The sequence below is a fragment of the Hakea prostrata genome, chromosome 7 (genome assembly GCF_041222555.1).
Source record: "Hakea prostrata isolate BN-2017 chromosome 7, UWA_Hpros_2, whole genome shotgun sequence".
NCBI classification, from domain to species: domain Eukaryota; kingdom Viridiplantae; phylum Streptophyta; class Magnoliopsida; order Proteales; family Proteaceae; genus Hakea; species Hakea prostrata.
In genome coordinates, this window is record NC_142606.1 from 67,590,718 (window position 1) to 67,734,896 (window position 144,179).

Here is a 144,179-nt window from a genome sequence, read left to right on the forward strand (position 1 = left end):
ATGTTAAACTGGGGAAGGTCATCGAGGAGCTAGAGGTGGCCAATGAGAAAATTCATGAGTTGGATCGGGAGGTGAGGAGGCTCCAAATGGTCCTATAGGAGTCCGAAGCCAAGATGGAGGGCTTGGTTAAAGAGAATGAAGAGCTCCAGGATTGGGCAGCACCCTCTGCGCCCGAGCACATTTATGTGGAAGATAGGAAGGCTTGCATTCGAAAATATCTGAATAGTAAGCCTTTCAACAATTTGATGATCCCTTATAATGCAATGGCATATTGCGACGACCAAAATGAGGTATGGAAATTGATCCTGAAGTTGAATCCTTCTTTTGACACAAGCCCTTACCAAGAAGTGTGCCATCTGGAAGTGTTCGAAGATCTTGCATTTGGCTGCTCCCAAGTGGGCACATTAGAAAGTGGACCCTCCAGCCTCGGACTCGAACATAGAAGGCTACCTCAGTGATTCTCTTCCACTTTCTGCTAAGCTAGAGGTGGTTCAAGACAACGAGAACCCCGAACTCCAAGATCCCATTCAAGATCAAGCCCCCAACACTGCCGATAAAGAAACTCCCGTTTAAGAATCATGATCTCTCCCTCTTTTCCTTTTCCTTTTTTTCTTAACTTTTACCGACTTCGTTCGGTATTTTTGTACTTTGTACTTTTTCTTTCTTCTTATGTAAGGGTTGGCCCCCTCTGGGCTTCGTGAATAAACATGAAATGTTTTTTTTATACTCAGCACTCTTACTTAATTGCATTTAAGTTTCTATCTTCAGTATCTAACGTACTCATTAGATCTTTAGTCAGGTGTACTTAGAATAGTTCTGAAAATTTTTCTAAGTGTTGGAAGGTCTTAGTTGAGCATAGTTGAGGCCTTTCCTTAGAAAACTTCTGAAAATTTTTCTAAGTGTTAGAAGGTCTTAGTCGGGTGTAACTGAAGCCTTTACTTAGAAATTTTCAATGAAATTCACTAAGTGTTAGAAGGTCTTAGTCGGGTGTAATCGAAGCATTTCCTTAGAAAATTTCTGAAATTTTTTGTTAGAACGTCTTAGTCGGGCGTACTCAAAGCCTTTCCTTAGAAAATTTCTGAAATTTTTGCATAGTGTTAGAAGGTCTTGGTTAGGCGTACCCGAAGCCTTTTGAATTCCACCTATACAAACATGCTCGCCCCAATTCAAAAGAGGTTTGGCTTTTGAAACTTGAATTGCATTGAAAATTTTGGGTCAAGTCATACTGCAAAATTTCTACCATGAATACATAATTTAGAACAACTGAGGATAGAACTTTTTTAGATGTCTTGCATTTCACGATTGATCCAGCTCTCGATCAATGATTGGATTCTTCAACTTGTAGGCGCCCAATCCTACTTACTTGACTATTATATAAGGTCCTTCCCACAAAGAATCTAACATTTTCTAGGTGCCTAGGGTTTGAAGCTGTTGTATTCCTTAAAACAAGATCTCCTAAACAATATTGACGACACATTACTCAAGCGTGTTAATTTGATGAGATGCTTCGGTGATACTGCTACACTCGGGCTGTGGCTTTTGTTAGAACTTCGTCCAAGAGATCCAAGCTATCCAATATATGTTGCTCGTTGGCCTTTCTTTAAATTCCCCTTCTCTGAGAGTCCAGGCCATTATTTCTACTGGAGCCAAAGCTTTTGATCCATAGGCCAAATTAAATGGTGTTTCTCCTATTGGCGTTCAAACTATTGCTCTGTAAGCCCAAAGCATGTTCAGAAGTTCTTCAACCCACAATGCTTTGTTGGATTCCAATCTTTTCTTAATTCCATGCAACAGGGTTTAGTTGGTTACCTCCACTTGTCCATTGCTTTGAGGGTACGCTACTGAAGACATTCGGTGCTCGATCATGTAGGTTCCACAAAACTGGGTGAATTGTGGGTTATTGAACTGTGTTCCCTGATCGGTAACAACACCTTTGGGATACCAAACCGGTAAATTATTGATTCCAACATGAACTTTTCAACCCTTTTCTCAGTAATTGTAGCGAGTGGCACCACTTCGACCCACTTGGTGAAGTAGTCAATGGCCACGATCAAGTATTCCTAACCACCAAAAGCCTTACTAAACTTTCCCATGATGTCAATCCCCCACATAGCAAATGGGATCAAGTCCAGGGTAGATGTCAAGGGTGCTAGAGGTCTTTTTGACACCATTGAATGTATTTGGCAATTCCTACAATGACGAACGTATTCTAGTGCATCCTCTTGTATTTTTGGCCAATATATCCCAAGCATGAGTATCTTATTTGTTAACGCTCGTCCACTCATATGAGCTCCGCAGATACGCTTGTGCACTTCTACTAATGCACTCTTTGATCCTTCAAGCCCTAAACACCTAAGCAATGGTCCAGCATAAAACCTTCGGTATAATCTTCCATTTTGGATGGAGAACCTTGCCGCTCGAACTCTGATGAGTCTTGCTTCTTTCGGATCTTTAGGCAATTGATCGTCTCGAAGGTACTCCACAATCGGGTTCATCCAACGGTGTCTATCTTCCACGTACATTACTCTTTCGTTCTTCGTACTCGAGAGTTCTAGTTCTTCAATGTAGACCGAAGGTTCGAGGGTTTTCTCCTTTGCATTCACCAATCTTGATAGTTCATTTGCCATAGCATTCTCCTTCCTCGAGATCTAAAAACTCGTGCCTCTTTAAATTCCTCTTTAGTGCTTGTATCATTTTCTGATACTTCTGGAATCTGTGCTCCTTAATCCCGAACTCTCCTTGTACTTGATTAACTATAACTTGAGAATCACTGTAAACAGATATCTCTGGAATGGGTAGTGCCTTTAACAACCAAGGGCCTACCAAAAAGGCTTCATACTCAGCCTTGTTATTGCTGGCTTCGAACCCAAATTTTAGTGCTAACAAATGATGAACCCTCCTGGGCTCTTCAGCAAAACTCCAGCTCCTGCTCCTTGCCTATTGCTTGAACCATCCACATAGATGTCCCACATAACTGGGGCAGTTTGTCCAGTTACTTCTTCAACAGGAGCCGTGGTTTCTACCACAAAAGCAGCCATTGCTTGAGCTTTTATGGCCGTTTGGGGCTTAAATTCTACTTGGTATTCACCGAGTTCCACCTACCATGCCACCATCCGTCCCCAATAGATCTGACTTATGAAGCACTTTCTTTAAGGGAAAAGTGGTTAATACCTCAATCGGGTGTGCCTAAAAGTAGGGTCTCAACTTCCTTGCTGCCATCATTAGGGCCAAAGCTCGCTTTTCGAGCTCTGAATACCTGGTCTTTGCAACAAGAAGTACATGACTAATATAGTAGATTGGCCATTGTTTCTTATCTTTTTCCCGAACAAGGACTGCACTTACTGCAGAAGCTGAAGATGCTAGATATATTTGTAGCATTTCACCTTTCTCTGGTCAGGATAAAAATGGTGGCTTCCCCAGCATTTCTTTCAGGTTCTCAAATGCCTTTTGGCATTCTTGTATCCATCTTGCCTCTTTGCTACCCTTAAGATCCTTCAAAGCCTTGAAGAATGGTAAGCATCGTTCTCGAGACTGCAATAAATTTGTTCAGAGCTGCTACTTGTCTCGTTAAGCATTGTACATCCCTAACGGTCTTTGGAGGCTCCATATCTATCAAAGCTTGAATCTTAACTGGATTTGCCTTAATTCCTCTCTGGGAAATTTTAAATCCTAAGAACTTTCTCGAGGATACTCTGAAGGCACATTTCTCTGGGTTAAGTTTCATCTGATACTTCCTGAGTACACTGAAAACTTCTGCTAAGTCTAAGACATGACTCGAACGTTGAAGACACGAGCATATCATCTACGTAGGCCTCCATATTTCTCCCGATCAAGTCTTTGAAAATTTTGTTACGGCCCTTTGGTATATTGATCTAGCATTCTTCAATCCGAATGGCATGACCTTGTAGTAGAAGCTTTCCCGATCGATCATGAATGTAGTGAACTTCTCATCTTCCTTGTTCATCAAAATTTGATTGTACCCCGAGTATGCATCCATGAAACTCAGTGTCTCATACCCGGTTGTTGCATCAATAAGGAGATTGATTTGGGACAAAGGATAACAATCCTTAGGGGCATGTGACTTGTTTAAATCTATGTAGTCAACACACATTCACCACTTCCTATTTGCGTTTTTCACCATTACAACGTTGGCCAGCCAAGTTGGGCACTTGATCAGTTCGATGAATCCTGAACCCTTTAGCTTTTCCACTTTGGTTCTTATCGCCTCATGCTTTTCGATTGAAAAGTTCCTTCTCCTTTGGATTATTGGCTTGGCCTTTCATTCAATCCATAACTTGTGCTCTACAACACTTTGATCTATTCTTGGCATGTCTGCTGCTGACCATACAAATACATCTATGTTTTCCCGAAGGAATTTTTTCAATTCTTCCTTAAAACCTGCAGATTGCTCTGACCCGATGAAGGTTGTTTTCTCCTCCTTGGAAGGATCAAATAGATTCTTTCCAGCTTTTCAACAGTTTTGGGTCTTTGCATTATCTCCTAGTCCCAATAGTCACGAACCTCGATCAGCAAAGCTATAGCCTTCCTCGGTCCCTCTTTATCTTTCAAATAAGAAATATAACATTGCCTAGAGTTTTTATTTTTATTTTTATCAGAAGTTACCTCTCCAGCACCGTTGTTGGTCGGGAATTTGATCTTCATGTGCTTGGTTGATACCACTGCTCCCAGCTTAGTGAGGGATGGCCTCCCGAGTATGACGTTGTATGCAGGGAGTTCTCAAACAACAAGAAAGTTCACCCAAATTGTTGTATCTTTGGAAAAGTTCCTACTATTAGATCCAGTTGTACCGACCCTTCAGCCATGGTCGAGGATCCAACAAAGTCATACAGGGGGGTTGAGGTTGGCTTCGTCAAATCTTCCTCCGTCTTTAACCTCTGATATGTCTCATAAGACAAGAGATTTGTTGATGATCATGTGTCTATCAGCACGCAGTGTTCCTCTCGACAGCCTGTCACATCTCACATCCCCCGATCTTGTACCCTAATTGCAATATCCGGAGGAGTGATCCATAGCCCCGAAGATCAAGTCTCAATAATCATCCTCCCACATAGCACAATAGTATCATCATGAGCAAGAAATGATCATTGTATTTAATGTAATTAAAAGAACAAACAAAAAATGTATCTCAGAAGGATCTCAAAACAATATCAAAGTGTGGAAAATGATGCCAATAAAATTAGAGTATAAGAGTAGGTGGAAGTAAATTCTTAATTAGTCAAATGCAGAAGAATAGTCAACTAAATTATTAGAACTGGAAGAATTAAAGAAGTCTCAAAACTTTTCTAAGCACTACTCATAGTATGTATCCTTATAAAAAAGGTAATGTCTATTCAAGGATTTTAGTATCCAGTACGGGGTAATCCAGCTCTAGATCGGACTAATCCTAGTACGCACAGTCGTCACAAGGACATTCTTCATCGTGATATTTGTGATCGCCAATACTTTGTATACTGTACGGATCACTCATCGTGGTTTTGTACTCCTGGGTCTTGGCGCCATCGATACCTATAGCAAAATCTAAAGCAAACATTGTTCCCGAAAGGGTGAGCTCAAAAGAGCTCAGTGAGTAATTCAAATACAAATAACAATTACAAACAATTCAAGACCAAAGCATGATCATCTACCGAGTCACATAAACTTAGGGTCGGATACTTCCCTTCCTTGCCTCTTGCAGTCCATTCCAGTATCTTTCCCTTTAGAGTCTTTGTATTCTATGGCTCCAACCAACTCAAACTACAGACTCTTAACCCTATTGGTCATCAACATATAATAAACGGGAAGCTCTCATGTCCTCTCATTGGTTGCCTACCAGTCATGAAGGCCCATGAGCCTAGGCTTATTATACTGTGACCTTACTAATGAAAGGCCCCCCACAATGTGATTGTGTCATCTCACAAGTTGGATACCGGTCTTGAGTGCCCACAATCTCCATTGCTGCCACGGGTCACTTGGCCTCAATACCCACGCCAATAGGGTGTGATATGACAGGGTTTCTAACCAAACACTTCTAAAGAATCTTAGGTATGACATCCAATAATTGTGGAAAGCGCCAAGGGGCATCATAGGAATGCGTCCCATACCATCTCCACTAATGTCCCCAGACAGAAACACCCAATTGGCATTCCCCATTCCACAATCACATCCTAGGCATCCACATTACAATATGATTCAAAATATAACATCATATCATAATCCATTCACATTCCTAATAAATATGCATAGCATCATAAAGAATAACATTCTAAAATTACAAAGGCATATCAATCATGATTAAGTCCTAAAACAGTAACTTAGAACATGCATTCAAGTTTTATTACAATTAAGAATGTAACTTAAGTTATATGTAGGTGAACATTCTCACCTTATTGTCCCTTTGAAAAGTAGACCAAAAGATAGATTCAAACTTGCCAAAGAAGCCCTAATAATACGATGATTTAATGTTAGGAACAAACCCTAAAGGTTTGAAGATGAAAAGAGGACAAAGCAAGGCATTCTGCTGTCTCGGTACCCTTTGGTCGCTTGGCTTGGTCGCCTGAGGTTGCCAAGCTAATCGACCAAGGCTACTATGTATGGACAATAAATCCTAAAATTAATCGAAAACTCATTGTTTGGATTCCAAATCACACCAAAATTAATTAGAAAACTATGAAATAATAGTATGACACTATCTAGTATGATTTAGGCATCAATCATGCATCAATCATGGCCAAAGGAATGAAAACCTAAAGAGCCCCATATTAGGTTTCATCCGAAATCAAACCTCAAGTTCACGGATAGACTAGACTGAACGGGTACTCACTCTAAGGTCAAGAGAATAGTATATTAAGGTCTGAAAACAGTATAGACTGTGGTCTAACATGGGTTGGAAATCAAACTAATCAAAGAGAGTAACAATCATATAGATTCATGGTAGGTTTTTACCGAAATCACATCGTGAAGTTCACAGAAGAGCTAAAGTGAATGGAGATTCACTCTAGAACTAAGAGGAAGGAAGAATAGATCATTACAGTAGCTTTAGACCTTCTTCAAAGTCTCTACAGTAGGTAGAAACAAAAGAAAAAGTGTGATTGCTAACATTGTAGAAGAATAATCGTCGAACGGAAAACTTCATGGATGCTTGGAAATCTTCCTTATCCTTGGAGAGTGCTCTAAAGTGTCTCTAACGTTCTCTAACTGCCTTATGACAAAATGACACGATTTAGAACGAAAATTGATTAAATAGGGCTTCGGAAACCTAATTTCCCAAAAGTGACAATTCTGCCCCGGGACACCTTTGGTCGTCTGGTTTGGTCTCTTGGGGTGACCAAGGCAAGCTGCCAACTAGCCTCTTTTTGTTCAAAATTGCATTTTGGTCTTCTGAAAGCTCTAACTTCCTCTTAGGTCCTTTTCCAAGTTATATAAGGGTCTTACCTAGTTTTCCAGGACCTTACACTTGTGTCATTACTATACTCTTGGTCCATCTACAAAGTCCGTCATCATTCAAGTTAGATCTTCTTCCGAAATCTAACAAGGTTTCTATCATAGCATCATCACCATCTACTTCCATTGGTTCCAAGTCATATATGGGTTGGTTCCAAGTCATACATGGGTTCAATTCGGATGGCCCATAGTTGCCTTCTTCCTGCAGTCTAGGTTTTCGAACCTACAATATAGATTTCTGGGTTAGGGTTATGAGGGATTTCACATGACCAATCTCTACTTTTATCACGACCACATCGTCTTGCATAGCATATACACCTTTTTCATCTTCATTGAACACGATGTTCCCCTCAACATTTAGTCTTTTTCTTTTCTTGATCATTTCTCCGATCCCCCAAATTTTGACTTCGCTTTCAGCTTTCTAAAGGATTTGAGTTCCAGTCCTCCGAATATTGTGAGGATCAAGGGACCAACTGGTCCCTGCAATCTCCTTCCCTTTCTTACAGTTGGAAGCTTCAAGCTAATGGTCTCTGCTTCCCGATCATTCTCTTATCTTTTCTCCAGTTGTTCTTCTCTCTCGATCGTCTTCTGAACGCTTTATGTAATTTGCCAAATGCCCTTGGGATATTAACCTTTCAATAGCCGCCTTCAAATGCCTGCACTCATTAGTGTAATGTCTATAATCCCTATGGAAACGACAATACTTGCCATTCATAGGTGGGAAGATTATTAAACCAAAAGGGCACTAGGCTTGAGGGGAGATATTCGGACCATATGTAGTACAAGACCGTATAGCTATGCATTGGGCCTAGAGTTGTCCTTGACACGCGCCAAATTCTATGTCAAACAGTAGTGTGAGAGAGTGGTGACCTATACCCCAACCATGGCTTGACATGACTTTACCCAATAACCGCGGAGAACCCAATAGAAGTTTCTTGTTGAGGGAGAGTGATTGAGATTGCCCAAAGGAGATTGGTGTTTAACTTAATGCGTGTCTACTATAGAGACTTCATGATAGAGCTAGGAGCATAATATCAATTTATCATACTATTGTCATTAATTTACATTAATAATCTTATATGTGTGACGTGGAAATTGTGAACAAATGCATGACATGATTGTTGAGTTAACCTCACTGAGTTCTGTGGCACTCATTCCTTCATATGTGTATGTTTCTTTATATTATTCTATAGGTTATGAGCACCCCACTCAAATGGAGGATCCGCTGCCGGTAGATTATCATGAGGGAGCAATTGGAGTAGAAGTGGACGCGCATGACGCTTCATGCCCGTGTTAGGATTGCCCTTACAGAATTGGCTTCCAGTAGAGAATTTCTTAGATTACTTCTGCTGCAAACAAACTACTATTTCCTTTCAAACTCTGAGGTTTATTTTGATTAACCTTAGACATGGATGATTGTAAACTTAATATTTCAGATCTGATGATTGGATAATTCAACTTGATTTATTATTGTCCTTGGATTATGCTATATCATATACTTGTATGGGTTTGTCACTAAACCTTGGTCCTGTAATGTATCACCCCCACGGGTATTCAGGTATGACCGGATCCGGCTGGGCGCGGTTGTGACAGAGTAACTCTAGATACTTAACTTCAACTAAGGAATGCATTGGTATTTATAGATTTTCTGGAGAGGTTTGTGGGGACCATAAAGTACATTCTCTCGTGGCATTGAGTCACATACAGTGAGAGATTTGGATCGACAATAGAATGACACATAAGGATTTTCTATAAAATGTCATCAGTTATCACACTACCATATTGCATCCATTTTCAGTAGAGTTAAGAGTACTTGTTGACCATGGATAGTCCTACGTCGCTTAAAAGATGCAGTTACTGCCATGATTCGGTACTTAAAGCTGTATGTGAAGGGATTGTGTTTTAATATTATCCCTAGACCAATATAAAGTGGTGCACACAAAGGTCAAAATATTTTCAACAAGTTTTTCAACTGTTTCTTAAAAAAAATAAAAAATAAATAAAAAGAGTTTTATTTTGTTTGACTGTGTAAACAATCAATATAGCCCAAGTGGGAGAATGTTACAATATGAACAAAATATTCCACATAAAGTAGGCTTCATTGATTGTGTTACACTCTTATTTGGTTTCCTTGTTTGGTCTAATATAGGTAATATATGGTTACTAGAATTCTTACATAAACTAGCTAGTGTGGGCTAATAGGTACCGTTAGATCTTGATGGACGATCTAATGAGTCTCCCTATATAAAGAGATGTTAGGTCTCTTCTTTAATCCTGATGCTACATATAAAGTATTAGTTCAAAGAGGTTGTTCCATCGAGCCAATGAATAGGGAGGAGTCCAGAGGAGAAGATTCTAGTTTCAAGTTGATCATAGAATCAATTACAGGTTCGTTCTTCATTGGAGACTAAAGAAAAAATTCTACTGCATTCTGTCTGCAACGGGTCCCAAAGAAAATATGTTTCATTATATTGTATTATTATTATCTTAAGGTGTTTTTGATCAATCTATATGATCCTGGCTAGATTTAATCTTATATGACATCAAAGTTTGTCTATTTATCTACAACTTTTATCATTTAGTTGTTTTTGGAGATTTTACTATCGTACATGGACTTCAGTTGACACTTCAAACTCATCATTGTTCCTTCCCACGATGGCATACGTGGAAATGTGTTGGAAAATATATTGCCACACCCAATCATATAAGACAAATAAAGCAGAATTAGAAAGCTTATCTTGATTCAAATGGCATGAACAAAACCCTTTTCGAAAGCTTTGTTACGTACATCCATCTTGATATGACGGAGTTGAAACGTGCCGATAACGGCACTTTCTTTAAGGTATTTAAACGCCCTGATTAGTGCAGACGGGTCTAAGTGCATTTTCACCCCTAAGATCAGTCAACCCCTCCATCATAGACGGTGCACCCCATAGTTGATGGACTAAGGGATCCATAAAGTTATATTCACCAATTTGCTTTCTATGACACAACTTAAAGAAAACCAATGCTTCTCAAAAACGTTTGTGCGCGATAAAAACAAAACATCTCCCACCTTTATATAGAAGAGTAAGAGACACCACCAAAGGTTGTCTCCTAAAGAACAAACATCTCCCCTTAAGGCATGTTTGTTAGCAAAGACACCTATTGGCCATTTAGGTGTCTTTTAGGAAAAGACCCAACCTTTAGGAAAATAAATTGTTTGAATTTTCAAATAAAATTACGAAAATTACAACAATTCCCCACAAAATTCAAAAATTTTGGGAAAACAAAACACTAAACTGGCGAACATATTAGACACAATAGGACACGTCGTTATAGGTGTTTTTCAGACTTGAACCTATACTAGGTCTAATGAACTTCGCTACAGAGTACTGGTGAAGTCAAACTTCTTGAACCTTTCCTCAGTGCGTAGCTGACAAGCTCATCAACCATATCCTATCAATCGATTTTATGTGATAAACCCTTTCATAAACCTTTTTTTTTTTTTTTTTTGGACTTCTTTCCTCTAAAAGAGAATAGGCCATGTCCTAGATCTCATGGATGTCAACAGAATTTGCCTATATAATTCTCATTGAAAAGCGACCTTATTTCCTACATCCACTTAGGTTAGCCAGTGTGCACCACAATTAACACACCCCCACATTTCGTAGGCTTCAGCTAATTAAGAACCTCTTGTTCAACCTCTTTCCTTGTGATGGTACTACTTTACCATAATATTGGAATGAAATTAGTAATACTCTTCAGGTCATCCCGTGACTTCGTTGTTTACCCTTTGAACCTAATTCAAGATTGAAACCTCTTCACATAGGTTGGGTGTCCATCACATGACCTTGGATAGGCTTTCATAGCTCATTCCTCTAAACAACATCACATTAGTGATTTTGAGGCTTTACACAACTTTCAGTCAAACTATTTCATTGACTATGCATAGCACTATTTATTAGCCTCACTAGACATATATGTAAAATATAATGTCCCTTCCATTTATAGATACATGCTTTTAAGACTCAATGTCTTACTTTCTCTATTGATCACGTCATTTACCATTAATGTAAATGCTTATTCCAATGGTCACCATCATGTATCTTTCATTGTCACCTTAGCCTTGCGACGTTGGATTCGACAAATCTATAAAGCCATACACTAAGTAGGGACTTACACAACAATTCATAGTAATCACCTACCAATGCATGTTTTATATATTACCTCTTCGAGGTTTCCAAGCTTCTTGCAAGGGCATAATCTAGTGGGTGAAACTTGGTGGAATTTATATTTTAATTCAAAAAACATGCTCCACCACGAATCTATACATATCACCTTTAAATATGGACCTAACACATGCATATGAAGCATATTCCATTTTCTTTTTAAGAAAAATCAACTATTTTACCATAACTGTCTCTTGAGAAGAGACTCACATGCAAGTTTATATGCATCTCATGATAAATATAAACCCCCACAATCCGGGTTTACTATAAGTAAAAATCGATGGGCTTGTACCATTGTTATGTCGCTTGTGGTAAATCATAATCACCATAACCATAATACATAGAATTAGATTTCTTGTGTAGTATTATGTGATTAACAACCACTTAGGCCTGGCCATCTTTGATTTTTAACATGAATCAAATATATTAGGGTCACTTGAAAGGTTTGCAAGGCATAACCTCATGTACGTGCTTGCAACGACAGTTTTGACACACTAGTGCCAAGTTGTCATATACTCTATGTAAATCATTAGCCTCATAGTTTCGATCTACCTTTATTACACCTGCACTTGGTGTAACCTGACATATAGTACCACAAAGAGGTATACTGCCCTCATGGTGCATATGGAATATAATATTACCAATGTTTGGTTGTTGCCCCTCATTGTTTTATTTTATTGTAACAACAGTGGCCCATTTGTTAAAAGTTTCTTGAAAACCTAGTTTTCCTCCTTTTAACAGTGGTCTATAATTTACCATCGAGGACAAACCTCCTTCTAACAATGGTGAAAACATGGAATTATGATCCCCTTCCCCTTCATTTGTCCAAAGATTCCCATCATCGTGGATTTTTCTCCCCTCATTTTAATTACAAGCTGATGCACATGCTTGTAAAGCACCACTCATGATACCTGCATGGGGTTCAAAAACCCCTCAATAGCATCTCTTTTGAAAGATTTAAGGCAATAGTAGCCTTAGAATTCTACTTAGTTCCATACTTTCCATGTTGAGATGCAACAACCAAAGTAGTATATTCTAGAACTCTTCAGTTGTTTGGGATCCTCTCAACAAACCAGGAAAATCTCCGACCCAATATTTCATATTTATACTCAAGCGGGATATCAAGTACATAGTAGGTGGTAACCCCTGGCTTGATATGAGGAAAATGAGATGTGAAGGCTTTGTTTGTCTTTCCCAACTTGTGCCTAACATAAATCTATCACCTCTTGCTCAATGTTGACCCCTTCGTCCAACAAAGAGTTGAGTGCTCAATGCATTAATGCGATTCATTCATAGCTTATTGTTCAGGCACTCAAAGCATCCAAGCACTATGGATTGCAAGCTGCTGTTTTAGCATAACCATAAATGCATGAATCATAGCATTTGAAGGTCCTCAGCGAGAACAGCATACCATTTGAGCTAAGGACTTATGAGGATCACAGCCAAAGAAACCTCATCCGCCATCTCAGTGGCCTCACAATCTAGCATGCACTTTCCATCACTTGAAATCAATATCCATTAGTGCACTTTCAATGCCCAAATCTTAACAGAAATCCTAATTTCAGGACAAGCCCATGTACTTGACGCCCTTCTTCCAGAGCATGTAAACCAAAGCATGCCAAAAGCAGGCTTGTGCCTGTCACAGAATTAGGCTCTACTGATCCAGACCCAACTTTGAATAAGATTTTAAACTCTCCTCATAAAAATGTCTTTGAGCAAGGGATGAGATCACAACAGTCCATGTCATGATATTCCTGTTAAACAACTCATCAAACACCCTCATCCCTGAGGTGTTGCATCCACATTTGACGGGAAGCAATCAAAGTATTTACAGCTGGGATTTAATTCCTGCTCATACACATTTGAAAATGCCAAACAATCTGAACGTAATCACAGATGGAAGATCGGTTTGACCCCGGGTTTCTCACATGCTGATAAGACAGCAGTCAAATTAAAGCTGCAGGCCAAATTGGAACAATCCAAACTACATGTTCTTGTAAAGAACCTGAATCTTGTTTCAAATGCTTCAACCTTCAAGTAACGATGATAAGCATATTGCAAGTTGATCTTCTATTATGTGCAAGGATAGCAACTAGTTTCTTACCCATTACATATAAGCACACAACAACAGCTCCTGCAAGACACAATATAATCTGCAAAAACGGTTTCTAGTAAAACTCCACGTCACTGTACCCTTTGTCAAGAAGATACCCCGAAACCTGAAATATCTGTTACTAACATCTTGTTGACATTACTAGCACCAAAACCTTATGGATATTAACAAACTTCTGCGGCTTATCGGCAGGGAAGTAAGGGGCAAAGACAGATAGAGTTGTAGAATACTTGGTTTTATCACATACCTTCTCTATACAGCCCAGCTTCAAAGTGAATACTCGCTCACCTGCAACAAATAAAAGAGACTAGCTTCGAAGGGCTTTAGGAACTTGGCAGTTCCTAAAATTCTCTTTCCAAACAATCCATAATATGTTGAGGATGCACCAAAAATGTAGGAGCAGAATGGGTCAAGGAACGTTAGTAGAAGTGGGTCAAGAGAGACGTTGGAAGAAGTTGTTACAACTCCTAGCTCCGTTTCTTCAGATGTTTTTTGAATTCAAAATAATGTTGAATATTTATCTTTTATTGTTAAGCACGTTAAGCACCAGTCCTAGTTATTAGGAGTTAGTTTTTATCTTTCTGCTATATGAAGTTGTTAAATAGGCTTGCTGTATTCGATAATTCAAGGCAGCTACGGTTCCAGTTTTGATTTAATATACTCATTGCCTTCATCGTTCTCTGTTTTCTGCTATCTCTTTCCTAACAAAGTGGTATCAGCGCTGTGTTCGATCTTAACTGGGCGTAAAAAGAGAAACACGAAGGATTGAGTGATTATGGCAGCAACAAATGGATCTTCATCATGGCAACTGCCAATTCCCTTGTTCAATGGGGAAAAGTACCAGTTTTGGAGTGTGAAGATGCAAACCTTATTCAAGTCTCAAGACTTGTGGGAGTTAGTTGAGGAGGGCCTTGCCGAGACAAATGATGCTGCCAAGATGAGAGAAAACAAGAAGAGGGATGCAAAGGCTCTTTATTTACTGCAACAGGCAGTCCATGATGATATTTTTCCAACCATCTTGAGTGCTTCTTCCTCTAAGGAAGCATGGTTGACATTGCAGCGAGAGTATCGAGGGGATAGCAAGGTCATCGCCGTGAGACTAGACTCTCAGGCAGGAGTTTGAAACATCGATGATGAAGAAGGATGAAACAATACAAGACTCTTTCTCTCTAGGGTTAAGTCAATTGTGAACCAGATGCGGAATTATGGTGAAAAATGCAATGATCACATCGTTGTTACTAAAGTTTTGAGAAGTTTAACTTCACGATTTGATCATGTTGTTGCAGCTATAGAAGAATCAAAGGATTTAACTCTGCTGTCATTCGATGAGTTAATGGGATCCTTACAAGCACATGAAGCAAGGATCAATCGGACAGAAGAAAAAATAGAAAAAAAGGCATTTCATGTTAAGGGGGAGTACGCTTCAGCAGCAGATGATTTAAAGCGTGCATATGAACAAACTTATGGTAGAGGTCGTGGACAGACGTATGGCAGAGGTCGTGGAAGAATTACTGGTCGAGGACAAGGAAGAGGAAGAGCTCAAGGAGTTCAATGCCATTATTGCAAAAGGTATGGACATGTTCAAGCAAATTGCTGGAAAAAACAAACTCAAGCTAATTATGTTGAAGAAGGAGAACCTGGTGAAGAAGAAGATGATTGCAGATTGTTCATGGCACTGGTAGAATAAGAACCTCACCCTCAACAAGTTTGGTTCTTGGACAGCAGGTGTTCAAATCACATGACAGGGACAAAAATCATGTTCAAGGAGTTGGATGAAAGCTACAAGATGAATGTCACACTTGGTGACAACAAACGACTTCAAGTTGAAGGGAAAGGTACGGTTGCAGTTGGAAAAGTTAATGGTAAGACTAGTTACCTTACCAATGTATTTTTTGTTCCATGCTTATCTCAAAATTTGTTAAGTGTGGGGCAATTAATATTAGATGGGTACTATTTGGTTTTTGATAATTCTTCTTGCTTGATCAAAACCAAGGAAGCTAACCAAGTTATAGCTGAAATCAATATGACAAAAAACAAGTTATTTCCAATTGATTTTTCAAGTTTAGAGAATTATCTCATGGCTGCCAAAGGAGAAATAGAAACAACCCTTTGGCACAAGAGGTATGGTCATCTCAATTTGAACAGCATGAAGCTACTACAGCAATCAGAGATGGTGCTAGGGATGCCCAAGCTTGATGCTTTAGGAGTATGTGAAGCCTGCATTTTTGGGAAACAAAGCAAAAGACCTTTTCCAATTGGAAAAGCATGGAGAGCACCACACAATCTCAACCTAATCCATGCAGATTTGTGTGGACCCATGAAGACAGAGACATTTGGAGGAAGTAAATATTTCTTACTTTTAACTGATGATCATAGTCGAATGAGTTGGGTGTATTTTTTGCAGAACAAAAATGAAGCTTTTGATGCTTTCAAGAAATTCAAGGCCTTGGTTGAAAAGCAAAGTGGACAGCATGTTAAAGCACTGAGAACAGATCGAGGGGGAGAATTCACTTCACAAACTTTCAACTCCTTCTGTGAAGAGCATGGCATTCATAGGGAGCTTACTGCTCCATTAACTCCAGAGCAAAATGGAGTAGCTGAGCGCAAAACCGAACGGTGGTAGAGATGGCACGAAGTTTGCTCCAAGAAAAAGGACTACCCACTCAGTTGTGGGGAGAAGCAGTTGCTACAGCAGTATATCTCTTAAATATCTCACCAACAAGAAGTGTTCCAAATCAAACTCCTTATGAAGTATGGACAGGTAGAAGACCAGGGGTAAGCCACTTAAAGATTTTTGGAAGTGTTGCTTATACTTTAATCAACTCTCAGATTCGTAGCAAACTTGATGACAAAGCCATAAAGTGTGTATTTGTTGGTTATAGTATCAATTCAAAAGCATACAGACTATTCAATCCTGAGAGTGGGAAGATCATCATTAGTAGAAATGTCATATTTAATGAAAAAGGTCGTTGGACGTGGCATGAACTGAAGGAATGATTCGCCTTCAAGAAATAGCCATGTTGGAAGAACAAGACAACACAGTAGATGAGGAGCAAGACCAAGTTGATAGTCAACCACAAACTCCGACACTTGGTAGTTTGAATGTCTCAACACCACCGACTACGCCTTCAACAAGAAAATCACCTTCAGAATCATCAAGCTCAACTAACGAAGAAGGACCACGAGGCTATAGATCCTTGCAGGACATCTATGCATCTACACAAGCATTGTATGTAGCAGAACCGAATTCCTTTGAAGAAGCAATCAGAAAAGCAGAATGGAAGCAAGCTATGGAGGAAGAATTAAATGCAATTAGAAAGAATGACACATGGGAGCTAGTTGAATTGCCTGAAAATAAGAATGCAATTGGCTTGAAGTGGGTGTTCAGAACCAAGTACAATGCAGATGGAAGCATTCAAAAGCACAAAGCTTGATTGGTGGCGAAGGGGTATTCTCAATAGCAAGGCATAGATTACGAAGATATATTCTCACCGGTTGCTTGCTTTGAAACTGTAAGAACTCTCTTAGCCCTTGCTGCACAATTGGGTTGGTTAGTTTATCAATTTGATGTTAAATCAGCCTTTCTTAATGGTGAGTTAGAGGAGGAGGAGGTCTATGTAACACAACCTACAGGATTTGAAATTCAAAATGAAGAAATGAAGGTATACAGGTTAAAGAAGGCCCTTTATGGATTAAAATAAGCCCCAAGAGCTTGGTATGGAAAGATAGACTCCTACTTCATCAAGAATGGTTTTGAAAGGAGCAAAAGCGAACCCACATTGTACATCAAAAGGCAAGGTAATGATGCTCTATTTGTTAGCCTCTATGTAGATGATATGATATATATGAGCTCATTATCAGTTTTGGTTGACAAGTTTAGAGCAAGTATGAAGAATGAGTTTGAAATGTCAGATTTAGGATCGTTGCATTATTTTCTTGGAATAGAAGTGAAGGTGAAAGGGGGCATCTTCATCTCACAAAAGAAGTATGCTGCGGATTTGTTGAAGAAGTTTCATACGTTGGGATGTAAGGAAGCATACACGCCAATGAATATGAATGAGAAATTGCAACTAGAAGATGGCACAGGATCAGCAAATGAACATCACTTCAGGAGTCTAGTTGGTGGATTAATTTATTTAACTCACACTAGACTTGATATTTCCTATTTAGTGAGTTTAATTTCCAGGTCCATGCATTCTCCTTCAAATCATCATTTTGGAGCTGCAAAACGTATTCTACGTTATGTGGCAGGTACACTAGAATTTGGACTTTGGTATGAACACTTGAAGCAATGTGAGTTGGTTGGATATACAGATAGTGATTGGGCTGGTAGCTTAGAAGATAGAAGAAGCACCTCAGGTCACGTTTTTAGCCTTGGTTCAGGAGTAGTCTCATGGAGCTTAAAGAAACAAGCAACTGTTGCATTATCCTCATCAGAGGCAGAATATATGGCAGCAACTACAGCAGCGTGTCAAGGTGTTTGGTTGAGAAGAGTGCTAGAAGAGCTTGGTCAGAAGCAAAAGGAGGCAACAAAAATCTATTGTGACAATCAATCAGCACTAGTCATGTCAAAAAAATCCAGTGTATCATGGCAGAACTAAGCATGTGGATATAAGGGTGCATTTTATTAGAGAACTTGTTGCTGAAGGAAAGATAGTTCTTAAGTACTGCAACACTGAAGAACAAGTAGCTGATATTTTGACAAAACCTTTGCCCAGAAATAAACACGAATATCTGAGGTCTTTGTTGGGTGTGTGTGATTTTGGAGCAAGGGGGAGTGTTGAGGATGCACAAAAAATGTAGGAGCAGAATGGGCCAAGGAACGTTAGTAGAAGTGGGTCAAGAGAGACGTTGGAAGAAGTTGTTACAACTCCTAGCTCCGTTTCTTCAGCTGTTTTTTGAATTCAAAACAATGCTGAATATTTATCTTTTATTATTAAGCACGTTAAGCACCGGTCCTAGTTATTAGGAGTTAGTTTTTATCTTTCTGTTATATGAAGTTGTTAAATAGGCTTGCTGTATTCGATAATTCAAGGCAGATACGGTTCCAGTTTTGATTTAATATACTCATTGCCTTCATCGTTCTCTGTTTTCTGCTATCTCTTTCCTAACATAATAATTGCACAACCCACAATAATCGCTGCCAGCCACTTAGTTTTGACTATATATCCATCCCTTGCAACGTAGTTGCACTGCTTACACGTAGTTAAAACAACATTAAAACACCATAAAGATCCAAGCAATACAGGTAGAACACATGAACATGAATTCAACTGTCGCCACAAAACAGGTTAATTCTTTTTCTTTCTTTTTTTCTTTAATCTACTCAAGTCTCAAAGCCAAAACTCCTGCACAAAAATGTTCCTACAAAAATATTTTAAAGCCTTTGGTTAGGTGTTCATGACCCTGTAATAAATGAGCAGATTAAGAGCCGGTCAATTCCATGCATGTAAAACCCACCACATGCAATTATGTTTGTCAAAATTGTTAGTGGATTTAAGGAGGTCACCAATGGAGGGCTCTTTATTATTCTCCTTAAGGAACAGAACCTCTTCTGTAATTTTTGGCTATGCCTCTGTTGTCAAAAGAAAATCATAAAAGCAAAAACAACACTAATCAGAAAGAGTGAAAATTGTGCCATATAATAAGTTTCCATTATAACCTATAGTGTTTCAGCCAACAACCTTGTTATATGGCACCAAACGAATCCGAAGAGTTCGAATCAAAGACAGTGAGGCATTCAAAGGGATATCGAAAAGAAGATAGCAATTCCTCGGAAAGATACGAACGAAAAGAGAAGAATTGGGTCTGATCTCAGAACCTCGTTCCTCTCCTTTCTTGGAAATTTTCAAAATCTGATAATACAATCAGAAAACTCTTAAGTGTACCATAATGGTTTTTTAAAGCTTCAAGAAGAATTAGGATGTCTGCAAAAAAGTTCTAAGCGGAGAGATGGCCATAAAATATTAATAAGAATCATACGGATTTCTATACGCCTCCATCTTCAATTAGAGATGGATTTGCAGTCCTCTTAAAAACCTCTTAGACCCTCAGCCAGCAATAAAGGAACCAAGACGCAACTTGCCCAATAATCAAATCCAACATTTGTTTGCCTTATACGAGGTTTAAATACCTTAAAATTGTTGGAAAATATATTACCACAGCCAATCATATAAGACAAATAAAGCAGAATTAGAAAACTTATCTTGATTCAAATGGCATGAACAAAACCCTTTTCGAAAGCTTTGTTACGTACATCCATCTTGATAAATGAAAATTAACGGAGTTGAAACATGCCAGTAACGACACTTTCTTAAGGTATTTAAACGCCCCGATTAGTGCACACGGATCTAAGTGCGTTTTCACCCTTAAGATCAGTCAACCTCTCCATCATAGACGGTGCACCCCATAGTTGATGGACTAAGGGATCCATAAAGTTATATTCACCTATTTGTTTTCTATGACACAACCTAAAGAAAACCAATGCTTCTCAAAAACATTTGTGCGCGATGAAAACAAAACATCTCCCACCTTTATATAGAAGAGTAAGAGACATCACCAAAGATTGTCTCCTAAAGAACAAACCTCTCCCCTTAAGGCTTGTTTGTTAGCAAAGACACCTATTGGCCATTTAGGTGTCTTTTAGGAAAAGACCCAACATTTAGGAAAATAAATTGTTTGAATTTTCAAATAAAATTACAAAAATTACAACAGAATGCGATTGATTTGCTAGATACCAGTCGTTGTATTTGCTAAGAAAATTAAGAATTTGAATCATACCAGATATTTTTCACCTTGTCTGCGACTTACAATTCAATTTTGATTTCTTGTAAGTTCCTTTTTATTCTTTAACTTGGTTATTTGACTTGGTGCTTATTTCAACTTATGGGAAAACTCAGCCTTGATTTTAGAGCTTGAAAAAACTTCATTATGCCAACCAAGTGGACTCTTGTTGTAAACTATATTCTAAAAAAAAAAATTGTTGTACTATACAAATTGACCTATACATAAGATCCATTAATGACCGTAGACATTAATCTTTTCCATTTTTTTTACTTTTCCAAATTAGCACTATTAATTAGGTAGTGAGGATGAAATTAGTGTTGGTTTTGGGTGTCTTGTATTTTGTGGGTTTATGTAATTATAGTTTTGGTTGTATTTATAATTGAAACAAGGTTTGAGTCAATTACTAATATTTTGTTAAAATTGTAGTTACATTGAGATTAGGGTTTTAGGATTCCCTATAAATATTCTCTGTGGGATAACCTAGGTAGCAAGACAAACAAAGGGTAGTACTTTGTGAGATGTGAAGGACGTAGGTAAGGTCTTGCCGAACCACAGGGTTGAGTATGAGAGGTTTAAAAAGGGTATTAATTTATATCATTTTACTTTAATGAGAGTAATATGGTCATTTTACTCATAACTTAACACAATCTTGGATGAAATACTAAGAGGGTGAAACTTGTAACTTTGAAAGTGTGCAATCTATAATTTAAGGCACTAAAACATGCAACCCAGAGTTTAAGCCCCCAGTAAAGCGTGTAATATGTAATTTACTCAAAAAAAAAAAAGTACTAGGGAAAGAATTTTCTCGTATGTATTATTATTATTATTAGGTCTAACGGGCATGCTAGGTTAGAGGATCTAGACTCGTTCAAGTAAAGTAAATAGAAAATAAGTACAAGGGAGAGATAATTTTCTCGTATTTATGTATGTATTATTATTATTATTTTATTATCTTTAATGGCCTCATAGTTTATAAACTGGAAAAATCAAGCCCTTTCTTACTTGACTTTAAAACCCACTAAAATCAAACCCTCCACAGGGGAAGGATATATATTGAGGCTTTTCAAGTGATTGAAGGACGTAAGGGTGGAAGATGGAAGGGGTCTCAAAATTTATCCAGTCCATTTCCTTGTAGATGAATGACATGTGTCCCAACCTCACATCAAATGGTTGAAATCCATATATAAGTCACACCAAAGAGTTGTGCCTAATTTTTTTTTAAAAAATGTGACTTTTAAATAGATAACAACCTTTTGATGTGATGTTGGGAAACATGTCCCACGTCTACAAGGAAATGGATGGTCCAGTTCTTTGTCAAAAATGGACAGGATATTAGTCCGAAGGGGTCTAGTCATCTCGATAGGAAATTATGAGAGAGATTGAGGTAAGCTAAATTTATGCAGACAATGGACAACACAGGATGGGGAAGAAGGTCAATATCAAATCTAAGAAATCTGCCCTTTAACCTCAAAAATAGCCAGAGTAGATGAACTTAATCAAAAGACAAAAGTCTAGCTGATTAATCAGCAGACAGGAAAAATAGAAAACAACGGAGAAGAAAAAGACGAGAAGAAGTTGGAAGGGTAAGATTTCTTGTGTTAGGTTAGGATCTCGGTTCTTTTCCCTTGATTATATTTTTCACCTTTCCTAGTGCAAAGCAACAGAGAAGAAATAGAACAAAATTCATTAACAGATGAGACAATCAAACCATAATAGGAAGAAGCATTAGAAGAAGAAGAGAGAAAAAAAATTAATTGTCAATGTTAGACCCAGCCCAATAAAACTTATCAAGCTTAACTGATTTAAATTCCGATTGACTTGGCCTATCATACTACTATTATAAAAGTATGAACCCATGAGACACGGCTACATTTCTTTTCCCTCCTATGCTCATTTGTATTCAATCAATTAGACAATTATATTAATAATAAATGATATTTATTCTGATCAATTAAATTTTTTGAAATTATTTGAATCAATTTAATTCTCAACTTCTCCCCTACTCATTTTTCAAAAAAATCAATAACCATACCTATCCCAATGAATAGGAAGAATTTCTTCCAAAAACCAAGAAATATTAATTGAGGAAGAAAAAAGTACATTATAGACGTTAAATCAAAATCACGCATCTAAGGGCCTGTTTGGTTACATGAATCCAGAGATTTCAAATCTCTGGATTCATGAATCTGAGAATTATACCCGTTTGGTTGTAAAAATCTCTAGATTCATGAAATCTAGAGATTCACCTTTTTACACTAAAAACGTGAATCTGTAGATTTATGGGTAAGGGGTGAAATCCAGAGATTTCAAAAAAGCTTTACATTTACACATTTACAAAAATCACGTAGATCAAATAATTTTATAGGATGAATCCACAGATTTCATTCCACAACCAAACCTAATTTTATAAATTATAACTCTATAGTCAAATCTTTAGATATTTGAAATCTCGAGACTCATGTAACCAAACAGACCTAAAAGACTGTGGTACTGATGGGTTTTGCTTCTAGAAGTTGGGACTATCTGGTATAAGTGCTCTGTGCTCTGCAAGTGTGGCTGTTGTAACTGTCAGCATCTCCATTTTCCCCTTAGATCTAGCTTTGGTTTATCATGAACTCTGATTCGCCGAAACTAACGCCATGGAAGGTATATATCTTTGCCTCTTCTTGGTTTTCCTTCGTTGCTTGTAATTTTCTTGGTGGAATGTAATGGTTGAGATTGATTGATATTTTCTCAAATAAACCCCTAGAAACCATCTTGGATTAATGGGATCTTACAGTTGATAGTATGGGCTTCCTTCTTCTTCTTCTTTTTTTAGCAGGAAGCTTCAATCCATAAACACCGATCTTATTTTTCTTTCCCCTTCTTCTAATCCAGAATTTGGAGATGGACCACGGCTTTCTATCTGGTGAAGTAAAGGGCATTGTCATAGCATCCTTCCCTGGCTTCGATGTTTTGTCTGCTCTTCAATCTCTAGGTATGTTTTATTGGATCCTTCCTTGTCTCTGATGTTTTAAACTTTTAATTGGAGAGAGACTATCAGGTTCTATCTCAGTAGGTCCAGAGAAAATATAAACCCTTTTAGTTCCTCATCGAAGGAGATGAAATTGAACACTAAAATTTGAGGAAATGCTCAGAAGACTAATCTCTTCAAAGGGAATAACAGTAGGAAATCCATTTCTCCCAACCACCATGGCAAAATTCCCCAAACTCAGAAATGACTCAAAAAACTAATCTCTTCAAAAGACAGAAGAAGAGGAAATTCATTCCTCCCAACCGCCATGGCAAAATCCCCCAAACTCAGCAAAGTTTAGTTCATTCATGAGTTATCTAAAAATGACTCATCTCTCTATTTTTAAATCTTTTCAATTTTTATTTTCAAGGAAGAAAGTTATAAAGCCATTCAAAATCTGAAGAGGCATGGACCATGATCGTGTAAGTTTCCTTGGACTTAACCATGCAGAGTTCTTTGGTCATGGATTTGCTCTAAAATGTGTCTATGATGGTCAAACACTAGCTATTGTATTTGTGCAAATTTGCTTTGCCTAATAAAAGGACACTATCTTGTGTGAAATCCTTAACTTGCAATTGGAGAAAGCTTCAGAACAATTGCCTTAGTTCCCTTCTAATGTTTGATAATCTAATCTCATAGGACTGAAGTCAAGGTCTGTTTTCTATTAGAAGTAATGAACACAAAGAATTTGCTTGTCTTCTTGCACCATAGTTTCAGGCCTAAATTTCCCATACAGTTGCTTTTGAGTTGCACCAACCTCTTTCCTCCTTTTGTAAAAGAGTTGAACAGATCAATATGAGGAGAATCCCCTAAACCTACCATTATCTGCAGGTCTGATCACCAGGTAAGTATATCTAAGATCTGCAACCTCCCAACTTAGAGACACATTCCTCTGTTTTTCTCTATAAATGGCATATATCTCTATCATTGTAATTCAACCTAGCTTGTTACCCACCTAGTCCACCAAGCCATACATTTTGAGGGTAAATCAATCAAAGACAGAGATGTAGAAATACCAGTTCATCTAACTGTTTCAAAGAATTCTAGATATGGTTTGCAGTTCCATTTCAAAATGTATGAAGCATTCTCTTCATAGCACTGGTTGTTCTCCCTTGATTTTCTACAGGATAGTCTTCATGCTCACACCCACAGATTTTGTGACCACACCTGCAAAGATGGAACTCAAGAGGAGAAGAAAATTTGTACTTTTGTAAAGGGTCAAATGAAGGAGAAGAAAATTTGTACTTTTGTCCAATTTACCATCCAAAACAAAATGAAGAAAAGCTACATACATATGGGGTCATAATGTCCGGCCTCTTCAAAGCTTGTTTATATTTCTGTACTATTCCCCTAGACCAAATACACGCCATCCAAACCCTTTGATCTCCTTACATGTTTGTGAAATTAATATTACTTGAGATAAAGACCTTCATCACATTGTTCCCCAAAAAGAAAATATTGAATTCTTCATTTGATCATATTCTTTCGTGAACATCCAATGGTAAATTCATGCAACATTTGATGTTGCGAATCCAAATGAATAATTATGGATTTCTTTAATTTGAATGCATCATAGGTTAATTTCTTTTGTAATAAATGATAAGGAAAGAGAATGATCATTAAGATATGAAATGAAGGTTAAAATGCATAAACACTAAAAGATTCTAAGAAAAATTAATCATACTTTTCAGGGTGGTTTTGGGGATACGTCTTTTCAAAGCTCCGATGAAGAGGGGAGAAAAGAAAAGGAAAATTTGATCGGAGACTTTGAGAAGTTTATGAAAGTCTCTTTTTAATTTCTCATTTAATTTAACATTATAAGAATTCAATGAAGTCTACATCCTGTAATTAGTCCGATTAAGCTTGATTATGGTGACCCAACTATGGACTGTAAACCAACGCGGCCTAACATGGTCCACGATTGGACCAGACAAAATACTTAACAGGCCGTACTGAGTCCAATTGTTTTGGCTGATAGCCCAACTAGAAAAGATGTTTACAAGTATATCCCATGCTTTTGATTTAAGCAATTACATTTAAGTTTGATGATGTGGCAAGCATCTAAGGGTAGCATGGTTCTAAATCAAACTATTGCAATAGAAAAATTCTAACGGATTTATGGATGAAATCAAATATGCAGTATTTACAGATAAAGGTATTCGGTTATTGGGGAACAATCAATATATTTCTAATGTCGAATCAGGATCAACTAGGACAGAAATAAAGCATTGGGTCGAACTCTTCTTTGGTGTCAAGGTAATAGCTATGAATAGTCATCGACTCTCGGGAAATGGTAGAAGAATGGGACCTATTATGGGACATACAATGCAGAGGGGCTTTTTCATGGAATCTGATTGTACAGTGGCGGACCTATGAAGGGGCCGGAGGGGGCCATGGCCCCTCCCGGATTTTTAAAAAATTTATGCATATTCCCTTAATTCTTTTAATTTTTTCGGTTTTTTCTCTTCCCACATGTGAAATGTCACTATTTGCCCCCCCCCCCAATATTGTGAACAGTTTTTAAAGATAAAATGATGGGCATAAATGTCAATCCTGATAAAAAAAACTAATTCATCAATCCCTATTTGTTCTCTCCTCTCTTCTCTCTCATCTTTTCTTCCTATTTATTCTCTTCTGTTTCTATAAATGTGGGTTAAAGGAAATTGTTGAAAAAAAATCTTATTAGGTATTTAAAAATCAAAATGTTATTTCTAATTAAAAACTAATTCTTCAATCCCTATTTATTCTCTTCCCTTTCTATAAGCGTGGCTTAAGAAAATTTGGAAAAAAATATACTCCACAATTAGGTCTCTTTCTCTTTCTCAATTTATTTATTTTTTTCTTTTTTTGTTATTCTTTTTAATTTGATTTTGTCTATAGTTAGTAGGTAACTAACTACCATTGATTTGCATCTATTACCTAAAAAAGAATTTGGTTTACATCTCTTACCAAAGAAAATTTTGGTTTGCATCTAACTTTTTAGGATTGAAGTCATGTGTATATTTTTTTATATTATTGCTTTAATTTTACCTATATTTTGTCGGGAAAAAAAAATATCATTATCAATAATTTATCATTTTTTCAAATATGTGTGGGCCCCACAAAATATATGTGGTCTATTCTTTAATTTAATAAAATAATTTAGAGTTGCGACCCCAAAAGGAAAGGTTATCTGACTTTCATTTTTCGGCCCCTCCACTATTGTATCCTGGGTCTGCCACTGATTGTACTCCTTTCAGAGTTGCAATCATCTCGCAATGGGGGGAGCACAAAGTGCTCTCCGACGGCTTCTCGACCATAAAAACAGTAGGGCCCACAAATGAAAAACACTTTTTGGAAAGGGAAAAAAAAATCAAAATTTCACCTGTGGGCCTCACTGTGTTTTTGTAGTTGGAAAGCTGTATTTGTGCTCTTCCACGTGGAGATGATCCCAACTTCTCCTTTCACACCTTTCCATCACATGTTTTAAATAAAGGCCCCACCTAAACATGTGCTGGATCCGGACGTTTCATGTGTTGGGGCAGTTTCTTTGTGCTTCCAGTGGCGTTTCTTTTCCAAAAATATAAATTAAGGCAAATGTAAATCTCTTGAGGGTATACGGTGGGATTGGTCGCATGATGCTGACGTGGCTATCGTACCATAGGTCCCACAGTCAGCTATACCATAAGTGGGGCCACCTATAAAACTGATGTTTTTCCACACATGCACTCGGTAATTTCCATCTCTCTCCCTCCCTCCCTGTAAGTGCTTTCCGCGACTGTTCCGGTCTCAGTCACTCTGCTCGCGAAGATCACTGAACGTCAAATTGTATTTCTCTTCTTCCATTTTGAATTCTCTTCAATCCGCAAAACCTAATTCACTACGACTCTCACTTCGCGCTGCTTTGTGGTAAGCTTCGTTATTCATCAATGCTCTGTTTTTTTTTCTTTCTTTCTTTTTCTGAAATGGATTCGCTAATGTCCTTCCAATACCGTTGTTTAGTTTGCATGTATCGTTAGCGCATTTTGAAGCTATTTTTGGTTTGAATTCTCTTCAATCCGCAAAACTAATCCATTATTCGCTTTTGACGACTCTCACTCCGCGCTGCTCTGTGGTAAGCTTCGTTCAGTTCATCAATGCACTTATTTTCCTTTGCTTGTTTTTCTTTGAAATGGATTCACTAATGCACTTCCAGGTTCCAATACCATCCTTTAGTTTGCAAGTATCGCCAGCTCAATTTGGAGCTATTTTTTGGTTGTGAATTTGATTTTTATCTTCTTTTTTTTCGTGTATCCACTCGTTGTTCTTCCATTTCATGCAGGTATTACTTGTAATACTTGTTAATAGTCTACAGTTCATAGTTTTAGGTCCACCAATGATCATTAGATATGAATATCATCATTTGAATAATGGAATTGGAGCTGCACGTGGCATTTTTATATTAATTAAAAGTGAAGAATTTTGCCCAATTAGTTAGCATGTATTGAAGTAGAGTTAGTGCGTTAATCTATACACCATCGCATAGTCTTATTTTCCAATTGTGTGTCCTCTTTAAACCTTGTTTTTAATCAACGAATGAAATGTCAATCTTGGGAAGGTGTTTTTCTTACTGTGGTGGTTGTTTTGAGGTCTTAGGTTATTTTGGAGCTTCTGCTACAACTGGGCTGAGGTATTTTTGTCCCAAATGATTTATCTTCTAGTTAGGTTCCTTAGATTGCTAATAATAATTGCAGCAGAGTTAGTGATAAATTTAGCTTATCAATTTTCTGCTATTTTTTCTGATTTTCTTTATGGTTATTCTTACTAGTTGCCGCTGCTGCTACTGCTTTTCTTGAGTTACATGCAATTTCCTTGGTTGCTTTGTTTTTTTCCCTCTTGGGGCAAAATCCTTGGTGTGCAATGACTGGAGCTTTATATTGCACTGTAATATATTGTCCTGTTTCTGAAAAGAAAAGACTTATCACCATCACCATCAACATCATCATTCTCATTATCATTACTGCTATAATTACTTCCATGACAAAAATGTCGGCAACAGAACATGCATAATGATAATAATGACAATGGCCGTAGCAATATGTACAGCAAAATATTGCAAACATATTGCTAAAAACATTATAAATAAGAAAAGCCTCAGCCGAATTATTGTTATTGTTATCACCGTTGTTGTTGTGATAACCCTAATAACGATATGAACCATTACAATGATAAACAGGGTGACTCCTTGGTGCAGATAAAAAGCTTGGGCTGCCAGAGTGACGGCCTGGTTTTGAGTTTGAGGGTGCCAGCTTCATGCAAAACTGCTGTAGATTAGGGCCAACTCCAGGTCAACCCGCTCAGGATACCGTCAAAGTGGATTGTGCACTAGGACCGCAATTTCTTTTGGCCAATATGTCACTGTCACTATTGTTAGACTTTCTACTTCAGTGTGGAGATGATTACGTCAGCATTAAAGTTGAGATGAAGGTCTAAATCCAATTGGAATCTGGTTCTCCAAATCCTATCTTAGCCCAAATATCCCAAATTAATCTGCCTTTCATCAATTCCCGTAGGCACCCTTAATTTGTAATTGCCTTTGACAAGAAATCTCATTGACTAGTTGTTATTACTTTTCACTTGATAATTGTAGCAACTCTGTAGTAGTTCAGGCTTCCATGTCACCTTTCATTTGCTAATTTTTGGAGACCATTTATGAGGGATATATCATCATAAATGCTATAAAAAATAGAATTCATTTTAGTAACTCAAACTTCCATGCAAGTTGATAACTGACAATACATGTAGTTATTCATCGAAAAAAGTTAAGGAAAAAACAACAACGTTTGAAGTTAAATTACACCTGGAAATGGTTAGGTTGCTCCATTGTGACCAAGCGGTTACAAGTTTGAGTTTGGAAATAGCCTTTCTGTGAAAGCAGGGGTAAGGCTGCATACATATGACTCTCTGTAGACCCTGTGGCGGTGGGAGCCTCGTAAACTGGTTGTGCCCGCCTGTTTTTAAAATTAAATAACACTTGATGAATATTTTACCCTTGTGTAAGCTGTAAGGTCTTTCAATTTTCTCTTGTATAAGTCTGACAGAGAACAAATTTATAGACAGAAGGTGAATAGTTAACATGTGTACACATAGTATTAACTCTTGTGAATCTTGTCGAAATTTCAACCTTACCAAATGAGATGACTGGTCGAAATAAAAATGGACCTGAAATCGACCAAAAATTCAAAAAATTTAGTTGAATTCTCAGAAATTTCAGTAATTTTGGTCGAAATCTCGGGAACTTTGGAAATTTAGTGCGCCCCCCACTCATAAGGATGTACTAAACCAATTTTTCTGACGGCATCTTCTCGTACCCAACTTACCATCCATATGTGGTACCAGTGCCGTTATATGACTTATAACAACAGTGGATCAAGGGGTTTCTTCACAATTTGGTGATCCATATCCTATTACAGGTACTCAAAAAACAATGCACACTAGATCCGTCAAACTTCATGGAGTATTAAACAACTGTGTAAGACTTTAGGAGAGTATGATGCGATGATGTCCTTGAAAATATGTACTTAATTATTATTAATCTTTGACATTTTGTAATGATGAGTCACTTCTTTACTTATTCAAAACTTTGAATGGCTTATTATTTGTGCTTTTGAGATCTTAATCAATCTATAAACATGTAAATATACATGAGGATTCAACAGTATATTGCCAATCAAGGGTGAATACAAAACACCTATTTAGTTGTAATTTGATCATTTAAATGTGTGAGTATTGCTTAAAAATAGGGTTTCCATTAATGTGAATTTATACATCTAGAATGTTTAGATGTGAGAGAATACATTCAGATTTGACCTCATGCCAGCAAGCAAGAGTGCAAATCTAAAAGACCATTATGGCTTGTTTCTTAACCAAACAAACCATGGATATATGTTTATAGGCCTTAAAATAGGCTGGCCCAGGAAGAATCAGACCCAAGAAATGGCTAAAACCTACCTAAACCTGGTAGACTCTGTACCCGATTTTGGCGAGATTTTGGTTGGAATCTCAGTATCTTGGTGGTATCTGCATGGTCAAGATACCAAGACAAGATGAGATCTTCAGTTATGTTTTTACATGCATAAATACATATTGTATGAATAAAGCAACCTATGATCCATCCCTCGGGTGGGGTAGATGGAACTACTGCTTTTCTCTCGTGCACCCTGGCTTGTGCCAGAAGGACAGCTTCTTCTAGTTATCATATAAAAATTGCTTGAGGTATGGATCAATTGACTCTCTTGAGGTGGTTCATTCAGTAGTCCTTTTACTTGCTAATATATCCAGATACAGGAAACTAATTTAAGATAACATATAATGGGAAAGAAATTGAAATCATGTAAAAGCTTCTTTGTGTACCATGATCTTGATATTGATATTAATTACTGAGTTGTATTGACTTTGATCTGTAAATATATACAGTAAGACAATGCTGCAGCTGGATGCTATCATAGACGAAGCTGATGATGGTAAATATGGCGTAAAGCTTTTCTTGTCAGACATACTTTCAGTAATTGTGGTCCTATAGGTGAAGGTGGCTCTTATATGGAAGAATCTGAAGAAAGTAAATAGGAAGTGAAGTTTTTTCATGTGAGCTGTTGATAGTTGTGGTTCTAGAACTGAACGTGACTCTGTGTGTGCCGTTAGAAATCACATTCTAGAGGCATAAGAGATTCTACTTCCATAACTTTCTCTTGTGTGATATGGTCAAATAGCTACAATGAGGCAGGCACAGTTTGTGATGACTTAAAAATCTTGTGCAGTTCTTTTTTAGGTTTATTTTTGGTAACTAGATATTAAAGGGGAACTAATCATTTATCCATAGACAATCCTAAAGTTTCCCGAAATCAAGCATCTGTCTTTAGGTAAAAATTGCATTTATGTAAGGTGCCTGAATGACATCTTCGCCTAAATGGGACATTTTTAGTTAAGACAAAAGAAAAAAAAAAGATTTGCTTTGGTCATGGGAAAATCTCTCTTGAATTTTTGTTTACTATAGTTTGATGGTAACAGGATGACACCAGGGAGGAAGTTTATGTGGTGCTAACACAGTATCATTAAAGGACATATATTAGGTGTGGGCAGCTTTGCCTTTTTCTTATTTCAAATACCTGTAAGCTTTTTGTTTTTATTTTTCCCCATATATTTTATAAGGATCCAGAAAACTAAAAGAAAACCATCCTAGGCAACTACACCTCAAATTTGTGGAACCTTTTTTTTTTTTTTTTAATAATATTTGTGCTATTAGGAGCAGTTTTTCAAGTTTTCTCCTTTATACTTTAGAAGGGCACAGATAACAAAATGGCAATCACCCTGGGCAACTGATACATCAAACTTCTGCAAACTTTTTTCAAATATTTGTTCTATAAGGTGCATATTCTAAAATTTGTTTCATTTGATTCACCTAAATGAACAAGTTAACTTTATCTTCTGAAGTCAAACATAGAATTCTCCAAACAAGTAAAATTGTGTACCCTTGAGCAGTGTACTTGGATTATTTTAAGGAGTTTACACTTTGGGAACTTTGAGCTATTTGTTGGTCCTGTTGTCTTCAGTGCCAACCAGTTGTTATTGATTCCAGTTATGGGATGCAAATTGGAGAATTTTTTGCAATTTTGGTTGCTCTGATTACAGTTATTAGATTTTTTGCTTCTTTTTGCTCTCCTTTCTTTTACTTGAATTGGTTGGTCTTCTTTATTATTATTATTATCATCACTTCCATTTTGTGCTTTATTTCACGTGTAATCTGTGCTGTCTTTTTAGATTTCAAAGTTGGTCATTGTTTGCTGTTGTTAATTTTGTTGAGTAATACTTTGTTTTACTGGATCTCTAACTCAGAGCGCTTGGAGAAATTAATGCAATGGGCAAGTTTGATCCATCTTCTGGTAATGCTGATCGGCCAACTTTTGCTAGCACGCAGCGTGGGATGTACACAGCTGGTTATCTGGACGGATCAGGTAGCTCCCATGGGGGCATGGATAATCAAATCAGTTCTACTTTACCTAGCATGTCAACAAGTAGTTCTCCTGCAACTGAAGGGGAAGTGATGACTTTCCTCCATGGTTTGCCTTTCAACACAAAATTCATGCCAGTGGCTTTTTCTAGACAATTGGAAGTTGAAAGAGCTGTAACTTCTGCTCTTTGTGTTTCACAAGATGATCCTTCATCTCTATCTTTAAATGGCAGGCCTTTGCCTGCCTCCTCACATGAAAATATCAAAAGGGTGAGGAATAATCTCAGTGAGAGTTCGAATAGGGCAAGGTATTTGTTTCCTTTCCTCTTGATTGAATTTTAGTATTCTCTCCTGTGTAGTTTGTTAACCAAACATCTCATCAAACAGGGAACGGGTGAAAACCTTGGAAGAAGTTGTATCCAGGTTTGACATGTGCTTCCCAAGGATTGCAGCAAGGAAGAGATCTCTAGTAGATATGCCATTGAGTGACCGATCCACTGCATCATTACTCTGTGATCGGGCAGTCTTTGGAGGAAACATGGCTAAGTTGAGAACCGAGTATCATGTGATGGCAAGTAATGTTGATATTGATCCACAGAATCTAGAAGAAAGAAATCTAAGAACCAAAGGTGCTGTACCTAAAAGAGTTTGGACCTCTTTGGCAGATGTGCGGGTTTGTACACTTGACCTTGTTAATCCTATCTTACATTTAAAAAATATATATGTTTTGTTTCTGACTTTTCAGTATGTTGTATGGCATAGCCAGATTTACATTTGTTTTTCTCTGATGTTTCTTTGTTGAACATTTTTATTTCATTACTTAAGTCTGATTTGGTAGATTTCTTTTTCAAATTCATGGGGTGATTTCAATTTTTATAATCGTTTGATTTGATGTTTGTACCTTTTTTTCAGGGAATTAAAGAGAATTTCTGAAATAGTTGATAACACACTTAAATTTCTAAATTGAAATTGCATCCAATCTATTTTTGTGCTGCTCTTTAATGATCATATATTTCAATAGATTCAGACTAACACTTGCTTGGAAAAAGATAAAAACTTAAACCAAACTATGTTATTCTTCCTCTTGCCCATTCAACTGAACAGAAATCCCTATTCAGAAATAGGTGGTACCCGTTTGATTTTCAAATTTGGAATTACATCCACTCTGTTTTTTCACTGCTCTCTAGTGAGCACATGTTTCAATAGATTCAAAACATTGGCAATATCGATATTTGCTTTGTAAATCTTAAACCCTGGACAAAACCATGTTCATCTTCCTCTCGCCCATCTAACTGAACCAAAATAATATCATGAAATAGGTGATAACCCATCTAAATTTCAAAATTGAGGTTACATCTGCTTTATTTTTTGCACTGCTCTTTAATGAGCATGTCTTTCAAGTTTCGACAGATTCAAAACATTGGCAATGTCATTCACCAAAAAAAAGAAAATTGGCAACATCGACATTTGCTTGGTAAAAACTGAAAAACAAAACCATGTTTTTCTTCGTCTCACCACCCAACCAAACAGAAAATGCGAACTCCTTCTCCATCTCTCTTGCTGGACTTGTCCTTCTCAGGACTTCAAGAGTGGTCTTCAATGTCCTGCTCTCTCATACCCTGCATGCAGAAAAATGGTCATCCCTACCCTGTTGGTTGCAACACCTGCATCCCTGCTGCAACTCAATATCCCGCCTGCCCATGCATCGCCTCTCACCTGTACCACCTACAGCCTGTTGCACTTTCAAGTTTCAGCAACCAACCACAGCCACCAGTGAGGATCTTGCAGTCCGGTACCCTTCACAAAGTCTCCCACCTGAACTTTGTCCTCTTTATTTTTATGCGTGTCCCTGCTTAAAAACAAAGTGCAAACTTCAATAACCACTCTTTCTCACAGCACTTGCTATTGAAATCCATCAACACTACAGACACATCACAAGCTCGTGTATATCAGTCGGTCCTGATTTTGTGTCTTGTAAGAGTTTGAGACTGCCAACTAATTTGCCCCAAGCTTAGAGAGATTATTTTGGAGCCATACCTACTGAAGTATTGTATTCAGGGATGATAGGACCCTAGTATCGCTAGCGTATACTTGCAAAAATAAAAGGGAAACAGGGGATCACATGAGCACAGCCAAAAAGGGAACTAGATCTGTGACAGAGACTGTTGGACAGCTGGACCAACTGAAATAGAAACAACTGTACTGGCAAGAAGGAGGAAGGGAAACAACTGAATTGGGAACAACTGTACTGGCAATCATAGTACTACCAAGGAACAAATTTCGGTCGAAACCAGGATTTTAACCCAAGAAAAGGTCGAAATTTGTAGGTTTCGACCGGAATTTTGGTCGAAAATATGATTTTATTTATTTATTTCAACCCTAGGTTTCGAGCCTTATACGCCGTCATTTTCATCTGATTTCTTGCCTCCTACCTATTTAAAGCATAATAAACACAATGGAACTAGCATTTCGCCAAAAAAACCACTGAAAATTTATCATTCAAGTATACTAACAAATGACCGGATCCGACAAGTACAAAACTCTATTGAATACAGGCATAGAACCATCAACGTATATGAATTGTTTGATTGAATGGTTACATATACAACAAGTCAACAAAATAAAATGACCAACTAGATCAAGTGATGGTGTCTCACATATATTAAGGTGAAGCCCGTGTATCATATATACATATGTATTTTTCAAAATACATAATTTAGAAAATAATTAAAATAGAAAAATAGAAAAAAGGTAGAAAATAATAAAAATAAAAAAAGTTTAACTGAACACAATCATAGATTATAGTCCTAGGCTGAACATATATTAATTTCATGGCAATACAAGATCATTTAAAGCATGAACAAAATAAAAATAAAAGAAAGGGAACTTTGGAATTGTTGGGTATGGCTCAGGCTTCACATTCTATTATTGCCGGAGTTTTCTTTGTAGCTGTTGTGGCTTAGGAGGTGTTTGGAGGCAAAAGATAAGAAAAGAGGTGCTTGAAGGCAAAGGAGTCGTGGAAATGGGTTAGAAATCAACAAAAACTGAGGAAAAACAAGTTGGAATGTTGAAATAGTCGAAATTTTTGTCAAGATGGTTGAAACCTCCGAAATGGTTGAAATCTCCAAAATTCGTTTGAAACCTATAACTTTCCGAAATAATTGGATTTTTGTTTCGATTTTCAAAAATGCAGGCATTTCGGTCAAAATTTTGACAATTTCGATCGAAATTTCTTCTATGAGTACTACTTTTCAGCACTAAATTTCGTGGCAAAACAAAATCCTTATCGAAATCGAAAAGTTTGAAAAATTGCCAAAATCTCAGCGAAATTTTGTAGCAGTGCTTACTCTTATGACACTTTCTTTAATATGGGTTGGTTGTTTTATAAGGATGGTGATACCTACATAAGGGCAATATCCACTATACACAGCACTACATGGGTTCGATGACATGGGTTGAGTATGTCCACCATTCATAGAGGGAGGCCTACAGGGTTGAGACGATGGAATCACCAGAACACAACAATTATTATTAGGGTATTCATAGGTGTGATGTGTATTGTAAAATTGTAATTCGTTCATATACTATTATGTTATATGCTTAAACCGTTTTAACCTTGTACTACTAACTACTGACTTCTACACTTGTACTTGACTACTTGTATATTGAATTTTAGTTGTTGACTTTTTTGTTGCAGCTTAATGAAGATATTAATATTCTCTTGCATGATATCCATATTTACATTGTTAAAATTCATGTTCCATACTCCCAATTTTGCCTGTATATAGCTAGGTATGTATCTATCAAGAACACCATTGTGGGTTAGGTTTTAGGCAAAATAACACTCTTAGTGTGTTTATCTCAAATTAGGCTGCAAACTGAAAAGCAGGCCAAGATGACCCCCCCCCCAATCCACCAAAACTTAAGTTCAAAATCTGAATAAAAGATTCCAAAATTTCAGTCGTATCGGTACTGACTAAGATTACCGAAATTTTGTGCCTTGATGGCAAGGAGGAAGAATGGAGACAATTGAATTGGAAATGAGGGAGAATCAGCAGGAAAAAAACCGATAAAGAGAGGAAGGGAAGAAGGGTAATGGGGATTGGGTTACTGTTAGGAAAATCGCAATGCAGACCTTCCAAGGGAGAGCTATTGCTCTCGGACAGCTATAGGTGAAGAATGGAGCTGCTAAATGAATCTAATTCCTTTTGCTGGTCTATGAAAGTTTTTGTTCTGCTCTTGATTGATCGATTAATAAGGCTATTTCCTTCATCTTAACCTGATTTGATTCTGTGATTGCTGTGAGTTGCTGTGTCGATTGTAGAGTGCAAGTGTGAGGGAAGTAAGTCATTGTTAAGCTAGATTGGGAACCTAACATGGGATCCTTCCACAAGCTTGCAATGAGTCAAAGACATAATTGATGGTCTTTTCAATTTTCAATTTATTATAGTAAACATATTAAGGCTTTATTAATATTTGGAATTCAGAAATATGGTAGAATATACATTTCAATTGGTGGAATACATCTTGACATTGATCAAAGCAAGATGATGAATGTTTGCAGTTCTTTTTGGTAGTTTTTTATGTTTCTCTAAAGATGTTTTGGTTTTGGTGATTTTGATTTGAGGTTCCAATCCTCTAGAGAGAGAATCTATAGCCAGAAATTGGACTAGAAAGAGGAATTTTTATTCTTGGCACAATCGAAACAATTTTAATTTCTTGACCAAAAACTGCTTTGTTTGATTATTTCATGAAATCATTCACATGTACTCATTTCAACATTGAAATCAAAATCCTACCAAATCAGCACACTTTCTATATTTGTTGACTTTTGTACTGATGGTACTTTCAGTCATGATTTATCGGTTGATGTACAATTTGTGTAATTCTATAGTGCTTCCTGTAGTTACCGCTATGAATTATTTCCATATCCTATACATTGTTGTCAAACTTTGTCTCCCTGGATCATGAAGCATTATGATATATATTCATAATATATATGATTAACTGTTCTTAATTTTGTGATGTGTTTTTGTTATTTTTGCTTTGTTGATACTGATGTGTTCAAAAACAACCTTGTTCATTCCAAATATAGCCATGTTTGTTCTTTCATGTTTATCTGGTATCGACACAAATGTCGTTCTTATTTCATAGACATGAGTTTTAGTTTTGAATCATAAATTAGTTTTGCAATGTGGAAAAGAATTGGCTGAAACGTATGTACAAGAACTATATAGTTAGCATCTTTCAACATAAGCAAATGACTACCACACATAAGTGCTACATAGCAAAGAAGCATGGAGTGGATTTTGGTTCCGAGAATTCATATAAATAGACATGCTTTTCTTGTAATTTCACATGATTGCCTCTTCTTCCCCCTTCATTTATTCAGTTTTCCCTTGCTCTCATTTAGAGATTCACCCATTGCTATAACTGATGCAGATGGATGCACAGGCTAATGATGTTGCCAAGCCAACTGGGGCCCTGGACAAGGATAAAGAGACATTCAGATATTCTGATAGTGGTGCAGTGCTGTTTGAAGAGATACATCAGACATCAACTATTGGTCTGGATGGTTGGGAAAAGCCAAAGATGAGAAAGAAACGGTCTGGGATAAAGCCACAGGCTTCTACAGGCATGGTGCTGCCAAAACATGTTGATGGGGATCAGGATTCCAAATGGGCTCTGCAACAAAGGCTTCTTATGGAAGTGCGACCAGAGCTGAGTAAAGCTCATGGTTTCAGGTTTGAATCCTTGCAGTGCATAACTTATGCACGATGACCATTCTTTTTCCAGCACAAGAAGAATAGTCAACTATCATTCACATGTGATGTTATGACTGAGTCCCTGAAATACTCTTTGTCAGGCTTATTTTGTTTTTCTACCGAAGGATTTGAATTCAGATGTTTTTATATCTAAAATTGTCTCATCTATTTTAGTGTGACTGAAACTTCTGTTTCTTTTTAATTTTGATAGACAATATTCTCTTTGGATCTTTGGTAGAACCTATGAATCTATCAAAAGTAGCACATCCTACTTTCACCACGGTTAGAGTCTAGACTTATTGACTTGGTCTTTGGTATTTTGATGCCTTATGCTGAAAGTTTTTATTTTGTTGAAGTGAATTACGCCAGCACGTCCAACACCATTCTATGCTAGAATGTTTCCATTTCTTTGAATGATGGAAAATTTTAACCTAAGAACTGCATGCAAATAAGATAATGGAAAAGATTGATGGTGCAATATGAATACATACTGTGACAGCCATAATCACCATCCTTATAAACTTAAATAATATAAGATTCAAATTGGCTTACGATCCATATCGAAGCCTATTCTTTTACTCATTTGCTAGCAAGGTAGCTGAATTTTTTTTGGAGGTAAACTTGTTTATATTGTTTACCACCCTAATGAGAATTTGGAACAAACTGTTCCTTGTGATGTAAGCAGGGTTGAACCCCCCAATAACTGGGCACAAAAACCCAGACCCAAAAGGTCCAATCTGAAGCTGTCCGAATACCTCAGAGGTACTTTGGTCATTTTCCAGCCCTTTTGGGGCTTAAAAGGGGTCTGGTTGGAACCCTCCCAATCCAAGGGTCATGGATCTATCTTTATTTTTTATTTTTTTATTTGGAATAGTATTTTATGAGTTATGATAGAATCCTATATAGTGTGTAAATCCTAATTGGCAAGTGAGATTCCTTTGGATAATTAACTTTAATATTGCAAGTTGTTTTTCTTTAAAATTTATTTATTTGTGGGTTATCATTTATTCAACGGAGACCTATAAATGCTCCTATTCGGAGAAGTGATATAATTCATATTGAAAGAACTAGAAGAGCTAGGGGTAGACCTAAGATAACCTTAGGAGAAGTGGTGAGAAATGATATGTATAGCTTAGGCCTTGTATCTAGCATGGCCTCGAACAAAACTGATTGGAGGGCAAGAATCCATGTAGCCGACCCCATTTAGTTGGGACAAGGCTTATTGTTGTTGTTGTTGTTGTTGTATTTATTGAGTTTTAAGGGCGATCTAGTCTATAAAGGATTCCCTAGTTTAGTCAAGTTATGTTTACAAGTTAGCAAAGTTAGCGTATAACTCTTTCCCTCCAACCATAAATAGCCAATCCTACTTCATCATAAAGGGAGTTGAAGTGATGAACAAAATTTTCTGTTAGGAGGCAAACAAGGGCGTGGTCTTCTTGAGAGGGCCACGATGGATTTAGAAAGAGTTTCTTCTTCAATTTCAGCAATCAATCTTCAAGTTCCAACAGCTTCTTCAACTACAGCAGCTTCCCAACCTTATCCAAGTAAGTACAGCAACCATGGTCCCCTTCCCCCTTCTTCTCTCTCACCCGCAACCCTCCCTCACCCTTCTTTCTTCTTGCGCAGACCTTCCAACCCCTCTAAAACCCTAAGGCACCCTCCCCAACCCCTTCTACATTTTGTGCTCCCCTCCTCTTTTCTTTTATTCTCCCCCTCTTCTTGGATCTTGTGGCAGTTCTGAAATTTTAGAACAAGGAAAGAAAAAAAGAATAGAAAGAAGAAAGGAAAGAAAAACAAAGAGAAGAGAGAAAGAAGGCAAGATCAAGAATCAAAATTCTTGAAGATTTCCAAGAATCCGTTACCTACACAAATGTAAGTTTCCCCATTCCCCCATCCCTAATTGTTACCCTCTTATCTCCCTCCCATGAGTTGTGTTGAAGTTTGGGATGTTATTGTACATGTGAACAGTGTTATGCCATTTTTCTTTCTTTCCTTTTTAGATATGCTACTCTACTTTCTATTTCCAATATAGGAATCTTGCTACATAAGTTGGGATTTTCTAGAAAGCATACTTTCTATTTTCTGTTAGTTACTAATTTCAGAACTTTCCCTTTTCAGTACTTTCTATTTTGGACAAATTTTAGGAGTTAGAAGACTAGAAAGTTCTATCTATAAGTTGTACTCTTTATTTCCTTTTTTAGAGGGCAAGATGGCTTGCTTCTCAAGTTGTAATCTATACAATTTTTATATATTCCTTTTTTATATAAGTTGTACAATTTATATATATATAAATAAGAGGCTGCGATTCTAGGAGTCTAAGCTAGAATCGTAGGCTTATGTGATTCCTATCAATTCTTCTTGTTATTGCACTATTTTGGTTGATTAAAGTTTATTTTCTAACATGGCATCAGAGCTTTTTTAATCAAAATAGTGTTGTTCTCAAGTATTCTCTTCTGAAGTTCTCTTTCAGTGTTCCTCTCTTTGGTGCACAGCCACCTACTGCTATACTTATTTTATAGTTAGATCAGATGAATATATAAACTGATCTATTCTATTACTCACCTCTTACTTATCCCATAACTTGATTGATTATTTTGATTTATTATTTTATGCAGTTTTACATCTTTCTGCAGATATGTTTTTCATTGCAAACACCTATTCGATTCTATGTTGCAGAATTTTTTTGCTATTCTTCTTCAAGTTTTGATGCGCAACCACTTGTTGCTGTAAATAATGTGCTACTTAGTTCAGGTTTGATTATGTAAACTGATCTCTTCTAGCTATTATTTGTATTTAGTTCCAAAACTTGGATCAATTTTGGAAATAGCTAAGTTCCAAAACTTGGATCAGATTTGGAAATAGCTACATCTTCTTTTCACTTTTCAGTTTCCATTATGCAGATTTTTTTTCTTCTTCTGCTTGTTTCTGCATACTACAGAATTGTATTTTTCCATATCATGATTTGGTTTGGTGTGATTCATAGTTGGTTCAGTCTTGGTTCAGTTTTGGCTCACGTTTAATTGGTCCAGTCTTCATTCATAGCTGGTTCAGTCTTTGTCAGGTTATTTCTATTTCTTACCTCCTATTAAAGTCTTATTCAATTTTGGGTTCGATTCTTGTTCTATTCCTGATTGACATTATTCTCCCTGTCCTATCTTTAATTCCACATTCTATATCCATGTTTTCTTTAATTACCCATCTCTCTTATACTATATTTAGGATATATAATCTTGTCAAGTGTTTTCCCTTCCAAGTCTGTCCTCCATTTATAAATTTAGTTCCTTCATGTCCATCACTTCCTTATTTACAAATAGCCTCTTGAAAAATCTGATTTATTACAGAATTGCCATTGAGCTTATATATTTGCCCGTAAATACCAGTAACCTCCTGAAAAATTATGGTTTATTACAATGTTGCCATTATCTTAATCTACCATGGGGAGTGTTTGGAAGTTGTTTCTTGGATTTAGACATGCTAAAAGAATAAAGATTTTATCTACCATAAAGGTCTCATTGGAAATTGTTGTTTGGGATCTTTTTTTTATATTGGATGTTGGTTGTCATTAATTATCCACGTGTAATGCTACACATGAGGGGGAGAATGGTACCTTATTCTATATATACTCAAGATGTGCTGAAGGATATTATTTGTGAAGATCTTTGTCCTCAACTTATGGCATTCTACAACAATATCATTACCTACCTTTACCTATATTGTCCTTTACCTAACTACTTGGTCTATAGTAACCCATACAATCTCCTACCTTACCTACTTGGTCCGTAGTAACTTATACCGTCTTTTACCTACCTACTTAGTCTGTAGTAACTCATATTACCTTACCTACTCCACAATAACCTATACGGTCTTTTACCTACCTACTTGGTCCACAATAATCAATACTTGCTTTTATCTACCCATACTTTACCAACTACTTGCCTTCCTGCGAAGTGCTTATATGAACATTGGAGCTATAATTTTGAAGATTTAATATTCCTCCCTACTACTGGCATTATGTGGATGATGCCTTTCATGTTATTATACTTACGGACTTTGTTCGTCTTAAATATCATGTGGATGGTGCCTTTCATGCTGCTATACTTATGGACTTTGTTAGTCTTCAATATCGTCGATTGTTCTCATTATTTGATGGATTATTCGATATGAAGAATTAAAGATTTTTTTTTAAGTTGGTGTTGATTATCGTTAGGGTGAAGTTCTCTAAGTGTTCATTAACGCCTGTATTGCTACACATTCAAGATTGGTGCTATCTTTCAGGTTTATTCTTATTGTGCAAGTTGAAGTTTTCTTTCTGTATACTCCAGCTTGAGGGGGAGTGTTGAAGTTTGGGCTGTTACTGTTCACGTGAATAGTGTTATGCCATTATTCCTTGTTTCCTTTTTAGATATGCTACTCTACTTTCTATTTCTAATGTAGGCATCTTACTACACAAGTTTTGGGAGTTTCTAGAAAGCATAATTTCTATTTTCTGTTAGTTACTAATTTCAGAACTTTCCTTTTTCAGTACTTTCTATTTTGGACAGATTTTAGGAGTTAGAAGACTAGAAAGTTCTGTCCATAAGTTGTACTCTTTATTTCCTTTTTTAGAGGGTAAGATGTTGCTTCTCAAGTTGTAATCTAGGTTATTGATATGTATAAATAAGAGGCTACGATTCTAGGAGTGCTAAGCTAGAATTGCAAGCTTATGTGATTCCTATCAATTCTTCTTCTTTCTTCTTCTCTTCTCTTCTTCTTTTTTCTTCTGCTCAGTTCTTCTTATTATTGCACTGTTTTGATTGATTAAAGTTTATTTTCTAAAAAGTCAAATCGTTTTCCCTCCAAAGTTTCCACCCAATAGGGATTGCTTATAACCCTAAATTGTCTCAAATCACCAGCCCATTAACATTTGTTAAAACCCTTATTTATCTCAAACCCCTCCCATACACAAACCATATATCTTTTTTTAATCTTAACCAAACCATGACCCAAACTGCAGATTTCCCTTTCCTTCCTAGTGTTAGTTTGGGTATCCCAAGTTCAACCCATGTTGATCTTTGTTAACCCTAAAATTTTCTCCAAACCCTAATTTTCCAAATTCCTCCATCAAGCCCATCTGATATAAGGTTTGGTAAAAATCTCTTATTCCCAAGTTTGATAATTAATTCGCTGGTTCACAAGGGAAAGGATTATGGGATAACCCTAATTCTAGTTAAAACAATCACAAATCCCTTACCCTAGAATTTGATTACATCACCATGGTTCATCAGGATTAAATAGTACTTGATCATCATTTAATAAGAAGCTCAAATTGAGCTTTTAGCATGTTTCCTTTTCTTTTTTCTTTTTTTTGGGGGGGGGTGGGTGGGGTAAAGAATGCTTATGGTTAATCAAATCCACCTCTTCTCCAGGTACTGTTTAGGCAGGCTTGCACCTAGTGCTGGCCCTTTATATGGAAAGAAAAGGCAAGGCCAGGGCTGCCATACCAGGAGATTTGAAGAGAGATGACGAGGACAATATAAGTTGTGACCAGCCTTAAATGGTAGATCCCCAGAGTTCCCTCGAAAACATCCACTCTAAAACACAGTGAAACAGCTGTAATCATATAAGGCCAATGGTCTTTAGGTTGGATGTTCTTGATAAAGATGTAACCCAGTCTGGGCCAGCCTGCAGGACCTTTCTTAAATAGAACCAGCTCCTCAATTAAGTAATCCCTGGGAGTTTAGGGTTTTATTTTGTTAGAGAAAATGAAAGTTAGTATGATGTAACATGATAAGGGAGTCCCCCTATTTTAGTTTCCTTAGTGGTTTAGATTTTGGTTATTAGTGTCCTAATCTAAGTGAGTTTCCTATAAGCTTTAGGCTTAATTTGGTGAGGGTTAAGACTTATATTTGAGTTATATTTCCTTTTGTAATTCTGTTTTAGTAAATTATAAATATTTGCATGCTGATACAGTAGACCATAGTCCATACAGATTCTATTGCCTAGCATGTCTCCAATTATTCTCTCTTCTTCTCCCTCGATTTCTCTTTCTTCTTCTCTCTACCAAATATTGGTTATAGATATTGGGCTTGTTTACATGGTATCAAAGCCATAATCCATTGCCGGCTTGAGAGTCATTTAAGGCTTCTGGTTATATTTTCTTTTGCAGTTCTGTTCCAATTTATTATAAATATTTGCATGCTGGTACAGTAGAACATACAGATTCTATTGCCCAGCATGTCTCCAATTATTCTCTCTTTTTCTCCCTCAATTTCTCTTTCTTCTTCTCTCAGCCTAATATTCGTTATAGATCTTGGAGTGTTTACATGGTATTAGAGCCATAGTCCATTGCTGGTTTGATAGTCATTTAAGGCTTCTAGTTTGAAGAACGAAATCCTAGTTCTTCCTCATTGAACAAGGATTTCCTTTTTTGATTTTGTTGGGTTAATACAACAATGGCGATGACCAGGATCTCTTAAGGGTTACAGATTTTGGTTCTCTATAATGTTTCGTTCTATGATTTTGATTTTGGGTTTATCTCTATGTCCGTCCAAAATTAAAGTTAAGGCCTTTTTGGATTTGATCAAGCAGTTGAAGGTATACTTTCTGATTCAGTTGTGAATGGTTTTTCTCTTGCAACTTTGAAGAATTCTGAAATAAAAAAGAGAAGAGATTATCAATCTTGTTACTGGATTCATAAGCAGATTTTTTATCAAAAAGATTTTTTTTATTTTTATTTTATTTTATTTTATTTTAATTATATCGTTTTCCATTGGAGAACTTTGTTGCTCAATATTGTTCTTGGAATTGTCGTGGCTTTTTGGGAATTTCTATATTTGAGAAAGAAAAAGAGCGAAGGAGGATTAATACAGATCTGGATATGAAATCTCTTGGTGGATTTTGTGTGATGACTCAGTGATGAATCGTGAACCCCTGTTTCTGGCTGTTTCATTAGTTGAAGGACTTCTCCCATGGCTCTTTGTGTAGTCTACAGGCTGAGACACAATTTCTATTCTTGGATTCTCTGTTTCTAGTCATTAGTTGCAAGCTTTCTCCTTTCCCCTTTGTTTCCCTTGGTTTAGATGTTAGGGCCATTACTGTCAAGAGATAGGAGATCTTTATGGTTCCAAGATTGATTCCTTTCATAGCCTCAACTAATTTCCTTTTAATTTTTTTTCTAGTTGTCATTATTGCCCCTATCCTTTCTCTTATTCCACTTTTTAGATCCCTATTTTTTGGCTACATGTTATCTCTCGTTATGTCCTTTGTCTTTTCCTTTTTCATATTACCACCCCCTTCCCTACTCTGGTTTAGGCCTTTTTAATACAATTTCTTTTCTTCCTCCAATTGGTAAGTTCTTTTTGCCTTCTTTTTGAATCCTAACTTCCCTTTTTCTGATTACCCCCCCCCCCCAATATGAATTGCTCTATTTTGTCTTTGGTAAGATAGATTTGCTCTATTAGGTGTTTTCATTATTGCTCTATTTTGTCTTCGGCTTTTACTTGTTGATTGAGAGGACTGACACTCTAGGTTGTTGTCACAAGGCTGCAGCAGGAGAGAGATTGATGAAGATGAAAATTGCAGAAAATAACTCACACTCAGCTGTGGGGATCCTTCATGGAACCCATGACTCCAATTCCTTCAATGCTTAATTTTATTAATCCAATCTAACTGTAATGCTGGGTATGGAGCCTTTAAACAACCAATTATAAAGAAGGAAAGACACTTGGGTGCAAACTAATTAACTAACTGACCTGGACTGTAATAGGGAATCCCTTAACAACTAGCAACTCAAAAACTAACAAACAACTTTAAAGGGTGTCTCTTAAGGACCACAAAATTACCAAACAAAATAATAATAATCCAGAAAGAATCTGACTTTAAAATAGATTCCAGTTGGGACTCCCACATAGACTAAGACTCTTGATTAACTTGACCATGACATAATCAACTAAAAATATAAAAGATCTTGACTCCTGACTGGATATGGAATCTAATTGGACTCATGAGACCCCAAGGAGGGGTATAAAAATGACTAAAATACCCCTTAGGGAATCCAGCCAGCCTTAGCTGCTGCATGGCTATGGGACTGTTATGGGCCCATTTTCAGGTCTCCTTTGGTCTGCTGACACTGGTTACATCAGAAAATCCTAATGTTTCCCTTTGTGTCAAGGTCGCTTAGCCCCATTAAGTCGATTGTCTCTGCAAAAGGTACCCTTTCTTCTGAAAGGGCCATTTACCAACATGATATGAGGATTTCCTTGGAAAGTTCTATGCTAGAAGGGTAGACGGCATGGTCAAGGTTTCAAAGAAGTGTTGTCCAACCCATCTTTAACTTTGTGAGCCTGTGAGAACGTCCCTTTATTTGGCCTCATAATCAAGGTGTGAGATCTCAGTTTCAAGGCCGGTTTCAGCCAGCAGAAATCAAGGTCTGGCTGAAGTCTCGCTGAGATGGGCTTAAACCAGGGAATTTCCAAACACCTGGTTTCGGCCCCATGTTGAGTGTTTCGATCTATTTTTGGCATACACCTTATTTAAAGGGTTCCAAACACAATGAATGAGCTATTTTTTTAACAAAAAAAAAATCGATGAAAATATATAATTCAATTTTCTACTAATTTAGAGACATAATCAATTACCCACAAATACAAAGCGTTGTAATCTAATATACTCTAGATGCTTAGTACGGCCAATATCTGATGACAAACAAGATGATGCTAACCACAAATTAAAGAAGCAAAAGAAGTGATTGCTGAGATCTCCACTTCATTCCATGAGCCTTAATTCCATGACAGGCTCTTCAGTGGATCCATCCCATGAGCCGCATACTGTTGCATCTATCTCAGCTTCTCCTTTGAATGTGCAACATATGGTGTGGCCCCTTTAGTGCGGTCTAAAACAGTCTGGCCTGTCTCTAGGTCCTGGCTGGCCATCTCTAGGTCCCATCATCAACATGAGAGAGATATCCCAAACTAGAAAATGGGTCACCCAAATTGTAAGAGGTTGATGGATGAACAGGGTGTGATGGATATCCAAAGATACTGCCCACAAAGATTATTCTGATCCATCCCCATATCCATGTGTAGTAAAAAAAACAATAGGATTACTCAAAAAAAAAAAAAAAAAAAAAAAAAATTTTGAGTAGTTTAAATACCAAGATCGAATACTCATATATTTATTTGAACAAGATCTAACATGTATTTATAGGTCAACTATCAAAAATTCAAGATTTGAGGAAAAACACACATACCTTTCTTGTTTTGGTCTTCAAATGAGCTTCTAGACCAACTTCAACCAGCGAATGGGAGGAAGAATGATGAATGAATGCTTAGATTTGGAAGAAAAATCAAAGTTTTAGGTTGAAAATAAGGGAGGAGTGTTGAAATCACAGAAACAAAGAAAATATGAGATTTTGTAGATCTCATCGAAACTTGGTATAAAAGTTGCAGGGTTGGCTCAGGTCGACTGAAACCAACTGAGATTGGGTCTTTTTATTTTCTATCTAGTTCGCCTCTTCTTTTTTCCCCCAAGATTGAGATTTCAGCGAAATTTTGGAAATTTCGGCTAAACTTGAACTATGCTCATAATGAATTTTAAGGTGGCCACCATGCTTTCTATGTGGCCAGCTGACAGCCTATTTTTCCCATCTTGAATCTTTGAAGATTCCATTAGACAAAGAAACAGAAAATTTGTCTTTTCCATATCTACTTGGAGTTTGAGTTGTACTTGGTTGATTTTCTCGTTTGGAGTTGAAAGTTAGTAATTTAGTTGCTTGGGGTAAATCAAGGCAATTCAAATTTGCAAGAAGATATTTAATTAGCTGTCTTATTAGCTTTTTTAGCTTTATATATTTATTTATTTATTATTTCTTTCTAAGTTCTCTTTGCTTTCTAAATTCTCTTTTTAAGATGGAGTCATATTGGTGGTCATTGGATGTTTATGTAGTACTATGGCATTCAATATGGAAGAGAGAAGACATCTGCTGTTTTGTGTTTTAGAAGTGTGTTGAAGTCCTGCAACAGAGTGACTTCTAGCAGCAACAGAAAGAGGGCAATTCTGCCTTGATTTCCTTATTTGTACTAGGTTTGTTTTATTTATTTTATTCTTGTAATTCTGCCATCATTAAGTGAGGGGCGGAAAAGACTTCATTCTTTGTTTGAACTGTTATAAAATAAGGCCTGTGATTAGAGGGAAGATCATCTATTTGCAGGCCCTCTTCTAGGCTTACAACACACCATTCTTCTTCTTCTTCTCGGTTGTTCTTTTGCTTCTCTCTATCCTTAAGCTGGCTACAGGATCTTGGGTTCTAAGGTGGTACCAAAGCTCTTCTCCTCAGCTTGAGGAAACCCTCTTTTTCTGTTGTGAGTCAAGAGTATTAAGTTATAAGGGTAGTTCTATCTATTATTGTTCTTTGTTTTACTTAGTCCCACATTGAGTACTCTTATATTCTTTCTTTCATATTATCATTACAAATAAGAGCCTGCTATGTCACACTGACATGAGTCAGGATTTACTCAATTCTTTCAACATCATATCAAAGGCACTTCTTGTGACATCCAGCCCAAACCTAGCCAGGACACCCTATTTGTTTTGGGATAAAGAAAGACTTGTTTGATATTAGACCTTAAAGTTGGACCTTGATTTCAGTGTTATTATCTTTGAAAGCCTTAAGAAGTCATGCCAGACCTTTCCCTTAGGGTAGACCTGTAATATCTGGCCTTATCCTAACCTTGACCCGGCTCGGAATTTATTATATTTGTAGGTCCGAAGACCCAAAATGGGGGAAAAGAGACTTGTAGACCCTATCGGTTGATGATTTGGTGTCGGAGCCCAAGCCCATGGACATTGACGATGATGCCCCTCACTTGAGAGCATTGTCAGTGTTAGTTTTGAATCTGCGCACCGAAGAGGGGTGAATTAGTTGAAATACCTAATGAACTCCTGTGCTCAATCCGAATATATTTCCCAAAACTAGACTTCTTGATTGACTTGTAGGAGAAAACCTCACTCAATTTGACCCCGTATAGCCCTCCGAATCCCTGTTCGAAGTTGCTGAACTATTTCTAGATCTTTTGCTGAAACCTGTTACCTGTTTTGGTTGATGCTCTTTGGTCGATGCCATCAACCAAGGACCATCGACCAAAGTTACCCAGATTCGAGAAAAAGATGCTTTTTGGATATTCCTTCATCTATTTAAGTGAAACCTCGAACCTAGAACCACATTTCACTCATTTCAACATCTGAGAACGTAGGAAAGCTCCTCTTAGGCTCCTCCTTGGCTTGGGTGATGATCTTCTACAAGAATCATTGTCACCCTTCTCTAATCTCTTCTCCAAGGTATGTAATCTCTCACTCTCTCTCTAATCTACTTCTACCCCATCTTTTTCTTGCTGCTGAGTTCGTGAAGAAGGTGATGCAACCTTGCAACCACCTCTTCTACAAGCTCTTTTGCTTTGATTAAACCTCTCTTTATCCTTTCCATGCTATGATTCTCATACATGATGTTCTTACTTTCTTATTTTGATTTTCCTCTTCATTACAACATGAATTCATCTCTTAATCTGATTTTCTCTTTCAATTAGGTCTGATTATATGTTAGTAATTGTCTATATTCTGTTGTTCATCATTCTGTTGATTAAATTCCTATGTTCTCTTGCAATTGCAAATGATTTCATTGAAGAGCATGATTCTTGCAAGTTTGAACCTAAGGCTTCAAATTGGGGGTTTTCAATTTGACCATTGGATCATGTTAATTCTTGCTACATAGTCTCCTTCTACTATTCCTAGCATTCCCTCCAAGTTTCGGATCGATCCGAACCCCGGAAGACCCATTTCGGACCAAAATCCCCAAAACCCATTATGCAGCCCCGAAGACAATTTTGGTCGATCCTCTTTGGTCGATGCCATCAACCAAGACCATCGACCAAACTTGTTGCTGACAGCAACCTTGCTCAGTTTTGACCCGTTCGACCTCCGATTTTCCCGATTTCTTTTCTAACCTTTCATTTATGTTTGTCTAGGGTCTTATTACCATCTTTGGATCATTCTTTTGAGATTGTTGGATTATCATCATCGCGACTTAAGGTAAGGACGGTTGTTACCATAACTACATAGATTATGTGATTCTTGCTTCTATGTTAGAGACTTAGAAGATTTACCTTCTTTATCGTATTTCCTACAGTATATGACTGTTATAAGTAATTCAAGTATAGTAATGCCATGTTTACATATTCTTTTGTTATCATGATTATGTATCTTAATAAATTCATGTGTAATTGATCATGTTATGGTATGTATCTTTCTATATGATGAAATGTCATATATATATGATATAATGGAATTGAGAATGTGATTGAATAGGTATGATTTGGGAATGTCCTATTGACATTTCTGTCCTTGGACATCAGAGGGAATAGTATGGGATGTTCTCCGAAGATGACCATCGACGCTTTTCCGAATTATTGGATGACATATATACGACTTGTCTAGATGTATGGCTAGGATGTCCCTGTCGTATCAGACCCGAATCGGAAGGGCATTGAGACCGAACGACCCGTGGTAGTGTATGGTTTGATGGGTGCTCTAGGCCGGTAACCAATCCGGTAGGGGACATAAACCATGCTACGGATACCCGAAAGGGGCCATTTATTGGTAGGGTTGCAAATAGCTAGACTTGGGCTCACGGGCACTCAAGACCGGTAACCAATCCGTGAGAGGACGTGAGAGCTTCCCGTTTACTATTTGTGGATGACCAATAGGGTTGATGAGTCCGTAATCTGGGATTACGCTGACTCTAGTGTGAAGGATACCGGAAAGGATCGCCAGGGGCGAGGAATGGACGTATCTGGATCTGACTTGATACGACTGAGTGGATGACTTGCATTGGGCTAGGCTTTACTGTGACATGCACCAGTACTTATACCAAATGGTGATGTGAGAGAGCGGTGACCGATTCCCCTACCATGGTTTGAGAGGACTTTACCCAATTACCACATCATTCCCAAGATACGGAATGGGTTGAGGGAGAGTGACTGACAACCAAAAGAAGTATGGTGCTATGACTTAAAGCATGTCTACCATAGAGACTAGCATACATAGAGTTAGAATCATAATTGCATCATGTGTTTCATATCATATTGCATCATGCTATGTTTTGTATCATGTATCTATGTTATTGTGGAATAACCTGCCTTGCTGAATTCTTTTGAACTCACTCCTTTTTGCAACATTTTTGTTAGACTCTACTGCAGGTACCACCACTGTTGACTATGATGGTCAACACTCTGAAGACCAAGCTGATGACCCGTACCCCACTGGTCACGATGTACATGTTGATAAAGACTAGTAGTCCGAGATTGGGACTTATCTGGAGAAGTTTGGCCTTTGCACTTGTGTGCTAGTGTTGTAATATCGTCCCATTTTCTTTTAACCTTTTAGTTAATTTGTTGAGACAATAGTTTAGTATGTTCCCTTGTCATGTTGGGAACCGGTTGTAACCCTTAATTTTAGTCGATCTACCTTCCGCTATTATTATAGGACGGGTTTTCCCCTCCTTTTCACACTTTGACTATTTGTCCTATTTGTATCATTTCCGCACTCTGATATTATTTGTGAAACCTTCTGAAATCTTTTCTAGACTTTTATTATTAAATTATTTGAATAAAAGGAATTGTTCTTGCTTTTGATTATATTATTGTGCTAAGTGGCTATGATCATTCCTAAACTTGATCGGCGGGACCGTGATTCACTCCCAGGGTAATCCAGATAGGGTACCCCCTTGGTGGATTTAGGGCGGGATGTGACACTTCTAATCTGAAAATCACCACCACCGTCTAAAGACCATCACCATTGTACAACACAAATTGCTTCTATCACCTTCTAACCCTTCCGCCACCTCCTAAAACCCATCGCCTCCATCTGTTGTTCAAAAACCTCTCCTTACGGTGGCCTAGAACCAGAGAACAGGTTCTGCCAGGTTCTGGGACCACTTGCAACTTTTTTCATCACCAACAATCTGAAACCACTCAGAAACCAAGAGCGGTAGGCCTGGGATATTCAAACCACATATGTGACCATCCTAGGCCCATCAACTTTCACCAATAAACCCAAAAACCACTTGTGATTGCCTCTAAGGGCCATCACTGCAACCTATGCTGTCCTTAAAGGCATCGATCTCAATTTTTTTGGCCTATACAATTCCTTTTTAGCCCTACAATCCTCCTATACGCATCGCCTAAGTCATGCGATCCCTCTAGGAGAGTCACAACACCTAGCCGACACTGTTTAAACCCTTCCACTCCTCTGATGATTAGATATATTTTTTCCTTCCCTAAAAATTTAATTTATGACCTTTTGAGGTGGTGAGTGATTTTCTCATACCAAAAAAAAAAAAACATTGTTGGTGCATGTGATGGCTGATCCTATTATACCCAACTCTTCTTCTAATGTCTCTGATGAATTTTCCACTTCCTTTATTGCTCAGGATCATGAGTTTTCTCTGCTTTAGATGACTACAATCAAGCTCAAGGGAATCAATTATCTTCGATGGTCTCATTTTTTCTCTTTAGCAGTTGGTGCTCGTGGTCTTACCGGCCATTTTGATAGGACTTCTCTAAAGCCTTCCTCTCCTGGTCTACAATTTACCAAGTGGTATACGGATGAATGTCTGGTCATGGGATTTCTTCTAAATTCCATCAAACCAAGCATAGCAGAGAGCTATCTCCTTCTCCCAAATGCTGCTACTATTTGGAAGGTTGCTTAAGATACATACTCCAAAGCAGGTAATGATGCACAATGCTTTGAAATCAGACGGAAGATTTGTCAGTTGCAATAGAAAGACCTTACTCTTTCTCAATATCACAATACACTTCGAGGATACTATAGACCTTGGATTTCTATGAACAATTTACACCAAAGAATGCTAAAGATGCTATTGCTTATCAAAGGTGGGAGGACAAGCTTCAAGTCTATGACTTTCTAGCAGGATTAAACATAGAGTATCATCAGATTCGGGCACGCATCCTTTACTGTGAGCCTTTTCCCTCCCTGGAGCAAGTTTATGCCATAGTGGATACAAAAGACAGTCGGTGGATAGCTATGGTGTGTACAGAGACTCCTGATAAGTCTACATTAGTTGTTGGTTTTAGTAATCCTAAGCCTAGTTTTGGTGATTCTCAAACCACTGTGAAGTGTGAATATTATAGGAGGGAGCACCATACAAAAGACAAGTGTCGAAAGTTACATGGATGTCTAGCAAGTTCCCATGGAGGAGGTGAGAGTGGAAGTAGGGGCAGCAATCCTACATCTACAAATTAGGCTATTCCAGACATCCAGAGATTCCAGCACCTATTTCCTCATATGAGATCCATAATCTCTTTCATCAGCTGATGACCAAGCTTAATGGATCCTCTTTTGGGTCGACTCCTAGCACTAATGTAGCATCTGTCGTTAACTTTACCTCTGGTTCCCAACCTCCTTCAAGTATTTTAGGTTGTAGTGTCAATTATATTTATTCTTCCTGGATAATTGACTTTAGAGTAACCGACCACATGACTGGCTCATCTTCTTTATTTCACACTTATTCTTCTATTCCTTTTGGCGAAGATGTTCGAACAACTAACTGATCCATGTCACCTATTTCTAGAAAGGGCTTCATTATTTGTTCATCTAACCTCACCCTTTCCTCTGTTTTGCACGTTCCTAAGTTTTCAGCTAATTTATTATCCATCAGTAGTCTAACCCATGATATGAACTGCAAAATAACATTTTTTCCATCTCATCGTATTTTTCAAGACATAAAAACGGGGCGTACGATTGGCAGTGGTAAATAGAAGGGGGGAGCTCTACTTATTATGTGGTTCTGCAAGTTCTTTATACAGTTGCTGCATCATCTTTTCCTGCATTACAGTGGCATAATCATCTTGGTCACATTCCTTTGTCAGTTTTGTCTAGAATATTTCCTGATTTAGTTAAAAGGTGTAACTTAAATGATTTTCGCTGTGATGTTGTATTTTGGCTAAGCAAGCTAGACATATTCGTCTCATTTTTGATAATAGAAGTAAAGTTCATTTTTCTATTATTCATTCTGATGTGTGGAGTCCTTCTCGGGTTGTGTCCATCTCTGGCCATCGTTGGCTTGTTGCATTCATTGATATTACACTAGAACTACATTGGTTTATCTCTTACACAAAAAGAGTGATGTGTTTCGTTATTTCTAGAATTTCCACAATATGGTTAAGACTGATTTTGGAGCTGTAACAGAAATCCTTAGGATATATAATAGGACTGAATATTTGGCTGGTGATTTTCCCTCTTACTATTCTAATCACGGGATTATCCATCAAACAGTTGTGTAGATACACCTCCCCAATATGGGATCATAGAGTGCAAAAATATGCATCTTTTAGAGGTGGAATGATCTCTTATGTTTACTATGAATGTGCCCCATTGGTTTTGGGGTGATGCAATTCAAACCGCTACCTATCTCATTAATAGGATGCATCCCCATGTCTTAGACCAACAATGTCCTCTTGAGGTTCTCTTAGGAACAACCAACTTTGTTGTTCCCCTTAAGGTCTTTGGATGTGTTGCATTTGTTTGCAACCATCATAGTCATGGTAAGCTTGACCCTCGCGAGTTACGGTGTATATTCTTAGGCTGTCCTCCTACACAAAAGGGGTATAAATGTAACCATCTTGGGATGTTGTTTTTTAGGAACAGGTTCCCTTTTTTCCCCTACTCTTCTTTAGGGGGTAAGTATTAGTGAAGAAGCTCATGTGTTCCTTGAGATTCCTCCTGAAGTTCCTAATGTTGAATCTCATTTGGAAAATTTTCCATTGGAAGATGGAGTGATTGGATTACAACAACTGGTGGATGATATGCAATGGGAGTTTAGACCTCCTCTGAAGACCTACCAAAGGAAGCAGAAAGTTCCCCCCTTTAAGCCACGGCAATTGGAAGCACCTAATCCTAGTCCTTAATAACCACACATCCTGGTGAGTTTGTCTCTATTCTTAATTTGCCTATTGGATAAGAATATAGCTTCATACATGCACCAAACACCCTATTTCTAACTATATGTCATATCAATTCCTATCCCTAGAATTTCAAAGCTTTATTTCCTTTTTGTTTTCCATCCCTATCCCTAACTCATAGCAAGAGGCAGTGTCTCACTTAGACAAGAAGAAAGTTATGGATGGGGAAATGCAAGCCCTGGGAAAAAATGAGATGTGGGAGTATCTTTTCCTACAGGGATGAAGACTGTTGGGTGCAAATGGATGATTGTAATAAAACCCAAAGCAGATGGAATCATTCAGAGATATAAGGCAAGACTGGTAGCTAAGGGCTTGACTCAAACTTATGGCATTGACTACTAGGAGACGTTTGCCCCTATTATCAAGATGAATATTGTTTGAGTTGTTCTCTCATGCGCTGTAAACCAAGGATGGAGTCTTCAATAATTAGACATAAAAATACTTTCCTACATGGAGAGCTGTAGGAAGAAGTATATATGGATGTGCCCCCTACTTTTTCTAGTCCAAAGGCCTATGGGAAGGTGTGCAGATTAAGAAGAGCCTTATATGGTGTAAAGCAGTCCCCTAAAGCGTGGTTTGGAAGATTTCACATGGCAATGGTCTTTTATGGCTACACTCAAAGTAATGCAGACCATACCCTGTTTGTCAAGTGGGATGGATCTCATACTACAATATTCCTTGTGTATGTGGAAGATATTGTCAGCACAGGAAATAGTGAGGAGGAAATTACACCTTAAAGACCTTAGGGACAAAGTTTGAGATAAAAGACATGGGCACTCTTAGGTACTTTGTCAGGTTAGAGTTGGCTTATTCTGCTAATGGTGTCTCTCTCTCTCAGTGAAAGTACACCCTGGACCTATTAGAAGCATGGTGGGAGATCTCGCTTGCGAACAAGATCTCGCCACTTAGAAAATGCGAGATCTCGACCGAGATGGCGAGATTTCGACTGAGATGGCGAGATCTCAGTCGAGATCTACCAAAAAAATGACGTCATCTCGGTGGGTTTTAGGGCCCTGGTTGGGCTAAAACTTGGTATTTAGCCTATTTAAGGCCTTTTGAACACATTGGTGGCCTTAGATTTGTGAGAAAATAAACCTAAGTATGTCTTCTAAGTCGACCCTATGTGTAAAACCGAAATTCTATGAAATGCAAGGTTAGACAACATGTAATGTAAAGATATCAAGTTATCAACTATCAAGTATCAAATACATTAATATTGCACATCAAGTATTCAAGTGATCAAACTATCAAAGAACTTAAATAGTTAAATGTCTTCCAAATTTTACAACCACAAGAAGTTTTAGATTTTTAGTAAGTCATAAATCATAATCCATAAGTTCATGATCACAAGTCACAAGACTAACAAAACTCAAGAGTACAAGAGACAAGAGTAACAATATTACAACTTACAACTTACAAGACTATAAGAGTATCACTCAGATTTCTGCATCAATTGATTCTGAACGGTGGCCACATATGACTCCCAAGTCAACCCATCACTGTAGTATGTCACATATCAGTTTATATGGAACTGATATGTCTCCATGTCAGAATACTGGAGGAGTAGCACTCTGGGATAACCGCCAATTGTGGGTGGGTGAAAGTGCCATTCTTGTTATTGTTGTTCATATTGCTGTTGAGTATGTGGGTAGGGGTTTCTAAACCACTCAATTAATAACCCACCTTCACTCCCATATGTGTACTCTCCATGTGTAGGGTCTTGAGGAATACCATGCTCTCCATAAGAAGAATACCCGTAATCTGACCCAGTGCTTTGGTCCCCATATAAGTACCCCGATGTCTGCAAATTGTCCAAACTTTGCTGTTCTGAATCACTGTGACCCTAATTTAGGCTCATGCTTCCTATGTTCAATTCAAGATCATGCATGCTCGCATCATCATTCGTTTGCCCTGGTTTGATCTGCTCTTCCTACTCCAAGCATAAGTCCGAGAGATAGGGGAACTGTCGCTCATATGTGTTAGATGACTTGGACTTAGTGGAGGTGACTCCCTTTGTTGACGCTGACTCCCACCAGCAACACCACCAACCTAACTACCTCCATGACTCGATGACCGACTTGGGCCACTTGGCCCTCTGGTATCATCGGCATCATCTGAACCCCACTACTAGTTGTCACCTCAATTGTTTCAAATTGACCAGGTGGCTCCACAAATGGTACAGTTGGTCCTTCTGATGCTGCTATGGCAGCCTGACCCTCATTAGAAGACACATGCTCAGCCACAGCATTTGGGCTCATGGCAGCAGCACTGGTAGGATCCGGCTGCCCTCCTAGCCCATCCAGCACTGGGCCACCTCAATCCCTAACCCACTGATATATGACATCATCTTCCTCATCTTCTACGGGCGGCTCGTGGAATATATCAGTCAACTCAATCGGTTCGGGATTGTCATCATCTATATCATCTTGTATGTGCCCTAATCTCAATCTCATGTTGTAATGCACATACACTAAGTCCTCGAGCCTCTTACTCCCCATATATTCCGTACCTTACTATGGATGAGCGAGAAGGTGCTCCAGTTCCTCTCGCAACCAGAGGATGAGCAAGTTTATGAGAGTACTTTAATTGCTATATTCCTGAGATTTGGCACACTAGTTCCATATAGCACCCACCAATCAGCTGCATGACCAAAAATAAGAATGCATTAGGCAAGTAAATCTTAATATTTATATAACTTATCACTTATCATTTACAGAGTTATAGACTTAATGACTTGTAGTAATGGACTATTTACCAGGATCATTTTTTTGCCTAGTTGCAACTGCAGAAGGCTTTCCAAAACTCCTAGAGGCATCCCTGAACTCCCTGATCTATACACCAATTCTTCAATTATTGTATTATGTATATGCTTAATGCACTAATGCAAGAAGTTGAAGAAATAATTGAATAAGTTCTCACCTCTCCATTAATTGTCCCTTGCATGACGGGATTTGACACAAGCTTCTTCACCACGTCTTGCACCGCATTCATCAACCTTACATTAAGCCCCAGATCATTCTTGTAATGGCACTTTGGGTTGAGGTAGTAAGCTTGCATTGTGGAAATGAAAACTTTGGTTAGTGATTTGGTTGTATACTTGTTTATAAATATAAGTTATAACTTATAACTTATATTATAACTTATAACTTATAACAAATTAAGAATATAAATTAAAGTACATAACAAAAACTTAAAGACTTAAAAGTGACTCACCAGCCAAGTGCAAAGGATGCATCAAGTGCGTCTCCCATCTATTTTCGATGATCCTCTCATAGGATTTGAAGGAGCTAGGGGCAGCAGCTCTAACCAACTCTTTCATTTGTTGGAGGGCAGCATATATGTGGGGCATTATGGGTTTCTTCTCCGAATCCACCATCATTAAAACAAACACAATAGGCTCTATAATGTCCACTGTCCTATTCAGCTGCCTCCAAAAGGAATCATCAACAATGGTTTGTTGGGCTAGTACTGCATCTGGATGGCTAGATCCACGCCAATTAAACCACTCCTCACTTGCAAACACGTGCCGTAGACCAACCACTCTCTTCTGGAAGCTTTTCAGAGCTACATAGTTGGTGGCGAATCTAGTCAATCCAGGTTTGACTAGATCACCCTTACAATGGTTCCTCATCATCTTCAACACATAACCATGGTTATGAATAAAATTACTTACCCTTTTAGCCCAATCAACCACATCATTGATTGACTTTCTTTTCCCCAAGTCCTTCAACATAAGATCAATCGAATGTGCTACACATGGTGTCCAAAAGAGGTGGATCCTGCTGCTCTTCTTCTTCATCAACATTTCACCAACTTTTTTGAAGTTAGCATCGTTATCTGTGACAATTTGGATAACATTCTTTGGCCCTACCTCGAGGACCACCTCCCTAAGAAGCTTGTAAAGGTAGTTAGCATCTTTGATTTTATCTGAGGCATCCACTGACTTAAGGAATGATGTCTTTCCATTACAGTTCAACATGAAATTAATGATGGACTGTCTAGTAGGACCGGTCCATCCATCAACCATCATAGTAACACCATATGTACTCCATTTTTCCTTTAATGAACCAGTGTATTCATCCACCTCCTGCTTTACCTTTGGTAAATATTTATTCATTACTTCCCAGCTGTTGGGCCTTTAACCCTACACATGCCCTAGCAACTGCATTGATCATCCCCTGATAGTATGGTGTTTTGGCTACATTGGCTGCAATGTTGTTGTAGAGCATGAATTTGTTGATTGCCAACCTAGCTTCCTCCTCCCTACTGCCTTCTTTACCTCCAACAAACATATATGGAATACTTCTTTGATAGATGTCTTGATGCTTAAAGAAGGAGGGGTCTTGGTCAAATGTGGCATCATAATGTGTAGTCTTCCTCCTCCTTTCGGTCCTCTCACTTCCCTGAAAATATGTCTAGGTGGCATGGATGCCCCTGACCCCGAACCACCTGCTCCTCTTGTCTGTTCATATTGCCTCACATTCTCAACATGTAAGGACTGTTTGCTAGCTTCAATTGCAGCCTTCATCTGTCTCCACTCAGCCCGTGACTTAACACCCATAACCCTCCTCCTCTCTTCATCGTCATTTGACTCCTTATCAACATCAACAAAAGGTCTAGCAGCACTATATCCTCAAATTCCCTTTGCTTTTGTGCCATCTCGTCCATTTTTTGTTTCCCTCCCTTTAAAGTTGCTGCAATTGCTTTTTGCACTTCATAAAGAACCTTGGGACACTTGAAAACATCTTTGTAGCCACCAACCAAATGTTGCTTTAATCTGGTTGAACCACCAGAATTCAAAGTCTTGAGGCAATACTTGCATCGGGATTTTTTCTTGTCGGCAGTCAGTGGATCCCCATGTTGCCAAGCAATGTCCTGAGTCCCACTACTAGTGCCGCCACTCCCACTAGTTGCCATTTAAGATACAAATGTACAGCACTGAAAGTCTGAAATGCATACATGAATGTTCCCAAATAATCATTAGAATAATTTTTAGATACATAAAACCATGTAAAAACAATTTATAAAACAACAAAACACACACTTTGTTCTAAGATAACATATATACAATGCTCAAACAAACATGTTTGTATTTTTAAAATAAACTACATAATATGAGCATCATTTAATTAAAAAAAAAATTTAATAAAAAAAGATAAATTTTTAATAACATATTAATTTTTTATAATTATTTTATGTAAAAACAATTTATGAAACAACAAAACACACACTTTGTTCTAAGATAACATAGATACAATGCTCAAACAGACATGTTTGTATTTTTAAAATAAACTACATAATATAAGCATCATTTAAAAAAAAATTATAATAATAATAATTTTTTAATAAAGTATTAGTTTTCATAATTTTTTATTTAATTATTTAAATCAAAAAAATAAAAATAAATACAGCAAGCATGATAATCAAAATATGAACACACGGGATTGTAGCCCTCTAAATGTAGTTTAACATAAGTGATAATCACATTCATATCATAAGTATTTTTTATAATTTTAAATTTTAAATTTTTAGATAATATCTTTTTTAAATACAAAATTTTTTTTTTAAAATAATATTTTTTTAAAGAAATAATAATATAAAATTAATACTTTTTCCATGAAAGTGTAGATCAAAGCTTGATCATCAACATATATTTATACCACACTCACACACCCATTGTAGAACCTTCTATTTGAAAAAAAATCAAATTTGGGGGAAAATCTTACCTTTGTTCAAAATCACTTGAAATAGGCTTGAATCTGCTGTTGTAGATGTGTTGATTATGTTTTGAAGTTGAACCCAACAAATTCCAGCCAAAAATTAACTTTTCCGGCCAAAAATGTCCTTGCAGGCTCGAGAGAGGCTCGAGAGAGGCTCGAGAGAGGCGAGATATGCCTCTCTCGAGTGAGACAGGGGGTTTTTAAACCCCCTAAACATGTGGAAAAACCACCTTAAGCGATATCTCGCCGAGATCTCGTCTCTCAACTCTCGCCTCTCATCTCGTCTCGCTATCGCAAGATAGCGAGATATCTCGCGAGATCTCGGCAAGATCTCACAAGATAGCGAGATATCTCTCGAGATTTCAGCAAGATCTCGCGAGATATCCCACCATGATTAGAAGAGACTAGAACGCTAAGGTGTAGACTTGCAAAGAATCTAACAGAGCCTAATCAACACTTGAAAATTAAGGAAGAAGAACTAGTTGACAAAACCAACTACCATTAATTAGTTGGGAAGTTGATTTATTTGTCACACATTGGACCGGATATCACTTTTGCAGTCAGCCTTGTCAGTCAATACATGCATGATCTTTATTCTTTAATTTTAATTTAGAGTTGAAGCATGTACAATTGCAGATTGGGCAGGATGTCCAGATAAAAGGGGGTCTACATCAGGCTATTGTGATTATGTGGGGGGTAATCTAGTGTCATGGAGAAGTAAAAAACAGGCTGTAGTTGCAGTTGAGGTGATGTAGATTATGTGAGGGGTCAAGTGCTGATGTAGATTTTAGAGCTTTGCTCAAGGAATTTGTGAGGTGATATGTTAAAGGGTCTTCTTCAGGAGCTTGGGACAGACCTAGGAGAGCCTGTACAGTTGTACTTTGACAGCAAACCAGCAATTAATATACCCCACAATCCAGTTCAGCATGACAAGACAAAGCATGTAGAAATTGGCAGGCATTTTATCAAAGGAAAAAATTGAGACTGGGATGATTCGGGTTTCCTTTCTCACTTCTGACAATCAATGTGCTGATGTGTTCCCAAAGAGTTTTGAGTCAAGTTATTTTGTAGCATCATTAGCAAGTTGGGCATGATAGACATCTATGCACCAACTTGTGGGGGATTTTTGTCAATCAAGAGTATTAAGTTATAAGGATAGTTCTATCTATTGTTGTTCTTTGTTTTACTTAGTCCCACATCGGGTACTCTTGTATTCTTTCTTTCATATTATCATTATAAATAAGAGCCTGTTATGCCCACTGATATAAGTCAGGATTTACTCAATTCTTTCAACATTCTCTCTTGCATTGATCAGTCTTCTCTGTTTTTCTGTTACATGGCATGCAGCCACCAGTTGCTGCATTAATGATGTGTTAGATCCTTTTTCACATTGTGAAGCAATCAACATACCTGCCATTACCACTACTGCAGAATCTGGGGATCTGTGAAGTTCTTGGACACAGAAGAACCTGTCAAACCTGCTCCACACCTGTGTCAGTCTAACGACAATTGCCTTGCTCTCGGTTGACTCTGTTTTGGTTTTCTGGACTGCATTAATTGCCATAGACAAAATTATCTCTTCATATGATTTCTTCAACTGCTACTGCACTTCAAATGGTAACCTCAATGTCATACACTGATTGGTCTTAACACTGCTACTAGATTGCTTCTATATGCTTTACTACAAGCTGTCTTTTCTGCCGTAGGTTTGCTACGAACCTATCTACCTCAACTGGCTCCAGTCTTTTTTCTTTTGGTAGATATGATGTTACCTTGACATTACCACTATTTGCTGCCTTGGTTTACTACTGTGATTAATACAACTGCTGCCCTATTTACCAGAATAGACTTCAGCCTTGTTATTCTTCTGGTAGGTAGGAAATTGACTTGTAATTGTTACCTTTGATGCTGTCCTAGTTACCAGAATCGATTTCAGCCTCTTCTCTTCTGGTAAATAGGAAATTTATTACACTGTTACAGTTGTTTTTTTCCCCCTGTTGGTTCTGTTATTGCTGCACTTGTCCACCATTACTCTGTCCTGCATTTTTGGGTCCTGATATGTGCCCTAGTGACTACTGAGGTTGCTGCTGCACCAACAGAGAACAATGCATCTACACTTCTTCTGAACAACTTGACATTCACATAACCTTTATCAAGCTTAAAGGAAGCTCTAACTATCTTATATGGGCCTAAGCTGTCAAGTCTATATACTGGCCAAAGGTAGACTGTCATTCATTGAGACTGTACTTCCCTCTACCAAGGATAAAAATAATGATGCCTGGTCCAAAGGCAATGCTGTTATGATTATATGGTTATGGAATAGCATGGAACCAACAAGCGTAGCCCATCTCATGTTTCAGTCTACTGCTAAGAGGATATGGGATGACTTGAAGAAAACATACTTTCAAGAAAAAATATGAGTTGAATCTTTGATATTTAGGAAAGAATTTTTCAGTTTCAGCAATCAGTTATGCCCCTGCAAGATACTACAGCTCCTTTGAGCGAATGATGGATGGGTTAAATATTTTTCAGCCACTTACCAGACGTTAAGAAACTTAGAGCTCAGTGCAGTGAATTCTTTGTCTCCAAATTTCTGCTGGACTGAATCCTGAACTCAAGCATATATAGGGATACCTGTTAGCTGGAGAAAGTGTACTTACTCAGAATGATGTCTTCTGTTGTCTCCAGCGCATTGTCTCTACAGGAGACTCTAATCTATTGACCACAAGAAGTAATTCTGCATTCAGCACCTCCTATGGTCGTGGATTAGGGAGACGTCATCCATCTAATGGTCAGTAGACAGCATATGAGTCATGCCTCAGACAGTGTACTTTCTATGGCAAATCTGGTCATTTGGTGGAAGTCTATTGGAGAAAATATGGATGATGCGAACCAGGGACCTAGGGTTTAATTGATTGATGCAAGCCCTAGATCTAGGTTCACACTTAGGATCCTCTTGAATTGAATCAGCAGTGAACCAGGGTTTGAATACCCTACGACTATAGAATTAGGGTTCAATAGGGTGGTTTTAGGGTTGAGAATGGAGAGGGCTAGGTTCGGTTGGGGTTGGTTGAAACTCAACCCTAAACCTTTCTGTAAATTCATTTCAGATATGAATTTTCAAAGTTTAGGGTTAGGTATTATGGTTTCTAGGGGACAGTTAAGTCTAGGGTTATAGTTGAAGGTTAGGGAGGGTTAGGGAGATGATCCTGATAGGGTTTAAGGTTTGGATGAGGGGGATGAAAGGTCTAAGTGAAAGAAGGCTAGGGTATTGGGAATTTAGGGCAGCAAAGGAATTAGGGATTAGGCTAGGGTTTGGTTGGTCCAATTGGGCTGGAAAAGAGAGGAAGGGTTCCTAGACTCGGGGGGATGAGGCTTCTAAAGTTTGGGATAGATCTAATGGTTAGATTGTTGTAGATTGAATGTTTGGTTTTATAGGAAGTCCGAAAAATCTAAGAAAAAATACAGAAAAATCGAAAAGAGGGTGATACGGGAATTAGGGTTATGGTTTTAGAGTTTTGGGAGATGGGGAAGGCTGCGGATGGGAAGAGAAAAGGGAACGGGAAGGGCTGGTGGTGGGTTTTTTCTTATACTTACTTGAAGAAAACAAAGGGCAGCTAAAAGCTTCACAATTCTGCGGAAAATTCTTCACACACTACTGCCGCAAGTTCCCTCCTAGGGAACCCATGGCTCCTAGCATATAACAAAATTCGGTTGAAACTTGCGAAATTTCGACCAAATTTTTCTGTTTTGGAACCTTAAATAAAAAACTAGGGGACCGAAAAAAATTCCCAAATTTCATGGAAACCTGAGAAATTTCACAAATTTTCAATTTTTTTGTTTCTTTTATGTTTCCCCAAATACCATGACAAATACCCCCTCCATCAAGACTTCCCTATCCAAATTGTGTATTCCTTTAAACTGGTTACCTTAGGCGTGTTGATGACCATACTTATAAAGTTGCAGTTGTTGATTACCTTGACAACGATAGGCATAAAATGTCATGGGATGTCTATGTTCATTGGTTGGAGGAGAAGATGTTAAAACCATAGTACTACTCAGCTGACAAGATCCACCGAGGCACTCCTCTTAGCACTGAGTTATACTTTCGTTTTATTGTCAGTTACTTTGTATTTGATGTTTTGAAGTTAGAAATTATATATTGAATGTTATGTACTTAAGTAGTTAAGTTTATAGTGTACTTCTCAGACAACTCTTCATTGATGTTATGTACATTGAATGACATATCTACATTGATTTTTTTTAGCAAAATGCATGTGCCAATCTGTTCTTTATACTCTAATTAGCTTAAATGCAGAGTCACACCCTAAGATACTCCCTAAAACCTATCGAAACTTGCACGAAAAAGTCCTAAGTTTCCTTGAAATTTCCCAGTTTCCCACCTAGGTTTCCCATTTTCGCCTGGTCGAAACTAATTTCCCTCGAATTTTTTTCTATGGCTCCTAGTCTTTCCTTTAACTCAAACTTCATTAATCATCCAAGACTGAATTGGTTACAACTCGGGGGCTATGTTTATAGGCTTACATTGAAATAACTCACTCTAGGTTTCAAACTTAGAAGGTGATTCTACTTGGGACTCTACTTGGACTAAAGACTCACATTCAAGCAAGAACTCTATCATAACTTATCATGGGATGATCCAAATTGCAAAATGAAATTTGATATAGGTTCCTTGTAAGACTTGGACTCTAGGTTTCAAACTTAGAAGGTGATTCTACTTGGGACTCTACTTGGACTAAAGACTCACATTCAAGCAAGAACTCTATCATAACTTATCATGGGACGATCCAAATTGCAAAATGAAATTTGATATAGGTTCCTTGTAAGACTTGGACTCTAAGGGAATCCCTCTTAAATTAGGACTCCCAGCCTAATGGAGACTCTTCAATAACTTGACCAAAACAAAACTGGTTCCCCCGCCCCCAAAAAAAAAGGTAGATTAGGATCCTACTAACATATTGGGTCCAATTAAAAGAATCCTTTTCTAACTAGAACTCCTAGGCTCCTAGCTAAACTAGGGTTCTTTCATATATTAACAACCAAGGACTCAAATTGGAAAATAGAAGTAGATCTGAGCTCCTAACAGAACTCACGAATCAAACTAAGTCAGATTGGGTTTGGCTAGGGGACCAAAATACCCTACGATTGTCAAAATTCATTGGGTTGTTGGTAGGGCCATAGGGTATTGGTATCTCCTTGGGCCCTCTTTTGGAGGGTCTTGAATCCAATTCACATCAATGGGAAACTTGAATGTGCTTGATGAGCACATTTATATGTGAAATCTTAGGGCATAAAGCATGCATTTTACACACCTAGAGTGGAGCTACCTTGGGTTTTATGTTGTTTTTGCAAATTTTAGGATTTTCTAGGACTTAAGCAAATATTTGGAGTTTTGGGTATGAGACATGCAATTTTACTCGTCAAGAGGTCCATTCAAATTTTCAAGTGCGAAAAAGGCCTAATTTGGAGAATGAGGGCTAGAGACGTGATTATGGACCAACTCCAAGAATATCTTAGAAATAAAGAAGCCAATTGATTTACGGTGAGACTAGTTAGGATTTTTATTTTATTTTACTTTATTGTAATTGAAAAAGAAAAAATATTTGTGCATATATGGGGCCACAAGTAGTCAAAGATTAGGATTTTCTATTTTTTTCCATAGATTTTCTAGAAGATTTTATTTATTTCCTTGATTATTTTTCTCTCTCCCTACTTTCTATTTCTTTTAGTTTACTATTTTACTTTTTTTTTATGTAATTAACTCACATTGCTTTTCTTAATATATATATTTCCTCTCTTTCCTTACTCTTTCTTCTCCATGTTTTCTAATTCAATATTATTTTTTTCCTTTAATAGCTCCACTCATTCTCTCTCTCTCTCTCTCTCTCTCTCTCTCTCTCTCTCTCTCTCTCTCTCTCTCTCTCTCTCTCCTCTTACATTCTCAAACGAATAAGGTCTTTCCTTATTTGTTATTTTTTTCTTCTTCTTTTCCTATTTCACTCTTTATTTAATAATAATAATAATAATAATAATAATAATAATAATAATAATAATAATTATTATTATTATTATTATTATTATTATTATTATTATTATTATTATTATTATTGTTATTTATTGTTATTTATTTTTTATTTACTTATTTGCAAACGCTTCATCAACTCCTATAAATACCCCTCTCCTCTTAGACTTAGATTACACTTTTTTTTCTTTTTACTTTTTTAGGCATTCTACACTTCTTTTCTCTTTAGTTTGTTTAGGTTTTCTCTAGTTCTTTGATTGCTTAGTGGCTTCTAGTTTTTAGGTTTAATTTTTCTACGTAATGCAATAATTACTCAAGTTATTTAGTTTCTTTTATACGAGTGTATTTTCTTTCTTTCGCTCAATGCAATTTCAATTTCGAGTTCAAGCTTCAAGTTTCAATTTTCAAGAGGATTAGTTTTTCTCTAGGTCTAGCAATTGCAGCTTTGGATCATTCCAGATCTGGTTGTTAGGGTGGTTGAGATTCGAATCCATTGTTCAAGCTCTTTTTGTTATTCAAGATTCAAGGATGCAGATAATTAGCTTTCGTCTATAATCTTCTCTCCCCCCTCCATTCCCACTTCTGTCTACCCCTCCATATTCTTAACTTAGGATTTACTTTTTAGCATTTTTTTATTGTTTCCGTTTCCCCTTGGGTCCTTGGTCAAAGATGCCTATAGTCGTGCCTCTCTTTGGTTAAGGTTTCCCTTTTTTATTTATTGCTTTGTTATTTGTCTGTTATTTACTTTCTGCATTTTCTTTTTCTTTAATATTCATTCCCCCGATCGGTGGACTATAAGCTACGGCAAAAGGTCCACAATCAAAGTCATCCTAGTTATACTTCCCTTTCCTCAATCCAAAGCTAACACTCGGATCACTTTCATTTTATTTGTTTACATATTTATTGTTCGCATCTTTTATTCCTGCCTTTAGTTATATATACATTTTTTTTATTAGATGATGAATGGTTAGGTACTTAGGTTATGTGCGTTTTATTTTTATTCTCAATTCAATCACATTAGATGTATATGTTAGGACCGCTTATTTAGATCCATTAATTTAGTTTTAATTAATTAATTAAAATTTTAGTTTTAATTAGTTAATTAAAAATTTTGAATCCTTGCACTCTCACGTAACCATTAAGATGTTAAATTCTAAAGTGGTATATCGCCTTGAGATCGACCATTAACTAAGAATACCGTGCGCTTGCGGTTACTTTTATTATGAAAACATTGCTCATCAATTAGCTAATCATGGAGTGTCTAATGGTGATTCTGGCATTGTTCACCCCGCTAATACTGCACCAACTACTTCATCAAGAGAATAATCCAAGAGTCTACATGATGATGTAATCCAAATCTTGTGCCATGTACAGAATATTGAAGCATCCATTTCCACTTCACATGGAACTTCTATGTCAGTTGCAACTTTATCCCATGCAGGTATTCCTACCTTCTTATCCTTCCTGTGGATCATTGATTCTTGAGCTTCTACTTGCATGATAGGTAGGTCATCACTATTCAGTTCATTTTCTGCATCCAGCCACCCCTCATCTGTTACTATCACTTATAGTTCTTCAACTCCCATTTTGGGGACTAGTAAGGTGTCTCACACTCCTTCACTTATCCTATCATCAAGTTTCATATGCTGATCAGTCTCTGTTATTAGTTAGCCAACTCACTAAAATCTTTAAACTGTTTAGTAATCTTTACCTCGACATCTTGTACTTTTCGGACCTTCACACAAAGATGATTGCTAGTATACTTGATACTGTAGCCGATCATTAAAAGTATCAGCTGGTTACAAGTATTGCAGCAATATCAATACGTATCGGCTGATATAATACGGATGCCTGAATTCATATGATCACAGCCCAATCAAACTTAGGATATCCTTTGGTGAAAACATGGGTTATAAGGTGCTTTAATTTTTGAGTTGAGGAAAAGAAGGGGGGGGGGGGAGCTACATGTATATGTCATTTTTTGTATTGAATTATTCCTGTTGGTTGAAGGTTGATAATGGGAACTTGGATTTCTCTATTTCTGCCACCGACCCCTGAGACCAAAACCTCCACCCCTATCTCGGCGTTGTAGGCGAAGCACTGCATTTCTAAAGCTCGTTATAACTTACAAAGCAGATGGCAATTTCATCATGAACTTCAATTCTCCAAGAAAGAAAAAAAAAGAAAAGTTGTTAGCAAAACTGGCCTCACCCTGTCTAGTTTGTCTAATTAATTGTTAAGTACTTAGGTTGATGCTGTATGTTAGCTTCTTTGCTTTCCGCTGGGCTTTGCCCTTTGGTCTAACTTGTATTCCAACCCCCCTCCCCCCCCCCCCTGTTTCTTTCCTCTGGTAATGAGTTTTTTATTCATCCAAAAGAAAATCTTCTTCCCCTATATTTAATGTGATTTTTCTCTTGGCATATGTACCTTATATTGTCACCATTGAGTAGTACTTGTTTATGGCTTATAAGAATGTATATACAGGTCTTCCCCTGCTGTTGGAGCCACTGGAGGCAGAAAAGTAGATACAACATCGCAAAAAGAAGGCCTTGGATTTCATTCTTCCTCTGCTAGGACTGATCAGGATAATGGTTTTCTTCCCACTGATAGAAGAGACACCACTCTTGATTCTGAAAAGGAAATGATCAATCTTAAATCTGTTAATCGGTAGGTAGCTAATCTTAAGCACATGCATCATCTTTCTTTCCTTCTGTCTGCCACTCTTGTTTATCTTTTCGTGCTACAAAAAATCTACCCTATCTCTGTCTTTGGAAAATTTTCTATACTTCCATCGTACTTGTCCTTATGGATTGATGTTATATTTTGCTTTGTTTGTTATAAAATTATATTTTGCTACTACAACTTTGATGCTATTTGACGTCCAGACCAAATGTTCATGAAGATATTGTTAGCTCAGGTGGTCCTACGTCATTTACAAAATTGAGTACATCTGCCAGGGCACCACTGTCAGGTTCATGTATGATACCCAAGTCATCCCCTAATGCCTATCAAGCAATTGGAGTTCCTGAGGAATGGAAGCTTGCACATTGCGTGAACAAGGTCCTTGCTGTTGTTGGGGCTAGCAATAGGAAACACCCCCAATCATCTAGTTTTTCATTACCACCTGTAGCACAGTGGGCTGGGCAAAGGCCCCGAAAGATATCTCGTGTTGCAAGAAGAACAAATCTTGTCTATCCTGTTCCAGTCCAGGATGAAACCCCAACTTCAGATACAGTATCCCATGCTGCTGGTAATGGAAATGGACTGGGACTACAAAGGTGCTTGTCCAGTAATGCTTCTCAGCAAGTTGAAGTAGAAGATGACCCTTTGTCTTCGGTTGCATTAACAGAAAGTGAGGAGTCAAGAGTTGCTGAAACCAAATCCATGGACAAGGGGAAAAAGTCTGATGAGACAGACGAGAGAACTGGACTGAATGTTCAAAAGGTTTCAGCTCTTGAATTGGCATCAAAGAAGAATAAGGCATCCAATGATGAAGAACTTGGAGATGGACTTCGGAAACAAGAAAGAGTTTTCACTTCAACATGGTCTAGCATGGCAATGATAGATAAGAAGCTTGACAATATGGTCAAAGCAAAACAGCAGAGAAATAGACAGGTTGGATTTGAAAAGACTGACAGGTAGTTAACAGTTTTTCACTGTCTTTATATTAGCCGACATATATTGATGTAAACCCCAAACATCACCCACCCACCCACCCACACAAGAACCGCAAGAAGCCATAGCCACTACCAGGCCCTTGTGCAACCCTAAGGGGTATTTTGGTCCTTTCTTCTTAAATCTAGTTCTTTTTATTTATCTAGATGCATTCTTTCTAATTAGAAGAGTCCTAACTCAGTCTTTATTTCAGATTGTAAGTTATGATTAGGAGTTTGAGTCTTAGATCTCTCTAGAAGTAGAAGTCCCTAGTATTGAGTTCTTCTTGGAGTCTTATTTTATTGGCTATAAATGCAAAGGCCTGCTGCTGTAACAAACCAGTTTTGATCAATAATATTGCTGAGAATTTCTAGCCAAGGAGGTATCGAGTGGGTTCCATTGAGGGGAAACCCTGCAGCATCTAAGGAGCTTTCTCTTTTGAATTCCTTTTGAATTCTTGATTGGTTCTTGATCACAAACAGAAGAAGCAGCTTATCCATCTTCTCTTTCAACAAACAAGTGAGTATCCATCCCCAAGCCCTCCCAGCTCCCCCTCTCTTCTCCCTTACCTGTGGCAGGAACTCTGGAGAGTTCTAAACCAGAAAATCCTAGGACCTGGCTGTCCCTTCATTCTAAACCCTAAATTACAGCAAGAATACTCCCTAGACTACCCCAGCAACCTTCAGTTGCACCCTCAGCCCTCTCCCACCCTTTCAAACCCTAGTACTGACCTCTACCTCTTGTGCAAACCCCAAACCCTAAATTGAAAATCAAGAAAGATGAAGATTGAAAGAGAAGAAAGAAAAGAAAGCAAGATTCAATCAAGAACCCTAGAATAGCAACTTACCTTCATTCCTATTCAACCCTAGACCCATCTAACCATAGCCTGAAGCCTCAAACCTAATTCCCCCATTGCTGCAAGCCATAAAACCCTTATTTTCCCCAGCCGGAAGACATAAAAATCCTAGAGATTGCTGCTATTTAGCCACAACCATAAAAGCAAAGTTTTCCCCTCCTTGGTTTGCATCTTTTTCTTTGTTGGAAAATAAGATGTCATACTGTTATTAAAACCTCTTATTGGATTATTTTTTGTTTCAGTAAAGCTGGCCGTCCACCTACCAAGAAGATGTCTGGTCGTAAGGCATATAGAAGACCTAAGTTTGCTAGGAATGGTGGATCTACGAATAATAATGGTGTTTACCCATCTCTGATTTTCTTTTTTGATGAATTCTTTCACTTAAATTGTGCTGTTTCTGGGTTACTGATCAATGGAATATCTCTGCAGATTAGGTATGGTAGTGTCCTGTTTAGACAGCTTGTGTAATTGCGTGCTTTTTTTCTTTTAGGTGAACCAGACAATGACCATGAAATGATAATGGCTGCTGAAAAAGCTGCTATGGACCCCTGTAGTATTTTCACTTCAATCATGTCCTATTTGTTTGTATAAAGTGCTATTTTCTTCAGATAGACTGATTGGTATTATTTCCAAATGCAGCCGCAGCTTGTTCCAGTTCATTCTGGGAAAAAATGGACGTACACTTTGGATCTGTCTCAGATGAAGCTGTTGCTTTTTTGAAGCAACAAGTAATTGCTCTTTTACTTTTTCTCTCTGAATTTCTTATGTTTTACATTCTTGTACCATGATTTTTTTTTTTTAACTTCTATTTGTGTTGAACTTGATTATCAGAATTCCTCTTTCAATAAATCTGCCTCGGGTATGAATGTCAATAGCGGTCAAAACTTGAGGGTATACTTCATAAAGTCTTACCTAATATTCTTGGTACTACTTGAGGCAAACTATGATTCTGGTGAACTTACATATTTATACCTCACTTTGTTTTAGGATGATTTTGAAATTAGTTCAATGAAACCAACTTTGAGTGCTCTTGGTCAAGATGATTCCGGTGCTGTCAAGAATAGACTTGGATCAATTGAATGTGAGAGAGACAAGCAGCTCACAAGTGAAACAAAGCCTGAAAAATATTTGTCAGAGCAGTTATTGTCGGTAGTAGCGGATGATAATGTAATTCCATTATTTCAAAGGCTCCTTTCAGCTCTAATTCCAGAGGAAGATGAAGACCTCAATCTCAATATTTATGGAACTAACTCTGAGCTGGATGAAGAGAAACGCAACAATTTGAGTTGGACTGAATCGGACAACTTTCAAACAGTTTCACAAGATACTTCAAACGAGTATAGGATAAGAGCTACTCAAAGAAGCCTTGACCAGATGGAAAATTGTGAGCTGGGAGATGTTGATTTTCTAGCAGATACAACAATTGAAATTGTCTCAAACATCCAAAATTCTTTAAGTGGCCCCCAACCAGACCAAGCAGTTATGCCTGTAAAGGCTCATTCAGAACTTCAGTATGAGGAGATGACATTGGATGAACGGGTTCAACTAGAGCTTCAGAGCATTGGCATCTTCCCAGGACCAGGGGTAAGTTTTCCATTTGCCAGAGATTTTGCTGTACATGCATGTGATGAGTCTTAGAGTAATCCTTTATTTTCTGATTGGTGCTTATGATTCCTGTTTAAGCAACCTATTGAATGTGTATTTTTGAATTACGAGTTTCCAGCCTAAAATTGAGCTTTTATGAAATTTGAAACTGCATCCCTTGGTTTTGAGCCGATTCACTTTGAGTGCCTTACTACATCTATTTCCTTTGGGTTTTTGGTAAGATTTCCTATAGATAGCTGGTTTGAATTAATTATTTCCTTCCTAATTGCTCACTGTTCTCATATCAGCCTACCTTAGCACTGCAAGAAGATGATGAGATCAATGCTGAAATTAGCACACTTCAGCTGAAGCAGCAAGATCTGGTATTTCTCTGGTGCTTCCAAGTAATCTAATTTTTAGTTTACTGAAGGTTTTTATTCTTATTCTTGACCTCCAGTATTAAGCTCCATGGTTTAGGCCAATTTGTGTAATAAACATTTAGTTTATTGAATATTGTTTGGTGGATGTTGGAAGGGGGACAGAAGTCCTCTAATGAGGATAGTCTGTAACGTAATGATTAATGACTGTGGCCCCTGAGGGTGTTTTCACATGGTAATAAGTCCTCAAACTGGTCCACCATGACGGTTGCCCCCTGAGGGTATTTTCACACAGTAATAAGGCTCTTTTTGGTATCAATTATCATTGTCAATTATGAGAAATTTTCATTATTTTAAATTGTTTGGCATCTATTCTGAATTTTATTTTTATTTAAAATAATAGAAAAACCTCCAAAATCCATAATGAACTTTTTGTCCATTATGGATTATGATGAGAATTTCATTATCTTCATTTGTGTAAGTTTACTTAAAGTTCTATAAGTAAGATGAGGGTAAAATAGTCAATACACATTCTTTTATAACAACCATACTTTTTCCTTCTTTTCTCACTTGTTTACTATCATTTTTAACAATTTTTTATTTTGACACCAAACTTATTTTCCATTTCATAATTTATTTTCGATAAAGTTCACCAAACCATTTTTCATTCTTGACCAAAAATGAATTCTTGTACTTATTTATTTTAAATAGGCATAATAGAGAATGAGAATTGATACCAAAAAGAGCCTAAGTCCTCAAAGTGGTCCACCTTTCTGTTTTTTTTTTTTTTTTTTTTTTTTTTTTTTTTTTTTTTTTGTGTGTATTGGAGTTTATATCTCTTGGGTGTGTTTTTGCGTCAAGGTAAGTTTCTGTGTAAATTGTGCCCCTTTATCTGATTGATATTTATATCTTGCTTATTATGATGCTTAGTTTCTCAGATTTATGAATTTATTGCCATTGTTGCTGGTTGCTATCCTGTTACTGGTCATAGTGATTGTGATGTGCAACTGTATCATACTCACGTTTGTGCCTGTGTAAGTGTGTCATGGACTTTTCGACCATTCTTGTTATTCGGTCTTTCATAGTTATCAGCATGGATATTTCCGCTGGTACTAGTGAATGTCTCATTAGTATTCATGTAATGCAACGTATCGAAACTAGAAATGTCTATTGTAGTATTGCGAGACTATGAATACCTTTTATATTGTTCATCTCATGGTTACTTTTGTTATAGGCTAACAAGAAGAAGGCCATCCTTCTTGAGCTGGAAAGTTCTGTCTCAAAGGAGAGAGAATCCCAGGAGAGGTAACAAAATTTACGTATTCTTGTTATAGAATCTCATAATACTTTCTTATGCCATGATTTGTTCATGCTAAGTTTTTTATGATGTGTAGAGAGATTGAGCGTAAAGCCCTTGACAAACTTGTTTGTATGACTTATGACAAGTATATGGTGAGTTCTGATTTTCCATTATGGCAATACTAGATTATTAATTTAGTTATTTTGTAGCAAGGTATATGACTCTAGCATCAGCAACCAATTGTTTACAATGGTGAGGTCATCAACCAATTGATATGGCAGTCCTGGACTTTCTATTGTTCACCCTCACGTAAAAGATGGGATACTGGTTATCTTTCTAAGACCTATGCCATGGGTGAATTCTCAAATATTAATTTTCTCTTTCAAGTGTCAACATTGTGCTTTGAGTCTTTGACTCGCTTAATTGTAAGCATATCTTTCCTTTTTCTAATTGACATCAAATTGTTATGAACACCAGGAAGGCAGGAACTACCTAATGCCGTGAGAAACTGCTGCACTTAAAAAAGCTACATGTTATGTTGCTGCCTTTTCTGTTTCTGCATTCTCTTGAGTACACTGTGCCATGGTCAACATATGATTATTTATAGCATAAGTTCTTCACATCAACTTGAACTTTTAGGATGTGGACCTGTGTCTGAATAACCTTCGATGGGTCAATTATGGGGACACCCAATCACTTAAGCAGCTTGAGTATGATGAACAATGGCATGACCATTACCCAATTTAAATAATAAAAGAAAGAGACAAGGGAGTGAAGTGTAATCTGTTAGTGAAAAATGTTGACTTGGAACTAAATCAAAATCAAAGACAGACTTGATATGGATTACTGGGGAAGTATTTTATGGAACTAGTTTAATCAATAAAATCGTGGAGGATAAGGGATGTCATCTCTAACTTCCAAATGGAGCTAACAGCAGAAAGGAAAAACGATGGAAGGATAGTTGGAGTCTTGTGTTTGGTTGCTGGAACCATAGTGCTAAATTTCGCGAAATTTCCCCTTGGTATTCTCAAGCCTACCAAGACGAAACATGGTCCAAAACAAAATTGAGTCAGTTGACTGAATTTCAATGAGATATTGACAATAGCATGGTATTTTAGTGATTCAAGAATTTCAGGGGGTTGTAATTGTAAGTGATTGAGATTTGACTATTTCTTGTTGTTTCTTGAATTTTAATGGAAGTTACTAATTTTTTCTTGTATATCCATGTTTAGATTTGTGAAAATACGTGATCTAGTTTCAGCGTTTTACAGTCAAGCATGTGCAAATCAAGAAGACCCGTTTGTCTTAGGTTTTGGTAAAAAATAATGTTGCCTTTGTGTTTATTAGCCTTAAATTAGGCTGTACACAAAAAATCGGACCCCCCAAAAACCACCTAAAACCCAACAAAACATGGTAGTTGCACCGAAATTTCGTTATTGAGAGACCAAGACGAGACGAAATTTTGAGCTATGGCTGGTAATAGTGATATGAAACACTCAGTGAAGAGTGTTTTTGGGTCTCAAAAGGGTTAGGATTGCGTTAAATGATACATAGTCATAATACAATAGGAAAAGAAGAATAGACAAGAGAGATCAGTTCTCAACCATGGGAACTCATGTGCATATTGAGGAATGAAATGGCAGAAAAGAAGAAGAGGGAAGAGACTGCACAAGAAAGGGGTGGGTGTGTGGGGAAGTGATGCAGATCCAGAGCCAAATTGGGTTCTCCCCCCCCCCCCCCCCCAAAATAAATAAAAAAATAAAAAGGAATAGGCCTAAGGTTGGGTCATCTATGTATCAGGTCTTCATTGGATGGGTTTTCCCTGTAATTAGCCAATTTGATGACTTAAAACTGCATGATGGATTACTTACAAATTCTCATAGTTTAGTTTTCAGTCTTTTAATTAAGTCAATTGAATCCATTGCTCAATTCTAGTGCCATTATGCAAGTAGCTGGTTCAATTTGAGTTACCATGCTACTAGCATGACTAATTAGCACTATGCTTTTAGGCTATACTTTGTATCAGTTTTTCAGATTCCTAGTTAGTTTAACTTACCTAACAGGTTTAAGGAATCACTCAGGCCTTTACTTTTAGAGTAGGAGTCTATTTTTTTAGCCTTGTATACAAGATTGTAATAGGGTGTCCAAGTAGGGCAGCAGCTGGCCAACATCCTCTAAAACAGAACCAGCTTTATGAAAATTCGAATATGAAAATTACCGAGGATTCTAAGGTGCTATAGAAGTCTGTTGGGGGCTATGATTGTAAGAAAAGTTCTGATAAATATTGGAGCACTGATATTAATTTGAGCTCCAACGGGAGACTCCTAAAAAATAGGGATTGGTTGAGCAAAACTAGAAGTCACAGGTCAAAGGGGATTTTGGGGTGGGTGGGTGGGATTCTTGGGCTGCAATTTTGGAGAATTTAGCCTAATATTGAGGAGGATTTCCACCAAAAGAGGTGCAGATCTGAGTAGGTAAACCCCATGAAATGTGCAGTTCCAGGTTTAATGGTGGAACTATACCCAAATCTGGAATTGAAAATAAAATTAGAAAGAGGGAGAACAAAGAAGGTCTCACACCTGGATGTTACCTACCAGAGAACTTCCTTTTGGGGTACTTGCTTGGCCAACACAAGGGATAGCTGCTCAACAGCATCAAAAGTCCAGTCCTTAGGATTATGGATGCCAACTAGCAGTCTAGCACTGGTTATTCTCCAGGAGAGGAATCTGTAACATCCCTCTGTGGCATTCTTAAACAGTCAGCATTTTCTCTAAAGTGAAACTGAATATTCGTCCCACAATGGGCTTTCAAAGGCTAAACAGCCTACTATTAGTGCTAGTTGGACTCTAAAAAACAGGAAAAGAAGATCTTGTGTGGCTACATGGTCCCACCAAAAAGAAACAGTTCTACCAACTCCGTAACTATCAGAAATAACTAAATAACCCAACCTACCTTTTTTAAAGGGAATTCTAAAACAACTAAGTAACTTTCCCCCTTGCATGGAGCGCAAACATATCCCTAAGTACTACTACTTTAAAGAAAATCTCCCAAGCTTAAATTGACCCAACAACAGTACGATACCGATTACTCACCAATTCGATACAGATCCAGGGTTACTGACTGAGGGTAAACATGTAATAAAACCAATTTTTTGTTGAATCAGTACATACTATTGCAACACCATTTATACTTCAAACTTTTATGGTTCTATTATCTGATTGCTTTACTGGGAGAAGTAGAGGATATCTTGATTGTGGTAGTGAACAGGGAATGTACCACCTTAACAAAATGATTCTAATCTGCAGTGGCTTTAGCATTGGAGTATCATCATAAAATTGCTGATCATTTTGCTCCTGTAAATAGGTTATCAAGTTGTTGCTATGCATCACTTTCCTAAAGAACTTTGTAACTTCTAGTTTCTTTTGTTCTTCTTTATCAAATGTTACCATGTAAGCAGTTCCCCACATGCTATTTGACAAAATGAACCACTATATTTTATTTGTGGAGTTGCTCTTTCACTGACTCTTTTATATTTTGGAGCATCTCATTTTCTTTTTGTCTGTGCTCTTCTTGGAAGATTTGGTTCATGTTTATTCTTTCTAATAATCATAATGTCATTCTACACTGATACAAATAAAGTACCATCTCATTGCATCTATTGGGTACACTTAGAAGAGTTCCAATGTAATGACCATGATTAAGTGAATTCTCTTTGTTAATTTTTCATACTCTTGTTTGTCGTTGACATGTTCGGGTCCTCAGGCATCTTGTCGAAGGGGTTCAAATCGAAAAAAGGCTAAGCTTGCTCCATTAGATTCTCTCGAACGAACTCTAAAACGATGCCGGAATTATGAAGATACTGGCAAGAGTTGCTTTAACAACCCCATATTCAAAGATTTGTTTCATTCTGTGACTACTTGCCCCAATGATGCAGAAATCATACATACAATGACTGGGGGGAAACCTGCCAATCCTTCTGATGATACTCATTCCTTTTCTTCGGAAGTCAGGGTTTCAGGTACTTCACATATTGCCCCCGAAGAAATTCACTTCTAGTTTACCCTAGTCCTATAGTAATTGTTTGAAGTGCTTTGTGGTTGCAACGATCAATAAGGCATTGTCCAGTTGAGTTATATTAATTAACCTAATGTTTAACTTCCCAAGCTATTGTTTGTTGATCTGCATTTTGTATTTTTTTTGCAGATTCTCTGGGTTTGCATCAGACCCCTTCTGCAACTTCATGCTTACGCTTGAACACAAACACCCTTGAGAATAATCCTTCTGATGTGCTTGGTTCAGGAAATCACTTGGCTGAACCAACTGCTTGTAACAAGGAAACATTGATGAGCAGGGCCAAAAAGAGGGAACTTTTGCTGGATGAGCATGTTAGTGGAACTGGTGGTTCTTCTCTGAGAGCACCATCAGTTGTTGGGGATGCTCGTGTAAGCAGTACAAAAGGAAAAAGGAGTGAGAAAGAGGAGGAGGGAAAGGGGCAAAACTGGGATCTACCCTCTGGAAATGGCACTGATAAATTTGGTCTACCAGCTTTAGGCAATGTCAAAGACAAAAGGAAGGCTGAAGTGAAGCCTAAGCAGAAGACGACTCATTTATCTGCTTCTGCCGATGACCTTCTTGATAAGTCTTCAGAGCCACCAAAAGCTGAATTGTCTCCAATCCTGGGATTATGTGAGGTTGCTAGTGATAGCAATATCAAAAAAAATGACGACTTGGCTTTGGAGACATTGAATGACATTGAAGGCATGGATTTATCAAACTTGCAGCTACCTGGAACGGATATACTTGGTTCATGGTTGAATATTGATGACGATGGATTGCCAGAAGACCATGATTATGTGGGCCTTGAGATTCCAGCGGATGATCTTTCTGAAATTGACCGTCTTACATTTTGGTGAAATATACATAGTTAATATGTACAACATGTATAGATATAACATTGTAGAGAAAAGTTTGGTTAGATTGATTATCATTCTTGCAACCAGGTCTGTACAGCAGGCTGTCATTTTCTGTTTTGAGAACTCGAGTAGAAGTTATTTTGGGGCAGGCCTTTTTGGAATTGTGGAATTTGGCCCTTGCAAGTTGGTTACTTTTCTTTGTGTAGACCTTTTGTGTTAATGTACAAACTATAAAAACCTAGATGTTTGTGATATTGATTGTGGCATTTTTCAACTTGATGGCAGAGCCAATTGAACAGATCATTTATAATGTATTGTGATGTTGTTGTCTCATTCCTAATGAAAAAGAGGAGGAAATAAAGGAAAAATCTCTGGCAGTCGAAATCTCAAACTGAATTTCTGGTTCATTTCATTCCGGCTCATACGTATGTTAGGAAAAGTAATGCAAACATTTCTTGGTTGTATGCTGATATAACAGTCATTTTTTGTGTTAGTGGCTGTGCAATCGAAAGGTAAATGCCGGTTACGAGCCATTGCCTGGGTTTTAACCAGATGCAAATCTTTTCATTGCTTACCTCCTACATTCTCATTGGATTTCTTTCTTCCATTGCTATCTATGACAGGTTAGTTTTTACTGAGTTTTCTCTTTGCAGCAGATTCACAGTATGCCTCCTCCTTCTTATGTCTGATTGCTTTAAACCCTGCTATTGCAGGCTTGCAGGTACAACCATATAAGGTTTTCAGTGGTGGTTGTAATACTTAATTATTCTACATGAATTAGGTAAATTTCCCCACCGGACACTGCTTGTGTGGAAGCCTTCAATACTGGGTTCACCCTTTAATCAGGTAAAGCTCCAAGCACTGGTTGCACTTGACCTCTTTGAAATTGAAGTGGGTTGTTAGATTCATTTTATACAATGGTTGCTGGGGAATGTTCTCTATTTATGTCTTTTTGTTCATTCAAAATCGTGGATTTCTAGTTCTCATTGTCAGCTTGAGATCTTTTTCAGGATTTTGAACTGCTAGAATATCATCTTCTCAGGGCATGCAAAGGTCCTTTGCATTTACCATGATCTGAAGCCTTCTGCTCTTTGCTTTGTTTTCACTTGGACCTTTTTCAAGCACTGAAATTTCCGTTAATGGGATTTCACTTCTGAAGCATCCTGAATGACTTCCCGTTAACACCACAGAACATTGCTACTCTCAACTTCATCTGAATACATGCATTCCTGACTATATTTAGCCTGTTCTCTTGTTTATACCTTTTTTGCCATTAATATCTCATTACATTTGTTTCATGTTATATATTTCTGTAATTATACACCACCCTACTGTAATTTACTTGATCGAAATTGTTTGGTTTCAGTATCTTGGGAGTGCATTTGGTGTTCAGAAGTTATGACTCCGTGTATGTTGCCAAATTGTTTGGTAATTGAAGAAATTTAATTATTTACCCAAAAAAGGGGGAAGAAATTTAACTGGAAAAAGAAAGGATGAAGAAATAATGTAAAATTTTCTCTGGTGATGGTGAATGTTGAATTTTATAGGTACGCTTCTAGCACAGACGTGGCAGCCTCCTATATAAAGACAGTAAAATTAAAATAGTCTCAGGTTCAAACTTCATTCCTCCACACGTTTTCCAACCCTCCCCCACCTTTTTCCTATTCCTTGGGTTTCTGGACTGTAGTCCCTGTGAGATTCCGGATCACCTTCTCATCGAAAGAGCACCTGACTTTTCTTCACTACACATATTGTATGGGGTCTATGTGGGGGTTTTACCTTTGAATTATTTTATTATAGTCAAATGTGCCGCACATTTTTACTAGAAAAAAATAAAATATGTGTGGTGAAAAACTATCGGGGGATCATATACTCCCCTGATGGGGAGGTAATCCCGACTCTCCTTGTGATTGGTTCGATGATGATAATTAAAAAAAAAAAATTTTAAAATCCATGATTTTCTTTAATTGTTATATTTTTATTTTTTCTGTCATTTGCTTACCAAAGAGAGAACTTTTGACCAAAAAAAAGAGCCTTAAGTGTGAATTTTATTGAAATCTGCACTGTGGTCCAAACTGCCAAGCTCTAGAGAATCCTGCACTTTGGGAAGTAAGAGTAAACTAGAAAAAGCAAAAAGGTACACAGGAAAAAGTTGACCTGAATCCTTGCCTCTTGCGACATGTTCATTGTTTCAGGAACAGGTGAAATGGATCAGGAAAAGCTATGTTTAAGATTGGATTTAGGGTCCGATCCTGATTTCTGAACCTGACACCCCCATTGCCTTGATTAACACACCAGAATCATTGGATTCGCTGAACCTAGGAATTTTTTTATCTGATTCTGACACCAATTACACTTTTTATGACGCTTGGACATACTACTATTTCTACCAAAAAAATGACATGCTACTATGATATCAACCACCACACCTTGCCATCCTTGATGGCAAGATTCATAGATTTTGGAAGATACCAGCCAAATTTGGCTGGATTGCTAAGGTATTGGCCGAGATTGATCCTGATAATGATTCATTTTGAACTTCCTATAAAGAGTGGGAATAAGAAGGCAATAAGAATAAACGGGTAAATTTTGAGGGATTGCAGCAAAAGACCGATGTGTTAATGTTGAAGTCCCGTCTTATATTTAAATTATATATAACAACTATTTTGCTAAAGATGTCGTAAATGGGTTCAGGCAAACTTCAATTGCAAAAAAAAGGTTTACCTCATAAGAGGTCAAGGGTTCAGATTTTTTTGGTTCTCAGGGTTGTATTCGTGTGGTTTACCTCATAAGAGGTCAAGGGTTCAAATCTTTTTGGTCCCGAGGCTTCTCTTTATGTACAAGATTCATCTTCCCCTATATATACAAGCTATTGTTTCCAAAAAATACAAAAGTCATCCATTTGATCGAGTAGGCTAGTATGGGGGTGCAAGTTTGGCCCTGGCGGCCCTGACCCGCCCTAAGCCAGCCCTGAGCCCGAATAGGGCTTGGGCTAAAGATTTTGGCCCTAAGGGCGGGTTAGGGCCAAAATTCTGGCCCTGAACTAGGGCCAAGGGCGGGCCTGGGATTACTCTCTGGCCCGCCCAGCCCATCCCGGCCCGTCCCTGATTTTTAGCCCTGATTTTGGCCCTGATCTTGACCCTGACCCAGGCCCTAATTTTGGCCCTGATCTTGACCCCTGATTCTGGCCCTGATCCTGGCCCTGATCTTGGCCCTGATATTAGCCCTGACCCTGATCCTGGCCCTGATTTGAGTCTAAAGACTCTGGACCCTCCACCCACATGGAGAGGAATTAATTGTAATACATATAGGTGGATACTTGACACGTGTCAAATTTTAAAAACATGATCATGCTTTGTAGAAAATTAATAAAAATAAATTATAACCTCATTACCAATGTAATAAGCATCTATTTGATTTTGGCCCTGATCCTGACCCTAATTTTGGCTCTAATCTTAATAATAATTTGACGATGATCATGTACTACAGTACTAGATTTTTACCCTGATCTTCATACTAACATTGATATGAGTCTTGATTTTGATATTTAGTCACTTTGATCATATTAGACTATAAATTCACTTTTTATATTATTTTTAAGGTAATTTTTATTTTTCCAACAAAGTCATTTTTAGTTCAATAAAATATGGATTTTGTTTTTTGACTAAGGCGAGATAATATATTATAAATAATAAAAACTATTACATAAAGAATTAATATCTAACAAACCTATACCCTAACTTCTCATCATGAATATCTAACAAATCTACTGGGATATTTCAAAAAAAATTATTAAAAACATATAGCTATGTTTGTAACTAAAACATCATTTTCTTTAACTATGAAAAAAATACTTTTTTTTTTTGTTGAATACTAAATTATTGTCAATTTACTTGTTGACAAGGTTTTGAATATGATTTTTTTTGTATTGAATAAAGATATCAATTTATTGAACAGTTGTGAATGAAAACATACCTACCTACGGCTTAAATTCTTGACTTTGAAGATAAAATTTTCATTTATCAGATTCCTTTTGAATTATGAATCTCTGATGTTTCTAAGTTTACAAAAAGAGTTTGTGTGACATTCTCTATAATTGACTTGACTTTCAAATACAGAATGAGAGAGAGAGAGAGAGAGAATTGAATCTAAGGGATTTCTCTATTTCTCTAAAATCTAAATGGGTATAAATAGTTAAATACATATTGAATCTAAGTTTTGGATTATTTGTCGACATCTTTAATATTTTATTTTCCAGAATTGAGTTTGGAATTTAAGTATTTAATTACTTTAATATGTATTTTAATTACTACCTGTCTTACATTTGTTATTTACGACCAAAGATATGGCCAATTAAAGCTAGGGACAAGGCCAATTAGGGCCTGGGCCAATCAGGGCCAGGGACAGGGCCAATCAGGGCCAGGGCCAATTAGGGCCAAGGATAGGGCCAATCAAGGCCAGGGACAGGGCCAATTAGGGCCAGGGACAGGGCCAATCAGGGTTAGGGACAGGGTCAATTAGGGCCAGGGACAAGGCCAATCAGGGCCAATCAGGGCCAACCCATCCCGACTCGGCCCAATTAGGGCCAATTAGGGCGGGAATGGGTTTGGCTTGGCCCTGTAGGGCTTAGGGCCAGGGACAATAGTTATTGGCCCTGAACTAGGGCCAGGGTGGGAATGGGCTCAAATTATACCATATAGGGCTGGGCTTGGGATTGCAAAAGCCCGACCCAGTTGCAGCCCTAGGCTAATAATAGATCTTTACCTCTTATTATAATGGATGCTTCCAGAACAACATGCATGCAAGAAGGGAGTTTGAGCTTGACGCAAATGGCTAAACTATCTTATATTTTATTGTTGGTGCAAGAAATGTAACCTTAACCACATGGTTCACTTCTGATCCAGCTCCAACTCCTGAGACCAAAACAAGGTGAAAATGGGCCGTCCCTGAGGATGGGAAGCCACTTCCGACTATCGAGTTAGGTCAGGCCAGCAAATAAGGGACTCCATAGAGGAGTGCAAACCCAAAAGATGATGAAGATAAGCTCTTGGAAAGTTGGAAAGTCAAAGAATGAAGGCTGGAGTGTTTAGAGCTTACCTCATTCCCATGTGGTGAGGGATTATATAAGTGAATCATACCTTAAAAGATAGCATGCTTCTTAGCCTTTGGATGTCGATTGGCGAGATGGAGGGCAGAGACGACTCCTGCCATTCCTGGAATCACGGTGCAGTTCAAACGATAGCTTCAGCCACCATGAGCGTCCCATCCAGGTGCCTTATCCCTGGTCTTAATATGTCAGAACTTTCTGAGGTAGACAAGGATCCTGTCGTCCCAAGGCTCAAGGAGATCTCCAACCACGCAATATCTCTAAGGCAGCCGATTCTTCTCATGGAAAATTGGTCCCAGTATGCTGACTCGTGCCATCTAGATTGTCACAAGGCTTGCTGGAGATGATGAATTGTCTCGGATATTCGAGGCCTCCTCCATACAAAGGAACCATGGGCCCGAAGACGAAACTGAAGGAAGCCCAGGCCCACTGAACACTCTGGATCCCTCTCAGGTACCAATTTCCTGGGCCAATGGGATATGGTAATAACATTTATATAATTATCAATCAAATAAAAAATTATTCTATGTAACAATCTTTAAAGTGATAGCAAGTTTTGATATGTTATGAGTGGTTTGAGTTTAAATTATATTCATGTGATCCACCCAATCTGATGATCCTGATGTTTATATTGTGAACCTTGCCTAATCAAATGCACGGCACGACATCACTCTATGTGACTTGTACTTGCATTGTTTTATATGATCAATGGGTTGGGTTGAATGCCCTAAGCTCCTTGTGTTGCACTCTATACCTTCATGATCTCTGGACCTTTTATCGATAAGATCTTGGGTTTTATGAACCTTATGTTTTTTTGGGGGGTTAAGAAAACAAATTTACTCAAGAGGCTGAATTTAGTGAAACATTTTCGACTGTGTTTGTTTGATGGACTAAAGGTGGGGTGGGAAAATTCTTGAAAAAATTGTAGATTTATTACTTTTTCCTTAAATTCCAAAATTGTAGATTGTTTGAGGTGATAAAGTGAGAGATAAGTTTCCTTGACTGGTGATATGGCACCCAAACTTTCCCACCCCAAACCATTTTAAAACCCTATAATTTTGTGGGATTTTGTGCGAAAATTTAGAAAAGTAAAAGGTGGGACCCACCACTATCACTTTTTCACAAAATATTTTCTTTTCCTTTTTTTTTCCCTCACCCCACGGATTTTTATCCGCTCCAGTTCTGACATGGTACTGTTCCCTCCGTTGAACTGTTAGATCATGGACACATGTTTTATTCTAATCTTATGGCTACAATTATTCTAAGTCTTAGCCACTTCATTCTCTCTCTTGTTTCGTGTGTTTGCGGTCTCCCTCTTCACCTCCGGCAACTCCGACTCACCACCTGCACCAATGCCTCCAATCTCATTTTACACTCTCCATCTTCAACTCCGGCATCACTGAACTCCCCACCACCATCATCAAGTCAACCTTGCCTGCTTTAATCTTTACTTCCATGAGGGATCTGAGCCCCATAACATCGTCGGGATTGGAATCCACATACTCTTCCAGGGTTCTCTCTTTTTCTTTGTCATCGTCTGTTTCGTACGTGCCTTTGGCAGATTGAACAGTGGGTTCGATGGCCAAGGCAGCAAGTGCAGACTTAGTGAAGCGGTTGAAGAACAAAGCGGTGGCGGCTAAAGCAATGCATGTTGTTTTCAGAAGAGAAGCGAGTGGAACACAAAAGCATGTCCTAGATCCAGAAGCCTCTTAACATATAAAATACTAGAGCTCACGAACAAATAAAAACCCAGATAAAAAGGAGAAACAGAACACCAAAATCAGAGAAAAACCCTTAGAGCACAAAAAGGAATAACTCTTATACTCATAATTAGCAGATGGAGCAAAGGTGAGAAGTTGTTTTTCTTAAATCCATGGCTTCACCACAATGACAGCATCATAAATCTTTGGTATTACATCTTGAGAAAAAGCATTCGAAATGGTATTCGTGCTGTGGTTGATAACTCCGCAGATTTCTCTTGTATTAAAGAAAGTCTTTAATCATCTCCATCATCCACCATGCCAGGTCCTTTTGAAAACAAAACTCAGAACACCACGGCAGAAACCGGCCGTTTACCGCTGTTGTCTATCTGTCTTTAATGTCGCCGGAGGTGAAGAGGGAAACGGCAGACACTCGAAACAAGAGAAAAAAAAAGGTAACGTATGAAGGGGTTAAGAGTTGGAATAATAGTAGTCATAAGATTAGAATCCAACATGTGTCCACGATCTAACGGCCAACAGGAGGGAACAGTACCATGTCAGAACTAGAGCTGCTAAAAATCCCTCACCCCACTACACATGGGACTCACATTTTTTTTCTTCTTCCACCCCACCTTTGCAAATAAACGCAGCCGAAAGGTACTTTATGCTCTCACGCTTGACAACATGGATATTATGGGCTAACTCTTATCAGTCACTTAACCCATTTGAAGTAGGAAGGATAATATTAATTTTGATAAAAATACAGAACTTGATCACTAATTGTATTAGTGTACATGGAAAACAACACAAATAGTCCAATATCTATTGGAAGTAAAGAGGATCATAATAACTTTGATAAATGTAAGGTTTTGATTGTAAAATTGCCATAGCATGGGAGGCAATAGTAATATTATGGGATAATTACTGTTGCCCCCCTGTACTTTGATTTTATTACTAATAAAACCCTGTTCTTTACAAAATTACTGTTGCCCCCTTCCTTATAACGGTGTTAAGTAGCCGTTAAGTTTGAATATGTAATGTCCACTTTGTCCTTCATTAAAATTAAGAAATCGAAAAAACGATACTACCCCATTTATAAAAACCAGATTAAATGTCAATTTTACCCTAACTTCATTTATTTTGAATTAAAAAAATATTGGTTTTCCACCTTCACTAAACTTATTTATTTGAATTAAAGAAATTGACAAAATTCAAATTCGATTTGGTTTCCCACCTTCTCCTCTAGCATACGTAGGGAAGGAAACCACAATTTTTTTTTTGGGGGGGGGGGGGGGTGCTTTTTTAATATTGGAAATGAAACGTAACACCTCCCCATGGGAGTTTAGAATTTTAACCGCTTTACTAACCCACCATTGACGAAACCACAAAATCTTGCCAGAGAAAGAATTAACGAAGTAGTTGATATTCAGTTTCCAAATTTGAGTTGAATTCTATCTTCCCTCCTCTTCGGTTTCTATTTTAATTTTATTCAATTATTATTTCTTTATTTTGGTGATTTTTTTTAGAGTAAAACAGATTATGATTATTTTTTTCTCTACAATTAATTAAAGGGTATTACTGTAACTTGACAAAAGGGTAAATAAGTAAAGAGATAAGTAAAAGGGTATTTTGGGATTTTTAAAAAATATGGAGATGCCACATCATCAGTAAACTAACGGAACTTAACAGTAGGGGGGCATTAGTAATTATAGACAAAGTTAAAGGTTGGATTAGTAATTTTGCAAAATACAGGGGATACATTAGTAATAAAATCAAAGTACAGGGGGGCAATAGTAATTATCCCTAATATTATTAGAACTGAAGTCACTGAACACATTTTGCTTTAGTTTTTCGCACTTAATGCTCATGACAATTCAGCAAACTATTGGATCGAGATCTGGTCGAGATTTCGACTGATATCTCGATCTCAAGCATTAATTTTCAACAATTAAGACTAGAATTTTGACCGAAATTTCAATCCAACAAATTAGCTAAACATACCATTAACGCGTAAGACACAAGCAAACAAGATTTAAAGTATTCCACGATACCATACGATACTAGCCGATACGTATCTATATTTGACCCAACCGATACGATACATCTCGATACGTGTCTCAATTGAATTACATTAAAATATATTAGCCAGAGCGATACAATACTCGATACAGGACGATACGTCTCTTAAAATCACCTAACCGATATAATACTCGATACTGATATTTTAAACCTTACAAGCAAAGTCGGTCAATGAACCTTCAAAACTCTAAACCCACAAAGCTAGAGGAGTCACAAGGTTTCCTCCCCAATCGGTCCTCGTCTGTTTTTTTATTTTTTTATTTTTTATTTTGATATAATATCACATGACGCAGAGGCGTCAGTCCCCAGACTAGGCTTTTATGGGAACGTGAACATTCAAGATCGAAACACGTGGCAAGATTTATGTAATAAAGCTTTAGCTGATAACCAGTAGGCCACGTGTCATTAAATGATGGAGCCACGTGGACTAATCATGAAAGGCTTTTTGATTTGTTTAAGAAGACCCAGCCTCGTGAGTCGTGTCACACTACCACCATTCACACTTATCCCATGACAACTCCGTCAGTTATGTGGGGCCCACCCCACATAGGGATTTATCTTCCCAATTCCCAAAATACATATATTTATTTATTTAATTAATTATTTCACATAAGAATAAAATACAAAATTACATAATAATAAAAGAGAATCACACCCTTTCCTTTCACTGAATCTAGACAATTTTATTCTTTACCCCAAAAAAAAAAAAAAAAATGTAGACAATTATTTTTATTTTTCCATTTTTCCCTCTTAGGCCTCCTAGTACTTAGAGCTGATACGCCGCACTTGTGTATTATGTTTTTGGGGAATGGGAAGAGTGAGTGCACAGCGTCAGGTCCTTGTCTACCCTTAGCAGTGGGGCCCACCCTTCTTATCTAATAATACCATTATTGTCATTAGTTTTGTTATTAAGGACTCTTGTTCTTACATTTAGGATGAAAAGTTTTTGATCCACAGTTTTGACAATTCAAATCTAATTTATCATATTTACTTTAGTCTCACATCGGATGGATCTAACAATTATGCTATTATATGTATAATGCTTTTAAGTGGGGTTGTGTACTGGAAGAGAGTTAGATACAGACTACATACGCATGCGCCGAGCTAGGCTAAATTGCTCCGGCCATAGTCCGTGGTCCTTGGACCCTAGTTTGGTCAACCCAAAAGGCAAATATAATATTAATTAATTAATATCAAATGTCTATGATAGGACTGTACAATCATTTATAACTCTTTCTCTTTTAGAGGTGATCTTACAAACACATGCCCATTCTCCCCTATAATTGTCGATACAAGTATGGGACGCTGCGATATAAACTCAAAGAAGAGTTTGCTCTTTGTTTTTGGTAGAAAATCCGTGGAAAAGTGAAAAAAAATTCATGTACGCCTCAACTCACCATGTTCGAATTCTTGTTGTTGTTATTGTTTCGTTTTTTTTTTTTTTTTTTTTTTTTGGCTCTATACAAGTAAGTACTTCTGATATAAGATTATCTTATTGTTGTACTTATTTATCTTATTGTTTGATATTGGTATGTATTGTACAGTGCTTTAGGTATTATGTATCTAATAGTGAAAGTATAGGGAACTGATGCACAACTACAAAAACACAAGCTAAATACACTTAGGACAATAAAGAATTTACTGTGGTTTGACAAAATTGTTTGCATATGTTGTGAAAAATAACAACGCAAGTGTACGTTGTCGAAACAAGTAATATAATGATTAAAGATCGTTCCCTCGACGACTATAGATTAAGTACCAAATTAATTATACCAATTTTATTTGAACAAATAATAAGGAAGATAATTATTCTATACTATAATGCAAATTGAAATTGAAATTTAGATTATTAATTGCTAAAGACCTAGGGGTCAGATTTCATCATAACTAAGCATTCCCACCCTTTTATCCCTCTTTATAAGTTGAGAAATATTTTCCTGATTGATAGTCAAGATTCCCTTCCCTATCTACTAGTCTCTCTCGAGTGTTCCAAAGCTCTCAAAAACGACCTCCCCTTCTTCCTGGAGTTTGCTCTCCTTTTATAGATTAATTAAACTCAGAGTTTGAATCAAATTCAGAGTTCTTATCTGACTTAACCAAGGAGTGTTTTGATGTATGAATCGGACTAACTTAGAGACTCCCAATGCATAATTCCACCATTGGATTTTAGACCAAGAAGTCATGAAGCTCTCCTCCAAAATTTGGCTCGATCGAACACCAGATGACCATCCGATGAAGATCTTGATCAAAACTGGACAGAGACATTCAAAAACGGGATTTTTCTGTCTTCTTTATTTGAATTGGATTCTTCTTCCTCTTTTCTCTTCTTTGATCAAATCCTAAATAGGAAATAAAACATAGAAGCATGCAAGGATTCATTCTCTCAATATTTTTGACTTGAGGTAGGACTCTTGCAATAATACCCAGATTTGATTGATAATTTCCTACACGTAAAAGTAATAAATCTTAATTAGAATTTGTTAAGAAATATATAAAATCACCAATGTTATATAAATAAAAGGAAAGGGTGCAACATATTCATTTTCATATCATATTAGGGTAAATTGATATAAAACAATTGTAAACACATGGAAATATAGTAAATTAATCGTATAAAATAATATACATGAAATCAACTTATCAGCATACATCTAAGAAAACAAGAGATCCACTATTTCCTATTGAACTTTTCTACATCTACAGTATTCTCAATCTCACAGGTGCTATCCTTTTTTTTTTTTTTTGGTTATAAAACGGGGTCAAAAGACCCATAAAAAACAAAACAAATCAAATCAAACTAAAGCACAACTCTTTAGACAATCCTCTCTAAGGATGTCTGTCATTTCCTACGGGGGATCATTGAAAAAGACCAGATCATCTCTTCCAATTAGCCGCCTCTTAGACAACCAATCAGCAGCCTTGTTATTTTGACGCCTCACATGACTAAATCTAACATGGCCTCAAGACACATATAGGCTTCGAATTTCAGCAACTAATTTTCCCATCGATCCTTGCTCGTTAACTTCTGGGTTCAGTAACCTTATGGCCTTCAGCGAGTCTGATTCTAATTGGAGTGGCCATGCTCCCATATCCAACGCTACCTTTACCCCTTCTTTAATTGCGCGCATTTCCGCCTCTACAGGTGCTATCCTTTACTTGTGTCTTTGATTTTTCTAGAAATAATATTTACAAGAAAATACAACGCCTTAATCTCCATATAATTAGAACTCCACCCTTGAACCTTCTTAACTAAAAATAACGTACACTTAACAAATGAAAAGAAAGCAAAAGTATTGCATAATGTACAAATTCCAACATAAACCCTTTCACATTATGACATATGTCTCTTCCCTACTATTGATCGAGATGCAATTCTTTTTCCACATTTACAAAGATACATGTACCAATACATTCTTTGCTTGGGCACATTGACTTACTTCTTTCCTCATTGGCATAGTGTGGGATTCTCTTTTATGTGTTAATTAATCTGTAGCTTTGTTCTAACTTCATTACGTAATTGTTCATTTCATAAATATAGCAAATAGAAAACATGTGTTAAGCTTAAGCCCCAGGTAATGGAACCACCCCATGCGGCTTAAAAGGTGTGAACCAGACAATAGAAACTCAATGCACATTGCTTTTTCTCCCTTTGTTAGAACTCACTTTTTCAATGACATGTCATAGAAAACTTCACTTTCTTGAGAAAGTAAAGTATATCACACATCTTACCCAAAAATACTTGTGATTGAGTTCCTATTTGATAAATATCGCATGAAAAAATGTTGTAAGTAACAAGTATTCTATGGGTTTTGTTGATGAGGATTATAGAAAACAACTTTGAAATTAAATGATTTTAAATTAAACAGAACTATGACAGAATATCTAGTGTGTAGCCATAATTATAATTCTACAGATAATGAAACGGTGAAACTTGATGAAAATGAGATGGCAAATTTCAAAAATCAATTTTTATACATATTGTACCAATTTGAAATGGTTCACTACTACGAGGTTTCGGGTTTCAGTAGACAATTGATGCTGTTCAAACTTGATGAGAATGAAATTCAACAAAACAATTAATTTAGGGGGACATGAGTAACATGAAGACGATTTTACTTTTGTTTTGGAACATTGTGTGAATGTTTTGATGAAGTGAGAGAAAGCGAAAGGAAAAGGGAAAAAGAGCACGAGAAGAGAAGAGAGGAGAAGAAATAGGTGGAAAGGCTTTTAATATGCCCTTCTCTCTTGGACACCTGTCTATCTTTGTCTCCTCTCACTTGCTTGCTTTTCTCTTTTACTATCTTTCTCTACTCCCTGATTGATCTGCTACTGCCAAGCGTTCATGCTCAAAATGAAAAAGAGTTGGAAAAAGATTTTGAAAGATCGTGTTTGCTTGCAGCTTTTTTGAATGGTAAGCAGCTCATTTCTGTTTGTTCATTCTCAGACTTGTGATTTCTTGTTGGGTTTTTAGTTTTGCGAAGAGAAACTGACCAGAGGAAGGAAGAGTGGAGGATGAGTTACTCCTTTTATTTATTTGTTTTTTCTTTGTTATTTGGAAGTGATTTATTGGAAGAGAGGGAGGAAAAAGAAGAGAGAGCAACTAATTTTCAAGTGGCTCAAATGGGTTGCCTCAGATCCAGGGAAGTCAGGTGATATTTGTAAAGTACTTCATCTTTTTTTAGGGTTTGCTTGTGATTCTTGAGAGCTTGCTTTTATTAGTTTCTTTCTCATGACCCCTTTGCATTAGGAGTTCATGTTTTGTTTTCGTCTAAGTTTTCCTGATCACTTTGGTGGTGATTGAGTCTGGGTTTTTCGTTTTCGTCTCTTATTATTGTTTTGTAGTCAGTGGGGGTTAATAGCGAACGTTCCAGAGGAGGATGGTTTTTAAAGTCTAAGAGGGGTCTGAGAAATCTATCCAAATCCAGAAATTTCCATGACACTTGTTCATCACCAGATCTGATTTCTTATTTCCGTTGTTATGTTCAATATTTCATCCGTTAACTGTAACTTGGGTTCTTTTTAATTTGCTTCGGGATGTTGCTAGTTGTGTTTTGTGTATCGATTACTTCAGATATGTGACGGGTCCTTTAGTTTTCTAGGTATGTATATCAATCTGTTGAAACTTGAAAGCCTTGTTCTGAGATCATTCCATGGTGTGGAAGGAGCTGAATTGGTTGAATGATGATAGGTTATGTGGTTTTGGAGGGGTTGAAGGGTTACTGCTACGATTATTATTCAGATAAGGGAATTGATGGAGGAGATGTCTCCGGCGGTTGCAGTGCCATTTAGATTAGGTAATTCAATTTGTGATAGCTCCGCGATAGCAACCCACATGGAAATCACACGACTCAAGTTGATAACGGACACAGCAAGCTTGTTATCAGATTCTGCAACAAAGGTACATACTGGTTCTGTTTCTGCGACAGTGGAAGGTTGTGATGGAAGTAATATAGGGAGTGACGACGTTTCTGCAACTATCTCAGTGGCCAAAGACAAAGAAAAGGAGTCTGAAGTTCCTTTGGTGGAGGTGACTACCAAAATTGCTAGCAGTTGGGTCTCAAGTGATTTAGCAATTCAAGAAAGTGAAGAAGATGAAACTTTGTCTGTGGGGGGTGACCAGATAGTAGATAGTTCTGGTTCTCTGTCTCTAGGTAGTGATAGTAGTAGCATCGGTGGTGAAGAACTCTTGGCATTTGAGCCTGCAAGTGAGTTATGCACTCCAGGATCTATGGATGTTAACCTTGTTGAAATTATCATGAAAGCTAATGATTTAGGGGTGCCCAATGTTGACCAGGAGCCTGCTGGGGATATCCGTGCTATGCCAACTGTTTCAGAAACAAGGGTTGGAGATGGATTCAGCCCAACAGTAGGATCAATGATTCTTCAGATGCCTCAAGAGAGGGGAATTGGTGGATCAGGGCCCCGTAGTATCTTTGAATTGGATTGTGTACCACTTTGGGGATTTACTTCTATTTGTGGTTGGAGACCAGAGATGGAAGATGCTGTTGCTGTCATACCTCGGTTCTTGAAGATTCCCATTTCAATGCTGGTTGGAGATCATGTTTTGGATGGTATGGATCAAAGCTTATGTCACACAACAGCTCATTTTTTTGGTGTCTATGATGGCCATGGAGGATTGCAGGTTATTTATTTATCTTTGTTTCTCTGTCTTTGTTGAATCATACATGGAATGGTTTTATCCTAGTGGTTTTGTTTTGTTGCTCAGGTTGCAAATTATTGTCGTGACCGGATTCATACGGCTTTGACAGAGGAGATAGCAATGGTAAAAGAAGGTGTCGATCATGGCAGTGTTCGGAATAATTGGCAAATGCAATGGGAAAGAGCTTTCACCAATTGTTTTCAAAAAGTTGATGATGAAGTTGGTGGAAAAGTTAGTAAGGGTGGTGTTCAAGTCAAAGATGATTCGTCTGAGGTGAATACTGAGCCTGTTGCCCCAGAAACTGTTGGTTCTACTGCTGTGGTTGCTGTTATTTGTTCATCCCACATAATAGTTGCAAACTGTGGGGATTCAAGAGCTGTCCTTTGTCGTGGAAAAGAGGCTGTGCCATTATCAGTGGACCATAAGGTGAAGCTTGTATTTATAGTACTTCACTGTCATATTAGGACTGGTGAAAGTTATGTCATTAACAAATTTATCACTATTTTTTTCCTAGCCAAATAGGGAAGATGAATTTGCAAGAATCGAAGCAGCTGGTGGCAAAGTCATACAGTGGAATGGACACCGTGTGTTTGGTGTTCTGGCAATGTCTAGGTCTATAGGTATGTATGTCAATAACTAGCTTTAAATCATCTCCTCTGCTAGTTGATGATAATTATTATTATGTCATGACGTTTTAGTGTAAAATCCTTTGTGTTTTGGTGTTTTAGTTGGGGGGTGGGGGTAGGGAGAGAGGGTGAGAGGAGTGGTTGACCATATACTGTTTGATGGTTTTGTAATCATGCTGGGAGCCAGTGAGTGTAACTGATTCGTACCTGGAAAACATTCTGGCCTTGTTCTGATCACCTTTTTTCAGTAATATAATGCTTGTATGTTTAGGTTTATTTTATTTTATTATTTTTTTTAATCTAATTATTATCTAATATTTAAGAGATGATGTTAAAGTTATTGATTTCATTTCTTTCTTAAATCACAGAAGAACATCTGTTGAAGTTTATTTGAACAATTTTAGTTGTGGTGGGTAGGATGATTTTGCAACTTGGTTTACTAATTCCTGATCTGGTCTAAATGTGGTGGCTACTTGTCTAGTGTAGGGCAAGTTATGTCCAATAATTGAGATCCTCAATTCACCAATGTTTCTGTTCCTCTAAAAGAGTTTATTATTAACCTTGCAAGCAGTTCTACCACTTATGTATTTTATTTGTAGTTGATACTGAATTGGTACATGTACTGATGTTTGCTTAAAGTCTTATGTTTCTTTAATTTATTTTTCATGCGAATGTCTTAATATTATCAAAACACATTTATGTAGTAGCATATTGATGTTGTATCGTATTGTGATAAAACCCTACTAATACCTCCCAAAATCAATAAAAAAATGCAAGAAATTAACAAGATAGTACTGGTTTTAATGGTGCCAGTCACCCCCACACCCAGAGGTGCCCCTCAGCCTACGGCTGCCCAAAATCACTCCCATAATATTCGATGCCTCTCCACTCCATTGTCCCTCTATTTATTACCCCAACTAACCCTAATTCTCTCTCTCTCCTCCACATGGCCTTATCCTAGGGTCCTAACATATTTCTTATTGTAAGGAAAAAAAATCTTGGATAGCTGTGTTATTTGAAATGTGTCACTTAGATGTTGGAGCACAATGAATGACATATGGTAGTCCCACATGAGTATGGTGGCATATTTGAAATTGGGAGTAGTTTGCTGTAGTATGACCATCTTTGGTGACATGTTGTGATGCTTTTTATTCATTTAAAATAAATCGATTACTTGTTCAGTGCCTTTTCCATTATCCTGTACACTTATTAAGCTAGAACTAACATGATAAACATTAAAATTTTCATTCCCTAGACAATGAGCTACTGTTTCTTTTCTCTATATTTTTCTTTTTCATTTGGAGAACTTAAGTCCTTATTTAATCATTGGTGGCTTACTTATTTGAAGGGGAAAATTCGAGTATATGGACCTTGTTTGTAATTAATATTGACTTTTAAAACTCATAATTGTCTATAGAACATGTAATCTTTGTTCCAAGGATGTATGGTTTTCGAAAAGATATTTCTAGGAAGACATATTTTTTGGTACACTTCTAGATACATGTTAATATTGATGTTCTAGTTATTTAAAAATGTTCTGTAGTTGATGAATAGATGTTTGTTGTTCTTTGCTTGACCGGTTCATTATACTGTTGGAATACAGGTGATAGATATCTGAAACCATGGATCATCCCACAACCAGAGGTGAAGCTTGTTCCTCGGGTCAAAGAGGATGAATGTCTTATTCTAGCCAGTGATGGATTATGGGACGTTATGACAAATGAGGAAGTTTGTGAAGTGGCTCGAAGACGTATCCTCCTTTGGCACAAAAAGAATGGTGCGACTCCTCTTGCAGAAAGGGGTGATGGAGTTGACCTTGCTGCACAGGCAGCAGCAGAGTGCCTGTCAAAGCTTGCTCTCCAGAAGGGTAGCAAGGATAACATCACCATTATTGTGGTGGACTTGAAAGCTCAGAGGAAGTTCAAAAGCAAATCCTGATTGTAAGTTCAACTACAGCATCATTTTCGATTCAGAACTGTATGATATTGCACCTAGTGGATTGGTTACCACCATTAATGTATTCTTCGCCCTTATGTTTTTTCACTTGGGCTTAATGGGTGTACCTGGGTAGCATTTTGTATGTATTATAGAATCTGCAGTATACTGAAGTACCTCTTGGTTAAAGTCTTTGACTCATTCCATACCAAGGTCTGGCCATGTAAATTTGAGCTATTTTAGGGTTAGGAGGTGGGAGAAACTTTTCTTTCCCAAAGCTGAGGTCTGCTTGATTGTATTTGTTTTCGCCTCCGAGTTAATGGCTCTGTGAGGTATTTTACTTCATATTATTTCTATCTTTTGGTGATTATAAAAGTCGAAGATTGTAAGGTGGTTGTTGTTTATCCTCTTATACGAAACAAAAGGACTATTTTTTCCATGCTGTTTTTGTTAGAACTGTTTCTACAATCTTATGCCTTCCATATATTGTTTTGTGAATTTAATTATTCTTTGACTATCTTGTTGGACTGAATATTTGGTTTCGAGGATTTCAGATTGCAGTTATCTGGACAAGGATCAGTCTTGAATCTCTTAACAAATGTAAAATCCCACAAAGTTGAGTTTGAGGTGATTTATTTTTCAGTGTGGTGGAACATCAAAATCATGAAGGAGTGCTTAGTTATTCTGGTCTATTAAATGAAGGAATTGAGTTAGGATTATGATTATTACTATTATATTATTATTATTATTTGGTTGTTTCTGTGTATCCTTTCCACTTGATTAATTGTATTTAGTTCATCTTCTGCCATTATAAACATAAACCGTCAGTTAACATGCGAATATCCATTTCCATCTCGAAACTGCTCATATATGTTTCAGTTGCAGCATGTTATGTCTAAGTATAACTTGGATTTATTTTTTTCAAAAAGAAAAAGAATCCCCCTCTCTAGACTGATGTGTATGCCTGTGAATGGGGTAAATCACACATTGAACATCTGATAAGTTCATGAAAGAGTACATGCTGTTCAAAAATGAAGTGCAAGATTATGCAATGTAGGATGAATAGATGATTAAAGATCACTGAAATCATCTCTCCCTAAGCATATTTTTTTGGCTAGCTTGTAAAGTGTTTCTACTTCTCAAGCATTAATTTCAGTATCATTGTGTTCTTTCAGTACTGTTTCTAGTATATGCAGTGTCTGGGTATGATCTTAATCAGCCTATGAGACAGTTTGTGCCATTTGACCAGATGGTTGTGCTAACTTGATTACTGAATTTCATGCTAGAACTGGTAAACAATCACTGAAGACGCCCATGATGTGTATGAGTTATTTGCTTTCTGACTAATGTGCTAGAACTCCAACCTCTGATGTGGATTTATTATAACCAGTGACTGGAACAGGAAGAGCCCCTAATCAGTGTATTTAATTATTTTGGCTGCTGATGGATTGAGTTGTTAATGGTCATTCTATTATGATCCCTGGTCACGGGTTTAAATCTGGAAAAATATTTCTCTATGAAAATAAGAGTTAGGCTATATGGATTATGACGTAATATATTCTATTAAGATTTGGACATTTTTCTCTGTTAGGTTTGAATTAGTTTTGAATTTCCTTTTTTTCTTCATTGTTGAGGTGAGATTGTTTGATGGTGGCTCTACGAGGGAAGAAAGAAGAAGATGATGAGCAGGTGCAGGCTGCTTACCTACCAAACTAGTTTATGATTATTAATTTAAGATCTAATCATCAAATTAGTACTTGTATTCAAGGTTTAAATTATCATGCGATGCCATACGGTACTAGTTGATACATATTCATATTTGATCCAACCGATATGATACATTTTGATATATCTTTCCGTTGAATTACACTAAAATATATTAGCCACAACGATACAACACTTGATATAAGACGATACGTCTCTTAAATCACTTGACTGATACGACATTTGATACCGGCACTTTAAACCTTGTTTGTATTAACTTCAATGGTGGATATTAGAATATTCTTATCCAAGGTTTTCCATTAGAATATTCTTATCCAAGGTTTTCCAAAACTCCTGCTTAAAATATGCACCACTAGAAGATAAACGAGGACCCTTTTCATTCGTAATAATTTGTTGGTACTTGGTAGGCAAAGGGTTTTGTAAACAGTTGTCAAGCACTATCTTGTCTTATCGACAATCTTCCAACAGAGTTGGGGGTTCTCTTCTCAAGATCGGATTGTATTCTCTTCACATCTCTTCACCATGCATTTAAGAAGATGACTCATCTCTGATCTGCCTTAGCATTCTCAATGTGTCGCCGAATGTGAGGGAAACACAATCCTCTACTTTGTTTGGGATTTAGGCTCCTTCCAATAGGGGTTGGATCGCCTTCACAAGAAAAAAAGAAATCTCCTAAACAAATCATATGATCATCTAACCTTAGATTATGATAATTTATTACTGAATGGTTGTTCAGTCAGTAATAACCACCGGCACCTTCGAGTGAAGAGGTCATGTGTGTGATTCTCCCTATAGTCTGGTTTGTGTACTAGTCCCCACCCCCAAACATAGAGCAATCAATTCCAAAGAATAAAATAATAAAATAAAAGTCATGAATGACTTGTCCAAATTACAACTTTTTTTCCTTTTTTTTTTCCTTTCACCAAATCTCATGATGCAGCTTCCATATAACAAAGCCTAACCCTAGAAAAATTCTTCTTTGGACTAGCTTCTGCATTCAGCTTATAAAAGGTCTTAACGGTGGATTCTAAGAATAAATTTGGGCCGAAATAGTGGGCTGAATAATGGGCCTTAGAGCCAATGACCCCTTGAGAGTTTGCTTCTTCGAAGTTCAAACTCTCCTCCAATCCTTTAGGTCATATCCTCCTAATTTTAAGGGTTTGTCCAAAACCTAATAACTTTAAAATTAAAGAGCAGAATTTTTAAAAGGGTCTGCACTTTCTACTTCTACTAGTTGAAATTGAAAACTGATGAGATATCACATATTTAAATATGACAATTACTAGAAAGGGTTCTGCTAGATTATTGTTGAAACAATTTAAAACTCGAAATTTTGAAGTCATAATATGTTGGCATGTGAATTTAGAGCAAAAAAGAGCATAAAAAGCGTTCATACAATTATCATAAAAGAGACAAAAAATAATATTGATGCTAGAGGATTTCTTAAAAGAACATAAAAATCATATATATATATATATATATATATATATATATATAACTCAAAAAAAAAAAAATTATAGAAAAGTAATGCCAAACGTAGTTTTCAGTAAAAAAATTATTTTAAGAATTTTGTATTTCAATCTAAAGTGAGTTTTAGTATTGACTTTTGAAAAAAGGGTAAAAATAAAAAATAAAAATCATGCTAAACACAGCAAGTAATGCAAGTAACCCTAAAAAGAACCCCTTTAAACCGGAACAGAGCATACATTTTTTTAAAATTTTTTTAGGAGCCTTATATAAAATTATTAAATAAAAAATCAAGAAGCATGTAAATTGTGATTTTAAAGATTTAAACGCGTTCTCTCTCTTCTTCTTCTTTCTTTCTTTCTTTTTTTTTTTTTTTTTTTTTTTTTTTTTTTTTTGTTTTTCCTGTGGAAGAGATTTTTAGCATCAGAAGAAAGATTGTGGGAGGGCATAGAAATCTCATTGAGTAAGAATAATATCTAGGAAGTCTAAATCTCCAAATACACAGGACCCTGAAATATTTTTTCTCTCTTGAAAATTTTCAATTCAGACAAAAGCTTTTTCTTCATTGCTGGTAAGGGAATCTACTCATCATTCCTTCTACCCTTCAAATCCAAAATGTCCTTGGCACTTTTTCCACTTCTAGGAATAATATCTAACAACTAGAAACCAAAGCAGATCTATAATATGGCAGATACTAGGGTGCAATGTAACTGCAAAGGGTATTTATTAGAATTAGTAAGCCCTAAGTGTCAATGGTATTAACATCCATTGCTCAAACTGTCATTCCTTTGGTCCTGGGTGCAGGGGTCACTTCTTGAGGGGGAATGTTCATCCAGTAACAGTATCTAACCAATGCCATGAACTAAATCCCTGAACAGCAAGCATATTTTTTCTTGAATGCTAGAGTATAATCAGAAAAGTGATAAAATAAACATTAGTACAAGAAATATATCTCTTCAGTACCCAATGGAAGACTCAACCTGCTTCTGTTTCACTGATTTCAAGTTCATAAGTTAGCAAACATACTATGTATCTTTTCAGATATAAATACCACCCAGAGATTGACTTTTCAAGAAATAATCTCGGATTGATGGAATGATGCTGCAGGCCTCCTTCGATTCTCCAGCTTTGGGTTTTCTATCTTGCTGATTCTCAATAACCCGAATCCATTCTCTTCCAAAAACCCAAGAAATTTTTGCTCTTCTACAACTCACACAGGACACATACCCATTAGAGCAGCATGTCTGCAATCTTTAGGAAAATATGCAGTGTCTGCTATCACCAGTGGAGAATATCAGTATTTAAATGAATTATATACATCTAAATAGTTTATCTTCTAGGAGAACTAGTATACATAATCCTAATCACAAAATTTGATGGCTGCAGATGCACATGTGGATCAAACAGGGTATTCACCTCTTGGGATGCCCAAGAGAAGAAAAAGACAATCTTGTCCATTTAATCATCAGGAGAAGCTTACCAGGGAACATCTGGTTGCAAGGCAAGGGAGAGAAAGGGAATGGAATATAAAAATTATTGTGAATATGACTCAAGATCTTACCAAATATAACAATTAAACCTTTACATAAGAGACTTATTCAACTTTATCATGTTTCTAATTAGAATCTACGCTATTTGGTTGAACATGGAAGTGAAATTTAAGAAAATCGGCTCTGAATGCTCAAGTTGAAAACCAACTCTTAAGTTGCCTGACACACCAGATAGGCTGGTTGTAGAAATTGCAGGAGGAAACCCGACATTTCACTAGACAGTAGGAAAAAAATGAAGGGGAGAAATAAAAGCAGCAATGGGCCTATATTGGTAGTACTAATCTGGTATACTGGGTCATAATTTATTTATTTATTCATCCAAAAATAAAAAAAAATAAAAATCTGGTATACTGGGTAAGCAATCAGAATAAAAAGGATGATTGTGAGTAGTTCGACATTTTTCTACAAAAAGTACAAAAACTATCTAAGTGTAAGACGTACCAGATAGAAAACGATCAGAATGTTGCAAGTGGAGACCCAGCATTAGTGAAGTAAGCAGCGAGGTCAACATTTGAGTCTTCATACTTACTGATAAAAGGATGTTCCTGGTTAACATGAGCACACAGATAATCAGACTCAACATCAAGGAAATGAGATAAATGAAGTGGTTGTATCCGTACCATCAGCTTACGTGCTGTCTGTCTATGTTTCGGGTCTTTCTGTAAACTGAAAAGTAATGAATCTCACATCAGCTTTAAATATGATAAGTCCTCAAAAGACACAGATGCTTGGTGAATGGGGCAGTGGGGGATCCTCCAACACACTTGGTTGAAGGAGATCAACTTCTTCTTTCTTTTAAAATTTTTAGACATGTAACTTTTCTTAAATGTAAAATTCATCTGCTCATTAGTCATAATTTCAAGCTCTGATCGGGAATTAGAATGTTCGAGAAAAGACAAAAATGCAAACCTCTCACTAATACCTAAGCTTCAAGAAGAATGACATTGACTTGAACATTGCAAATCAGTATAAAACTATATGAGATCAGATTGACAAAATGAAGTTTGGTGCATGAAGTCACTTGAACAAATATAAGCCAATTTTCCAGTACCATGCTGAGATAAAGGAGCAGAACTCTGGAGAAAACTCGTCAGGTGCATGAGGTGGTGGTTGCTCCACAACTGCTTCCATTAGCTCATAATAGTTGACCCATCCTTCTATTTGTGGTGGGGTATAAGGAAATTTTCCAGTTGCACACTCTAGTAAAACCAATCCCAAGCTCCAAATGTCACTTCTGCTGCCATGTTTAAATCCACAGATTCTCTCTGGCTATCAAAAATAAAATCCAGAAATAGAGTTTCAACATATATATTTCAAATTTCAATTATTTATAGATGTGGATAACAAAGTGCTAATTTGCAAGGACGCCTAAAAAAATTAAAAATTGTAAGTTTCCCAACCAAAACAAGACCCCCATAAAAATCCAAAATACTTATTAATATACTCACAGACATGTAGTTGTAAGTCCCAATCACGGTATTTGCCTGAGCAGAGGTGGTCGCCAATATGGCACTTACACCAAAATCAGTTATCTTGACTTCTCCTGCATGATTTATTAATAAATTTGAAGGTTTTAAGTCCCTGTGGATGATGTGCTTGTCATGATGAAGATACAACAGACCCATGAGCACCTGCATATGAACTTGTTCAATGGAAGGAATCAAATAAGGGAAATCTTGATCAATGAACATTACACAGGTTACCAACCTGCTTACAAATAGCAGAAAGATATGACTCTGGAATTGTTTTGACTTTATTTAGAAAATCTGCAAGAGAACCACCATCCATATATTCCAAAACAATTGATATGACACCATTCTCATAGAATGATTGGTAACATACAACCACATATGGAGACTGTGCTGACAGGTTAATCTGCAATTCCTGTGCAATATGTCTGCGATCAGGCTCCTGGATATTCAGTTGAATAACCTGTATTTTGCAGTTCATTAGAACTTTCCCCAACAAAGAGTTGTAACCTAAGAGGAACACTGTATGACAATGGTTTAGAAAACTTGTGATTAGTCATAGAAGGTAAACATAAGCTACAGCATCAACAAAAGAGCAGCAGTATGGGAGAAAAATAACTGTTATTCTGGAAAATAGAACCCTTTAACCGGTTTCATGGGAGAATGACTACGTTCAAACAACGCCTAATTGGTGAACCACTAGTTCCAACCAAACCATACAAATCCTGTGGAAGGATGGCACGCCCAGAAAGGAGAACGTTGATTAACAAGTTATACAACAGTGAGGAGAAGAGGGAGGGGAGGTTATCGTGCTTGAGTCGTGTCAATGAGGGTTGCCCTGCCAAAATAGCTAACCTACCTATAATCAAGTGTTTGGAGGCTCCAACCCAAAACCTAAGGCATTTATAGGAGAGAGTTCCTGAAGAATATGAAGACACCGAGTGCCGGAACAAACCAATTTGGGACTGTCCATGTAACTCCCAACATCTCAACAGTCCCTCTCACATGTAGCCTCAGCATGCCTGGCTCCAATGTGGATAGGCAACTTATGGAGCACAACAAATAAGACCTAGGCTTTTATGCCATGAATGAGGTGTCCAACCCAAAACCATTCAGGCATCAAATGGGAAGAGCTCTCAAGTATTGAAGACACCAAGGACCTGAAGAAACCAATATGGAATTATAATTCCCAAAAACTAAAAAGAGAAAAATGAAAAGGAAGAAACGTGTTATTTTCTCAAAAGATGTTTCTCCCAAAAGATATGTCAACAAAAATAGGTGGATGCGTCACCTAATTGGGAAGTCAAGGGAAGAGTTGGACTTTCTGACCTTTGGATATGTGGGGCATGATACAGATTGACCATATGTAAATTTTCAACCTCAAATTCAATTATACCTACCGATGTATGTATATGCATTCTCGGTCGCCCAATCATTCATGCACACCCTTTTGGTGGTCTTTGGTTTTTCAATACTTTGGGGTATGATGTGGCTAACTCCTTTTCACTGAAATATGACAAGTGACCAAAGGACCTCTGTATTCACAACATTCAGGTTCATCCAACTTGCCACGTTGAGAAGATAGGTGCTTGTCTACCAACTTATGTAGGTGCACCCATCGAAAGAAACTCAGACATACTTCTTCAGTGGAAAGTAATATAGAATTCAAATTGTGTCTATAACCTTCTATAACATATAGAGTACCTATTTATGTAAAGACTAGTATCCATACCTTGTATTTTCAACCACAAAGGGGTAGCCAAGTTGAAACAGCCTCTCATCAATAGTGTTGGGGGTAAGGCTGTGTAGGAAAACTGTTGCCCAGCCCCCCCCCCCCCCCCCTCTTTCATACTTTGCTTCTGCAGACACCTTTGGCACGGGGTCTGCCCTTATAAAGGTTAGGCCAGTTCACATCAGTGCTGGTCCAAACAAACATATGACCTGTGTTCGACTCCTCTTACCTGCTTGGGGACCCCACTTAAATCCTTGAATGACCCAGTCCTATGACTGTGAAGCTCACACGGACTTGAGGGAATAGTCAAGCTAAAGGCCTAGGAACCCCTCTTAGCAAGAGGGGGGGGGGGAGCTGCTTTTTTTCCTGCTTCAAATGATCTGCACCTTGGCCTTGTTTGGAAACACAGCCAAGGCCACAGACACATGCAATAACAGTCATCTTAGAAGTATTTTCTTCTTGGAATTCATAAAGCAAGGGCGTGGCTCTACGACTTAGTCATACACAATGAGTAAACCATCTAGTGATTGGTCTAGTCCTCCAATCACAAGAAAAGTGGAGCTGTAGGGGTCCACCTAGATCCTTTTCGATCCTGCCCCAAACCTAAGACATTAACATTGCCTTCTGGCAATTCCTAAGGGACAATTTTGAAAATAGTGGCTTTTCATTCATCCACAGATTTGTCCATGGAACTATGTCCATTCCACTATTACCAGAATCACTTTCCTTTTTCTACCCTCGGCATCAAATTTTCCCCGGTTTTACTCTCGTCTTACTCTTTACAATGTTCTACAGTATATATTATAATTTCCACATTTCTCAAATTATGATCGAGTCTTCTTGCACAAAAATCACTACATCTTGATTAATTTCAAGTCCAAAGCAATTACATTGCATACTCCTTCAAGAAAACTACAGCATCTAAGCATGCTTCTGATGTAGAACAGGATTATTGCTTTACAATAGGACTCATAAATTACAATAAGGAAGCTTGGACCACTATGAGGTGCAATCCCTGATACCATCAGTGCATCATTATGACCTCTCAGGAGAAAGATCTTGCCTCTGCCTAATGGGCATGCTGATGAATCGGATTAACAGCAGACATGCAGAATCTCCAATTGTTAGTAATTTAACCAGAATTTCACATCCCAAGCTAGTGACCTGAGAATGTTATACTTGATTATTATAAAGACCAGAAAATTATCATTTTCTGATTTTGATAGTGTCCAATTTTATTGATTTCTTGACTAAATCTGCTGAGCGCCTCTGTTGTCCAATAGCAACCTCTGGAAGGTGTTATATATGGATTAGTTCATATTCTTCAAACCAAAAGTAGATGACAAAGAGTATTGGAAAAGAATATGATTGGGTATCAAAACTTGATAACCATATCTTAAAAGTGAACCAGCAATTGAGACAATGACTGCAAAGTGAGGAAAGTAAGAACGCAGGAAGAATGAGAATAAGTGTAGGTTGTGTAAATAAGGCAGGGATACAGTCAAACTCATACAGCACCTTCAGAGCAAAAAACTGGCCAGTCCATTTGTGTCGGACCAACTGCACAACCCCTCCACTACCCTTTCCGATCACTTTGATTACATCAATATCAGCTAAGGTCAATTGGTTATCCGATAGCTTTATAAGATTTGGCTGTAGAAAGGATAATACATACAAGAATGTTAACATCATAAGAGTACACAATTCTATGGTACTTTGTGAATCAAACTGCAACCTGAATTATCAAACAAGCATACCACAAGCAATGTAGCACATTCTCACTCTCTCTCTCATAGATTCTTTAAATTATAACTACTTCTTCTTCTTCTTCTTCTTCTTCTTTTTTTTTTTTTTTTTTTTTTTTTCACATATACATTTCTTTGCATATGCTTCATCATACAGTGCTTTCCATGTGATACCACAACCCAACCTCATATTTGAGAAATATAAACCAAATAATTGAACACAATGAAAACTGCCAATGTATTTTCTTTTCAGAAAATCTCAACTCTGTGTTGGATGAGTTACAAAACATAGGTAAATGAACTTTGTACTGTTTTTTTATCCCTTGACTATCAAAAAAGAATAATAAACAGAAAATAACTTGCACAAGAGTAGGTAAAATTTCGTGATTTTTATTATGCGAGTTTTTCATACTCTCAATCACTTGGTATGTTGAAAAAGGCTTAAAACTAGTCAACAAGAACCAGTTTCTAGAGGGATAGCATGTTTCCAATTTCCTAAAATAAGATTCAAGAATTGGATAGTAGATCCAATTATTAACCATAGATTGTTCTAGGAGTTTATCCAATGAGAACACCCAAACCAAAAGAGAACACATACCGTGGGAGGATAGAACATTGACAAGGTAGTATAGATCATGAAAGGAAAAATACTCGGTTAACAAAGTGTGGCTAGATGTAACAAAATCATATCTGAACCAAAATTTTAATGCAGAATCTATGAGTTAGTTTGATTGTGAAATGATAAATTGGATACAGAATGAATAATGACAATACAGCATAGGTTATTTATTTATTATTATTTTCATTAACTTTAAGATCACTAGTTGATTGGATCAGCAGTGATCTCTACAAGGTAATATCAGCAAAGAACACTTGATGATTGGGGGAAAAATCACGTAGTTGCAATCTGTTACTGAAAACCAAGAACTATGGTGGGCGGGCTGAGCGCTAATTAGATATTGAACTCAGTTTCTTGGATGACGGAAATCCTTCTGGGTGTTCTTGCATTGGATTGTAATTAGAAATTCATTATCACTTTCCTTTGACCCAATAAAATATGGGGACTGTCCCGTAACAGTCACAGTGATGGGCAGTGAGAACAGAAGAAGAGAAAGCACCAGTCCATCATTCTATGTCCAACGGATTATTAAAAATATATCCCTACCTTTTGAGTTCAAAGCTTCTTCTACAACTTATATTCTGGGAAATCAGTAGAAAGCATAATCTAATCTTTGTCAATTATATCTTCATGGAGTTAATCAACTTATAGAACAAGCTGCTAAAATGGAGAAAAGGGTGAGCGACAAAATCAAGATTGGACTAAATGAAGACGATCGAAACCAGAAGTCAGAAAACTATGGGTGGAATACCAATTGAGCTAATAACTGAACAATTACAGAATCGTGAAGTCTAGCAAATGGGTCTTACCGGCTCATCTTCCTTCTGAGAGATAATTCGAATTCCATTTTTGTCGACTATCAGATCCCCAGCTCTGAACGTACCGGTGGGAGTGCTGTCAAAACAAAAGAACTCACCATGATTGATCTCAACAAGAACAAAAAAGTGAAATTAACCAAGAAGAGAAATGCAGAGAAGATGAAAGAAAAAGAGAAATACATGAATTCAGAAACAGAAGTTTCGTCGGAAGGAATGGAAAGCCGGACGTTCAAGCTCCCTTTCTTCATGGCGGCTCTTCCTCTGCTTCCTGGGTCGTCTGTACTCTGTAGACTACAGAGTCTTTGCAAAACCATTTCTTTATTAAATGCTCTTTCCTTTACTTTCCTTTCATTACAAAGTGAAATTAACTTCTGAGTCAGATTACTCTTCACGTACGTGAATAATGTGAGCTATTACTCTTCACCTCCCTTCTTTTGTTATGAGTCTATGGAATCTCGATACCTCATTTGCATTTACACACGACAACATTTTCCACACCAAGATAGAAAATTTGATGGTGTTTGGTTCGATAAAAATACTTTTGATGATCTTTTTAAATTTTGTCTTAGAAAATGTGAAATGTTACAAGTAGCTTTAGGGCCTGTTTGGTTACATGAATCCAGAGATTTCAAATCTCTGGATTCATGAATCTGAGAATTATACCCGTTTGGTTGTAAAAATCTCTAGATTCATGAAATCTAGAGATTCACCTTTTTACACTAAAAATGTGAATCTGTAGATTTATGGGTCAGGGGTGAAATCCAGAGATTTCAAAAAAGCTATACATTTGCACATTCACAAAAATCACGTCGATCAAATAATTTTTTAGGATGAATTCACAGATTTCATTTCACAACCAAACATCTAATTTTATAAATTATAACTCCATAGATTTGAAATCTACAGATTTGAAATCTCTAAATATTTGAAATCTCCAGACTCATGTAACCAAACAGACCCTTAAAAAATATCTTTGACATTCTAAGAAAAATTTACTATTTCTTGTTGGATTTATCCTTAAACATATGCTTAGAATAAAAAAATATAATTAAAAATCTCACAGTTCTTAAAATAATTATTTCTTGACATTTATATGCAAATCTTGTTACCCCAAAACAGACAAGAAGCCCAAAGTGGCAACTGGGCAAAGAGATAGATTTGTTGACTTTGACCATGTAGTTGAATTACTTTATTTTATTTTATATAATATGATAAAACAAATGCATTCATTAAAAACATGTATATAGGTCATGGGATATTTTTATATATAGAGAGAGATTAATTTGCATGATCTGTGAACCACCCTAGAATATTATCATTCCAAAAGGGCCAAAGTGAGCATGAATATAGAGTTGTAAATTATCTCTTAGGGAATTGAAAGTGTAAGGTATATTGGTCAAGGCACAGATGAGGTTTGGGTAGAAGATCAATGACTGTTCGCTCACTCTACTAGATTTCTCTAACTCAAACTTGGGAAAGCAGGGTTTGATTTAATTTCAATCACACTGAGGAAATTAAGTTCAAAATTAAGCAAGTTCAACGAGAAGTTACCAAAGGCAAAACATCCCACATATGTAACTTGAAAGATTTCCTTCAAAAACAGCTCGAAAACCCATCTTGTCCTTCTTGACTGTGGATTATGAATTCTCACACACATTAGAAACCTTGTGAATTACGTATACTAGGGGTGATTAAGCAAAGACGCCAAGAGGGCCAATATTCTAATTACGTGATTAATAAGAGATTAAGTTCATAACCCTTATAGGGTCCATGACAACAAATTAAAATCATCCACTTAAAAGAAAGTCCATCGCGATGAAATTCAGAAATGGCTCCTCCTTGAAGGTGGAACAATTTGAATCGACTCTCTTTCAAAGGAAATCTCTCAATGAGTGTCTAATGAGTTAGCTTATGCACATGTTTAACTTGATTGATTAATCGTGTTGTTGACTTGTTGTCTTTGTCAATAACAATTTAAGAAAATTTTGTTATTTTTGCCACGTAAGAGCTGGTTCAATTGCAAGTTGTAAGAGCTTTTGAGCACGAGGTTTGACAAATTGGATTTGGGTCTTATCAGTGACTCTTACCAAAATGAAAAAGAAAGGCTGATCTGATCGATACTTCAAGGCATTTAATTTGCTGAGACTCGTTTCAAGATTCCTTTTGGACGGTTCTTAATCTTCACCCCCTTTTAAACGGCTGATGAATCCGCGTTGTTGACGGTTTCCATACTTCGTTGCGTACGTAGTAACGATAGAGGGAATTTAGATTCCGATGAATCTTCATGCACATATAAAATATCTAGAAGGAATTTATCCCGTAAGATATGTAGGGGACTTTGCAAGACTGTACTGAGGTTGTCTAAGGTCTCGCCTAGATCCAGGCTCGAAGCGGGATAGTTGCTGGTTACATTATATGAAATATTAGTAGCATCGTATCTATAAGTCCAGACTTTTGAAACAACGGTAAGCGTTTGATCTACAGATTATTTTCCCCCCTTCATCTGTGAGAACAAAGATTTTTCCGTGCGAACTTATGCGCACCTCAACTACATCTTCAAAGTAACTTTTATATATAATTAAATATATCATTCAAAAGAATTGAATTCATGATTGTTTCACTAAAATGCATCGGTCATTGTTAACGGAACATCTTGAAACATCTTTACTGAAGGTAAGGGTGTCATTTTGAAACCTCTTTTATAGTATTACATACATTTTCATTATTTAGAACGCAAGACTTTGCCCGAAATTGCATAGAAAATCTTGCACCCTACGTCATTCTGGTTGTGTGGAAGCCTTCAAACACCGTGTTACTTACTTCTTGGCTATTTGGAAAATAAATATGAAGTCCATGTCAAATAAATTTATGAAAGTGAGGGGCGTTAGAATTATCATTATCTCGCTTTTCTCAACATGAGTGCACTAAGCTATTTGGAAAAAAAATATGAAGCCGACGTCAAATAAATTTATGAAAGCGAGGGGCATTAGAAATATCATCCACCTTGCTTTTAACAATGCTTTTAACAAGTGCACATCTTTTGAACGTGTTACAAGTATTTACCCAAAAAAAATTTAGATGTTACAACATACAGTGATGATAATGACATTTTTTTTACGTGTTACAAGCGTTGAATGTTACCATGTATACATTTACCCCTGAAAAATAATAATAATAATGTTACCATGTATACATTGTGATGTGTTACAAGGTTAGAGCTAGTTATGGAGGGCTTGGGCTGGGCTAAGCTTTTATTAGAATCAGGAGCCTAGGCTATATAGCTTGATTCACAGTTGGGTTGGGTTTTCAAAAAGCCCAACTAATAAGGATGGCCATGTTGCAGCGATAACAACACATGACTCTTGTTGGTTTGGTCATTCTGAACCATGTTGATGGTCTCCATTTCATGCTTATGTGTTCAATAGTCATGCATACTACTTTGAGAGATTTTCTAATTTTCTCATGTCTAATTTTCTTATGGTAAACCCCATTGTCACTCATCAGCCGTGTGAAAGCAACACTTGTTGGTTCTGGAGGTTATGATCACGACCATGGAGCATCCTTTTCTTTTTATACCATAAAGAGAAATCCCTAATGTGTACCTGTCATGTTATGATTCTAAGAATCGGAATAGGATTGAGTCCAAACCTACTTTCGAATCCTACTCATAGTCATGTTGCTACAAAAATCTGTTCGGCAGCACAAGTGAACAATCTGCAAAAAACGTGCTCGACCGGGTTGGTCGAGGAATGTCTCCAACAATCAAGTTAGTGGAAGTGCATAGCTTTAGAAGAAGAAAATAACTTGTAAAGCTCTCAATGCTAGAGAAAGTAACCCAAGAGTGTAACCCATCACTCATTGTGTTAATCCTTTTGTAAATCTTTTGGTCGTCTTGGTTGCCTTTTGGCTATTGAACCATCATTGATCGTCCTTCTCCTTGATCGATGACTTTGCTATGTTGCCATGATTACTTGTTCGGAATATATAGATATATGTTCAACCACTTCCCCTGAGCATAGTAACTTGGGAATTGTTCATAAAAAACAAATTGATGCTAAACAACAAATTTACTTGAGAAGCAAGGTTTGCATCGTTGCTAAAACAACGAATTGAAGATTTGCTCAAAAAACGAACTGACACTAGATAACGAATTTGCTCAAAAGACGAACTGATGCGAAATTGCAAAATTTACATCGATGCTAAATTTGAATTGAAAATTTGGTCAAAAAGTGAACAAAACGAAATTCATGTCGATGCTAAATAGAAAATTGAAGATTTGGTCAAAAAGTGAACATAACGAAATTCATGTCGATGCTAAATAGAAAATTGAAGATTCTGCTCAAAAGGCGAATGGTGCTAAATAGTGAATTGTTGTTATAGTTGAACAGAATCATTGTTCTGGCCGAGCAGAAACACTCCTGTGCTAGTTGAGCCGAATCATTCCAGTGCCTGAATTGTCACAACCCATCTGTCAGTATCGGTCCCACCTGACAACCCATGAGTGCGATCCACAGTCACAAGATCCACGGTTTAACCATCAATGATAATAAATGTACAGAATAATAAATCAAGAGCAAGAACAATTTAATAATTAAATAAAGAGGATGTCCAAGCGTCCAGAATCCCATGAGGAAAGAATATAATAAAAGGAAATGAATAAAATAAACGTGTCCAAAAAGTGTATCTTAGCGAAAGAAGAAGAAAAAAAAAAAAGAAAATTAAAGTTTAAGTGTTATTTTGTTCTTTTTCAAGGCTAGCAACATTTTCTTCTAATCTCTTGATGAAATGAGTTATCGAACCTTTCTTCATAGACTTATCAAAATGGTGAACCACCTGGATTCTTCTGCCATCAATAGGAGCTATATATAAGTGCATTCCATACACCCGCCAGTGGCTTTGTGTTGTACATCGCTACCTCCTACTGAAACCTTCAGAGTCTCTTCAAGGGGTTCTACCAGTCATACAAAACTTCTCCCATTTCAATATAGCCATCTTTGAATAATATAAGGGCCTTTTTGGTTACATGAATTTTGAGATTTCAAATCTCAGAATTTCATGAATGCAGGATTTATACTCGTTTGATTGTGAAAATCCCTAGATTCATGTAGTAATTCATTTTTTTACATTAAAAACATGAATATGTAGATATATGGGTATGGGATAATATAAAAACACTAAATATTTGCATATTCACAAAAATCATCACAGTTAATTTTATGAATTATGATTTCAGCCTAAAAATGGAAGGCACTGGATCGTAAGCCCCGTTCAGTTGATCCAAGGGATCGAGTGAATAACTGTACAACAATCGGCCAACTACTTCGCGGTGTGTTTTAGGCTCAACATACCACTAGCCCACCGTTGAAGCTCCTCGTTTACGAGGCCACATCTCTGTGTTGGTGGTCCGGGGACTTTCCTGAACCGTGGTTCAATGAACCGAAGCCCACTCACTCCAATCCAGTGTCAAAAGCGCTTTCATAGTGGGAGACTCTATTAATAAAGTTAAAAACAGTCTATTGGCATACCGATGTGGGATTATAGAGCTGGAAGCTCATAAAATATCGTAGAAAGCATTTGGCATCGAAGTCGCTTGCAACACCTCACCTGAGTGGCTGAGTGGGATATAAAAAGGATTTGTGGATTTATGGAGAGGCAATCAGGAGTATTACAGAATATTTATATCTCAGATTTCTAAGAACTTTCTTAATGCTTTTGTCTTGTCAAACTTTCTTCTTTTCATCTTCTCTCTGTATCTAAGAACGCTTGCTTCTCTGTTCAATGAGTGAACTGAGATAGCATTGAATGAGTGTGGATGTCTCCCTTGACAGGAATGCTTCTCTGACGACTTTACAACCACCAATTATGTGAGACCCACAAGTAAAAAATAATAAAACACAAAAAAACTCTATTGCCTAAATCCTGTGGGCCTCTTGTAATTCATAGTCAATAGCTGTCAGGGGAGACGATCTGAACTCGCATTGGATGGGCTAGAGAAGAGTTCAATTGCTCCTTTGTGAGGTGTAGAGTTTGAATTTAAAATATCACTCACTGTAGCCTCTGGTACAATGTTAGCATCCATCGATGAAAATGAAACCTAGTTTTGAACTCATCTATACGTCCCCAACTAAAATTAAAATGGAATAAGGTCATCAAGAATGAAAATTAATGAAGGTACTAGGAAGAACTTAGCTTGAGTTTTACATAACTGAAATTAAGTTTAAATTCTCTATTAGCAGTCTAAAATTTTCATTCTTGATGGCCTTCTTCTCTATTTTATTTAGGTGATATCTGTAAAATTTGATTTGTTTCTACGTTGGAACTCTAACCAGTAGCTTTTTCTGTCTTGTACATAATGCTTGATGTGTTTCAATGCAAGTAGGAGAATCTGGCTATCAGCAGCAATTTTACTTATTACTGCAGTCCCCCAGGACCTTCCACAAGCTTTTGTACTCCATCTCAAGGTTCAAGTGGTCAAATCAGATTTTGAGGATTGGGATATCTTGGCATCTATATTTGGAGTTCGGCTTTAGTTAATGTGCAACACTGTGCTGCCTATGGTCGAAATCGAAATCTCGACTATCAATTTCGGTTTTCACCACCTGTGAAATGGACGGTCGAGATCTAAATCTTAGTCGAGATTTGATCTCGGTCATCGGCAGCAAGTGTTGCGCATATATATGAGATTTGTTGGACTTAGGTCTAGGAATTAACTTGAGATTTCGTAAAATTATTTGAAATTTTTTTGGTAGAAAGTTGTGTGAGAATTGATCGAACAATTTTAAGAGATTGGGGGAACCAATAAACCTTTAAATATGCATTATTGCCTTGAAAAATATGTGCAATCTATGTTATTGTTTTTGGAGATATCAAGCATCAAGATTCTTGAAATTCATTTAGGGCCTATGTGATTGTTGTGAATTCATGGATTCATGAAATTCAGGGATTCACCTTTCAGAACTCAAGTAGTAGAGTTCGAGGAATCTAAATAAGATCCGAATTTGAGGTACACTCGAACACTAAAAGAACCTTATAAAAAGACAGATAGGCAAGTGAGAAGATATTCGGATTCTTATTGTTTGTTGAATGCTTGTCTTCCTTAATCTTAATCGGAGGTGATATTTGACCTCCACGGTGACGGACAAGATTATGCAGCAACAATATCTACATAGATAGTAGTTCTTTTGATTACTCAATCTCCTATTTCAACGAGAAGAGAAGGTTATTTTTCTTCTTAGGACAGAAATTTCCTTTCACTCCCGTTCTTTTTATATTTGTTCATATCAATTTCTGCCGATTCTAAACATAAGAAGCGTAACAGTAGCGATCTTTCTGGCACTGCTTTCTTCGGTTCCTCATGACAAACGTTCCTCCATTCCCAGCTCCTGCAGCTACTGCCGATCAAGTTCAACAGCTTCTATCATTGTTGACAAAGGAAGAGAGAAAGAAAAGAACTGCGGCTACTATGCTGGTTCCTCTCACTGCCGATCAAGTTCAACGATTTCTATCGTTTCTGAAAAAAGAGGAAGAAAAGAACAGAAAAAAAAGAAAGATATCAGTTGGTTTCGATGATAATATCTTGTTTCAAATTCTCCAGAGATTAGAAGCTGATACGTTGTTCAATTTAAGGACGGTAAGCAAGCAATGGCATAATTTGATTTTGGATCCTTACTTTGTTAGTTCCCATCTCTCTTCCGCGGCGGCACCTGCACCTGCACCGCCTGGTTTCCTGCTCCAAACCCTAGTATATGGTACTTATAAATTGGGTTTTCTAGATATGAGAGGAGATAAAATTGTGACGAGAGACTTGAGAATAGATCTTCCAGAACCAATAATTGCTTCCTGCAATGGTCTCGTCTTGTTTAAAGATTATCCAAAAAGGGGAGATTATTCCGTCGGAAACCTTTTTAGTAGAAAAGGAAAGATTTTGCCTCTGCAGAATTACAATAATTCATCTCTAGACAAGGTTATTGGGTTTACATATGTTAAAGAAACAGGAGAGTACAAGATCGTGTGTCTGATGTGCAACAAAGATCACAATAGTCACTGGTGGCCGATGATATTCACACTTGGGTCCAATACATGGACACAAGTCAAGGAGCCTGAGCCGGCAGAACACTTTTGGAAACACCTTGGTAATGCTGATTTTAATGAAGAGATTGCAGACAGGTATGCATGCATGTTGACACCCGTTTCTGTTAACAATTTCCTGCATTCGCTAATTGAAAACGAAGACTATGAGGAAGTCTTGTTTACCATTGACACCAACAATGGAACTTTTCACAAGAATGAGCTACCTTTTCAATGTGAAACAAAGGGGGAAATGACAAATTTTGGAGGGGTTTTAGCTGTTCATAACATTGAATGCAACCTAATTAAAATATGGATTTTGAAGGACTTTTACAAAAAAGAGTGGATTCAACTACATTCCTTGCAAATTAATGGTATATCTGATTTTGAAGTACCTTTCCTAATTGGTAACCTTGGAAATGGAAAAGTACTATTGTATTCAAACAACAGGATGCTTGTTCCGTTTAGTAACTCTTGTGATGGAGTGGATATCAAGTCTTTTTGTGCATTCGATGTCCAGTCTCAGAAGGTGATAAAGACTTTTCCCCTTGACTTGGATGATCGACGTTTTTGTTTGCAGCATGTAAACAGCCTCGTTTCAATCAAATCATTGTAACCCTAAAGAAATCTCCTCTTTCCTCTCTTTGAAGAAGATGAGCTACCTCGCAAGTAGCATCAATTTCTATTTTAGGCCATTTAATTTGTAATTTTCTTGTTTTTGATCAGTTCTCATAAATTTTGGATACTTTAACAAGTTTTATTTGATCACACAAAAAGATTGCTTTTTGTTAGGCCGGTAAACGGACCGGATTCGGCTCGGATACACCAGTATCCGAATCCGAATCCGGCAAAAATTTAGAGAAGGCATCCGAATCCGAATCCGAAACTTTATCGGATATCCGATAATAATCCGATCCGATAAAATATCCGATTATTGATTGATAATTGTCACTTTTTTACATTTTTTATTATAAATTTCTAATTTCCGATTACCGAATACCGCTATCCGAATCCGATTAGCGGTATCCGAATCCGATTATCATCTATTTTTAAAGAAAAAAATGTTAAATACTTTACTCTATCCGGATAAAAATTTATCCGGATATTATCCGATCCGATAAGCAATTATCCGAATCCGAATCCGGTTGCTTAGCGGACGGATACGGATATTTTCCGGTAATAAAATTTTCGGATACGGATACCCTTAAACGAATACGAATGCGAATTCGGAGGCGGATTTCGGCTATCCATTTACAGGTCTACTTTTTGTTTACTCTTTTGTCTTGAAAGACTTACCATTATCATTGTATGATGAACCGGCGACTTGTGAGTGATCTCTCAAACTTTTATTAATTGTTTATTAATTTGTTATCTGGATTAATTGATTATATACTTTTGGACTTTTTCTGGGTTCTTTTTTTGGTGATGTTTATGAACCAAACATCAGCAGTATCATCATATGAGTTGCTATCTGTTGTTCATGAATTGGATATTGAAACATTTCTTCTAGTCTTCGAATGAGAAATCTTTAGTTAACACGGTTAGCTGGACGATCAGTATGCAAACTTAAAAGAGACGGTGGTTTAAACTTGTTAAAATATATAATTGTGGCATGTAAATTTTGTTTACATATATTCTAATGAGTAGTTCATAATATGAAAACTCTCGTTCTTTTTAATTTTTTTCCGCTCGACAACTCATGGGTGCGATCCACAATCGCAAGATCCACGATTTAACCATCAGTGATAATAAATGCACATAATAATAAATCAAGTGTAAGAACAATTTAATAATTAAATAAAGAGGATGTACAAGTGTCCAGAATTCCATGAGGAAATAGTATAATAAAAGGAAATGAATAAAATAAACGTGTCCAAAAAGTGTATTTTAGCTGAAGAAGAAGAAAAATCAAAATTTAAGTGTTATTTTGTTCTTTCTCAAGGCTGGCAACCTTTTCTTCTAATCTATGAAAGGAGTCATCCAACCTTTCTTCATCGACTTATCAAAATGGCGAACCACCTGGATTCTTTTGCTATCAATGGGAGCTATAAAAGCACTCCATGCACCCACATGTGGCTTTATGCTGTACATCACTATCTCCCACTAACGCCTCCAGAGTCTCTTCAAGGGAGGTTCTCCTAGTCATACACAACTTCTCCTATTTCAATATAGCCATCTCTGAATAATATATGGGCTTGTTTGGCTACATGAATTTAGGATTAATACCTGTTTGATTGTGAAAATCCCTGAATTCATGAAATCTAGATATTCATATTTTTAGTGATTCATTTTTTTACATTAAAAACATGAATATATAGATTTATGAGTATGGGGTGATATAAAAGCACTAAATATTTGCACATTCACAAAAATCAAGACAATTAATTTTATGAATTATGATTTTAACCTAAAATGATATCTAAAAATGGAAGGCACTGGGTTGTAAGCCCCATTCAGTTGATCCTAAGGGATTGAGTGAATAACTGTATAACAATCGGCCAACTACTTCGCGGTGTGTTTTAGGCTCAACATACTACTAGCCCACCGTCGAAGCTCCTCGTTTACGAGGCCACATCTTTGCGCTGATGGCCCGGGGACTTTCTAGAACTGTCCAGTCACTCCAATCCAGTGCTAAAAGTATAAAATTGGGAGAATTTATTAATAAAGTAAAAAAAAGTCTATTGGTCATACCGATGTGGGATTAAAGAGCTGGAAGCTCCTTTCCCATAAAATATCGTTGAAAGCTTTTGGCGTCGAAGTCGCTTGCAACACCTCACCTGAGTGGCTGAGTGGGATATAAAAAGGCAAAACCTGAGACTTACCTCTTCGCTGAAAATCTGATCAAGCTAAAATAAAGACGGTGGAAGATAAAACCATAGGATTTGTGGATTTTTATAAAGTTTCTTTTATAGAGAGGCAATCAAGAGTATTTATATCTAATAACTTTCTTAATGCTTTGGTCTTTGCATAAGTCTTCCGTGATGCATACCTTATTGTCTTGTCAATACTTTTTTCTTTTCATCTTCTCTCTGTTTCTAAGAATGCTAGCTTCTCCGTTCAATGGAGTGAACTGAGACAGCATTGAATGAGTGTGGATCATATTCCTTGACGGCAAGTGCTCCCCCGACGACTTTACAACCACCAATTATGTGGAACCCACAGGTAAATAATGATAAAACAATTAAATAAAAAAAAAATCCATCACCTAAATCCTGTGGGCCTCCTGTAATGCGTGGTCAATAGTTGTCAAGAGAGATAATCCGAACTCGCACTGGATGGGCTAGAGAAGAGTTCAATTGTTCCTTTGTGAGGTGTAGAGTTTGAATTTGAGATATCACTCACTATAGCCTCTGGTACAATGCTAACATCCATCAATGAAAATGAAACCTAGTTTTGAACTCGTATATACATTCCCAACTAAAATTAAAATGGAATAAGGTCATCAAGAATGAAAATTAATGAAGGTACTAAGAAGAACTAAGCTTGAGTTTTACATAACTGAAATTCAGTTTAAATTCTCTATTAGCAGTCTAAAATTTTCATTCTTGATGACCTTCTTCTCTGTTTTATGTAGGTCATATCTGTAGAATTTGATTTGTTTCTACTTGCGAACTCTAACCAATAGCTTTTTATGTCTTGTACATAATGCTTGATGTGTTTCAATCCAAGGAGGAGAATATGGGTATCAGCAGCAATTTTACTTGTTACAGCAGTCCCCCAGGACCTTCAACAAGCTGTTGTACTCATCTCAAGGTTCAAGTGGTCAAATCAGATTTTGAGGATTGGGATATCTTGGCATCCATATTTTGGGTTTAACTTCACTTAATGCGCAACACTGTGCTGCCTATGGTCGAAATCGAAATCTCGACCATTCATTTTGGTTTTCACCACCTACAAAATGGACGGTCGAAATCGAAATCTTAGTCGAGATTTGATCTCGGTCATCGGAAGCAAGTGATGTGCATTTAATGCGCAACACTGAAGTTCAATTCTTATATCAAGGATGTATTTTGTAGCCACCCCTTAATATGTTCTTTTAAGTTTTGAAGGTTGGAGCATCCACTCCTTAATATGCCTCAAGGATTTTTGGGTATAAAATGTTGGGAACTGCCTGGATAAGAATAATTACATATGGGTTGGAAAATGTTCTCACCATGTTAGTAGTGAATTCATGTTCTATCTCTTTTATTTATCTTTTTCTATTTATATAAATCTTATTATGTTACAAATTTTATTAGACACCTCTACAAGCCAAAGGAATATGTGGGTACCTGTTTCTTTTTAAGAAAATGTGATTTTTATATATTGGGATGAGTGTATTACATAATATATCATTAGACATAATTAAACCCACGACCTTTTTACTAAGATATGTTAGTGTTACCAATTGAACAACCCTACAATGGTATGTCAGACTAAATTTTTCTTCACACAGAATGATTGAATTTTCCTCCACCACAGAATGATGATGCTTTGATGAAAATCATGTGAATGGTGGTTGATTTTTCAACATGGTTGGAGGGGAACTATTCCAAAAATGTGTATGAATGACTAATTCATTTATACAACTAATTAATATCCGTGCAAATCTACATGATTTTTAATATCGACGCAAATCTACATGATTTTTAATATTGACGCAAATCTACATGATTTGAGGATAACGATTAGAATAATATTCAATTCTCAAGTCGGACTTGGGTCTAGGAATTAACTTGAGATTTCGTAAAATTTTTTGGGAAATTTTTTGGTAGAAAGTTGTGTGAGAATTGATTGAACAATTTTAAGAGATTGGGGAAAACCAATAACCTCTAAATATGCATTATTGTCTTGGAAAATATGTGCAATCTATGTTATGGTGTTGGAGAGATCAAGCATCAAGATTCTTGAAATTCATTTAGGGCCTAATTCAAATTTGGTTTTGAAGGACTTTTACAAAAAAGGGTGGATTCAACTACATTCCTTGCAAATTAAAGGTATATCTGATTTTGAAGCACCTTTCCTAATTGGTAACCTTGGAAATGGAAAAGTACTATAGTATTCAGAAAACAGGATGATTATGCCGTTTTGTGACTCTTGTGATACAATGGATATCAGGTCTTTTTGTGCATTCGATGTCCAGTCGTAGAAGGTGATAAAGACTTTTCCACTTGCCTTGGATGATTTGACGTTTTTGTTTGCAGCATGTAAACAGCCTCATTTCAATCAATTCATTGTAACCCTAAAGAAATCAATGGAAAAAGCTCAATTCTCCTCTCTCCTCTCTCCTCTCTCCTCTCTTTGAAGAAGATGAGCTACCTCACAAGTAGCATCAATTTCTATTTTAGGCCATTTAATTTGTAATTTCTTCGAAATTCATGTAGGGCCTATTTGATTGTTGTGAATCCCTGGATTCATGAAATCCAAGGATTCACCTTTTTAGCCTACAACTGTGAATCTATAGATTTATGGGTAGTGGGTGAAATCCAGAGATTCATCCTCGCTATAAAAGTGTAGGACATTTGCCCATTCATGAAATTTACTTGACGGAACTCTACTAAATAGAAGTCATTGTATTCTTCATCTTCTTTTTGTTTTGGGTGGTTGGCTTTCAGTAAGGATAACGGATTTTTCCTTTTACAGGGCTACTTCTTGGCATGGTTGATAGATCGAGTGGATCAGTGGCCATTTGGAAACCCTAAGTAGCGAAGTTCAAGAAAATTTAATCTCACAGAGGTTGCTCTTTACTTGCGTTCAAGGTATGATTTTTACTTTGTGAAGATTCTATGTAATATCTACCTTGCGGATTTTTGGTCTGTTTTGTCTTTGCAAATTTTCCTTCTTTTGAATAATTTAGTTTCAATGGGAGGGATTGAGAGTGATTTCTAACAGAAATGCTAGTTTTGATGAACTTCTGTAGTTCGTGAAACATGTTAAATTTAAACTTGATGCTACGTACCCACTGTTAAAATTGGGTATCTGATATCCATATTCCAAAATCTAGATTTACCGAAACCTAACCTTACCTGGGAGCATACATTCCTTTGTGTTTAAATTTAAAATGAAAATCAAAGTTTTTACTGATCCAGTCAACTCTAATTATATGTAAAACATCTATATAAATGTGGAAGAAGTGAACCATGTAGATAGCATTAAGAGAGTTGTAAAGTAGTTTTGCTTGTATATCTCTTTTGTCTTTCTGTTCTAATCTAATCAGCATGTCTTCTGTTTCCTACCTTTTTAAAAAGCTAACAAACTAGAATCTCATGATGCAAAACATATAAATAGACTGCCCCAATGCTCATCAATGTGTTTTTTGTTCAGATTACTTTCCCATAACTCAATGATAAAGAATCTAAAAAAGTTGAAAGAGAGAGAGAGAACAGTTCAAACTTAAGATGCCATTAGAGTGAAACAGCTCAGTTATGGGACCTTTTACTATATTGAAGGTCAGAGCCAGAGAGTCTTCAACCAAATTGAAGCAAATGGGGGTTCCAGTCTGTGTGATCTCACAACATTTTCCTGTATGATTCATTTGCTGTCCTACACTCTCTCTCTCTCTCTCTATATATATATATAAACACACACACACTTCTCCAAGCTCTTCCAACATTCTATTAGAAGTTGTAAACATGAAGAGAACTCCATCACTCTTTCTTCTCTTCTCCCTCTTAACAGCCCTTCTCTGCCCTTCTCCAAGCTCTTCAAAAATTACCCTGTTTCAGTGTTCTGTTACCTAAAATTAGTGCACTAAATAGAAGTATGTTATTCTATTTCACTTTGTAAACAGTGTTGTGATATGAAAACATTAATACTGATTCGTGTAGTGCACCCATCTGGTGCATCTGATGGATCATCATATACTAGTTTTTTTTTTCTTTCTAATATCGATGGACTCTAGCTTTATGGAGTTTTAGCTAAAGCTTGACATACATAGGTAGTAAAGACTCTATATATAAGCAAGGGCCTAGATATATGGGTTGCTTGTTCACATACTTCATTTCATTAATTAGTACTTTTGACAGATACTTCTGCTTGACTGATGTTTTCTTTGGCATCATAATCTTAAGAACCTTCTTTTTCCTTTTATTTTACATTTATTTCTTGAAACCATCTGTTGAGAATCTCCCTATCAATCGTTATCTCAACTGATCCATCCCTTATACTTTTGTGTTTCTAAAGTAGTTATTGGAAGACACAAATAAATGTAGGATTAGGACCAAAACAGGGTATAATCACAATCAACATGAAATAAGTATCTTCAGGAACAAGAAAGAGGTTGGTGGGATCTCAAAAATGGTAATATCCAAAGAATAGAAATTGGAAAATTTTGAAATTCACATGGTTGGTATATATATATATAAAGAAAGCTCATGACTTTGTTCTTGAGTTAAACTTCAAGTGTAGTGAGTGAATGTAGTGGGTGAAGATGGTGTATGGATTTACGTGTCTCGTCCACATCGTGTCCTTCTTTATTTTATGTTTCTCTCCATTAAACCATACAACTTGTTGGATTAGTGTGCCAAATCATGCATGGCTTTTTCAAGAATGTAGAAGTCAAAAAAAAAAGAAAAATAATAAAATGGTTTTATTAGTGAGAACATGATAAAACACCAAATTCCAATGACAGTAATGTAAATATTGCCTTCAATGTTGCAAAAACTCAACCCTTTGTGATTCAAATGACAACAATCAATGGCAAAAGCCAACAAGTTCTTTTGTGATATAACTCATAAAATAAAAATAAAAATAAAATAATTTTTTTTTAATATAAGTCAATGTTTTGGAATTTATGGATCTAAATAACCAAATAGTTTTTCAGAATGGATTCACAAATTTTATTCTACAGATTCAGAGTAAGCAAATAGTTTTTTAGGATGAATCTGGAGATTTCATTCCATAGATTCAGGTTAACCAAACAGCTAATTGTATGAACCATAACTCCATAGATTTGAAATCTCTAGATATTTTAAATCTCTGTACTCAAATAACCAAACAAGCCCTAAAGTAATACACAAAAAGGGATGAGTTCTGACGAACTCAGTAAGGCAACAAGTCTCATATACATATCAACATCGCATCATGGTAAATAACATAAAGGAAAGATGATATACATGAGTATGAATGTGAAATCCCCTTAATTTCTAACCCGTTAGCCCATGATTTCAGGACCGTGAACCCGAGCATCGAGTCAACAACAACTGTGGAGCATTTGAGTCTTGCCCGAAGTTTCTAAAGTGGACCTAATGATTTGGGATGAACCTAGTGATGATTTGATAACTCTCATGGAGTTTAAGAGAAGAGAAAAAATTAATCACGATGGTGTTAAAAGGTGATTTTGGCACGTCTGTAGAATCCGATTGATGAGAGTAAGATATCAAATCGAAGATCGTTGAAAAACCTTTCCATCAAGCAAAAAATCACTGGAATTGGAGTCCGTTTGGGGGTCCAACCATGGAACGATCAGTTGGCCGGTTGGGTGAACCAACCCCCCCCCACCCCATTTTCTATTTCAGCGCAAAAACATAATTCCGGGTTTTAAACCCTATTTTATGTTCTAACTCACCTCTAAACGCATTTTTTTATGCTAGAACGAGGTTGAGGCTACGAGAAGAGGAGAAACCAAGGAGAAAAGCGGTTTCCATCCTTTCGAAGGTGCTTTGTGACTCGAATCTTCGCAAAAACATTAGGAAATGTTAGATTTCTTTAATCTTTCTCTTAGACACAGTTTTGTGAGTATTTTCTCTTTTCTTCTTTTGAGGGATCTTGAAAGGGAAGCATGTTAGGTTATTTGGATGCTTTTGTTTTCTTCTATTAATGTTCCTTCTTAGTATAAGAAATAATGGTGTGATCCCTTGCGAAGGATTTCGCATTTTGACACTCCGGGTCGCCCACGTGTGATTTAAGAGAGCCAATTTGGGGCTTTTTGATCTAGATCAAATTGAATCAAATTAAGGAGACCCTTATGATATTTCTATTGCCAATTAGACTTTCCCAATGTTTCGTTTCATTTCGACTTCAAATAGATGGCAAAATTATAACTTTTAGCCGATTTAGGTTAAAAAGGCGAGTTTTAACCTAGTTTTTTATTTGGTTTGTGGGAAGATTTTGAAATATTTTTCTAAACACAAATTAACTTCTACTTTATTTTTGTTAATCCTCTTACATGATTAGGTTTAATTATCTTTTTGTCACCTTCTTGTGGGAGGGAATATTTTATCTTTGGAGAAAGGAATCCAGCTGAAAGGTGAAGAATAACTAACCATGTTATATTTAATTAATTGTTTGTTATTTTAATTTCTTTTTTTAAATATAAATTGTTGTAATTTCTATTTATCGTATTATGTTTGTGTGTGACTTTGCACGAAAGGAAGGTAAAGCTATTGTTTCTGATGTTGCTCTTTGCCTTTAAATCTATTACTATTTTTATGAGGATGAAATGAAAATGTATATGAAGGGAGAGGAGGAATATTATTATTCTCTTTACCTTGTATTTTCTATTAGGGTGTGGGTTCGCCCATTACCCTAGTAACCATAGTGGTTCCATTAAACCCAATTGCATTATTGACATGTGTCTAGAAGTGTCGGGTTAGGAATCCCTATGAGTACTATTACCCTTCCGGTAGGGGTATTGAAGCCGGTTAACCCGTGATGCTAGTGGCTGGGTCCTGTATATTGAGCAGACCCACTATCATTATAAACAGGTATGGTTGCATATAATAGATAAAGGCTCCTTGGCGCTCAAGACCGGTAACCAACCCATGAGAGGACATGGAGAGCATCATGTCCATTATATGTGGATGACCATTGGGTTGAAGAATGGAATCCAACATATGCCTCCAATTGATGATTCCATTCATAGGTGAAAAAATATATTGAATCGAGTTGGTTGGGCCATAGGGGAAGTATCCGGACCATATGTAGTACGAGACCATATGACTTTGCAGGTTTAGGTTTATCCATGACATGCGGCAGATCTTATACCAATGGTAATGTGAGAGAGTAGTGACCTAATCCCCAATCATGGCTCGATAAGACTTTACCCAACAGACGTGGAGAACCCAATAAACGTCTCTTGTTGAGGGAAGAGTGACTGAGACCGCCTAAAGAAGACTGGTGTATGACTTAATGCGTGTCTACTTTAGAGACTACATTATAAAATTAGGAACCTCATATCATCACCATTCATTTGGTATGCAATATTATTAAATACATGATTGTCTTATAAATTATGACATGGAAATTGGATGAATATGTGATGTGAATGTTAGTTACTTCATTGAGTTCCATGAACCCATTCCTTTATTTTGTTTGTTTCTTTAGACTACTATACAAGTTATGAGGACCCAACTTTTGTTGAGGATCCTTTGTCAAGTGGTTATCAGGATGGAATATCTAGAGAAGAAGTGGAAGCGCATGATGCTTCTTGTTCGTGCCAGGATTGCTCTTATAGAGTTTCTTTTCCTTAAAGTTTCCTTAAATGATTTTCTGCTGCAACATTAAACATTCTTTCTTTTCTAAGAACTCTGGTGTTTAGTTTTGATTGGAGGTTTTGGATATTGTAATCCTTTCTTTTTCATTCTTGATAATTAAGTACTTGAACTTGTTTATTTTCTTGTCCATTTAATTTTACTTTTTCATGTATTGTATGGAATTGTCATTGAACCTAGATCTTGCTGTATATCACCCCCACGAGTATTCGTGTATGATCAGATCCAACTGGGTGGGGTGTAACAATAGATGCATCTAGTAGTCAACCATGCAAGTGTCTATTATGGCAGATATGTTAAGGTTTGGGCTCATGGACATCCAAGGAGCTGCCAGGGAGTCGTAAGGGGTCATGAGAGAATCCGCCCCAACAATACGTGGATGACTATAGGGTTAGGGAATGGGGTCCAACAACGGTAGCCAGTTTGTGAGGGTTCTCATTCCTAGGTAGAGAAGGATACGGAACCGAGTTGGTTGGTGCCATAGGGGGAGTATCTGGATTTCATGTATTATGTTACTGTATGACCTTACATTGGATTGGAAACCTCGACATGCGCCAGTACTCATGCCAATGGTCATGGTAAGAGACTGTTGACCGAAACCCCAGCCATGGATGACTGATGAGGACTTAACCCCTTTACCTAGGATCCCAATAGAGGTAACAAGTCCGTACGGGATTAGAGTGACTAGACCTACCCAGAGGAGGGCTAGTGTTATATCCTAAAGCATGTCAACCCACTAGAGACTTGCATAGTTAGATCTTAGTAGCATTCATATTATTGCATATCATTCATTTCATATATGCATTGCTAATTTTGTTGACATATGTATGAGGATTATGTTGACCTTACTGAGTTTGTTAGAACTCATTCCTTTATTTGTATGTTATATTACAATGTACAGATGGTAGCGTGTCAAAAATCGGAGAAGTTCCACATGGGTCCAACTTCTTATATGAAGAGGATATGGCACCGTCAATGGGAGATGGAGATGTGGACCACGAAGCCTCCAGCGGATGCTTGGAGTGCGCTTATAGCACCCATTGATGGCCGAAGAAGGCAGATTGTCAGACATTTTGAGAAGTCCTTGCAGAAGAATTGGAGAACTCCCTATCTCGTTGTTTTAGAAGAGAAGACTATAGCCTTAGAAAAGTCTTATGGAAAGAAACTAATTTAGTTTATTTTATTGCTTCCACTGAACTCGTTAATTCTTGAAACTTGATTACTTTCATTTGATTTCTATCATTTGATTCCTTTCTTTGGAGTATTTGGACTCCTGTAATTCTTTCGATTAATTATTTGAACTTGCTCTTGCTCTTGATTATATATTTCTTGCATTTATTATTATTAATGGTAAGACCGTAGATCCTGTGATGGATCATACGCACGGGTTGTCGGGCGGGTAACCGAGACCAGCGGGTGGGGTGTGACAAGCTACCTTTGTAGGATGAAACGGAGTCATGTCACCATTATCATGGGTCATTCAGCTTCAATACCCCTAGCAAAAGGGTAATAGTATGTATGGATATCTAACCATACAATCTAGACTTCCTAAGTATATAATCCAACAACCATGATGGTGCTAGGGGCATCAAAGAATAGTGTCCCATATCACTGTCCCTGATATACCAAGCTAAGGATACTCATTAAGGATACCCTCAATCATAGTTATCATACTTCATCTTTCAATATCACATAATAATTCAAGTACATCCATTCATCATTCACAACATATAAAAAATCAATGAATCACTTAAAATACTATGATTTAGGGGCTTTTAATCTCAACCATTTATTAAGAATACGCCACATGTCAATTTGTGGTGCTGCACTGCTGTGCGCAGCAGACGATTTTTCCCTGCAATCTATGTTATGGTTTTTGGAGAGATCAAGCATCAAGATTCTTGAAATTCATTTAGGGCCTATTTGATTGTTGACCTTTTTAGCCTACAACTGCGAATCTATGGATTTATAGGTAAAGGGTGAAATCCAGAGATTCATCTTCGCTACAAAAGTGTTGGACAATTGCAGATTCAGTAAATTTACTTGATGGAACTATACTAAACAGAAGCCTGCATTGTATTCTTCTTCTTCGTCTTCTTTTTGTTTTGGCTTGGTGGCTTTCAGTAAGTGTTGGAGTAATTGTATTACAAATTTTTCAAACACACAAAAATGAAATTGCAATACAATTGAGAGATGAAGATCTTTAGCAAATCCGAAGAGCTTAAAGTTGCAACCGGACAAACCACCGATCGATGAGGTTGAGTCACACCTTGAGTGCTGTCTTTAAGGTAATTGATGCACCCTACTACCAAGGATTCTTCGTACCACCACCTCCAAGATAAAACAACCTCCAACTAGAAGATGAGGTAGTTCTTCTAGTCCCTTCAAGGAACCAAAAGCTAGAGCACAACACTTAGACAACTCAAGAAAGAAATGAATTTTGTAAAACAAACAATGTGAGTGAGGAGTGTCTCTATTTTCACCCAATATGCAAGGAAGGGTTGGGTTTATATAGGCCCAAACCACACCTCCTCACAAGGGGAGAATCAATTCTCCACTAATGGAGAATTAATGGCTTGTCCCTCCTCCACTAATGTGAATAAACCCCCTTGACCTAACCTCCCCACTACTAGGGGAAGTAACTCTCATATTCACTTCTTTGGAATGAATAGGATTTAACTCATTCAAAGACCTTAACCCGACTCATGGTAATGGCCATGAATGGTCATGAAGTTGAAATAAGAAATGAATGTCAAGAGTTAGAATTTCAAGACCTTTAAGACCCATGACCAATGTCATGCAGAGTCTCATAACCAAGGTCATGAAGTGCCTCCTTTACACATGGTGCTTCATTACCACCCTTACCTCATGGGTCCCACACACAAACAAAACAATTAAGTAAAATAAATGCAAAAACTAATTTTGAAACTTAATATATAGATTATATAGATTTTAATAAAAAACCTAACAGTAAGGAACACAGATTTTTCCTTTTACAGGGCTACTTCTTGGCATGGTTGACAGATCGAGTGGATCAGTGGACATTTGGAAACCCTAAGTAGCGAAAGAAAACTTAATCTCACAAAGGTTGCTCTTTACCTGTGTTCAAGGTATGATTTTTAGTTCGTGAAGATTCTATGTAACATCTACCTTGCGGATTTTTGTTCTGTTTTGTCTTTGCAAATTTTCGTTCTTTTGAATCATTTAGTTTCAAGTGGGAGGGATAGAGAGTGATTTCTAACAGAAATGCTATTTTTGATAAACTTCTGTCGTTCGTGAAACATGTTAAATTTAAACTTGATGCTACGTACCCACCGTCAAAATTGGGTATTTGATATCCATATTCCAGAATCTAGATATCCGTATTCCAGAATCTAGATTTACTGAAACCTAACCTGACCTGGGAGATAAAAAAAAGTTGAAAGAGAGAGAGAACAGTTCATGCATGCCATTAGAGTGAAACAGCTCAGTTTTGGGACCTTTTACTAAATTGAAGGTTAGAGAGAGAGTCTTCAACCAAATTGAAGCAAATGGGTTCCAGTCTGTGTGATCTCACTGCATTTTTCAGTATGATTCATTTGCTGTCTCACACACACTCTCTCTCTCTATATATATATGCACACACTTCTCCAAGCTCTTCCAACATTCTATCAGAAGTAGTAAACATAAAGAGAACTCCTTCACTCTTTCTTCTCTTCTCCCTCTTAGCAGTCCTTCTCTGCCATCCTCCAAGCTCTACCAAAATTACCATGTTTCAGTGTTCTGTTACCTGAAATTAATGCACTAAATAGAATTATGTTATTCTATTTCACTCTGAAAATGGTGTTGTGATGAAAACATTAATACTGATTCGTGTAGTGCAGCCATCTGGTGCATCTGATGGATCATCATATACTAGTTTTTGATCTAATATTGATGGATTCTAGCTTTATGGAGTTTTAGCTAAAGCTTGACATATATATATATATATATATATATATATATATATATATATATATATATATATATATATATATATATATATAAGCAAGGGCCTAGATATAGGGGTTGCTTGTTCACAGACTTCATTTCATTAATAAGTACTTTTGATAGATACTTCTGCTTTTCTGATGTTTTCTTTGGCATCATAGTCTTAAGAACCTTCCTTTTCCTTTCATTTTACATTTATTTCTTGAAACCATCTATGGAGAATCTCCCTATCAATCGTCATCTCAACTGATTCGTTCCTTATAGTTTTATGTTTCTAAAGTAGTTATTGGAAGACAAAAATAAATTTAGGATTAGAACCAAAATAGGTCTAATCCCAGTCAACATGAAATAAACATCTTCAGGGACAAGAAAGAGGTTGGTGGGATCTCAAAAATGGTAACCTCCAAAGAATAGAAATTGGAAAATTTTGAAATTCACATGGTTGGTATATATATAAAGAAAGGTTATGGCTCTGTTCTTGAGTCAAACTTCAAGTGTAGTGAGTGAATGTAGTGCGAGAAGTTGGTGTATGGTTTTACGTGTCTCATCCGCATCATATCCTTCTTTATTTTCTGTTTCTCTCCATTAAACCATACAACTCGTTGGATTAGTGTGCCAAATCATGCATGGCTTTTTCAAGAATGTAGAAGTCAAAAAAACAAAAATCATAAAATGGTTTTCTTCTTTCTCTACTAATATCTATCTTATTAGAACCGCAATATATCTGTAGAGGGTTTGATGTAATGCAGAGGTGGCTTTATGTGAACCTCAGATGCTCTCCTAGGGTCTTCATGAAGAAGAAGAAGAAGGACAAGGTTCGGGTTGAAAAAGTAGCAAGTCCTTCGATGCAGCTAGCTAATGCAACAAGAATATCTCCTAGACCTCTCGAAAAGGCTCACAGTAGCACTTGAGGCATTTTCTGGCCTTGATGTCCATCGGAGAACGACTACGAAAAGGTATTTAATGAACAACAAGACTGATGCCCAGGAGTTCTTGGATTACAACGAGGAAAAGAAGCTCATAATGCTAGAGGACCGTGTTCTTGGTGTGATGGATCTAGTTTTCCCCGAAACTTGTTTAGTTGGGTTGTCATTTTCTAATTGAGATTCCTGTTTTTTATGTTTATATTTTCTTTGGTATGAGGTGATGTTAGTGAACCATAGAAACATCTAAGAATTTTGGTAATTTTGGTGATGCCATATTGGCATATCCCATTGTGATGATCGAGAACTCATATATATTTAAAGTGCTTGTTGAAAAGGAGAATAGTTTTTCTTCTTATAATGCATTTATAAATTTTAATTTGGATCCAAGGTACATTAGTTAACATTTTTTTTTTGGGAGTATGGTTAGAGAATGGTTGTGAAATGATGTCTTGACATTACAGTGGTTCTTTGTAGTAGAAAGACAAAACAGGTCACAAAGATGGAGTTTGAAAGTACAAATCAAGACCCAGTGAGTGTCTTATTCTGGATTTAGAATTGGATCTTCTGTTTGTTTTTATTTTTTATTATTTTTTAATAATCTTATTTGAGTCCCTCAATCTTTGGTCTTATAAAGTATCTCATGAGTTGAGATAATTGTAGAAGTGTGATTAAAGTGAATCTCTGGTATACCGTCCTCACTCATACACTGCACACACACTGGCGTGTCTCATTATTATAAGTTAAAGTTAATAAGTGGTACCTATTAATTTTCCGACACTTCGGTTTCCAATGTGGGACTATATAATAATACACTTTCCTAAAATAAACAAAGGAAAGTTTTCCGCACTTACAAATTCAATAAAATGAAACATATTTTATTATATTAAAAGTAATACAACACTTACAAGCCATGCTAACTACAATTCAAAAAAGAATTGCTCATCCTAAAGTTATGGAACTTCATCTAAACAAAATTACAATGATGAAGTACTCCAAATCCTACCTAAACCATCAACTGCAACATGGAATCTTCATCTTCTTCCCCTTCTTTTAAACATTTATAATCGAGTAACAGATGTTTTGTTTTGCCAATTTAAATATCCCCCACTTTTGGATTATTGTATGAGTCTAACCACTAAGACACTTATTAGGAACAATAACCCTTACCGGGTTAAGCCCACTTGTCTTGCCTGTAGTTGTGTTTTAGACATTTGAAGTAAGTTTTATTTCTTTTAGGAAATACTCGTTTAAGGTGTATTCTTACCTTGGTGATGTATCTCTTGGTTCATGTCTTGTGAGCTCTTGTGGGTAGATATAGTACTGTAATCCTTCTCTTTGATCTTGATTAGTGCAATGTTTGATGAGTCTTTGTACTCATCCTTGGATGTAGGTCTTTAAGACCGAACCAAGTAAAACCTTGTATTTTGATTATTTGTTTTTGTTTTCTTCTTTATTCTGCTGCAATTAGGTCGTATTGAGTTTTTAACACAACCCCAAGTCTAACTCCTCGTTGAATCATTGGTAGAAATTTATTGTAAAATTGCTACCGATTTAATTATAAATCAAGGAATGGGATCATTGCCTATAAAAGCAAATCTATTAAAAAAACAAACTAATCTTGTAATATATAAATAGAAATAATAAGACGTCTAGCCTTGGGATGCATATATATATATATATATATATATATATATATATATATACTAAAGAAAGACACGTGCAAATGCACGTGGCCATATGAGAGAGAATTGATATCGAGTCAAAAAACAGAAAGAAAATTTATATTAAGAAAGAAGACAATTGAAATAAATAATCAAGTTTTGGGGTGAGGGAATAAACCCTTGATCCACTGATGGTGCATTATAAACCCTTTGGTCAAGGAGTACATCACTTCTAATGATTATTTCATTATTCTCCAACGAAGGTAAATCTTTTAGGCTTCTAAAGAACCGTGCATATGGATTATTCGATAGAATTTTCATCAGTTTCGAAACTACGGATTCTCTGAGTTTAGAATCATTTAATACCTTCATCCTATTTTGAAGTTCATTATCCGTATCATAAAAATATAGCTGTAAATAACATGGCTTATCCTCTTCTGGAATGATGGAAGGTAGTTCATGATATACTTGGCCTTGAGCTCTAAAAGTGTATATACCAGATCTTCCATTTGCTAGTTCTCTATCTACATGAACTCCAAAAGACGTGAATGAAAATATGCCATTGTATCCGAAATTCAATTGCCTCAGATGATTGGGAGATGAATAAATCATGTAATTCATTTGGAATTGTCGGAGATACCAAAATATCACTTCCGTTAGAGCAACAAAAAGAAGGTGTTTCGTATTCATATTTCTTTGCTCCACAATGTTTGCATCGAAGAACCTTTCTAAGCTCATGTAACATTGAAATTTTCGATTCTAATAATACTCCTGCATTATAAAATCAAATTAGTATCTAGTAGCTAGATATATAAATATACATATAATGAAGAGTTGTATAGTATTTTAATTGATAGTAACCTTCTATTTCGAATGATTCATCCTCTGAAGATTCTGGATTTCTGGTTGAACCATTGGAAACTATAAGTTGAGCTTTAAGTAAAAAACTGTTTTTCCTTCTTTTATTTGCATTTGTGTAGTCTTTTATGATTCTTCTTTTCTCATTATATCTTTGACGTTGATTTTCAGACAGTTTTGTTGTTGCCATTGTACTCTAAAGAAATATGTAAATAAATGAATGGATTTAAAAAATAAACTGAAATAAAGATAGTTGGTAGGAATGACATGAATGAATGGATTCAAAAATCTAGCCCCATATACTTCGTACAAGATTTTCAAGCTAGTATTAACATAAAAACTGCATAAAATAGAACGGTATTAATATTACCTGCAGATATGATGAGTGCCTATGCCATATAGTTAATGTTATGCTTTGCTCAAGGAATCATACGAACTGCGAGCAATTGAAAAAATAATATGATAAAACGGAAAAATCAAAAGAAAGGGAAAGAGAGGTAAAGAAATAAGAGCAAAACAAACAAAGGAATCTATTAAACAAGGGAAACAAAGTTCAATATTTCAACTGAAAAAGAATGAAGTCAAACGTATTCAATATTAAAGGTATTATGGTTTCAACAATCTAGCCCCATATACTTCCTGCAAGATTTTCAAGCTAGTATTAACATAAAAACTGCGTAAAACAGAACGGTATTAATAGTATGTTACATATGATGAGTGCTTGTGCTGTATAATTAATGTTACACTTTGCCCAAGGAATCATACGAGCTGCGAGCAACTGAAACAATAATATGAAAGGCAAAGAGAGGCAAAGAAATAAGAGTAAAACAAACAAAGGAATCTATTAAGCAAGGGAAACAAAGTTCAATATCATAATTGAAAAAGATTGAAGTCAAAGGTATTCAATAACAACGGTATTAATAGTTGATAAAATTAGAAAAGAAAAAAAGGCTCACCAGTAAATTATAAAATTTAAGCTTTCAGCACTCAAACTCTTATTAGTCTCCTTCTCGTTTGACATGTAAACTAAACTCTATTAACCAAAAAACAAGAACCAAAAGATAAATAAAAAATTATAAAACTAATCTTATTTGTAGGCAGAACAAATTATCGATGAAAATCAGAATCAAATCTCATTAACAAATTATCTACCTATTTGGCTTCAGTTGCTTCATTAACATATTATAAAACCTTACATTTGCTTTGGCTTCAGCTGCTTCAATCTTCTCCCCTATCTTCTCCCTTGCACAATAGAGTTGTAACTTCTGTTCAGCTGCTTCATTAACATATTATAAAACCTTTTTGCTTTGGCTTCAGCTGCTTCAATCTTCTCCCCTATCTTCTCCCAATCTTCTCCCCTATCTTCTCCCCTGCACAATAGAGTTGTAAGTTCTGTTCAATGTGGGTAGGGACAAAGTGACGTTTATTTTGATATATATTATCCATAAGAATCCAAATCTACGAAAAGTAGATTACCTCTCAAAATTCAATGAATCAAATCAAATCAAATCAAATCAGATGCAGCAACAAAATTTTTATATATTAATTGTGTAAAATGTCATAAACCATAAAGAGGAATCACACATGGTCCTGATATTAATATTAAAAGCTAGTAGCTAGTAACCACTCACCAATGAAGCTGCTCATTACCAATTCTCCTTCCTCATCAGATCAGAATGGATAGCAGATTGTACGAAGCTGCACTTACGGGAAATATATCACAACTACATCAATTACTCCATGAAGAACAGCATATCTTAGACACTGTTTCATTAACATCTGGGGAGAACCCTTTGCATGTTGCTTCCATGGCAAGGCACCTTAATTTTGTTAGAGAAGTGATAATATTAAATCCGAGTTTGCCAGAAGAACTGAACCAAGATGGGCTCAGCCCTCTTCACATAGCCTCTACTAAAGGGAATTTAGATATGGTGAGGGAGCTGTTGAAGACTGGCAACCATCTGTGCTGCCTCAAAGGGAGAGAGAGAAGAGTTCCTCTTCATTATGCGGCCATGAAAGGAAGAATGGATGTTATAAGAGTGTTGGTATCAGCTTGTCCTGAATCTGTAGGAGAGGGGACGATTCAAGGTGAGACTGCACTTCACCTTGCTGTGAAAAACAACAAATTGAATGCCTTTGGAGTCTTGGTGGAGATGTTGAAGAGACTCAAGAAGGAGAGTTTCCTGAACAGGTAGAACGAACATGGCAACACAGTCTTGCATCTTGCAGCTTCCAGGAAGCAACGTGAGGTAATTACCCTCCACTGATTCAACTTATAGGAATCTGATTTGGTTGGAACCCTGAAAATTCTGAATCAGAAAAAAGAACAATTTATTTTATGCATTAGAGAAACAAGATTTAGTTGATTTATGCTGTTTACCGATCAAGAGAAGGAAATAATGGAAAAGGAAATAAATAAACAGAAGTCAAACATGATGAGAAACCAATTATTCAAAAGAGGTTTATGACATTTTATGGTTTCTTATTAGTTTCCTTCTCATTTGACATGTAAACTAATATCTATAACCAAAAAACAAGAACCAAAAGATAAATAAAAATTATAAAACTAATTTTATTTGTAGGCAGAACAAATTATCCATGAAAATCAGAATTAAATCTCATTAACAAATTATCTACCTGTTTGGCTTCAACTGCTTCATTAACATATTATAAAACCTTACATTTGCTTTGGCTTTAGCTGCTTCAATCTTCCCCCCTGCATAATAGAGTTGTAAGTTCTGTTTAATGTGGGTAGGGACAAAGAGATGTTTAATTTGATATATATTATCCATAAGAATCCAAATCTACAAAAAGTAGATTACCACTCAAAATTCAATGAATCAAATCAAATCAGATGCAACAACAAAATTTTTATATATTAATTATGTAAAAATCTGATTAAGACCTTCACCAGATATTTACCTAGAACTAAAGATCGTTTAGAACTAGATATAGAAAAGCAGAAGAAGAACTAGAAGAAAAACAGTAAACAACCCTGAACTCTCAACAGCACGAACAACACGTTAACGCTAGATATATACACGTTGAAGGAAAAGGTGAACACGTTGAAGCAAGAAATGAAAATTGATGACACAAAGGGTAACTCTCTTATTCACTCAAAATTCAACTCCCTGAATACAAGATACGAGAGCTCCTTATATAGTGAAGGAAACTCAAAATGAAATTGAAATTACAACGAAACTGAAATGAAATGTAAATGCAGATTTTTTTTTGGGGGGATATAAAAAAGCATACCACATGCCTGTATTGATTTTTCGTTTTAGTGAGTGCATACCTGTGTCAGGTATGTGCTATTGTACCGTTATCTTTTCGTCCTTTTGACAAATAGTAATGTGGATATACCTATTTATATCAATCAAACACAACTTTCAGGAATATCTCCATGTATGTACTTTTGATCCCAAAAGCATGTTCATCCCACCATAAAAAACCAATAAAATCCTTCCTTCTGCTGAATACGAATTTCCCTAAACTGTAACTAATCTGAGCTAAATTCCGGGCCACACAACCATCAATTTCATCTATAATTCCATCTATTGACCCGGATGGTTAAACCCACTCAATCCTTGTTATTGACCAAACTTATCCTTTGGAACTGTAACATCCATTAAACCCTATACATCTAAAACTTGCAACTTTATTCCAGCCATTATAACCGTTAGAATTCAACCAAATTCAGTGGCATCATCCCCTATACAGTACTAAGACCCAGTCCCCTTTATAGACCCTATTTCTTTGGCACCCTAAAGTTCCAGCAAGCACTGAATTACCCCAAAACCCTACATAGGAACAAGAAAGTTGCGGAAGGCCTCATTTTCCTCCATTTACTAATATCAGATGGTAGCTCTTAAACATACAAGCCTTTATCGTAAACTGATAACCTTAAATAATTCATTAATTCAAAGATTTATTTAACTGACCTACAGTTAACTGCTCTACCTCTCACAATCCTTGCACTAGGAGATGGAGAAAGATGAGCCGCTGCAACCTCGATGTAGAAAATGGATTGGCACTGGAAAGAAGACAAAGAGGAGAAATCGCCTTCGAAAGGATAATGGTTAGGGTTCGAAGGAGAAAAATAGACTTCAACATTACTATTACTATTTGTCAAAAAAATGAAAAGATATGATAGAGATTACCCTGAAATTGAAAACAACAGATTAACAGTTCCCATTTGGTTGCTACCTATGTTGAAAGTTTTAGACTGATCATTTGGTTACTGAAATAATTATCATGTTAAATATTGAAGTCATAACATAACCAAAAATCTATTGTTTTTTGCTATTTTATCAAGAAACCAGAATGCCTTTTTTCCCACTTATTGAGCAAACTAAGAAGATAAATATTATTGGCTTCTCTTGATAAAACTCAATCAAATCTCTAAAATCAGCAGCAGTACAGCTTAGTTTTGGTAGAAATGATCGGAATTACGGTTGCATCATAAATAAAATTTGGGCGAGAAGCAACTAGAGGATGGCGTACACATTCATTCCTTGGAGGAAGGGTCTAATGGAAAAACATAACGTTAGTGGGGGCAGCTTAGATGGTGCTCTTGCAACTAAAGTCTTATGAACTGGATTTTACCTATCCTTCCATAAAATTTATGAAATTCAAAAAATAAAATAAAATAGAGAAATAGCAAGCAAACCTTGACATCTCGAGATATTTCAGCCCAACAATCATCTGAAAAAAGAAGAAGGGCGTAACAGTTAGCTACATAAACGAAAAGATAACGGTAGAATAGCACATACCTGACGTAGTCCACCACCCAATTTAATGGTTTGATCAGCTATTTTTGAGAGGTCTAGTGGAAGAGGAGGTTGGTTCGTATAATTTCAGGGTTGGGTGAAGGCCTTCCGCAACAGAGGATTAGGCATTGAGAGATCGAGAGATTGAGAGACCGAGAGACTTTGAGAGAGATTGAGAGACCGAGAGACTTTGAGAGAGATTGAGGGGATCGAGAGGTTCGAGAGAGATCAAGCGAGAGATTCAGAGAGATTTAGAGAGAGTGCTGATTTTAAAGAGAGATTCAGAGAGAGTTCGAGAGGGAGAGGGATATAAAGAGCGACAGACTTTGAGAGAGATTGAGAGAGGTCGATAGCTAAATCGAGAGAAAAATTAAGAGAGGGATTAAAATTAATGATAAATTAATAATTTATGGTTAAAATGTCTATATTATCCTTATAAAAATAAGTAAAGAAATAGCAAATAGTACAACATTATTGGTATTTGGAACAATGATAAGGACAGAAAAGTACAGAAAAAGATGAGAGTGAGATCTTGAAAGTTCTTTTGTAAGATATCTTGATATGCAATAAAAAAGAAAAAAAAAAAAAAAAAAGAATACCACAATTATTAACAAAATTGAAAAAAATATAATTATCTTGGAATTTTTGCCATAGTTTTGATTTGATTTTACGTAATTAAATAAGAAGGAAAATATACAAGGTACCAAGAAAAAAATTAATAAAAAATTTGACAGAAAAAATAGTATAAAAAATAAGATATTTGAACAATAATAAAAGATATAATAGTCAAGTGAAAGATTTGCGGTATATATATATATATTATAAGTTGGACCGAAGCATTATGGTCAGACTACCGTTCCGACCTTACATGGTCGAACCATTAAGAAGTTTCTAGAACTGTCTTTATAGATTCTTGATCAAAGAGAGCTTAAGTTCAAAAGGAAGTCAAGTAGTAGATTTCGAGGAATCTAAATAAGATCCGAATTTGAGGTAAACTCGAACTAAAAGAACCTTATAAAATGACGCAAGAGAGAAGGTACAGTTAATAGAATTATCATATTCGGATTTTTATTGTTTGTTGTGTGCTTGTCTTCCTTAATCTTAATCGGAGGTGATATTCGACCTCTACAGTGACGATCAGGATTTAACAGCAATAATATCTATTTTAGTAATACTTTTGATTACTCAATCTCCTACTACAACGAGAAGAGAAGGTTAGGACAGCCAGTTTCCTATTCACTCCCGTTCTTTTTATATTTGTTCATGTTCATATAAATTTCTGCCGATTCTAAACATAAGAAGCGTAACAGTAGCGATCTTTCTTGCACTGCTTTCTTCGGTTCCTCATGACAAACGTTCCTCCATTCTCAGCTCCTGCAACTACTGCCGATCAAGTTCAACAGCTTCTATCATTGTTGACAAAGGAAGAGAGAAAGAAAGGAACTGCGGCTACTATGCTGGTTCCTCTCACTGCCGATCAAGTTCAACGAGTTCTATCGTTACTGAAAAAAGAAGAAGAAGAAGAAAAGAAAAGAAAAAAAAGAAAGACATCAGTTGGTTTCGATGATGATAATATCTTGTTTCAAATTCTCCAGAGATTAGAAGCTGATACGTTGTTCAATTTAAGGACGGTAAGCAAGCAATGGCATAATTTGATTTTGGATCCTTACTTTGTTAGTTCCCATCTCTCTTCCGCGGCGGCACCTGCACCTGCACCTGCACCGCCTGGTTTCCTGCTCCAAACCCTAGTATATGGTTCTTATAAATTGGGTTTTGTAGATCTGAGAGGAGATAAAATCGTGACGAGAGACTTGGGAATAGATCTTCCAAAACCAATAATTGCTTCCTGCAATGGTCTCGTCTTTTTTAAAGATTATCCAAAAATGGGAGATTATTCCGTCGGAAACTTTTTTAGTAGAAAAGGAAAGATTTTGGCTCTGCAGAATTACAATAATTTATCTCTAGACAAGGTTCTTGGGTTTACATATGTTAAAAAAACAGGGGAGTACAAGATCGTGTGTCTGATGTGCAGCAAGAAAGATCATAGTAGGAGTTACTGTGGGATGATATTCACGCTCGGGTCCAATACATGGACACAAGTCAAGGAGTCTGAGCCGACACAACACTCATACCACTTTTGGAAAGTGCTTGGCCATTCTGATTTTAATGTAGGGATCGCAGGCAGTCATTTAAGCAAGTTGACACCTGTTTCTGTTAACAATTTCCTGCATTCGTTAATTGAATACGAAGACTTTGTTGAAGTTTTGTTTACCATAGACACCAACAATGGAACTTTTCACAAGAATGAGCTACCCTTTCAACATGGAACATGGTCGGAACTGACAAATTTTGGAGGGGTTTTAGCTCTTCATATCATTGAATTTAACCAAATGCAAATATGGGTTTTGAAGGACTTTTACAAACAGGAGTGGATTCATCTACATTCCTTGCAAATTAAAGGTATATTTGATTTTGAAGCACCTTTCCTAATTGGTAACCTTGGAAATGGAAAAGTACTATTGTATACAGACAACAGGATGATTGTGCCGCTTTGTGACTCTTGTGATGTAGTGGATATCAGGTATTTTTGTGCATTTGATGTCCAGTCGCAGAAGGTGATAAAGACTTTTCCACTCGCCTTGGATGATCGACGTTTTTGTTTGCAGCATGTAAACAGCCTCGTTTCAATCAATTCATTGTAACTCTAAAGAAATCAAAGGAAAAGCTCAATTCTCCTTCTCTCCTCTCTTTGAAGAAGATGAGCTACCTCACAAGTAACATCAATTTCTATTTTAGGGCATTCAATTTGTAATTTTCTTGTTTTGATTAGTTCTTATAAATTATGGATACTTTAATATGTTTTATTTGATCACACTAAAAGATTGATTTTTGTTTACTCTTTCGTCGTGAAAGACTTACCATTATCATTATATGATGAACCGACGAGTTAGTTGTGAGTGATTTCTCAAACTTCTATTAATTGTTTATTAATTTGTTATCTGGATTAATTGATTATATACTTTTGGACTTTGTCTGGGTTCTTTTTTGGTGATGTTTATGAACCAACATCAGCCGTATCATCATATGAGTTGCTATCTGTTGTTCATGAATTGGATATTGAAACATTTCTTCTTGTCTTCAAATGAGAATCTTTAGTTAACACGGTTAGCTAGTCAACCAGTATGCAAACCTAAAAGAGACAGTGGTTTAAACTTGTTAAAATATATAACTGTGGCATGTAAATTTTGTTTACATATATTCTAATGAGTAGTTCATAATATGAAAACTCTCGTTCTTTTTAATTTTTTCCCGCTCAACAACTCATTGGTGCGATTTACAGTTGCAAGATCTACGATTTAACCATCGGTGCTAATAAATGCACATTATAATAAATCAAGAGCAAGAGCAATTTAATAATTAAATAAAGAGGATGTACAAGTGTACAAAATCCCATGAGGAAATAATATAATAAAAGGAAATTAATAAAAGAAACGTGTCCAAAAAGTGTAACTTAGCTGAAGAAGAAAAAAAATCAAAATTTATGTGTTATTTTGTTCTTTCTCAAGGCTGGCAACCTTTTCTTCTAATCTTTTGATGAAAGGAGTCACCCAACCATCCTTCATCAGCTTATCAAAATGGCGAACCACCTGGATTCTTTTGCTATCAATAGGAGCTATAAGCGCACTCCATGCACCTGCAGTGGTTTCATCGCTGTACATCACTATCTCCCACTAACACTTCCAGAGTCTCTTCAAGGGAGGTTCTGCTAGTCATACAGAACTTCTCCCATTTCAATATAGCCATCTCTGAATAGTATATGGGCCTGTTTGGTTACATGAATTCAGGATTTATACCTGTTTGATTGTGAAAATCCCTAAATTTATGAAATCTAGATATTCATATTTTTAGTGATATAAAAAATGAATATGTAGATTTATGAGTATGGGGTGATATAAAAGCACTAAATATTTGCACATTCACAAAAATCAGGACAATTAGTTTTATGAAATATGATTTTAACCTAAAATGATATCTAAAAATGGAAGGCACTGGGTTGTAAGCCCCGTTTAGTTGATCCTAAGGGATCGAGTGAATAACTGTATAACAATCGGCCAACAACTTTGCGGTGTGTTTTAGGCTCAACATACTACTAGCTCACCGTCGAAGCTCCTCGTTTACAAGGCCACATCTCTGCGCCTGATGGCCTGGGGACTTTCCTGAACTGAAGCCCACTCACTCCAATCCAGTGCTAAAAATACTTAAATGTTGGGAGAATCAATTAATAAAGTAACAAAAGTCTATTGGTCATACCGATGTGGGATTAAAGAGCTGGAAGCTCCTTTCCCATAAAATATCGTTGAAAGCTTTCGTCATCGAAGTCGCTTGCAACACCTCACTTGAGTGGTTGAGTGAGATATAAAAAGGCAAAACCTGAGACTTAACTCTTCGCTGAAAATCTGATCTATTAAATTAAATCAATGAGATGAATAGTTTTAGATCATTTACCTTAGTGATTTTCTGCAATGGATCTAGACACGGGAGGTGCCTCTTTGCATTCCCTTTCTCTTCTTTCAGCTTGTGAATTCTATAGGTTATTTCCACGCTTCCAAATCGGCGAACCACAATGATGGAGGTTCAGGATTAGCTTGGAGAATTCTATGCATGGGAGAGAATTTTAATCATGTGTTTTTATTTGGTTTTCCATCCCTCTATTTATAATGTTTTCTCTCAACCCTAATTCCTTAATTAGGGTTTTCCTTATACTCATCTTAGGGAGGGAATATTAGTGTCCTCTTTAGACTCAATTAAATAGAGGTGTAGTCATCTTAGACTACATAACCATCTTGCTGCCACCTATGGCGCAAATTATAGTGGGACCCACCCACTAATATTAACATGGTCAAAGCTAAAATAAAGACCGTGGAAGATAAAACCATAGGATTTGTGGATTTTTATAAAGTGTCTTTTATAGGGAGGCA

The 144,179-nt window shown here is 36.8% G+C and overlaps 5 protein-coding genes, 1 long non-coding RNA gene and 1 other non-coding gene across 14 annotated transcripts; 5 read left to right on the forward strand and 2 right to left on the reverse strand.

Annotated features, from left to right (window-relative positions):
• Positions 1 to 23,125: 23,125 nt before the first annotated feature.
• LOC149011794 (uncharacterized) lies at positions 23,126 to 25,060 on the forward strand. Its single transcript, XR_016174679.1, has 4 exons — positions 23,126 to 23,196; positions 23,428 to 23,527; positions 23,934 to 23,985; positions 24,690 to 25,060. It is a non-coding gene; the product is annotated as an uncharacterized LOC149011794 (long non-coding RNA).
• A 7,375-nt stretch (positions 25,061 to 32,435) lies between these two features.
• Positions 32,436 to 79,749, forward strand: LOC149011795 (uncharacterized). The gene is made up of 16 exons (XM_089162769.1): positions 32,436 to 32,836; positions 32,916 to 33,201; positions 37,971 to 38,272; positions 69,550 to 69,732; positions 69,983 to 70,036; positions 70,149 to 70,703; positions 71,818 to 72,014; positions 72,066 to 72,125; positions 72,215 to 72,303; positions 72,407 to 72,466; positions 72,563 to 73,159; positions 73,468 to 73,542; positions 74,771 to 74,841; positions 74,931 to 74,988; positions 78,599 to 78,854; positions 79,040 to 79,749. The coding sequence occupies exons 1-16, from the start codon at positions 32,436 to 32,438 to the stop codon at positions 79,747 to 79,749; spliced, it is 3,954 nt and encodes a 1,317-aa protein (XP_089018895.1).
• Positions 79,750 to 92,768: 13,019 nt separating this feature from the next.
• Positions 92,769 to 99,307, forward strand: LOC149011796 (protein phosphatase 2C 50-like). Of its 7 annotated transcripts, XM_089161734.1 has the most exons (7): positions 92,769 to 93,046; positions 93,195 to 93,284; positions 93,478 to 94,777; positions 94,862 to 95,221; positions 95,310 to 95,415; positions 97,025 to 97,361; positions 97,911 to 99,307. In XM_089161734.1, the coding sequence occupies exons 3-6, from the start codon at positions 93,887 to 93,889 to the stop codon at positions 97,357 to 97,359; spliced, it is 1,692 nt and encodes a 563-aa protein (XP_089017860.1). In that variant the 5' UTR covers positions 92,769 to 93,046; positions 93,195 to 93,284; positions 93,478 to 93,886; the 3' UTR covers positions 97,360 to 97,361; positions 97,911 to 99,307. The 7 variants fall into 7 exon arrangements, with proteins under 7 accessions (XP_089017860.1, XP_089017861.1, XP_089017859.1 ...); XM_089161735.1 differs by lacking the exon at positions 97,911 to 99,307 and having other exon boundaries at positions 92,770 to 93,046; positions 93,727 to 94,777; positions 97,025 to 97,901; XM_089161733.1 differs by lacking the exon at positions 97,911 to 99,307 and having other exon boundaries at positions 92,770 to 93,046; positions 93,735 to 94,777; positions 97,025 to 97,901.
• Positions 99,308 to 101,207: 1,900 nt separating this feature from the next.
• LOC149011797 (mitogen-activated protein kinase kinase SIPKK-like) lies at positions 101,208 to 108,797 on the reverse strand. Of its 2 annotated transcripts, none has more exons than XM_089163380.1 (9): positions 108,662 to 108,797; positions 108,473 to 108,557; positions 106,818 to 106,952; positions 103,806 to 104,030; positions 103,547 to 103,729; positions 103,150 to 103,367; positions 102,719 to 102,764; positions 102,540 to 102,643; positions 101,208 to 101,751 (listed from the first exon to the last, which is right to left on the reverse strand). In XM_089163380.1, exons 1-8 carry the CDS (start codon positions 108,793 to 108,795, stop codon positions 102,554 to 102,556), a joined length of 1,116 nt encoding a protein of 371 aa, XP_089019506.1. In that variant the 5' UTR covers positions 108,796 to 108,797; the 3' UTR covers positions 101,208 to 101,751; positions 102,540 to 102,553. The 2 variants fall into 2 exon arrangements, with proteins under 2 accessions (XP_089019506.1, XP_089019505.1); XM_089163379.1 differs by having other exon boundaries at positions 101,212 to 101,820.
• Positions 108,798 to 113,726: 4,929 nt separating this feature from the next.
• On the reverse strand, positions 113,727 to 113,948 carry LOC149011798 (RNase MRP). Its single transcript, XR_016174926.1, has one exon.
• Positions 113,949 to 136,107: 22,159 nt separating this feature from the next.
• Positions 136,108 to 136,626, forward strand: LOC149011799 (uncharacterized). The gene has a single exon (XM_089162770.1). The coding sequence runs from the start codon at positions 136,108 to 136,110 to the stop codon at positions 136,624 to 136,626; it is 519 nt and encodes a 172-aa protein (XP_089018896.1).
• A 3,920-nt stretch (positions 136,627 to 140,546) lies between these two features.
• On the forward strand, positions 140,547 to 141,902 carry LOC149011800 (F-box protein CPR1-like). The gene is made up of 2 exons (XM_089162771.1): positions 140,547 to 140,681; positions 140,796 to 141,902. Exons 1-2 carry the CDS (start codon positions 140,547 to 140,549, stop codon positions 141,900 to 141,902), a joined length of 1,242 nt encoding a protein of 413 aa, XP_089018897.1.
• Positions 141,903 to 144,179: the final 2,277 nt, after the last annotated feature.

Excerpts from the sequence above, each read along its gene's own strand:
- LOC149011796 (XM_089161734.1), top strand. The coding sequence starts at position 93,887 with ATGGAGGAGATGTCTCCGGCGGTTGCAGTGCCATTTAGATTAGGTAAT. Across the intron at positions 94,778-94,861 it reads ATGGCCATGGAGGATTGCAG|GTTGCAAATTATTGTCGTGA; the intron begins GTTATTTATTTA and ends TTTGTTGCTCAG. Across the intron at positions 95,222-95,309 it reads CATTATCAGTGGACCATAAG|CCAAATAGGGAAGATGAATT; the intron begins GTGAAGCTTGTA and ends TTTTTTTCCTAG.
- LOC149011797 (XM_089163380.1), bottom strand. The coding sequence starts at position 108,795 with ATGGTTTTGCAAAGACTCTGTAGTCTACAGAGTACAGACGACCCAGGA. Across the intron at positions 106,953-108,472 it reads CTCAGAAGGAAGATGAGCCG|CCAAATCTTATAAAGCTATC; the intron begins GTAAGACCCATT and ends TCCTTTCTACAG. Across the intron at positions 104,031-106,817 it reads GCCAGTTTTTTGCTCTGAAG|GTTATTCAACTGAATATCCA; the intron begins GTGCTGTATGAG and ends TGCAAAATACAG.
- LOC149011800 (XM_089162771.1), top strand. The coding sequence starts at position 140,547 with ATGACAAACGTTCCTCCATTCTCAGCTCCTGCAACTACTGCCGATCAA. Across the intron at positions 140,682-140,795 it reads TTCCTCTCACTGCCGATCAA|AGATTAGAAGCTGATACGTT; the intron begins GTTCAACGAGTT and ends CAAATTCTCCAG.
- LOC149011795 (XM_089162769.1), top strand. The coding sequence starts at position 32,436 with ATGGGCAAGTTTGATCCATCTTCTGGTAATGCTGATCGGCCAACTTTT. Across the intron at positions 73,543-74,770 it reads AGCTGAAGCAGCAAGATCTG|GCTAACAAGAAGAAGGCCAT; the intron begins GTATTTCTCTGG and ends CTTTTGTTATAG. Across the intron at positions 74,842-74,930 it reads GAGAGAGAATCCCAGGAGAG|AGAGATTGAGCGTAAAGCCC; the intron begins GTAACAAAATTT and ends TATGATGTGTAG.
- LOC149011799 (XM_089162770.1), top strand. The coding sequence starts at position 136,108 with ATGGATAGCAGATTGTACGAAGCTGCACTTACGGGAAATATATCACAA.